This window comes from Calonectris borealis, unplaced genomic scaffold, assembly GCF_964195595.1.
Source record: "Calonectris borealis unplaced genomic scaffold, bCalBor7.hap1.2 HAP1_SCAFFOLD_74, whole genome shotgun sequence".
Classification (NCBI taxonomy): Eukaryota; Metazoa; Chordata; class Aves; order Procellariiformes; family Procellariidae; genus Calonectris; species Calonectris borealis.
The window spans coordinates 101,359-236,984 of NW_027441476.1; the positions used below are offsets into that span (position 1 = coordinate 101,359).

The 135,626-nt window shown below is 57.4% G+C and overlaps 8 protein-coding genes, 2 long non-coding RNA genes, 1 other non-coding gene and 1 pseudogene across 14 annotated transcripts; 3 read left to right on the plus strand and 9 right to left on the minus strand.

Annotated features, from left to right (window-relative positions):
• Window positions 1–3,899: 3,899 nt before the first annotated feature.
• Window positions 3,900–7,585, minus strand: LOC142076621 (olfactory receptor 14C36-like). Its single transcript, XM_075138905.1, has 2 exons — window positions 7,528–7,585; window positions 3,900–4,897 (listed from the first exon to the last, which is right to left on the minus strand). The coding sequence occupies exons 1-2, from the start codon at window positions 7,583–7,585 to the stop codon at window positions 3,900–3,902; spliced, it is 1,056 nt and encodes a 351-aa protein (XP_074995006.1).
• Window positions 7,586–9,396: 1,811 nt separating this feature from the next.
• Window positions 9,397–25,155, plus strand: LOC142076622 (olfactory receptor 14C36-like; annotated as a pseudogene).
• On the minus strand, window positions 9,576–9,649 carry TRNAN-GUU (transfer RNA asparagine (anticodon GUU)). The gene has a single exon. It is a non-coding gene; the product is annotated as a tRNA-Asn (tRNA).
• On the minus strand, window positions 24,690–37,377 carry LOC142076613 (guanylate-binding protein 1-like). Its single transcript, XM_075138900.1, has 10 exons — window positions 37,149–37,377; window positions 36,939–37,066; window positions 36,415–36,524; window positions 35,897–36,099; window positions 35,538–35,780; window positions 34,958–35,238; window positions 34,180–34,392; window positions 33,965–34,055; window positions 33,750–33,835; window positions 24,690–25,418 (listed from the first exon to the last, which is right to left on the minus strand). The coding sequence occupies exons 1-10, from the start codon at window positions 37,339–37,341 to the stop codon at window positions 25,371–25,373; spliced, it is 1,596 nt and encodes a 531-aa protein (XP_074995001.1). The 5' UTR covers window positions 37,342–37,377; the 3' UTR covers window positions 24,690–25,370.
• Window positions 25,533–28,122, minus strand: LOC142076628 (guanylate-binding protein 1-like). Its single transcript, XM_075138913.1, has 5 exons — window positions 27,999–28,122; window positions 26,548–26,759; window positions 26,338–26,465; window positions 25,750–25,903; window positions 25,533–25,573 (listed from the first exon to the last, which is right to left on the minus strand). The coding sequence occupies exons 2-5, from the start codon at window positions 26,738–26,740 to the stop codon at window positions 25,533–25,535; spliced, it is 516 nt and encodes a 171-aa protein (XP_074995014.1). The 5' UTR covers window positions 26,741–26,759; window positions 27,999–28,122.
• Window positions 37,378–44,123: 6,746 nt separating the features above from the next.
• LOC142076614 (guanylate-binding protein 1-like) lies at window positions 44,124–55,865 on the minus strand. The gene is made up of 9 exons (XM_075138901.1): window positions 55,735–55,865; window positions 47,517–47,728; window positions 47,307–47,434; window positions 46,783–46,892; window positions 46,266–46,468; window positions 45,907–46,149; window positions 45,327–45,607; window positions 44,548–44,760; window positions 44,124–44,423 (listed from the first exon to the last, which is right to left on the minus strand). The coding sequence occupies exons 2-9, from the start codon at window positions 47,707–47,709 to the stop codon at window positions 44,283–44,285; spliced, it is 1,512 nt and encodes a 503-aa protein (XP_074995002.1). The 5' UTR covers window positions 47,710–47,728; window positions 55,735–55,865; the 3' UTR covers window positions 44,124–44,282.
• A 5,054-nt stretch (window positions 55,866–60,919) lies between these two features.
• On the minus strand, window positions 60,920–66,511 carry LOC142076627 (guanylate-binding protein 1-like). Of its 3 annotated transcripts, none has more exons than XM_075138910.1 (10): window positions 66,398–66,511; window positions 64,947–65,158; window positions 64,737–64,864; window positions 64,213–64,322; window positions 63,696–63,898; window positions 63,337–63,579; window positions 62,757–63,037; window positions 61,978–62,190; window positions 61,763–61,853; window positions 60,920–61,633 (listed from the first exon to the last, which is right to left on the minus strand). In XM_075138910.1, the coding sequence occupies exons 2-10, from the start codon at window positions 65,137–65,139 to the stop codon at window positions 61,503–61,505; spliced, it is 1,593 nt and encodes a 530-aa protein (XP_074995011.1). In that variant the 5' UTR covers window positions 65,140–65,158; window positions 66,398–66,511; the 3' UTR covers window positions 60,920–61,502. The 3 variants fall into 3 exon arrangements, with proteins under 3 accessions (XP_074995011.1, XP_074995012.1, XP_074995013.1); XM_075138911.1 differs by lacking the exon at window positions 66,398–66,511 and adding an exon at window positions 66,269–66,345; XM_075138912.1 differs by having other exon boundaries at window positions 61,567–61,633; window positions 61,763–61,897.
• Window positions 66,512–70,523: 4,012 nt separating this feature from the next.
• On the minus strand, window positions 70,524–80,713 carry LOC142076616 (uncharacterized). 2 transcript variants are annotated; one of them, XR_012671221.1, is made up of 4 exons: window positions 80,650–80,713; window positions 80,362–80,520; window positions 79,981–80,225; window positions 70,524–70,570 (listed from the first exon to the last, which is right to left on the minus strand). It is a non-coding gene; the product is annotated as an uncharacterized LOC142076616 (long non-coding RNA). The 2 variants fall into 2 exon arrangements; XR_012671220.1 differs by having other exon boundaries at window positions 79,981–80,520.
• LOC142076615 (olfactory receptor 10H2-like) lies at window positions 71,753–74,141 on the minus strand. Its single transcript, XM_075138902.1, has 2 exons — window positions 72,363–74,141; window positions 71,753–72,216 (listed from the first exon to the last, which is right to left on the minus strand). The coding sequence occupies exon 1, from the start codon at window positions 74,042–74,044 to the stop codon at window positions 73,055–73,057; it is 990 nt and encodes a 329-aa protein (XP_074995003.1). The 5' UTR covers window positions 74,045–74,141; the 3' UTR covers window positions 71,753–72,216; window positions 72,363–73,054.
• Window positions 80,714–85,525: 4,812 nt separating the features above from the next.
• LOC142076623 (PDZ domain-containing protein GIPC1-like) lies at window positions 85,526–89,605 on the minus strand. Its single transcript, XM_075138906.1, has 4 exons — window positions 89,240–89,605; window positions 88,223–88,251; window positions 88,054–88,135; window positions 85,526–85,985 (listed from the first exon to the last, which is right to left on the minus strand). Exons 1-4 carry the CDS (start codon window positions 89,571–89,573, stop codon window positions 85,834–85,836), a joined length of 597 nt encoding a protein of 198 aa, XP_074995007.1. The 5' UTR covers window positions 89,574–89,605; the 3' UTR covers window positions 85,526–85,833.
• Window positions 89,606–93,438: 3,833 nt separating this feature from the next.
• On the plus strand, window positions 93,439–113,579 carry LOC142076624 (maestro heat-like repeat-containing protein family member 2B). The gene is made up of 29 exons (XM_075138908.1): window positions 93,439–93,565; window positions 94,087–94,226; window positions 95,547–95,669; window positions 96,228–96,393; window positions 96,784–96,882; window positions 97,565–97,716; window positions 98,030–98,173; window positions 98,745–98,837; window positions 99,341–99,410; window positions 99,522–99,635; window positions 100,115–100,164; window positions 104,203–104,226; window positions 104,568–104,687; window positions 105,723–105,830; window positions 106,026–106,185; window positions 106,573–106,613; window positions 106,911–107,052; window positions 107,776–107,828; window positions 108,267–108,374; window positions 108,628–108,747; window positions 108,943–109,065; window positions 109,896–110,057; window positions 110,268–110,390; window positions 110,720–110,787; window positions 111,152–111,287; window positions 111,391–111,486; window positions 112,285–112,402; window positions 113,346–113,455; window positions 113,544–113,579. The coding sequence occupies exons 1-29, from the start codon at window positions 93,439–93,441 to the stop codon at window positions 113,577–113,579; spliced, it is 3,126 nt and encodes a 1,041-aa protein (XP_074995009.1).
• A 3,732-nt stretch (window positions 113,580–117,311) lies between these two features.
• On the plus strand, window positions 117,312–118,065 carry LOC142076626 (uncharacterized). Its single transcript, XR_012671222.1, has 3 exons — window positions 117,312–117,366; window positions 117,569–117,680; window positions 117,826–118,065. It is a non-coding gene; the product is annotated as an uncharacterized LOC142076626 (long non-coding RNA).
• The last annotated feature ends 17,561 nt before the right edge of the window (window positions 118,066–135,626 follow it).

The window sequence follows — 135,626 nt, forward strand, 5'->3', positions numbered from 1 at the left end:
CTGATGGGAAGCAGTGAATAAATTCCTTATTTTGTTTTGCTTGTGTGCACAGCTTGGCCTCACGTAATAAACTGTCTTTATCTCAACCCATGAGTTTTCTCAGTTTTGCTCTTCTGATCCTCTCCACGATCCCTCTGGAAGAGAATGAGCCAGTGGCTGTATGGGTGCTTAGGTGCCTGCTGGGATCAACCCACCACACCTGTGTACAGTGTTGCAGTGCTGGAGTAAAAATTCTCCTTTTTGAGAGTATTTATCTTAACCCCTTACCCTCTGGTTTCCTCAAGACCCATCCCAAATATGTTATCCCAGGGTGAGGGTCTAAGTCATTGGTTGGTTTTAAGCTCCTGGACAGCTTCCCAACCCTATAGTGTAAAGGTACTGCACTGCTGGACTGGAGGAAGAATTTGCTCCCACGCACAGACATCCCTCAACAAATAACTCTTCGCTCATTTAATATTTGGTTGGCTGACTTCAAGAATAGGCACCGACACACCCTTAGTTGGACTCAAACAGCATTTTTTTCTGGGAAGCTGTCCTAAGGAACAGCGTCATCCCAATTTCATTCCGTGGTCCATAAACTCGGAGAGAAGCACTGCAATAGCAGTGGAAGGTTTGTGAGTGAGGGTGTGTCATGATTTAACGCTGGTAGGCAGCAAAGTTCTTGTTAGGGTTTGCTTGGGTAGTGGCAGCATGGGAAGTGCACAGGATGAAACACATCATGCAGCTTGAGCTAGAAAACGTGTTAAGAAGGAAAAGAATGTTACAAAACTCCGTAAGTGGGTGATTAAACAAGGGAAATGCCCTTGGAGGATTGACTGTTTTCAAGTAGCAAATTCCACCTCTGAAGCCTGTGAAACATACGTTAGTCATTTAAAAATGGAAAATTTAAAAGGCAGTAAAAAGGAAGCTTGTGCCATTTGAACCTCGATATGATTCACAGGATCTCCTGAGAGAAGCAGATGAGACCATAAAGAGCGTACAAAAGGACATCTGGAAAGCAGAGGAGGAGGAAATCACCAAATTAAAAGAACCACCTTAATCAGAAGAGAAGAAGATCTTAGGGCCCACAGACACAGTGTCTGGTTAAAAATTACATAGCTGGAGTTACAAGCTGGAAAAGTACAAGATTCAGAAACAGAAGTAAAGGTTTTAGGAAGTGTGTTAGACAAAGCTAGAACAGCACCTCAGTTTCCAGCAGAGCAACGTAAAATCACTAACATAAGACACGATCAATGCAATCCAATCACTGCAGCCTGGGAACTCAAGAGTAAGTCCTGGAGAAGGTCTGTAGGTTCTGCCGGGGACATCCAAGTTCCTGTGGGCTGGGACCACAGATCCTGCCACCCTTACCAGTGGATTCTTGGGGAAAGAGTTGAAATGGCCATTGGGAACCCCAGAAACTTCGCCCAATTATTAGTAGACCAATGAGCATTTATGAACTCTCTTGGCATATATGGCCAACTCAGGCTGAAAAATTCAAGAGCCAGTCACTTCAAGTGGCTGTGGTGGAGCTCGTCAGCTTGCCCCAGTTTGGGAAAACATCCCCTTCGAACGAGTGAAATGAAAGGGAGTAATGTGAAAGACCCATCAGGTCAATCCACCCATTAAGGGAAAGTAATATTTATTATGCCATAGATGCAAAAGGCAAAAAGCATTGGATTGTTCCTCAGAATACTTGCGGAGATCTAATCTGGTTTATCCATGAGCTAAGGCAAACACTCTGAGCACAGTGAAGGACACTGAGTGGTGGCCTGACATGATTGCTGGTGCCATCTTTCTTATGCCATGACAAACACAGATTACGCTGGAGTAAAAGCCCCAGTCCAGCACCAGCCTATTGAAGGCCCATGGACATGACTGCAGATTGACTTTGAAGAACCTCAGTGACAGTCTGAAATACCAAATCCATCTTGGTAAGAGAAAATCCTTTTAGTTAATTGGGAGAAGCCCTCCCTTGCAAAACCAACAGGGTGGCCACCAGTGCAAATCTGCTGTTTAACAGCATCTTTTCTTGGTGGGGTCAGATCCACACCATAGAATCTGATCTCAGCACCCATGGTGTTGCGTGATCACAACATAACATGTCCCACGCTGGCTCTGTCATCCCATGGGACAGGGGAGATGGAGATGCCAGTAAAAGGATGTGTTTGGTTGTTGAATGTGGGGTCCAATGTGGGGTGATGCAGGCGAAAGAGACCCACCTGGGTGCTGATTCTGGGGGCACCTCTGTTACCGCCACCTGACCAGCTGTGCCAGGCAGGAGGGCAGCAGTGCCCATGGCCACCCTGCTCAGGACTAACCCTGAGCTTGGTGAAAAATCTTTTCCTTATCTCCAGATTGAACACTGTTTCACCCAACACCCGTTACCTTTCATCCTCTCAACATGCACCATGGTGGAGAGCCTGGCTCTTTATTCTCCATAACCTCCTTGTAGGTAGTGGCAGCCTTCACCAGGCTGAACAAATCCAGCTCCTTCAGCCTCTGCTCAAAGGCAAAGTGCTCCAGCCCCTGACCATCTCGGGGGCCTTTTGCTAAAGCTCCTCCAGCTTGCCAATATTTTACTTGTATTGGGGGTCCCAAAACTGGATGCGGTATTCTGGCTAATCCCTCCCCTCGATCTCCTGACCATGCTCCTGGTCATACAACCCAGGACGCTGTTGACCTCCCTTGCTTCAGGGCATACGGCTGCCTCCTGTCCAGATCCCTGACCACCAAGACCTTCTCTCCAGGGCTGCTCCCCAGCCAGGAGGCTCACAGCCTGTGCCATGGCCAGGGTTAGTCCATTGCAGGGGCAGAAACTGGCATTGTCCTTGTGGGATTTCCTGCCAATACGTGCTCTCCTCCTCCTTGAACCCTTTCCCTAAGCACAGAGTCCTGGAGACCTTTTCAGTAAGGACTAAGGCAAAGGCAGCATTGAGTCCCTCAGCCCCATCTGTGTCTGCTGTTATTAAATCACCCTCCCCATGCAGCAGCAGCCCTGCATTTTCCTACTGGTTCTAATGACCAATAACTAAACCTCACCACGGTGAGCATGGAAATGGCCAATGAGAGAGGCTGGGGGGTGACAAGTGTCCTGGGCCACCTTCCTGGTCTGTCAATGCCACCGAGGGCACAGACCAGGCTCCTTTCTTCTGAACCTGCATGTCTTCAATTCCCTCCACGAGACCAGGCTCTGGCAGCACAAACCCACTGGGGTGTGCCCTCACCTTGCATGGTCATGAGCTCTACACCGATGGTTTTCTCTCCTGGGCACGTTCTAGCCAAGCCCAGCTGTGTCCAAGCTCTCCCACCTCCCCTGCCCTCTCTCCACCTCCCCTGCCCAGTCTCACCCGGCCCCACCGAGCTCACCGCAGGGTGCTGCAGACCTCTGGGCACTCACACCACAGCCCCAGCCCCGCTGAAGGGCACGGCAGCTGTTGGGGGTCAGCCCCAGAGATGGGGGACATCCATAGCGCAGGGAAACAGAGGTCAGTGGCACCCTGTGTCCTCTGCTCTCCTCGCCAGGGGATCCTAAGAGGGCTGCAGCCCCTCCGTACCATCCCCTCTCCCCAGGCCAGCACAACAGCCCTGGCTCCAGGGGTCCTCAGGCTGCTCCTGCTGCCCCAGGGATGGAGCAGCCTGCCCTGAGAGCTGGTGCAGCCAGAAAGAGGTTTTAGATTCCCATTCATTCTTGCTCCGCTGAGGATGGATCTCAGGCAAGGATGTTGCTCCAGGTTCATTTGTTTTGCTTAAATAGACAGACAGCTGGCCCCTCATTTGCACAAAGTCTCTGGGTCACACAAGACAGGTAGATACATCAGTAGGAGGGGATGAATAATGACGTTTCCTTGTAGACAACATCATCACAAGAGGAAGAAGTTAAAAAAACAAACAAAAAAAGGGAAGACAGGCTTGGCCTGTCACGACACACAGAGGAAGCCATTTGCAGAGGAAGGTAGGCAGTCTATGGATGCTGAAATAAATCCAGCCAGTTTCCTCAGGACAACCTTGAGCTCCTGGTTCCTCATGCTGTAGATGAGGGGGTTCACTGCTGGGGGCACCACCGAGTACAGAACTGCCACCACCAGGTCCAGAACTGGCGAGGAGATGGAGGGGGGCTTCAGGTAGGTGAACATGCCCGTGCTGATAAACAGTGAGACCACGGCCAGGTGAGGGAGGCACGTGGAGAAGGCTTTGTGCCGTCCCTGCTTGGAGGGGATCCTCAGCACGGCCCTGAAGATCTGCACGTAGGATAGAACAATGAAAACAAAACACCCGCAAAATACAAAAGCGCTAACCAAAAGAACCCCAACTTCCCTCAGGTAGGAGTGTGAGCAGGAGAGCTTGAGGATCTGGGGGATTTCACAGAAGAACTGGTTTATGGCATTGCCTTGGCAGAGGGGTAGTGAAAAGGTATTGGCAGTGTGCAGCATGGCGTAGAGGAAACCACTGCCCCAGGCCGCTGCTGCCATGTGGACACAAGCTCTGCTGCCCAGGAGGGTCCCGTAGTGCAGGGGTTTGCAGATGGCAACGTAGCGGTCATAGGCCATGATGGTGAGAAAATAAAATTCTGCTGACATCAAAAAGAGAAAGAAAAAAACCTGTGCAGCACATCCCGAGAAGGAGATGACCCTGCTGTCCCAGAGAGAACTGGCCATGGATTTGGGGACAGTGATGGAGATGGAGCCCAGGTCGAGGATGGAGAGGTTGAGGAGGAAGAAGTACATGGGGGTGTGCAGGCGGTGGCCGCAGGCTATGGCGGTGATGATGAGACCATTGCCCAGGAGGGCAGCCAGGTAGATGCCCAGGAAGAGCCAGAAGTACAAGAGCTGCCGCTCCCATGTATTTGCAAACTCCAGGAGGAGGAACTGGGTGATGGAGCTGCTGTTGGACTTTTGCTGCCTCAGGGCAAGGGGACCTGTCCAAGGAGGAAAAGGCAGTGACAAATAAGGGAAGATTCCTCTGAGCAAAATCAAAGCCATTTTTCATTTAACCCCCCAAATTGCCTCTCCCCTTTCAGAGACTTTTGAGCAGCTCCCTTGCACAAGCGCTGGGTTGTGGTGGCTGAGGATGCCACTGGGAAGACAGGACTCTGCAGTGGGCTCTGGAGGAGTTAGTTCTGCCCTACAGCAATAGGTAAATAAGAACAAGGAGTGACCTCTGGTTAAATCAACTCGTGATGGATATTCATCCATTCACTCTCCATTCACTTGACTGCAGAAGAGTGTTGGCTGTTTATTTTCTTCTAGTTGCCTGTTTCATTACTAGGAGCATTTATTGCATTTGTACTGCACTCCATGTGAAATCTTGAGGGTGCTGGGAGGCAAAGGGACTGTCCCTCAGTGCAGAGTGAGGACAGCCAGTCTGTCCATCAGTCCTGGTCTTGGACTCATTCCAGTTGCCCCCATGCCACTGCCCAGTTACTCCCCGCCTTCTCTGTTGGTCTCCCAGATATGACAAAGACCTTGATGGAGAGCTGTGCGCTTCCATTAGGATGTCCTAAAGGGAGAGTCAGCTTTTTCCCACCCCGTGCACTGCATTGCCCAGAGCTCACTGATTAGAAGGGTTCTTGGACATCTTCCTACCATGGAGACATCTGCATGGCAGGACCCATAGGGTGAGAGTCTGAGCTGCAGCTGAAACCCCCATCCCCAAAGAGCCTCAAAACCAGAACATGGGTTCTTGCAACTGGAGACACAAGGAGAAATTCCACAGTGCTTTTGCAAGGGTAGGCAAGGCCGGGAAGGGACATACTGGCAGCCAGGAGAGTCTGCTCTGCTGGAGGTTTGGCTGACGAGGAGCTGACTCATGATCTGAAAACCCTGACATGAAAAAGCTGTCGGGGGGGTGCTCCCATTGCCCTGCCAGACTATTCTGTCAGCACTCTCCTCCCATTCCCTGCCCATGTCTCAGCTGTCTGGAGCTGTCCCTGCCGGGATCTGCTTCCCTGTCTCCTCCCTGTCAGTGCTCCCAGACCCCGTCCCACCCGCTGTGTGCTCAGCTCTGCCCTGCAGACCCCTCCTGGCAGCCGGGCACGGCCCAGGGGCATCTCTGTGTGTGCAGGACCTGAGGAGCAGCTCAGACCAGTCCTAATGACAGTTGGGGGTCTCAGTGCCTCCTCTGGAACAGAGAAATAAATTCCCATCTCCCACTGCTCACCCAGACAACCAAGAGGAAAACCTCAAAGCACAGATACCTTCCCTTTCAGGTAACCCCCGCCTTGACCTTCCTCTTTAGAACTCCCTTCAGAAACGTCCTGGGGGTGATGTGGAGCTGTGAGCAGCCCTCACCCATACAGCACCCTCTCGACAGCAGAAGGACCCTGCCCTGCTGGGGGTTGCTCCTTCCACCCCCAGCTTCTCCCCACAGCGCTGTGGGGAGCTCCCCGGGCAGGCTGAGTGCTGACCCTGGCAGGTAGCAGAGTCCCTGCCCCAGCACACAGCCCCTGGGGTGCAGGGACCCTGCTCAGAAGGACAGCCCTGGGCACCCCTGGGTGCACACCCAGCTGCACATCCTTGCAACCCTCCCTGGAAGAAGGGGGTGGTCATGCCCTATCCCTCTGAGGGTGCAGCAGAGAAGCCCTGCTCTGGAGCACGTCCTTCTCTACACGGAAGAAACCCTGAGAGCCATCCTGCCAGATCCTATCTGCTCTGGGATGCGCCAGCGCTAGGAGATCCCTCCAGGATGCTCAGGTACATTGCCCTGCAGCCAGAGACTTACTGTGTCAAGGGCTGTGAAGATTTCTCCTCCACTGAGCTCTCAGCATCCTCCCACTCTTCGCTGCCTTTAACCTCTCTCTTGCTTCTCTCCTCTCCCCTCGCTGCCCGCAGGCAGTGCCCTCAGCCCTGCTGGGCTTCGCAGAGGAGCTGCTCCTGGGCAGAGCTGTCTCTGCAGCGCTGCCCGCTTGCCATGAGCTCCCTCCATCCCAGGAGCCCAGCCCAGCCCAGCAGCAGAGGACCAGCCCAAGGCAGCACTTGCTCTGCCCTCTCTGGGCTCCCTCAAGGTGTCCCTGGGGCTCCAGGGCTGACAGAGCCTGAAAGGCAGCAGGATCATCCCTGCGGAGTCTAATTTGGAGTCATCAAAAGCAATCACTAATGGTCCCGCTCTAAACAGTGGAGGGGGACTGATTCCTGCAGCAGAAATTGTCCTACCAGAGCGTGGTTGTCTGCGAGAGGTGTAAATGTTCCCCTCTGGACACCGCGGTTCCTGTCCCATAACAAAAAGCGCACAGACAGGGACAGGGAGGGGTTGGCTTCCCCTGTGCCGGGGGTTCAGCTGAGGCCGTGCAGGCATCTCATCCCCAGCTGGAAGAAGCAGGATTCAGCTCCCCCCATGCACCCCACACAGCCACAGGAGCTGGGATTCTTCTTGCTTCAGGACAGGGGTGCACAAAAGCGTTGCCTGCAGGTAAGTCCCTGCTCTGAGCCCCTGGTCTTTATTCTGTGGGCACTCAGTTGCTCACACACAGTTGCCCCCGACTGAAGGGCCGGGATGGTCCAAGACGTCTTCAAGTGTTTGCAAGCTCTGATGGAAAACCTCTGAGAATACCCGCATCCTTCCCAAGCATCCGCTGGGCTGGGAGGGAAAGAGGGATTTCCTTGGCCATCCTAAATGACACCAGACCTGTATGTTTAGGGCACCTGAGCGCACCTTGTCACATATATCTCTGGAGCAGGCAGAGCTCTTGAGCTGACCAGAGGAGTGCCCCAGAAGGAGACCCAGGTCTCTATCCATTGCATTTACTAGAGCACCAGTCACTGCAAAGCTATGTCCACATCCCTGCACTGAAGACATCTTATTTATTTCAGGGTTCTCATTTTAAAAAAAAGCCTCCAGTGCCATACCAGATGCCTGGAGTGCCTAATACAACTCCACTCAGCAGGCAAACACAGCAGAGGACCTCTAGGAAAGCCATGCCCTGTTGGAGCTGGTGTGGGGCAGACATCCCAGGGCCTCCCAAAGGGGTCTGGTGCCTGTATGCCGTCACCTCAACACCAACACCATGGCACAGATGCAAGGTCCATCCCTTGCTGGTGCTGTAGGACTGGGAGGTAGGTCGCACCAGAGTGCCCAGCCCTGTAATTGTGTTTTCCACCCTTGACTATTCTCCTCTCTCTGAACCTCTACTCACCTGCCTGATGGTATGGGGAGCATGGTATGCAAGCCCCACAGCCCTGCAGAGTTTCTGCAGTCACCAAATGTCTCCCTGGACAAGGTGTTGCTGCCCAGCCTTGTTTCTCTGGCCTTGGAGACCTCAGGGCAGTCTGTGAGCACCTCATTTCCTTGTTACGTTAACATCTGCCAAACACTCCAGTATGTGAAGCAGAGTGGGGTCCTGGGTCCCTGTTACCACGTTTGCCTGCAAGGAGCCTGTGCTCAGCCCCAGTGCCACGGCTGAGATGCTGCAGCCCAAACGTGCACAGGCAGGAGGAGGTGGAGAACAGACAGGAGGAGCTGGCGCCTCACAGCACTGTGATTTTTTGGATCAAATTAGATGTGGTGGGACAGCTTGCTCACCTGGGTGGAGGGATAGAGGCTCTGCAGAATAGAGTGGCAGGGAAGGTGAGGATGGGGGATGCCTCCAGTGTGAAGGGGCAGCTCAGATGTATGGAGCTCTTCCCGGATGATTAGCTTCTGTCGCTGGGGATTAGGGGAGCCAGTAAGGCTGACATCGTGTTGGCAGTTATGAGCCACTCAATGAGGGTGAGGAAGCAGGAAAAGCCTTCTGTCAGCAACCCAAGGAAGTCTGCAGGTCAATAAGCCAGTTCCTGTGGGGGACTGTAATTGCCCTGGCATTCACGGACCAGGCAAAACAAGGAGCAAACAGTCTGGAGGATCTTGGGACAACTTCTTGATACAGCTGCCCAGTGGGCCAACAAGGGCCCTGGATGCCCGCCTGGATCCAGTACTGGCAAAAAAGGAAGAGCTGGTCAGGAATGCGATAATCAGTGTCAGCCTTGGCTGTAGTGACCATGAAATTGTGGGGTCCCAGATGCCAGGGGGGTGAAGATGGCAAGTAGCAGAGCCTTGGGGCTCCAGCGGAGAAGACATTGAGTTACTCAGGAGAATGATACAGGTGGAGTCTCCCAGGCCTTTGTGCCTGAAGGCAGGACTCTGGAGGAGAACAACCAGCAGTGGATGGGGATCAAGTCAGGTGAAAGGCATAACATTAAAGAAATTAAGTTTATCACCATCAAGAAGAAGAAGAAATTATTTTAGAGCATGTTACTGTTACTGTTTTTAGTGAAAGTAGAAATAAGGCAAATTACATGGTGGGTTGACTCCCCCAGCTGGCAGCTAAGCCCCCACCCAGCTGCTCGCTCACTCCCCCCGAGCGGGATGGGGGGGAACATTGGAAGGGCAAAGTGAGAAAAACTCATGGGTCAAGACAAAGACAGTTTAGTAAGTGAAGCAAAACCACATGCGCAAGTAAAGCAGAATAAGGAATTCGTATCCGTTTGCTTTCCTTCCTCTGCCTTTGCTGAGGGGACTGAATAGCCTCCTCTTTTTATAACAGATAGAATGGTTTGGGTTGGAAGGGACCTTAAAGGTCATCTAGTTCCAACCCCCCCAACATGGGCAGGGAAAGGGGGACCCGTCCCTGGGTGGGCTCAAACCACCAACCTTTCGGTTAACAGCCGAACGCGCTAACCGATTGCGCCACAGAGACTCCCCAAGGTTGAGAAGGGGTCAGTTTATGCAGGATGTGGAAAGATGTGAAAGAGTAGTGAGAGTCAGTGCAGAGGAAAATCAATATTTCTTCTCCTGAACGTAGTATACGGGCTGGAAATGTCCGCGTTGGCATCATGGCATCATGACACCCACATTAACTGTGGTGATTTACATGTATGGGACTTTATTTATAAAGGACCCCATCCGTGGGTCAGTGACTTGAGACACCACAGCTGTGAGCTGTGACTGCCTTGGGCAGAACTTGTCCTCGCTCCCTGCTTGGTGATGGCACTAACGAGCTATCTGTCAGGCAAATGTGGGCACCAAGTGAGCTCCACCCACCCCAGCCTTGCACAAGGACCTGGATTCAAGGAGGACAGATGTGCCTGAGGGAGGCCTTCCCCTCACATAGAATTCTTTCCTAAATTGGCATTTTGGGATCCATGAATGCTGAATGGAGAGACATGGCCATTTCTGGAAGGGGGGATGGAAAGCCCTGCTGGGAAACCTGGCTGCTATCTGTGCAGGTCCAGGGAATCACCCTCCACATGTTGTTCAGGAAGCTGTCCCGAACCAGATACTAACCCTGAGAGTACGGGGTACTTTTCACCCAGGGACATAACCTTTCCTTTTTGCTCTTCCCAGGAAGTTCTCAGTCCAGAACATTGGCTTTCCTCATTGGTCTCCAATGGCACTTGATTTTTATTACTACTGGCATGACCCATCCATCTAGAAGTTGCATTTAGGCAGTCTTGCTCATCCTGTGGGAATCATCATGTAGACATCATAACAGCTTTTCACAGAATCACAGAGCTGGTGGCCCAGGAACATATCCAGAAGACTTTTAAATGTCTCCAAGGGTGAAGACTCCACAACCTCGCTGGGAAACCTGTGCTAGTGCTTGGACACTCTCACAGTTAAAAAAAAAGTGTTTCCTGATGTTCATAGGGACCCTCCTGTGTTTCAGCTTGTGCCCATTGCCTCTGGTCCTGTCAGTGGGCACCATGAAAAGAGCCTGGCTCCATCCTTTTTGAACCTTGCCTTCAGGTATTTATATACATTGATACGATGCCCCCTGAGCCTTCTCTTCCCCAGGCTGAACAGACCCAGCTCTCCGGGCTTCTTCTCATAGGAGAGGTGCTCCAGTCCCTTCATCATCTTCGTGTCCCTTTGTTGTGTCTCTCCAGTATGTCCATGTCTCTCTTGTACTGAGGAGCACAGAACTGGACCCAGTGCTCCAGCTGTGGCCTCACCAGTGCCAAGGAGAGGGGAAGGATCACCTCCCTCGAGCTGCTGGCAGTATTTGTCTAATACAGCCCAGGATAGCGTTCACCTTCTTTCCCACAAGGGCACATCGCTGGTTCATGTTCAACTTGGTGTCCACCAGGACACCCAGGGCCTTTTCTGCTAAGCTGCTTTCCAGCTGGGAGACCCCCAGCACATGGGGGTCCCCATGTGCATGGACCCCCAGTGCATGGGCTTGTTCCTCCCCAGGGGCAGGACTTTGCACTTCTCCTTGTTGAACTTCATGAGGTTCCTGTCAGCCCATTTCTCCAGCCTGTCGAGGTCCCTCTGGATGGCAACACACCCCTCTGGTGTATCAGCCACTCCTCCCAGTTTGGTGTCATCAGCAAACTGCTGAGGGTACACTCTGCTCCATCATCTGGATCATTCATGAAGATTTTGAGCAGGATTGGACCCAGTTATTGAGGGTACACTGCTAGTTAGCGGCTTCCAACGAGACTACAGGTCACTGATCACCACTCTTTGGGCCTAGATTTTCAGCCACTTTTGAATCCACCTCACTGTCTGCTCATCCAGTCCAGACTTCAACAGCTTGTCCATGAGGATCTTACGGCAGACAGTGTCAAAAGCATTGCAGAAATCAAGGCAGACAATAACCACTGCTCTCCTCTTGTCTACAAAGGCAATCATGTAATTGGAGAGGGTTATCAGGTCAATCAACAGTCCAGGTTGTAAAGGACCTTGAAATATTTTCTGGTCCAACCTTTCATGGGAAAGGGACCCTAGGTGAGATTAGCTAGCACCCTGTCCAACCACACCTTGAAAACCTCCAGTGATGGGAACTCGACCACGTCCTTGGGAGGTCGTTCCACTCAATGATAGTTCTCACTCTAAACTTATGTCGAGGTGAAACTTCTGCCGGTGTAACTTGTATCCATTGCCCCTTATCTTCTCCATGGGCTCCTTGTGAAGAGAGAGCCTCTGTCCTCTTTGTAGACACCCTTTAAGTACCTTTAAGTTGGCCAAAGGAATGCCCCACCAGTCTCCAAGAAGGTGCCCCCAGATGCTGTCCTGTCTCTAAGAACTACTCCATCACAGCTTTCAGCTACCTGCACATGTCTGGGACCACTTCTGGCACCTCAAATGTCACCAGGTGTTTCATCTGAACAGCTCACTCCTGGCCTCCATCTCCATTAATTAGCAGGGCAGAGGAGACAAGCAGCTCACCTGCAGGTGCCCATTTTGTGCACACCTGAACTGAGGCAAGAGGAATCCCACCTCCTGAGGGTTTGTGGCAGGCATGGGAGGGAGCTGAGTCCCCTTCTAGCCCCAGGACGGCAAACCCAGAGTGAGATGCCTCGATTGACTCAGCTGAATCACTTCCCTCAGTTTGGATAAATTATGTCCCTCCTTGTAACCTTCCTGGTTTCCTACCTAATCCTGGGAAAACAGAAGTTGATTCGCATGCCCAGCTCTGTCTCTGATAGGAGAAATCCGCTGCTGGATATGTGTCTCTCCCCGGCTGAGGGAGGGAACATCAGGGATTGCTTCAGGCTGTGCCCAGCAGGTTCCCTGGAGCCCCAAGGACACCTTAGAGGAGCCCCGAGGGGGCAGAGCAAGTGGTGCCTTGGGCTGGTCCTCTGCTGCGGAGCTGGGCTGGGCTCCTGGGATGGAGGGAGCTCATGGCAAGCGGGCAGCGCTGCAGAGACAGCTCTGCCCAGGAGCAGGGCTGAGGGCACTGCCTGCGGGCAGCGAGGGGAGACAGACGAAACAGAGAGAGGTTAAAGGCAATGAGGAGAGGGAGGGTGCTGAGAGCTCACTGGAGGAGAAATCTTCAAAGACCTCTACGTGGTAAGCCTGTGGGTGCAGAACAGTGAAGCTGCGGTTCCTGGAGGGATCTCCTAAAGCTGGCACATCCAGCAGCTTCTGGGATCACCAGGAGGACTTGCAGAGTTTCTCTAGTGCAGAGGCAGAGGACGGGCTCCCGAGCAGGGCTTCCCTGCCGCACCCTCGGAGGGACAGGGTGTCACAGCTCTCTTTTCCCAGGGCTGGCTGCAGGGGTGTGCAGCTAAGTATATACCCAGGGCTGTCCTTGCGAGCAGGGTCCCTACCCCCCAGGGGCTGTGTGCTGGGGCAGGGACTCTGCCGCCTGCCGGGGTCAGCACTCAGCCTGCCCGGGGAGCTCCCCACAGTGCGGTGATGAGAAGCTGGGGGTGGAAGGAGCGGCCTCCGGCAGGGCAGGGTCCTTCTGCTGTCGAGAGGATAATGCATGGGTGAGGGCTGCTCACAGCTCCACATCACCCCCAGGACATTTCCTGGGGGACTTTTCAAGAGGACGGTCAAAGGAGGGATTACCATAAAGGTAAAGGGTTTTGCAGGTCTGGGGTCTTTTTTAGTTTCCTACTGTTGGGGGGTGGGGGGAGAGGAAGAAATGGAAAAGGAGCTCTCGAGTTTGAACAAGTCACTGAGACTCCTGGACTGTAACTCTGAGGGATCAGTAGGTCTGCTAGGAGCCTCCTAAAGTGCCTTCAGCCACTCTGCCTATGGGCAGCACCAACATCACCTTCGCTGGACCCATCAGGGTTGTTCTGACCTGCCCCTTTCCACCTGTGGGCATGAACGTGTGCCCAGCCAGTGCCCTGCAAACAGGCAAGTTTCTGTAGAGCTAAGATGAGTGCACAGAGCCTGGGATGGGGGCTGTGAGCACTGGCAGGGAAAAGACATGGGACAGGGAAACACCTCCCCGGAGGAAAATCTCCAGGCAGCAGGTGTACGATAAGGGAATGAGAGGAAACTAAAACCAGAAATGTTGTGGGAGGGAGAATTCGGAAAACTCCGTATCATCCCCTCCAACGCAGACTCCTTCCTCTGAGCAAGCCCCCTTGCCTCCTCTCCCACCCAGGGCTCTGCCCTCCGGGCTGTGAGGTCCAAAGCACGAACCACCTCCTCTACAGCCAGAGCTCCAGCAGAGCCGTGGTGCAGCTCTCCAGCACCTTGCCCATTTCCCTCTGAAGTGCACAAAGGCTGAGAGCAGCTGCCCAGCTATCTTGATGTAAGAGGACATTGAGGGGCTGGAGCATGTCCAGAGAAGGGCTACGAAGCTGGTGAAGGGTCTGGAGAACAAGTCTTATGAGGAGCAGCTGAGGGAACTGGGACTGATTAGTGTGGGAAAGGAGGCTGAGGGGAGATCTTATTGCTCTCTACAACTACCTGAAAGGAGGTTGTAGTGAGGTGGGGGTTGGTCTCTTCTGCCAAGTAGTGATAGGACGAGAGGAAATGGCCTCAAGTTGCACCAAGGGAGGTTTAGATTGGACATTAGGAAAAATTTCTTTACTGAAAGAGTGGTCAGGCCTTGGAACAGGCTGCCCAGGGAAGTGGTGGAGTCACCATCCCTGGAAGTATTTAAAAGACGTGGAGATGAGGCGCTTAGGGACATGGTTTAGTGGGCATGGTGGTGTTGGGTTGACGGTTGGACACAATGATCTTAGAGGTCTTTTCCAGCCTTAATGATTCTATGATTCTATGTCATCCCTTAATGAGATACCATCATTAGGACACTTGTCTATCTCCTTGAGGTGTCCTTCCAAGCTGTGAGCTGCCCTCCAGGATGCAGATCTCCCCATAGCACCTTTGTGTTATCTGAAAGCCCCATGGAGAAGTGCAGAGATGCTATGACTGAAGAAATGCTGTTGGGTTGGTCAACATGGTCAACGGCGCAATGTCCAGATGGAGGTCGGTGATAAGTGGTGTCCCGCAGGGGTCCATACTGGGACCAGTACTGTTTAATATCTTCATCAATGACATAGACAGTGGGATCGAGTGCAGTCTCAGCAAGTTTGCAGATGACACCAAGCTGAGTGGTGCAGTTGACATGCTTGAGGGACGGGATGCCATCCAGAGGGACCTGGACAACCTCGAGAAGTGGGCCCGTGTGAATCTCATGAGGTTCAACAAGGCCAAGTGCAGGGTCCTGATCTGGGTCAGGGCAACCCCCGGTATCAATACAGGCTGGGGGATGAAGGAATTGAGAGCAGCCCCGCCGAGAAGGACTTGGGGGGACGAAAAGCTGGACATGGGCTGACAATGTGCGCTCGCAGCCCAGGCGGCCAACTGTATCCCGGGCTGCATCAAAAGCAGCGTGGCCAGCGGGTCGAGGGAGGTGATTCTGCCCCTCTACTCTGCTCTGGTGAGACCAAACCTGCAATACTGCATCCAGCTCTGGAGCCCTCAGCACAGGAAAGACATGGACCTGTTGGAGCGGGTCCAGAGGAGGCCACGGAAGTGTTCAGGGGGATGGAACACCTCTCCTATGAGGAAAGGCTGAGAGAGTTGGGGTTGTTCAGCCTGGAGAAGAGAAGGCTTCGGGGAGACCTTTCAGTACTTAAAGGGGGCTTATAAGAAAGATGGCGGCAAACTTTTTGGCAGGGCCTGTTGTGACAGGACAAGGGGGAATGGTTTTAAACTAAAAGAGGGGAGATTTAGGCTAGATATAAGGAAGAAATCTTTTACAATGAGGGTGGTGAAACACTGGCACAGGTTGCCCAGAGAGGTGGTAGATGCCCCATCCCTGGGAACATTCAAGGTCGGGTTGGACGGGGCTCTGAGCAACCTGATCGAGTTGAGGATGTCCCTGCCCACAGCAGGGAGGTTGGACTAGATGGCCTTTAAAGGACCCTTCCAACCCAAACTATTCTATGATTCTATGAAATGAGCCACGTGTATCCTTGGCTAGAAGTGGGGTGCTGAGACCTTGAGAAGAGGTGAGACGTTTAGTGGTCTGCAGTGAATCCCTCAGCTCTCAGCACGGTCTGGTGGCTTTTCAGAGAAGCATGAGAGTGTGATCTCCCCGCCATCTCAGGTCTGGCACCTGCCCCTACCATTCCCATAAGCCCACTGCTACAGAGCGGGGCTGACTCCTGGGCAGCCAGTCAGTAGAGGCTCTGCTCCTCATGGCACACTCAGCCGGCACCAACCAGAGCTCCAGCCATGGAACTGAAGGAAGGTCTCCTGGAAAAGGCAAAAGGATTGAGTGTAGCAGGAGGTGGATCCATGAGAAATTCCTTTGATTTTCTCCATAAATTCTCACTGTCTTTTTTCTCTTGAACAGGTCCCCTTGCCCAGAGGCAGCAAATATCCAACAGCAGCTCCATCACCCAGTTCCTCCTCCTGGCGTTCGCAGACACGCGGGAGCTGCAGCTCTTGCACTTCTGGCTCTTCCTGGGCATCTACCTGGCTGCCCTCCTGGGCAACGGCCTCATCATCACCGCCATAGCCTGCGGCCACTGCCTGCACACCCCCATGTACTTCTTCCTCCTCAACCTCTCCATCCTCGACCTGGGCTCCATCTCCACCACTGTCCCCAAATCCATGGCCAATTCCCTTTGGGACAGCAGGGCCATTTCCTATGCAGGATGTGTTGCCCAGGTCTTTTTCTTTCTCTTCTTGATTGGAGGGGAATATTTTCTTCTCACCATCATGGCCTATGACCGCTACGTTGCCATCTGCAACCCCCTGCACTACGGGACCCTCCTGGGCAGCAGAGCTTGTGTCCACATGGCAGCAGCGGCCTGGGGCAGTGGTTTCCTCTACGCCATGCTGCACACTGCCAATACCTTTTCACTACCCCTCTGCCAAGGCAATGCCATAAACCAGTTCTTCTGTGAAATCCCCCAGATCCTCAAGCTCTCCTGCTCACACTCCTACCTGAGGGAAGTTGGGGTTCTTTTGGTTAGCGCTTTTGTATTTTGCGGGTGTTTTGTTTTCATTGTTCTATCCTACGTGCAGATCTTCAGGGCCGTGCTGAGGATCCCCTCCAAGCAGGGACGGCACAAAGCCTTCTCCACGTGCCTCCCTCACCTGGCCGTGGTCTCACTGTTTATCAGCACGGGCATGTTCACCTACCTGAAGCCCCCCTCCATCTCCTCGCCAGTTCTGGACCTGGTGGTGGCAGTTCTGTACTCGGTGGTGCCCCCAGCAGTGAACCCCCTCATCTACAGCATGAGGAACCAGGAGCTCAAAGACACACTGAAGACCCTGATTCAATCACTTGTCTTTCAGCAACAATAAGCTGCCCGTGTCTCTTCACAAGGCTTTCCTGTTCATCTCAGGAACATCCTCTGCTTTTGGCATTTGGTTTGTGATAATCATGGTTGTCCAGGAATGTCTGCATCCACTCTGCTTCTCCAGAGGCATGAACCCAGTCTGTCTGACCCAGAGTCCTTTCTACATGTTTCTGGCATGTTGTTCCAGCTGGTCTCCTGTGTTGCATCTCTGTAATAAAAGGGGATTTTCTTAGTGCCAGTGTCTGGAGGTTGGACTCTTCTTCCAAAGCTGAAGTCAAGAACAGGCTGAAGAGGTTGCCCCTACAAGGCTGTGTTTCTGTTCTTGGGTTCTCCATGGGCTCAGGGGAGGAGGGAATGGGGCCATGTGTTGGGGAAGGAGGTCTGGGCTGAGCTTTCACATGTGGGTGACCACTGCGCCTGGAGATGTTGAATGATAGAAGGGATCTGCCTGGGACTGTCTGCCCGTGGCTTTCAGGCACCACAGCCTGGTCGCTCTGTGGATCAGCTCCACCAGCTCGGGGCTCTGCGGGGGGCACGGGGAGGGGGCAGGAGTGGCCGGCCAGACCAGCACAGACACATTCCCATGGGTATAGGTCCTCTGGGACAGGGATGTCCCTGGAGAAGAGCAGAGGAGAAGCTCTGTGCTTCTGGGGGGGAAATAAATGACCAAGAGAAACCTATTTCTGCATGCACCAACTCGGGGCAGGCTGATCTTTTGCTGGCAAGATGAGAAGAGCTGAGAAGTTCTGGGCCAGGCTGGAAAGTGCCTGGGAGAGGACAACACCAAAGTTAGCTGAGCTGTGTGACCATGCAGAGTGAGGACTCGCATCGGGGGGTTTGTGGTGTAGAGCCACGGCTTGTGGAAGGGCTTCGAGACATGCAGGCACAGGAGAGAGGAGGCCGGTCTGGAGCAATATTTGCAGCTCCGTTGCTTGGCCATCCAACGGAAAGGGTGGTGATGGGGCCACGAAGCAGTGTCCATAGGGTGGCAGCAAAGACAGGTACAAACAAGGAATTTATGTGCATTGCCTTGATTGTGTGGGTATGATTTTGGGAAAGGCAAAGCTCACCTGGGGTTGGTTGCAAGGAAAGTCAAGAGCAAAAAGAAGAGCTTTGATTGCCCATTACAGACCAAGGCTGAACAAGGAAAACGCAGGGCTGCTGCTGCATGGGGAGGGTGATTTAATAACAGCAGGCACAGATGGGGCTGAGGGACTCAATGCTGCCTTTGCCTTAGTCTTCACTGAAAAGATCTCCAGGACTCTCTGTGCTTAGGGAAAGGTCTCAAGGAGCAGGCGAGCATGTATTGGCAGGAACCTCATGAAATCCCACAAGGACAAATGCCAGTTTCTGCCCCTGCAATGGACTAACCCTGGCCATGGCACAGGCCGGGGGCTGCTGGGCTGGGAGCAAACCTGCAGAGAAGATCTTGGTGGTCAGCAATCTGGACAGGAGGCAGCCATGTGCCCTGAAGCAAGGGAGAACAACAACATCCTGGGCTGTATGACCCGGAGCATGGCCAGGGGATTGAGGGAAAGGATTAGCCAGAATACTGCATCCATATTTCAGATCCCCCATCCAGGAAAGATGTCAGCATGCTGGAGCGGGGTCAGCAAAGGGCCCCCAAGATGGTCAGGGGCTGGAGCACTTGGCCTGTGAGGAGAGGCCAAGTGGCCAAGAGGCCAAGAAGGGAAGGCTTAGGGGGACCTCATCAGGTTGTACAGTCTCTGGGAGGTTTTCAAACTACAACTGGTTCAAGCTCAAGCTGAAACACCTGGGTACTTTTAGTAATATGGCAATGTTTTTCCACCGTGCTATAATGGGAATTTCCAGGAAGTGCATTAATCATAGGAGAAGAAATATTGATCTCCCTCTGTACTTGCATTGCCACTGCTCTGTCTTTTACACTGTGTTTTTAATCTTCCTCACCTTTCAGTGTTCCCATCTCTCCTGATTAAATGACCATGTCTAAGGACATCTTTTCAGCAGACTATCTGGATATACTTCCTTCCCATGGCTCTCCAGATTTCCCCCTCCCCTTACTCTTTGATCATTCTGTCTGGTGGCTGCTTTGAGCTTCAGGGAGTTAGACACTTGCCGCATCTCTGAGAAGTCTAACTAACTCAAGTCAACTGCTTAATTATGTTTATATCTATCCTTTCCCAGCTCTCTGCCTAAAACGGTTCTTGTACAGGTATCCCTTGTGGAAGGTGGACCTCATTAGATGCAGCTTGGACTTGGCATACTGTTGAGGAGAGTGTTTTCAAGCTTATTAAATCGCATCACGTGTAACTGGTTTTTTTTGGCAGTGAGAAGAAGTCCTCCTGTGCGTGTGTGCAGCCGCTTCTCTGAGGAAAGCGGGTGGGAATTGGTGCCAAGGAGCTGTAACATCCAGCCTTCAGTGGAGAAGTCTGATGTGAGGACAAGTGATGCAAGGCCCAGGGGGCCGATCAGAGAAATGGTGGGGGTGGGGGGCGAGCAGCAAGGTTGTCCATAGAGTGCCCGGCCTCAAGGCACTGCTTTTCCTACCCGCCCATATCTGCTTAGGTCACCCTCTGGATCAATATCAATTGGAGAATGCTGCTATCACTTCTTCAGCAAACTGAAAAATAATTTTTAAAAAAGCCTTTAAAATGCAAACCTCCTTTTTTTATTAAGTACTCATTGAAATCTTCCTCTTTAACTATTGACCTGAAACCTCTCCAATTAGCTGTAGAAGTCCTGAAGACTTGAAGAAAATTGTGGGAAGAGACAACTCACATGAGGGATTTCTGCCTTGTAATGAGCCCCATGGTGTGTTTGGTGCCGAGTCCGTGGACTTGCAATGCTGAGAGGAGATTGCACAAACTGCTCAAGGAGTCAGAGTCAGAAGTAAACGCTGAAGTTTCGTGGAGTATTAATGGGCCCCACTGAGGGCCATTACCAACACAGCTCCGCAAGGACTCGTTAGAGCAGAAAACTGGAGGCAGTGATGAGAGGCAGGCAAAGGCAAAGTGCTGGTGGCTCTGATGCTGAGTAAAGTTTTGATGTGTTTTACGAAGCAGGAAGGACAAGCCCGGACCCCAGTGCCTGGGAAGGGAGCTCCTGTCCATCACGCGTGGCTCAAGGCTCTTCCTGGGGCAGTGGGATGTGGGGTGTGCGATGCTGAGTGAAGGACAACAGTATGACACCTCCCACCCCCCTCGGGGGATGCAAAGAGGAAATGAGGCCCCGGTGCCATGAGGACAATGTGGGTCCTCATAGACCTCGGTGGCAGAGACGACGGCCATAGACAAGGAGACAAAGGCCTCAGTTCTGTTGGCGCTTTTCAGCCTTGCCAGCACCCTTGGCCATCTCCACCATCAGCTGTCCTATGCTGTGCCACGACTGTGCCCGGTTCCCTGCACGCTGTAGGCATCTCACCCACTTCCTCGCCTTCTTCTCACCCTGGCATGTCCCTGCTGATGTCTCTCCGTCCTCTCTGGCTGTTCCTTGAAACCATGGGCTAATCCAGACTCCCTCTGAGTGTCCTGTTGCACCACAGCACTACCCTCAGAGTGGTACTTCTGTCTCCTCATGTCCAGTCTGTACCTCCCTATCTGCAGTTTGTGATGGTTTTCCTTTCTCGTGCTTTTTCCTACTGCCAAAAAATGTGCCATCGTTACTGAAACAACTTTCAAGCTGTCTCGAGCTCCTACTATACTTTCCTGAGCCTCCACTTCACCAGGCCAAAGCAGCCCACGTCTCTTAGCCTCTCCACACACAGCCCTTGACCCTGCCTTAGCTGACCTCTGGGTCCTTTCCAGCTCCTCCCCACTCCTCCAGAACAGGGAGCCCCACTTGAGGCCACACTATTGCAGATGTGGCCACACCAGCGCTGAATCAAGGTGGAGATTACTCCCCTTGCCTGGGTGGCCACGCTCCTCCCAGTGCAGCCCAATATGCACAGGACCATATTCGCGTTTAGCACTACTGGCTCCGATGGCATCCCTCGTAACGCTCAGACCCTTCTCCTCGAGCTTGCTCCTACCCAGTCAGGTCGGAGCCTGCCTTGATGAGGACATACTAGTTAAATGACATTGCAAGCCAAGATAGGTATTGCCATGGTGACCATCCCAGAAATACCAAATGAGGGTACAAAGCAGGCAAAACCAGGGCCGATGAGGAAAGGTTAAACAGGGGTGGGCTGTTTGTATGGGAGGGCATGAGGATGATCAAAGGGAAGAACCTGTGAGGCACAAAAGAGGGAAAAAGGAAATACAAGGTGAAGCCAAGGATAAGGTCATGGCTGTTTGCGGGTATCTGCCAAGCAGCCCTTCACCTGAGAAAGATGACTGGAGCGGGACACAAAGCTGCAGCTGATCTGACCATACTTAGGTCTGACTTATTTCCATGGTCATGGGGAACCTGAGTGCTCTCCCTACCATCATCAAGGGAATGGGCAGCATGGGCAACTAACAGGAGGAGCTGGAAGCTATTGTGCAGCAGGAAAACTATGATATAGTTGCCATCAGGGAAACATGGTGGGATGACTCGCACAACTGGAGTGCTGCAATGGATGGCTATAAACTCTTCAGAAGGGATAGGCAAGGAAGGAGAGGCGGTGTGGTAGCTCTGTATGTCAGGAGTGTTTTGATTGTCTAGAGCTTAATGATGGTGACGATAGGATTGAGTGTTTATGGGTAAGAATCAGGGGAAGGCCAACAAGGCAGATATATGGTGGGAGTCTGTTATAGACCACCCAACCAGGATGAAGAGGCAGACAAAATATTCTATAAGTAGCTGGGATAAGTCTCACAATCGCTAGCCCTTGTTCTTGGCGGGGACTTCAACTTACCAGATGTCTGCTGGAAATACAATACAGCGGAGAGGAAACAGTCTAGGAGGTTCCTGGAGTGTGTGGAAGAGAACTTCCTGACACCGCTGGTGAGGGAGCCGACTAGGGAAGGGGCCCCGCCGGACCTATTGTTTGCGAACAGAGAAGGACTCGTGGATGATGTGATGGTTGGAGGCTGTCTCGGGCACAGCGATCACAAAATGATAGGGTTTTCAATTCTTGGAGAAGTAAGGAGGGGGGTCAGCAGAACTGCCACCTTGGACTTCCAGAGGGCAGACTTTGGCCTCTTTAGGAGATTGGTTGACAGAGTCCCTTGGGAAGCAGTCCTGAAGGGCAAAGGAGTCCAGGAAGGCTGGGCATTCTTCAGGAAGGAAGTCTTAAAGGCGCAGGAGCGGGCTGTCCCCATGTGCCAAAAGACGAGCCAGCGGGGAAGACGACTGGCCTGGCTGAACAGAGAGCTTTGGCTGGAACTCAGGAAAAAAAGGAGAGCTTATGACCTTTAGAAGAAGGGGCAGGCAACTCAGAGATGTCATGAGGTTATGCAGGCAGAAAATTAGAAGGGCCAAAGCCCAACTAGAACTTGATCTGGCACTTAATCCGGGTACTGCTGTAAAGGACAATAAAAAATGTTTCTATAAATACATTAGCAACAAAAGGAGAGCTAAGGAGAATCTCCATCCTTTATTGGATGCAGGGGGAAACACAGTGACAACAGCTGAGTAAAAGGCTGAGGTACTCAATGCCTTCTTTGCCTCAGTCTTTAACAGTCAGACCAGTTGTTCTCTAGGTACCCAAGTCCCGGAGCTGGAAGACAGGGACGGGGAGCAGAATGAAGCCCCCATAATCCAAGGGGAAATGGTAGCGACCTACTACACCATTTAGACACACACAAGTCTATGGGGCAGGATGGGATCCATCCAAGGGTACTGAGGGAGCTGGCAGAAGTGCTCACCAAGCCACTTTTAATCCTTTATCAGCAGTCCTGGCTAACCGGGGAGGTGCCAGTTGACTGGAGGTTACCAAATGTGATGCCCATCTACAAGAAGGGCCGGAAGGAGGATCTGGGGAACTACAGGCCTCTCAGTCTGACCTCAGTGCCGGGGAAGGTTATGGAGCAGATCATCTTGAGTGCCATCATGCGGCACGTACAGGACAACCAGGTGATCAGGCCCAATCTGCATGGGTTTATGAAAGGCAGGTCTTGCTTGACTAACCAGATCTCCTTCTATGACAAGGTGACTTGCTTAGTGGATGAGGGAAAGGCTGTGGATGTGGTCTACCTGGACTTTAGCAAAGCCTTTGACACCGTTCATGTGGTGTATGGTTGCACGGACTCTCACATAAGCATGCGCAGAATCCTTTATTGTTACAATACAGGAGAATATATCCTTTACCATAATGGGGAGGTCCCGCTGTCTCCCCCAATCATCACCCAATTCTTACCCCTTATTAACTAAGAAAAACAGTCTCTCTTCCTTTTGGCAAGGATCCACACGACTGCTCTCAGATCCGCTTATTCTCACGGTTAACCAGTTACACAATTCTCTTGATGTTTTCAGTTTCGTTGCAGAGAAGACAACTAAGGCAGGTGTTCAGGTCTTATCTCAGGCCTATGTGCGCGTCTGCTAGTTCTCGGCGCACAGGCCAAAGTCCTGTCTTATCTTGGCCGAAACTCCCAAGTCCACAATTCTTCTCCACACGTTCAGTAGGCCGTGAGCCGTCCCTCACTACAAGACAGACATGGAGGTGCTGGAGCATGTCCAAAGAAGAGCAACAAAGCTGGTGAAGAGTTTAGAGCACAAGTCTCAGGCGGAACAGCTGAGGGAACTGGGGTTGTTTAGCCTGAAGAAAAGGAGGCTGAGGGGAGACCTCATCGCTCTCTACAACTACCTGAAAGGAGGTTGTAGCGAGGTGGGTGTTGGTCTCTTCCCAAGGAACCAGTGATAGGACGAGAGGAAATGGCTTCAAGCTGCGCCAGGGGAGGGTTAGATTGGATCTTAGGAAAAATTTCTTCACTGAAAGCCTTGGAACAGGCTGCCCAGGGAAGCGGTTGAGTCACCATCCCTAGAGGTGTTTAAAAGACGTGTAGATGAGGCGCTTAGGGACATGGTTTAGTGGTGGAGTTGGCAGTGCTAGGTTAACGGTTGGACTCAATGATTTTAAAGGTCTTTTCCAACCTAAACGATTCTTACGATTCTATGAAGAGCCCTGTAGCAGATGGAACACAGAATCCTTCAGGCTGGATCTCACCTCAGGAGGTCTCTAGCCCAATCTCCTGCTCACAGCAGGGTCAGCTATCAGGGCGCACCAGCTTGCATAGAACTTTATTAATTTGGGGCCTGAAAACCTCCAAAGATGGAGATGGTACCAGCTCTCTGGGAAGCCTTCTCCTTGCTCATTGGCTCTCATCCTCCCATCATGCACCACAGTGAAGAGCCTGACTCTTCTGGTTACCCTCTAGAAGGTGTGAGAAGGCTGTTCTTCGGTCTCCCCAAAGCCTTCTTTTCTTCTGACTGAACAAATCCAGCTCTTTCAGCCTCCCACAGTGAGAAAGTTGACCTTATAAATGCATGCCTGAGATGTTTAAGGCTCTTCCAATCCTGTTGGATTTTCTTGGATCTGCAAAGGACTTCAGGGATGTGAGAATATCATCACCCTCCTGCCATGGCTTTCTTGTCATCATGATGTCATGCACAGGTGTTGCAGGCTGTGAGGAGGGCCCAAGCTAAACAAGTAGCCATTCACAATTAAACTTTGAACTCAAAATATTTCAGGCCCTAGAGCCAACATCACACCACTAGGAGAGGCTGGTGATGGGGGTGCCATGCTTGGTGCTAACCCACATGCACAGGTGGAATTCATGGCTCCAAAAACCGCTGTGCCTCTCATCAGTGGTGACAGAAACACTGAATCATTCAGGTTGGAAGGGACCTTGGGAGGACCAACCTTCTTCTCACATCAGGATGAGCACTGAATTCCCACCAAGTTCCTCAGGGCTTTACCCAACAGTGTCCTGAAAACATTTTCTGGGGGCATCTGGAGGAATCCTCAAGAAAGCTGAAGGGGCCTTTTCCTGCCAGGTGAAGAGAGCCACAGGTTTCTGTAATTCCCAGTAAGCTGCTAGCAACCTCTAGCAGCTTCTAACAAACACTTTCTGCTGTCCTTGATCAAAAGATGCATTTTTGAGAGGCTGCAGAAACTTTTCCAGCCCTTGGACTGTTACTCCCTGCTGCTCTTCCATGTAGGCACCAACGACACAGCCAAACTTGGAACTACAGGCTGCTCAGCCTCATCTTGATCCATGGGAACATGATGGAGCAGCTAATCCTGGAAACCATTTCCAGGCACATGAACAACAAGAAAATCTTCAGGCCTAATTAGCATGGATTCACCAAGGGGAAGTCATGCTTGACTGACCTGATAACTTTCTCCAATTACATGATTGCCTTTGTAGACAAGAGGAGAGCAGTGGTTATTGTCTGCCTTGATTTCTGCAACGCTTTTGACACTGTCTGCCGTAAGATCCTCATGGACAAGCTGTTGAAGTCTGGGCTGGATGAGCAGACAGTGAGGTGGATTCAAAAGTGGCTGAAAGTCTAGGCCCAGAGAGCGGTGATCGGAACAACGGACAGATACACTGCGTCCTAGAAAGAGTGAAGAAAGGTGGAGAACATCACTGGTGGGATGCTCCATGTCCCATCCCCTTCCCCCAAGAAACCATTTCCCCCCAGCTGCCGTTTCTCCTCTTGACTCCTCTTCTACCGGTGGTCCTCAGGCTGCTGCTGTCCTGCAGGAGTTCCTCCAAAGCAGAGAAACCCTGGCCGAGTTCATCCGCCAGATAGACCTCTACCTGACAGAGCTGCAAAGTAACTTCTGGGCTGGAGAAATGCCACTGCCTGTAGAGGGCCAAGCTTGAGGGAGGGGGACAAGAGCACTCTTGGGGGCTTGTGCGCTCAGCTCCTGCCCTTGCAACACCTCTGTTTCTCTGTCGCCAGGTAAGCAAGAACAGTATGAGAGAGCTGAGCTGCTCCATGGCTTGCTGGTCAATGGTGCCTTTGCTGTTGTAGATCAGGGTGCTGGAGAGCAGGACGGATAGCACGAAGATCCATGTGTCGTTCTCGGTGTCGCCCTGCAACAACGACCCTTGGCGCTTATCAACATAAGCAAATGCTTATCAACAAGACTCTCTAAGCATGAGCAAAGCCCCAAATCCCCAGGCCCTGAATGCCCCCAACCCACGGGCCATGGCAAGATCAGGCTTTGGAGAGACCCGCCCCATGCCATCACCACGTCTTTCTGAAGCTGGGCTGATCCTCAGCTCCTAACTCTCAGGGTCCCACAGACCTCTACCAAAGTGCTCCCTCAGCTCCTCATTCCCGCTCTGCTGCTCTTTTCTAGAAAAGCGGAGGAATTTGGCAACTTGTCTACCCCGACCTCCTTCCCCATGGCCTCTTCCCACCATAGGCGGTGGGAACACCTGCACTCTGGTCACCATGGCTGGGCCCTCAAGAGCTTCCACAAAGTGCTGGGAACGCCCAAATGGAGCTTCTGCTTCCTCCACACCTTCTCCACGTCGCCCAGCCCTTCGGTGTCCAGCAGCACCAGGGTGCGTCCAGGCTGGCAGGGGTGAGGCACACACCACATCCAGATACCTTTGGTGTGGGGCTGCACGCTGGAGCCCAGGGAGAAACCTGTGGGGAGGACGCAAGGGCGGTAACTGCAGAGTGGGCAAACCCGGGTACCTTGGCCATGCAGGGCCGGGACCTCCCTCACCTTTCCTCTGGCCAGCCAGCCTGTTCATGAGGTAGGACTTGCCCGTGCGGTACGGCCCCGTGATGGCCACCACCACCACCGGCTGGGTGACCTCCGAGAGCACCTGCAGGGCCTCCTGCCGCACCACCAGCCCCTTCGTCCGCGTGTTCTCGATGAGGCAGACAGGCGCCGGCACGTGGATTTCGGACGCCATGGCTGGCAGCAAACGCAGCCTGCAAAGGAGACGGAGAGACGGGCTGGTTAGCAAGGTGGGGACACCCCCCAGTCCCAGCAGGGACAGTCGTTAGCATCCTGCTTCCTTTTTCCAAGCAAATCACGCTTTGCACCAAACTCCTTCCACCGCGCCTCCTCTTTTGGCCCCTCGCAAGCGCTGCTGTGAAGACAACGGTGACGCTCCCAAGAGGTGCACAGCCCCTTCCCCTTGGCCTTGCAACAGGAACAGCTCAGATTCTGAAAGCCCAGTGGGAAAGTGGGAGTCCTCTGCAGTGTGTCCTCAACACCCGCTGGAAGTTTGCTGGGGGTGAACCATGCAAGAACGGGTGTGGGACATGGCAACGGCCTCCAGCAGGGCTGCGGGGCAAGAGGAATGACCGGAGAGCCGCAGCAGCGCTAAGGAAAGAGAGGTTGGGGGGTGAAATCGAAGCTTCGGGAGCTTCTTATTCATTTCTTCATTAATTTCTTCTGCCCGACGCCATCAAACGCCCTCTCACCCCCCTGTGCCCCGCACAGGGACACGCTTGTGCTGCCCTCGCAAGGCTCCCCTCCCTCCTCGCCTCCTCCCGTGCGGTGGTGGGTGACCCCCTCCCCACACTCCAGTGCTCAGCGCCCGCCCCTCCTCGCCTTCTGCCCCGATGGGGAGACTGCCAGCGGCAGGGGGGCTCTCACCGAATCCGGACCCTTCCCCTGCACAGCCCCAGCCATCGCCCGGCCCCTGCCAGGGTCCGCTAAACCCCACGGACGTGGAGGCAGCACAACGGCTCCTGCCGTGCCCACACCCAGGAGCTGCCCCACTGCAACCTCCCAGACACCCGGGGACTTGCTCCGGCAGCGAGGAGCTCCGACGGCACTGCCCGCTTCTGGGCTTGGAACCCTCTGGCGGGACCTCACAAGCCCTGCCCGCTTCCAGGAACAGCGAGGGGTCGCCCCTGGGGACAGGAGGCTGCCCCTCGTGCCACGGCGCTGCCAGCGCCGTGGGCAGGAGAGGAATGGTGAGGCCATAGGGTGCAAGCTCAGGCGAGTCCTAACTTGCACGCAGAGCCTCGGGGGTGAAGGCAGGCTCCAGCCACCCATTCCCCTTGCTCCATCCCAGAGCCCCAGCAGACCTTTGGACCTCTTCCTCCTCCCACCTGGCGGGGTCCCTGTCACTGCCTGGGGTCAGGAGTCATTCCCAGCCCCAAAGCCCCGGGCTGCTCGCGTGGGGTGCGCAGGGGGGATTAGGGGAAGGGACTCACCGTCGTCTTCGTCACCCGCCCTGGGCTGCAACAGCTCTGCTGCAGCCGGGGTCCTGCCCTGCCGTTTATCCCGTGCCCTTGGCCGGCCCCTCTCCTCCTATTCCGGGAAACGAGGGTGTGTCAGAGAGCGAAAGTGAAAGTGGGGCTAGGAGGGAGCAGGAAACCCCATCGCTGGCCGGGGGTCTGGCCCTGGCCCGCAGCTGAGCACGGAGACTGGGGGCAGCTGACATAAGGACGGTTTAACCAGTGGAGGAACAAGAAGGGGCGGTGGGACACGGGGACCAGGCGCCCCGAGGAGCTGCGGGTGGCCCCTCGCTGGAAGCGCTTTGGGTCAGCTCGGAGGGTCTTTAGCAGCCTGGCCTGGTGCAGCACGTCCCTGCTCGCCACACGGGGGGTGGCCTCGATGATCTCTGAGGGTCCTGGCCGTTTGCCCACCCCCCGCCTGCTCGCTGCGGGGGGCAGAGGGGGAAAGAAGGCCCCGACCTTGTGCACGCACCGCTCAGCAGCAGCCAAAGCATTTGTGTGTTACCAACACCTTTCCAGCACCACGGGCTGGATGAAGACGGTTAACTCTGTCCCAGCCACGGGTGCTGTGCTGCGGTTCCCCCTTCCCTCTCGTATCCACCAGGTGGGTCCCTCACCTCCCCCCCCACCCCCCCAACATGACCCCACGTCGCCCTGCCCCCCTTGGAGCACCCACTCACGTGCTTCCTCTTCTCCTCCACCCACGGACACGTCCCCGACACCCCGGCAGCCCTGCCGGGGCCCCTGCTGCTCTCCCACACGTGCGTCCCCCCAAAATGCCCCTCGTGGACGTGCCACCACCCCCACGAGCCTCTCCCCTGAGGGCCTGCCAAGAATTGCCCTGCTCGCCCCGAAGCCCCGGTGCCCCAGCACGAACACCCCCTCCCCGAGACCCCTCCTGCGGACACGCGCCGTGGTCCCCTCGCACCCACGGCCCTCGTGCCGCCCCCTCCCGAGGACGCGCACCGCTGACACGCGGGCATGCTCCTCAGCCTCCCCCCACGCACGCCCAGCCCCCATCTCCCACGGGCACCGCGCTGCCCCAGCATCCCCCCACGGACGTGCCCTGCACCCCATTTCCCTCACGGAGCCCTACCCCATCCCTCTTCCCCTCTCAAAGGGGTGCCGCGGCCCCCTTGAAAAGACATCCCCTCCCCCATGGTGCGCCCACCCTCCCCTTGCAGAAACACCACGTCCCCCTTCCCCTCCCCTCCCCCTCCTCCGCAGGTCCCCGTGCCCCTTTCTCGCACCCAGGGGCAGGAACCACCCCCCGACGCACGGGCACCCCGTCCCCGTTTCCCCCCGCTCTCCCATCGAGGTGCCCGCTCCCCAGTGCCCCCACACAAGGGTGCCCTCCCGCGCCCAGACCCCAGCCCTCTGACCCACCCCACGGCTCCCCTGCGCCATCTCCAGGCTCGCTGCCAGCACCCAGCACCGACACGCTCATCCCACAGGCACCCCCGCGCCCGGGTCCCCTCGGGTGGCCCTGTCACCCCGGGTAGCCCAGCCCGCGCCCAAGGAGCCCTCCTGGCCGGCCGGTCCAGCTCGGCATTTGCTGGTCAGCGCACACCGGGATTGGGGTGGGCACGGACGTTTGCCCCCGCACGCCAGCACCGGGACGTGGGCTGTCACCCGTGGTCCCGCTCCAGACACGGGTGCTGAGCCCCTCGCTCGCACCAGTCCTTCCCAGCAGCTGGTTTTTGGGTCACGCACCATGCCCACCCCAACTGCTGGGGGCCGAGACCCCCACCTGCCCCGGTAGCTGCACTGAGAACCCCCCGCTCACGCCAGTGGGTGGTACTGGGACCCCACTTGCCCCAGTACCTGGCACTGGGACCCCACTCACCCCAGTAGCTGGCACTGGACCCCAATTTGCAACAGTAGCTGGTACCGGGATCTCCATTCACCCCAGTAGCGGGCACTGAGACTCCACTGGCTGCAGTAGCTGCTACTGGGATCCCCATTCGCTCCAGTAGCTGGTACTGGGATCCCCATTCGCTCCAGTAGCTGGCACTGGGACTCCACTGGCTCCAGTAGCTGTCACTGGGATCCCCGTTCACCCCAGTGGCTGGTACTGGGATCCCCATTAGCCCCAGTAGCTGGCACTGGGATCCCCATTAGCCCCAGTAGCTGGTACTGGGATCCCCATTTGCTCCACTAGCTGGCACTGGATCCCCATTCAGCCCAGTAGCTGGCACTGGGATTCGCATTAGCCCCAGTAGCTGGCACTGGGATCCCCATTTGCTCCACTAGCTGGCACTGGATCCCCATTCAGCCCAGTAGCTGGCACTGGGATTCGCATTAGCCCCAGTAGCTGGCACTGGGATCCCCATTAGCCCCAGTAGCTGGTACTGGGATTCGCATTAGCCCCAGTAGCTGGCACTGGGATCCCCATTCAACCCAGTAGCTGGCACTGGATCCCCATTCACCCCAGTGGCTGGTACTGGGATCCCCATTAGCCCCAGTAGCTGGCACTGGATCCCCATTCACCCCAGTGGCTGGTACTGGGATCCCCATTCACCCCAGTAGCTGGCACTGGATCCCCATTCACCCCAGTAGCTGGCACTGGGATCCCCATTAACTCCACTAGTTGGCACTGGATCCCCATTCACCCCAGTGGCTGGCACTGGGATCCCCATTTGCTCCAGTAGCTGGCACTGGGATCCCCATTCACCCCAGTAGCTGGCACTGGGAACCCCATTAGCCCCAATAGCTGGCACTGGGATCCCCGTTAGCTCCACTAGCTGGCACTGGGAACCCCATTCATCCCAGTAGCTGGCACTGGGATCCCCATTCACCCCAGTGGCTGGTACTGGGATCCCCATTCGCTCCAGTAGCTGGTACTGGGATCCCCATTAGCCCCAGTTGCTGGCACTGGGATCCCCATTAGCTCCACTAGCTGGCACTGGCATCCCCATTTGCTCCACTAGCTGGCACTAGATCCCCATTCACCCCAGTAGCTGGCACTGGGATCCCCATTAGCCCCAGTAGCTGGCACTGGAATCCCCATTAGCCCCTGTAGCTGGTACTGGCATCCCCATTTGCTCCACTAGCTGGCACTGGATCGCCATTCACCCCAGTAGCTGGCACTGGATCCCCATTCACCCCAGTAGCTGGCACTGGGATCCCCATTAGCCCCAGTAGCAGGCACCCTTTCCAGCAGTGTTCAGGATCTCCCTCCCGACTTACGACCCCACCAGTTGCAAAGTCCAAGTCGTGTTCCTCCCTTTCCTTCTCCCAACTCGTGCGAGGCCCTTAGCCGGGTCATTCAAAGAACAAACATCTCCGCGTGTCCCTACGCTGCTCGGTGCCTTCAGCAGCAAGGTCTCCCAGGCCTCTGTGATGTGTTGTGCTGCGTCTGGCAGGGACAGAGGTCATTTTCTCCAGAGAAGCTGCTACGGGGCGAGGGCTTGGATTTGTGCTGGAAACAGCGTTGGTCACACAGGGCTGTTTTCGTTCCTGCTGAGCAGGGCTTACAGACGGTCAAGACCTCTTCTGCTCCTCACCCCACCCCACCAGCGAGGAGGCTGGGGCTGCACAAGGAGCTGGGAGGGGACACGGCCGGGACAGCTGACCCCAGCTGACCAAGGGGACGTTCCAGACCATGAGACATCGTGCTCAGCATGTAAAGCTGGGGGAAGAAGGAGGAAAAGGGGACGTTCGGAGTGATGGGGGGCATATCGGTAGATCAGCTCACCTTATATTTGGGTGCCCTCTCATTTCAGAAGCAAAGCCTGAAGACAACTCAACTCACACCACGTACCAGGTCTCCACGGCTTGGAGGGAATGCCTGCGAGCCCCAGGGGCAAGCGTGCGAGGAGGAGAGCAGTGCCGATGCAGGTCAACAGTTGGCTGAGGAACTGGTGCTGGCAAGAGGGGTTTGGGCTCTACAACCACGGGACCCTGTATGCAGCTCAGGGTCTGCCTGGGAGAGACGGGATCCACCTCACCAGAGGGGCAAAGGAATCTTTGTCCGTAGGCTGGTTGACCTTGTAAGGGGGCTTTAAACTAAGGAGGAGAGGGAGAGAGCATCCAGCAGCCCAGTGAGGGAGCGACAGACAGGGTCGGTGAGCAAAGGGTCTGGGGTGATGTGACGGGAAGGGGTCACAAAGCCAACAAAACAGACCCTAAGCAGGTCACCTGCAGCACTTGTGTGTAAGCAAGGAAGCGCCAACAGGGCACCACGATGGGAAAACCCCCAAACCCTCTCCAGGCACTCAACAGGCTGGGGGGCCTCTCTGAAGTGTCTGCACATTAATGCCGGGGTATGGGGAATAAACAGGAGGAGTTAGAGGTCTGCGTGCAGTTGCAGGGCTACGGTCCTGTGGGGTCACGGAGACGTGGTGGGATGGCTCCCGAGGCTGGGGTCTTGCAGTGGAGGGACGCAGGCTCTCGCAGTGTGGGGGCTCGGGAGGGAAAAGAGCACCGGCACAGCAGCATGGGGAGGAAAGAGCCTGGGCTTTGTCCTCAGCAGGTTCCCCAGGCCCTCGCTGGGTGAGCAGGGGCTGTGCTCTGCAGACCCCCCTCTGGCACAAGCAGACCTCTCCCGCAGGGATGGAGTGCCCACACTGCAGGAAAGGCATTTCAGGGGCCAGTGCCACCGGGATGACGGCCTTGGACCAGCCCCTCTGTATGTAAAGAACTGAGAAACCTCTACACCTTCTCGTTACTGGAACGCTTAGTGTCCCTGCTTCTTCTCGTGGAGCAGCTGAGGATTGAGTTCCCTGTAGGGAGGAGGGAAACCCCTTTGTCCATGAGCGTGGTGGGTTGACCCCGGTGGGCAGCTGAGCCCCACACAGCTTGGGGAATGGGGGAGGGAACGGGAAGGGTGAAAATGAGACAACTGGTGGGTCGAGACCAAGAGAGTTTAATAGGTAAAACGAAAGCTGCGTGCGCAACCAAAGCGAAATAAGGAATTCATTCCCTACTGCCCATCGGCAGACAGATGCTCAGCCCCCTCCAGGAAAGCAGGGCTCCATCACACGTAACGGTGGCTTGGGAAGACAAACACCCTAACTCCAAACATCCCCCTGCCTCCTTCTATCCCCCAGTTTTTATTGCTTGAGCGCCGTGTCCTAGGGTCTGGGATATCGCTTTGGTCAGCGGGGGTCAGCTGTCCCGGCTGGGTCCCCTCCCAACTTCTTGCCCACCCCCCGCCCACTCGCTGGTGGATGAGAAACAGAAAAGGTCTTGATGCTGTGCAGGCGCTGTTCAGCCACAGCTCAAACAGGGGGGTGTCAGCAGCACTGGTTCGGTCACCAATCCAAAACTCAGAACCCCACCGCCTGCTAGGAAGAACATTGACCCTCTCCCAGGCAAAACCAGTACGATGGGACACACACCTCCCGTGAACCCCCTACAGCCACCTCCTCCTCCAGAGACGGGTCAGGAAGGGGCACGTGGGGATCTTTTGGTCTGAAGAAAGGAAAGAGGGAGCAGCACTGAGAGGGCGTGCGCGAGCAGAGAGCACAACAGCCCTGTGGGGAGAACTTCCTCACAGGTTCAAAGTGAGGAGAGCCTTGCTAAGGCCCAGGGTGGGAATAGCTACTCTGCAGAGGATGGCTAAGTGGAGGAGGGGGGAGTGAGCGAGCGGCTGCGTGGTGTTTAGTTGCTGGCTGGCGTTAAACCACGACAGGGGTTTAACGGAAATCTTCGTAGTAACAACTGTAGTAACAGTTGTAATAAAGGAAATCTTGGTAGTAACAATCGAGTAGCAAATGCGATTACCAAGTTAATCAGTATCGATGCTGCGGTCTCCATCATCCTCCGGGCCGCCCTCACCCGCTCAGCTCTCTTGTACTGGTCTTGCTTACCTGGCGACAGAGAAATAGAGGTCTTGCAAGGGCAGGAGCTGAGCGCACAAGCCCCCAAGAGTGCTCTTGTCCCCCTCCCTCAAGCTTGGCCCTCTACAGGCAGTGGCATTTCTCCAGCCCAGAAGTTACTTTGCAGCTCTGTCAGGTAGAGGTCTATCTGGCGGATGCTCTTGGCCAGGGTTTCTCTGCTTTGGAGGAACTCCTGCAGGACAGCAGCAGCCTGAGGACCACCGGTAGAAGAGGAGTCAAGAGGAGAAACGGCAGCTGGGGGGAAATGGTTTCTTGGGGGAAGGGGATGGGACATGGAGCCTCTCCCCTTGAAGGGGAGCTGCTCTTGGTCCTACCTTCACCCCCTTGCCAGGCAGTCCCCAGTATTTCTCCACCAGTGTCTGTTGGTCTCCTTGGAAGAGCTGGTAACCCCCTGGCACGCTGTAGACCCCATCAGCGATTCGTCTCTCCATGTCTTGGCAGAGGTCCCTGAGAGCAGCCTCGCACTTGTCATGGGACGCCTGCTCGTTGTCCCTGCAGAACTTCACCTTGAGTGCCTGTACCTGGCGCTGTCCGGAAAGATGCGGGGGGAAGGCATCAGCCCAGGCGGAGCTGCATCCACCGCTCTCATGCCAGGCACAAACCAAGCCAGGCCGACATGGAGGTTGGGTTCTCCGGTCTGTGGGGTAATCAGCCGGGAGGTGACCGATGGGGAGGGCGTTCTGTGCCCACGGACGTCTCTGGGCCAAGGGGCACGGGAGCAGAGAGCGTGAGAGGGCCCACGGGCTTCCCAAAACACAGGGGCAAGAACCACTCAGCAGGACAGGGGAAGCGTGGAAGGCTCCAGGCTTCCAGCCGGGGCAGAGACGCGTCTGGGCTGCAGCAGAGAGGGGGCAGGGCTGAGCTCCGTCCCCATTGCAGCACAGCTTCGGAACCGCGGCAGGTTCGGGGACAACTGCCAGTCTGCAGCGCGTGAGAGCAGGCGTGGGCACCGAGGCCCCTCTGGAGAGGGCTCGGCAGCGTCCTCTGGCAGGGGGCAGGGAGACCCCTGCCCCCCAGGACCGTGCTCTTTCCCCAAAGCTGAGGGGGTGGTGGTGTCCCTGGGGAACCCCAGCTGGGCTGGGGACCACCTACTTGGAGCTCTGCCCGGAAAGGGCGGATGCCATCTTCAAATGCCCGTGCCACGAACAGCTCCAGCGCCTCCTGCGCGCACTGGGCGTGCAGCCCCAGTAGCTCCTGAACGGTCTCCGTCGGCAGCTGCGCCCGCTGCTCCATCATATCCCGGTACAACGCCACAGCCGCTTTCACTGCCGCTGCGTTCTCAGCCTCTGCCGGGGCCAGCGCCGCACTCTGCAGACACGGCACTGCCCCGCTCCGGATGGCCTCCACGTAGGTCGCTGCCAGCTTCCCCAGCACTGCCAAGGAGGACCAGGCATGAGAGAGCTGCAGCCTGAGCCAAACGCAGGCTCCCCTTCGGCCCTGGGTCCTGCCGTATCCCTGCTGCCTCCCTGCCGGACTCTTCCGGAACTTCTTTTCCTGACTCTTTCCCACCCCGCCTGCAACGTGCGGGAGCCCCAAATCCAGAGGCAGGGACGGCAGCCGGCAGAAAAGCTCTCCCTTTCCCCACCTGCCCCTCCGGCTCTGCTCGTGGTCCTTCCCCAGGCACAGCCCCACCAGCTGCTGGCCACCCAGCCCTCTCGACAGCAGGACTCACGGCTCCCTGTTACGATGCGCCCGCCAGGGATGGCCTTGGCTGGAGACGTTTCCCAGACGTGGCTGCAGAGTTTCTCCACCTGCTGCTGGAACTCGGGGTTGATCCCATCGTCCGGAAGCTCCTCCAAGCGGACCAGGTCCCTCCTGCCGGCCGGCTGGTCAAAAACAAAGCACTTGCGAGCGGGAAAGAACCGGCGGATGCATTCCCGGAGCTCGTTGTAGCCTCGGGCCTCCGGGCTGCTGCCTGTGGGGAAGAGGAGACGGAGCAAGTCCACCGGGCTCGGGCTGTTGTTGAATTACACCGGAAGGCTGCTGTGTCTGGGGCTGAACGTCTCCGGCAGCACGGCACCGTTCCCTTACCGGCCTTTAACTCCAGGGCGTTCTCCAGGTATTCATCTTCAGTGATTTCCTTCCCATCCACCTCCAGCTGCAGTGTGAAATCCCGCACAGCCCAGACGAACGTCGGGAAGAAGCGGACAAGTTTTTCTGAATCCTCCAGTTCATCTTCGCTCTTCTCGGCTGCTGCGTTCAACCTGACGTGCTCAGTCAGCTTCATCACATAGCTAGGGAGCTGGCTAAGGAAAGAGGGACCTCAGCTCTGAACGCAGGGGCATCGCCATCCTGCAACCGCTCAGCACTTCATGGGGAAGAGAGGAGACCCTGCGGGGACAGGGAACAGCCTGGAACCACCAGAAGGAGGAGGGAGAAAAACCCTCAGCCCTGAGGTCCACGACGTGGCACTCCTCAGGACTCAGAGCACGTCACCGGGCACCACCAGAAGGTTCTGCAGCTGCTTGAGGAACTGGGATTTGTCAACCCCTAGCCCCCCACACAGGGAGAGGAGGCCATCCCTGGGGCCTCGGTCCCACCAAGGATACTGCAGCTGCTCCATGGCTTGCTGGTCAATGGTGCCTTTGCTGTTGTAGATCAGGGTGCTGGAGAGCAGGACGGATAGCACGAAGATCCATGTGTCGTTCTCGGTGTCGCCCTGCAACAACGACCCTTGGCGCTTATCAACAAGACTCCCTAAGCATGAGCAAAGCCCCAGATCCCCAGGCCCTGAATGCCCCCAACCCACGGGCCATGGCAAGATCAGGCTTTGGAGAGACCCGCCCCATGCCATCACCACGTCTTTCTGAAGCTGGGCTGATCCTCAGCTCCTAACTCTCAGGGTCCCACAGACCTCTACCAAAGTGCTCTCTCAGCTCCTCATTCCCGCTCTGCTGCTCTTTTCTAGAAAAGCGGAGGAATTTGGCAACTTGTCTACCCCGACCTCCTTCCCCATGGCCTCTTCCCACCATAGGCGGTGGGAACACCTGCACTCTGGTCACCATGGCTGGGCCCTCAAGAGCTTCCACAAAGTGCTGGGAACGCCCAAATGGAGCTTCTGCTTCCTCCACACCTTCTCCACGTCGCCCAGCCCTTCGGTGTCCAGCAGCACCAGGGTGCGTCCAGGCTGGCAGGGGTGAGGCACACACCACATCCAGATACCTTTGGTGTGGGGCTGCACGCTGGAGCCCAGGGAGAAACCTGTGGGGAGGACGCAAGGGCGGTAACTGCAGAGTGGGCAAACCCGGGTACCTTGGCCATGCAGGGCCGGGACCTCCCTCACCTTTCCTCTGGCCAGCCAGCCTGTTCATGAGGTAGGACTTGCCCGTGCGGTACGGCCCCGTGATGGCCACCACCACCACCGGCTGGGTGACCTCCGAGAGCACCTGCAGGGCCTCCTGCCGCACCACCAGCCCCTTCGTCCGCGTGTTCTCGATGAGGCAGACAGGCGCCGGCACGTGGATTTCGGACGCCATGGCTGGCAGCAAACGCAGCCTGCAAAGGAGACGGAGAGACGGGCTGGTTAGCAAGGTGGGGACACCCCCCAGTCCCAGCAGGGACAGTCGTTAGCATCCTGCTTCCTTTTTCCAAGCAAATCACGCTTTGCACCAAACTCCTTCCACCGCGCCTCCTCTTTTGGCCCCTCGCAAGCGCTGCTGTGAAGACAACGGTGACGCTCCCAAGAGGTGCACAGCCCCTTCCCCTTGGCCTTGCAACAGGAACAGCTCAGATTCTGAAAGCCCAGTGGGAAAGTGGGAGTCCTCTGCAGTGTGTCCTCAACACCCGCTGGAAGTTTGCTGGGGGTGAACCATGCAAGAACGGGTGTGGGACATGGCAACGGCCTCCGGCAGGGCTGCGGGGCAAGAGGAATGACCGGAGAGCCGCAGCAGCGCTAAGGAAAGAGAGGTTGGGGGGTGAAATCGAAGCTTCGGGAGCTTCTTATTAATTTCTTCATTAATTTCTTCTGCCCGACGCCATCAAACGCCCTCTCACCCCCCTGTGCCCCGCACAGGGACACGCTTGTGCTGCCCTCGCAAGGCTCCCCTCCCTCCTCGCCTCCTCCCGTGCGGTGGTGGGTGACCCCCTCCCCACACTCCAGTGCTCAGCGCCCGCCCCTCCTCGCCTTCTGCCCCGATGGGGAGACTGCCAGCGGCAGGGGGGCTCTCACCGAATCCGGACCCTTCCCCTGCACAGCCCCAGCCATCGCCCGGCCCCTGCCAGGGTCCGCTAAACCCCACGGACGTGGAGGCAGCACAACGGCTCCTGCCGTGCCCACACCCAGGAGCTGCCCCACTGCAACCTCCCAGACACCCGGGGACTTGCTCCGGCAGCGAGGAGCTCCGACGGCACTGCCCGCTTCTGGGCTTGGAACCCTCTGGCGGGACCTCACAAGCCCTGCCCGCTTCCAGGAACAGCGAGGGGTCGCCCCTGGGGACAGGAGGCTGCCCCTCGTGCCACGGCGCTGCCAGCGCCGTGGGCAGGAGAGGAATGGTGAGGCCATAGGGTGCAAGCTCAGGCGAGTCCTAACTTGCACGCAGAGCCTCGGGGGTGAAGGCAGGCTCCAGCCACCCATTCCCCTTGCTCCATCCCAGAGCCCCAGCAGACCTTTGGACCTCTTCCTCCTCCCACCTGGCGGGGTCCCTGTCGCTGCCTGGGGTCAGGAGTCATTCCCAGCCCCAAAGCCCCGGGCTGCTCGCGTGGGGTGCGCAGGGGGGATTAGGGGAAGGGACTCACCGTCGTCTTCGTCACCCGCCCTGGGCTGCAACAGCTCTGCTGCAGCCGGGGTCCTGCCCTGCCGTTTATCCTGTGCCCTTGGCCGGCCCCTCTCCTCCTATTCCGGGAAACGAGGGTGTGTCAGAGAGCGAAAGTGAAAGTGGGGCTAGGAGGGAGCAGGAAACCCCATCGCTGGCCGGGGGTCTGGCCCTGGCCCGCAGCTGAGCACGGAGACTGGGGGCAGCTGACATAAGGACGGTTTAACCAGTAGAGGAACAAGAAGGGGCGGTGGGACACGGGGACCAGGCGCCCCGAGGAGCTGCGGGTGGCCCCTCGCTGGAAGCGCTTTGGGTCAGCTCGGAGGGTCTTTAGCAGCCTGGCCTGGTGCAGCACGTCCCTGCTCGCCACACGGGGGGTGGCCTCGATGATCTCTGAGGGTCCTGGCCGTTTGCCCACCCCCCGCCTGCTCGCTGCGGGGGGCAGAGGGGGAAAGAAGGCCCCGACCTTGTGCACGCACCGCTCAGCAGCAGCCAAAGCATTTGTGTGTTACCAACACCTTTCCAGCACCACGGGCTGGATGAAGACGGTTAACTCTGTCCCAGCCACGGGTGCTGTGCTGCGGTTCCCCCTTCCCTCTCGTATCCACCAGGTGGGTCCCTCACCTCCCCCCCCACCCCCCCAACATGACCCCCACGTCGCCCTGCCCCCCTTGGAGCACCCACTCACGTGCTTCCTCTTCTCCTCCACCCACGGACACGTCCCCGACACCCCGGCAGCCCTGCCGGGGCCCCTGCTGCTCTCCCACATTTGTGTCCCCCCAAAATGCCCCTCGTGGACGTGCCACCACCCCCACGAGCCTCTCCCCTGAGGGCCTGCCAAGAATTGCCCTGCTCGCCCCGAAGCCCCGGTGCCCCAGCACGCACACCCCCTCCCCGAGACCCCTCCTGCGGACACGCGCCGTGGTCCCCTCGCACCCACGGCCCTCGTGCCGCCCCCTCCCGAGGACGCGCACCGCTGACACGCGGGCATGCTCCTCAGCCTCCCCCCACGCACGCCCAGCCCCCATCTCCCACGGGCACCGCGCTGCCCCAGCATCCCCCCACGGACGTGCCCTGCACCCCATTTCCCTCACGGAGCCCTACCCCATCCCTCTTCCCCTCTCAAAGGGGTGCCGCGGCCCCCTTGAAAAGACATCCCCTCCCCCATGGTGCGCCCACCCTCCCCTTGCAGAAACACCACGTCCCCCTTCCCCTCCCCTCCCCCTCCTCCGCAGGTCCCCGTGCCCCTTTCTCGCACCCAGGGGCAGGAACCACCCCCCGACGCACGGGCACCCCGTCCCCGTTTCCCCCCGCTCTCCCATCGAGGTGCCCGCTCCCCAGTGCCCCCACACAAGGGTGCCCTCCCGCGCCCAGACCCCAGCCCTCTGACCCACCCCACGGCTCCCCTGCGCCATCTCCAGGCTCGCTGCCAGCACCCAGCACCGACACGCTCATCCCACAGGCACCCCCGCGCCCGGGTCCCCTCGGGTGGCCCTGTCACCCCGGGTAGCCCAGCCCGCGCCCAAGGAGCCCTCCTGGCCGGCCGGTCCAGCTCGGCGTTTGCTGGTCAGCGCACACCGGGATTGGGGCGGGCACGGACGTTTGCTCCCGCGCGCCAGCACCGGGACGTGGGCTGGTGGTCCCGCTCCAGACACGGGCGCTGAGCCCCTCGCTCGCACCAGTCCCTCCCAGCAGCTGGTTTTTGGGTCACGCACCATGCCCACCCCAACTGCTGGGGGCCGAGACCCCCACCTGCCCCGGTAGCTGCACTGAGAACCCCCCGCTCACGCCAGTGGCTGGTACTGGGACCCCACTTGCCCCAGTAGCTGGCACTGGGTCCCCACTCACCCCAGTAGCTGGCACTGGACCCCAATTTGCAACAGTAGCTGGTACCGGGATCTCCATTCACCCCAGTAGCGGGCACTGAGACTCCACTGGCTGCAGTAGCTGCTACTGGGATCCCCATTCGCTCCAGTAGCTGGTACTGGGATCCCCATTCGCTCCAGTAGCTGGCACTGGGACTCCACTGGCTCCAGTAGCTGTCACTGGGATCCCCGTTCACCCCAGTGGCTGGTACTGGGATCCCCATTAGCCCCAATAGCTGGCACTGGGATCCCCATTAGCCCCAGTAGCTGGTACTGGGATCCCCATTTGCTCCACTAGCTGGCACTGGATCCCCATTCAGCCCAGTAGCTGGCACTGGGATTCGCATTAGCCCCAGTAGCTGGCACTGGGACTCCACTGGCTCCAGTAGCTGGTACTGGGATCCGCATTAGCCCCAGTAGCTGGTACTGGCATCCCCATTTACCCCAGTAGCTGGCACTGGATCCCCATTCACCCCAGTGGCTGGTACTGGGATCCCCATTAGCCCCAGTAGCTGGCACTGGATCCCCATTCACCCCAGTGGCTGGTACTGGGATCCCCATTAGCCCCAGTAGCTGGCACTGGGATCCCCATTCACCCCAGTAGCTGGCACTGGGACTCCACTGGCTCCAGTAGCTGGCACTGGGATCCCCATTCACCCCAGTAGCTGGCACTTGGATCCCCATTCACCCCAGTAGCTGGCACTGGGATCCCCATTAACTCCACTAGTTGGCACTGGATCCCCATTCACCCCAGTGGCTGGTACTGGGATCCCCATTCGCTCCAGTAGCTGGCACTGGGATCCCCATTAGCCCCAATAGCTGGCACTGGATCCCCATTAGCTCCACTAGCTGGCACTGGGATCCCCATTAGCCCCAGTAGCTGGTACTGGGGTCCCCATTAGCTCCACTAGCTGGCACTGGATCGCCATTCACCCCAGTAGCTGGCACTGGGATCCCCATTAGCCCCAGTAGCAGGCACCCTTTCCAGCAGTGTTCAGGATCTCCCTCCTGACTTACGACCCCACCAGTTGCAAAGTCCAAGCTGGTCTTCCTGCGAGTGGCACCTGTAATTGCTTGTCAGTTAACGAGGCCTGGGCGGGTTGTTTCGTGTCACTGCTTTTGTTCGTGTTCCTCCCTTTCCTTCTCCCAACTCGTGCGAGGCCCTTAGCCGGGTCATTCAAAGAACAAACATCTCCGCGTGTCCCTACGCTGCTCGGTGCCTTCAGCAGCAAGGTCTCCCAGGCCTCTGTGATGTGTTGTGCTGCGTCTGGCAGGGACAGAGGTCATTTTCTCCAGAGAAGCTGCTACGGGGCGAGGGCTTGGATTTGTGCTGGAAACAGCGTTGGTCACACAGGGCTGTTTTCGTTCCTGCTGAGCAGGGCTTACAGACGGTCAAGACCTCTTCTGCTCCTCACCCCACCCCACCAGCGAGGAGGCTGGGGCTGCACAAGGAGCTGGGAGGGGACACGGCCGGGACAGCTGACCCCAGCTGACCAAGGGGACGTTCCAGACCATGAGACATCGTGCTCAGCATGTAAAGCTGGGGGAAGAAGGAGGAAAAGGGGACGTTCGGAGTGATGGGGGGCATATCGGTAGATCAGCTCACCTTATATTTGGGTGCCCTCTCATTTCAGAAGCAAAGCCTGAAGACAACTCAACTCACACCACGTACCAGGTCTCCACGGCTTGGAGGGAACGCCTGCGAGCCCCAGGGGCAAGCGTGCGAGGAGGAGAGCAGTGCCGATGCAGGTCAACAGTTGGCTGAGGAACTGGTGCTGGCAAGAGGGGTTTGGGCTCTACAACCACGGGACCCTGTATGCAGCTCAGGGTCTGCCTGGGAGAGACGGGATCCACCTCACCAGAGGGGCAAAGGAATCTTTGTCCGTAGGCTGGTTGACCTTGTAAGGGGGCTTTAAACTAAGGAGGAGAGGGAGAGAGCATCCAGCAGCCCAGTGAGGGAGCGACAGACAGGGTCGGTGAGCAAAGGGTCTGGGGTGATGTGACGGGAAGGGGTCACAAAGCCAACAAAACAGACCCTAAGCAGGTCACCTGCAGCACTTGTGTGTAAGCAAGGAAGCGCCAACAGGGCACCACGATGGGAAAACCCCCAAACCCTCTCCAGGCACTCAACAGGCTGGGGGGCCTCTCTGAAATGTCTGCACATTAATGCCGGGGTATGGGGAATAAACAGGAGGAGTTAGAGGTCTGCGTGCAGTTGCAGGGCTACGGTCCTGTGGGGTCACGGAGACGTGGTGGGATGGCTCCCGAGGCTGGGGTCTTGCAGTGGAGGGACGCAGGCTCTCGCAGTGTGGGGGCTCGGGAGGGAAAAGAGCACCGGCACAGCAGCATGGGGAGGAAAGAGCCTGGGCTTTGTCCTCAGCAGGTTCCCCAGGCCCTCGCTGGGTGAGCAGGGGCTGTGCTCTGCAGACCCCCCTCTGGCACAAGCAGACCTCTCCCGCAGGGATGGAGTGCCCACACTGCAGGAAAGGCATTTCAGGGGCCAGTGCCACCGGGATGACGGCCTTGGACCAGCCCCTCTGTATGTAAAGAACTGAGAAACCTCTACACCTTCTCGTTACTGGAACGCTTAGTGTCCCTGCTTCTTCTCGTGGAGCAGCTGAGGATTGAGTTCCCTGTAGGGAGGAGGGAAACCCCTTTGTCCATGAGCGTGGTGGGTTGACCCCGGTGGGCAGCTGAGCCCCACACAGCTTGGGGAATGGGGGAGGGAACGGGAAGGGTGAAAATGAGACAACTGGTGGGTCGAGACCAAGAGAGTTTAATAGGTAAAACGAAAGCTGCGTGCGCAACCAAAGCGAAATAAGGAATTCATTCCCTACTGCCCATCGGCAGACAGATGCTCAGCCCCCTCCAGGAAAGCAGGGCTCCATCACACGTAACGGTGGCTTGGGAAGACAAACACCCTAACTCCAAACATCCCCCTGCCTCCTTCTATCCCCCAGTTTTTATTGCTTGAGCGCCGTGTCCTAGGGTCTGGGATATCGCTTTGGTCAGCGGGGGTCAGCTGTCCCGGCTGGGTCCCCTCCCAACTTCTTGCCCACCCCCCGCCCACTCGCTGGTGGATGAGAAACAGAAAAGGTCTTGATGCTGTGCAGGCGCTGTTCAGCCACAGCTCAAACAGGGGGGTGTCAGCAGCACTGGTTCGGTCACCAATCCAAAACTCAGAACCCCACCGCCTGCTAGGAAGAACATTGACCCTCTCCCAGGCAAAACCAGTACGATGGGACACACACCTCCCGTGAACCCCCTACAGCCACCTCCTCCTCCAGAGACGGGTCAGGAAGGGGCACGTGGGGATCTTTTGGTCTGAAGAAAGGAAAGAGGGAGCAGCACTGAGAGGGCGTGCGCGAGCAGAGAGCACAACAGCCCTGTGGGGAGAACTTCCTCACAGGTTCAAAGTGAGGAGAGCCTTGCTAAGGCCCAGGGTGGGAATAGCTACTCCGCAGAGGATGGCTAAGTGGAGGTGGGGGGAGTGAGCGAGCGGCTGCGTGGTGTTTAGTTGCTGGCTGGCGTTAAACCACGACAGGGGTTTAACGGAAATCTTCGTAGTAACAACTGTGGTAACAGTTGTAATAAAGGAAATCTTGGTAGTAACAATCGAGTAGCAAATGCGATTACCAAGTTAATCAGTATCGATGCTGCGGTCTCCATCATCCTCCGGGCCGCCCTCACCCGCTCAGCTCTCTTGTACTGGTCTTGCTTACCTGGCGACAGAGAAACAGAGGTGTTGCAAGGGCAGGAGCTGAGCGCACAAGCCCCCAAGAGTGCTCTTGTCCCCCTCCCTCAAGCTTGGCCCTCTACAGGCAGTGGCATTTCTCCAGCCCAGAAGTTACTTTGCAGCTCTGTCAGGTAGAGGTCTATCTGGCGGATGCTCTTGGCCAGGGTTTCTCTGCTTTGGAGGAACTCCTGCAGGACAGCAGCAGCCTGAGGACCACCGGTAGAAGAGGAGTCAAGAGGAGAAACGGCAGCTGGGGGGAAATGGTTTCTTGGGGGAAGGGGATGGGACATGGAGCCTCTCCCCTTGAAGGGGAGCTGCTCTTGGTCCTACCTTCACCCCCTTGCCAGGCAGTCCCCAGTATTTCTCCACCAGTGTCTGTTGGTCTCCTTGGAAGAGCTGGTAACCCCCTGGCACGCTGTAGACCCCATCAGCGATTCGTCTCTCCATGTCTTGGCAGAGGTCCCTGAGAGCAGCCTCGCACTTGTCATGGGACGCCTGCTCGTTGTCCCTGCAGAACTTCACCTTGAGTGCCTGTACCTGGCGCTGTCCGGAAAGATGCGGGGGGAAGGCATCAGCCCAGGCGGAGCTGCATCCACCGCTCTCATGCCAGGCACAAACCAAGCCAGGCCGACATGGAGGTTGGGTTCTCCGGTCTGTGGGGTAATCAGCCGGGAGGTGACCGATGGGGAGGGCGTTCTGTGCCCACGGACGTCTCTGGGCCAAGGGGCACGGGAGCAGAGAGCGTGAGAGGGCCCACGGGCTTCCCAAAACACAGGGGCAAGAACCACTCAGCAGGACAGGGGAAGCGTGGAAGGCTCCAGGCTTCCAGCCGGGGCAGAGACGCGTCTGGGCTGCAGCAGGAGAGGGGGCAGGGCTGAGCTCCGTCCCCATTGCAGCACAGCTTCGGAACCGCGGCAGGTTCGGGGACAACTGCCAGTCTGCAGCGCGTGAGAGCAGGCGTGGGCACCGAGGCCCCTCTGGAGAGGGCTCGGCAGCGTCCTCTGGCAGGGGGCAGGGAGACCCCTGCCCCCCAGGACCGTGCTCTTTCCCCAAAGCTGAGGGGGTGGTGGTGTCCCTGGGGAGCCCCGGCTGGGCTGGGGACCACCTACTTGGAGCTCTGCCCGGAAAGGGCGGATGCCATCTTCAAATGCCCGTGCCACGAACAGCTCCAGCGCCTCCTGCGCGCACTGGGCGTGCAGCCCCAGTAGCTCCTGAACGGTCTCCGTCGGCAGCTGCGCCCACTGCTCCATCATATCCCGGTACAACGCCACAGCCGCTTTCACTGCCGCTGCGTTCTCAGCCTCTGCCAGGGCCAGCGCCGCACTCTGCAGACACGGCACTGCCCCGCTCCGGATGGCCTCCACGTAGGTCGCTGCCAGCTTCCCCAGCACTGCCAAGGAGGACCAGGCATGAGAGAGCTGCAGCCTGAGCCAAACGCAGGCTCCCCTTCGGCCCTGGGTCCTGCCGTATCCCTGCTGCCTCCCTGCCGGACTCTTCCGGAACTTCTTTTCCTGACTCTTTCCCACCCCGCCTGCAACGTGCGGGAGCCCCAAATCCAGAGGCAGGGACGGCAGCCGGCAGAAAAGCTCTCCCTTTCCCCACCTGCCCCTCCGGCTCTGCACGTGGTCCTTCCCCAGGCACAGCCCCACCAGCTGCTGGCCACCCAGCCCTCTCGACAGCAGGACTCACGGCTCCCCGTTACGATGCGCCCGCCAGGGATGGCCTTGGCTGGAGACGTTTCCCAGACGTGGCTGCAGAGTTTCTCCACCTGCTGCTGGAACTCGGGGTTGATCCCATCGTCCGGAAGCTCCTCCAAGCGGACCAGGTCCCTCCTGCCGGCCGGCTGGTCAAAAACAAAGCACTTGCGAGCGGGAAAGAACCGGCGGATGCATTCCCGGAGCTCGTTGTAGCCTCGGGCCTCCGGGCTGCTGCCTGTGGGGAAGAGGAGACGGAGCAAGTCCACCGGGCTCGGGCTGTTGTTGAATTACACCGGAAGGCTGCTGTGTCTGGGGCTGAACGTCTCCGGCAGCACGGCACCGTTCCCTTACCGGCCTTTAACTCCAGGGCGTTCTCCAGGTATTCATCTTCAGTGATTTCCTTCCCATCCACCTCCAGCTGCAGTGTGAAATCCCGCACAGCCCAGACGAACGTCGGGAAGAAGCGGACAAGTTTTTCTGAATCCTCCAGTTCATCTTCGCTCTTCTCGGCTGTTGCGTTCAACCTGACGTGCTCAGTCAGCTTCATCACATAGCTAGGGAGCTGGCTAAGGAAAGAGGGACCTCAGCTCTGAACGCAGGGGCATCGCCATCCTGCAACCGCTCAGCACTTCATGGGGAAGAGAGGAGACCCTGCGGGGACAGGGAACAGCCTGGAACCACCAGAAGGAGGAGGGAGAAAAACCCTCAGCCCTGAGGTCCACGACGTGGCACTCCTCAGGACTCAGAGCACGTCACCGGGCACCACCAGAAGGTTCTGCAGCTGCTTGAGGAACTGGGATTTGTCAACCCCTAGCCCCCCACACAGGGAGAGGAGGCCATCCCTGGGGCCTCGGTCCACCAAGGATACTGCAGCTGCTCCATGGCTTGCTGGTCAATGGTGCCTTTGCTGTTGTAGATCAGGGTGCTGGAGAGCAGGACGGATAGCACGAAGATCCATGTGTCGTTCTCGGTGTCGCCCTGCAACAACGACCCTTGGCGCTGATCAACAAGACTCTCTAAGCATGAGCAAAGCCCCAGATCCCCAGGCCCTGAATGCCCCCAACCCACGGGCCATGGCAAGATCAGGCTTTGGAGAGACCCGCCCCATGCCATCACCACGTCTTTCTGAAGCTGGGCTGATCCTCAGCTCCTAACTCTCAGGGTCCCACAGACCTCTACCAAAGTGCTCTCTCAGCTCCTCATTCCCGCTCTGCTGCTCTTTTCTAGAAAAGCGGAGGAATTTGGCAACTTGTCTACCCCGACCTCCTTCCCCATGGCCTCTTCCCACCATAGGCGGTGGGAACACCTGCACTCTGGTCACCATGGCTGGGCCCTCAAGAGCTTCCACAAAGTGCTGGGAACGCCCAAATGGAGCTTCTGCTTCCTCCACACCTTCTCCACGTCGCCCAGCCCTTCGGTGTCCAGCAGCACCAGGGTGCGTCCAGGCTGGCAGGGGTGAGGCACACACCACATCCAGATACCTTTGGTGTGGGGCTGCACGCTGGAGCCCAGGGAGAAACCTGTGGGGAGGACGCAAGGGCGGTAACTGCAGAGTGGGCAAACCCGGGTACCTTGGCCATGCAGGGCCGGGACCTCCCTCACCTTTCCTCTGGCCAGCCAGCCTGTTCATGAGGTAGGACTTGCCCGTGCGGTACGGCCCCGTGATGGCCACCACCACCACCGGCTGGGTGACCTCCGAGAGCACCTGCAGGGCCTCCTGCCGCACCACCAGCCCCTTCGTCCGCGTGTTCTCGATGAGGCAGACAGGCGCCGGCACGTGGATTTCGGACGCCATGGCTGGCAGCAAACGCAGCCTGCAAAGGAGACGGAGAGACGGGCTGGTTAGCAAGGTGGGGACACCCCCCAGTCCCAGCAGGGACAGTCGTTAGCATCCTGCTTCCTTTTTCCAAGCAAATCACGCTTTGCACCTGTCCTGGTTTCGGCTGGGATAGGGTTAAATTTCTTCCTAGTGCTGTGTTTTGGATTTAGTATGAGGAGAATGTTGATAACACACTGATGTTTTCAGTTGTTGCTAAGTGCCCTCCTAGTCCAAGGACAGCTCCCGTGCCTACTGACTGAGCTAGGTACACAAGATGGGAGGGAACATAATCAGGACGGCCAGCCCAGCTGGCCAATGGAGTATTCCATACCATGTGACGTCATGCTCAGTATATGAATGGTAGGCGTGATCCAGGAAGTACCGATCGCTACTTGGTTATCGGTCAGCGCGGGTGGTGAGCAATTGCATTGTGCATCACTCATTTTGTATATTCTATCATTATTTATTATCATTATTCTCCCTTTTCTGTTCTATTAAACTGTCTTTATCTCAACCCATGAGTTTTTCTCACTCTTACCCTTCCGATTCTCTCCCCGTCCCATTGGGGGGCGGGGGGAGTGAGTGAGCGGCTGCGTGGTATTTGGCTGCCTGCCAGGTTAAACCACGACAGTCCTTTTTGGCGCCCAACGTGGGGCACGAAGGGTTGAGATAACGATAGATCTGACCAAAGTGTGTTAAGGCAAAATTGTTATAAGCATCCATTATATTGATTGGTCACAATGTTGATGTATTGGCTGTCAAAGTTGTGGGGCTGGCTCTCAATGTTGGGTCATGTAATACCTTGCTTGCAGTATATGTTCCCTTTTGTGCTGTTTATCATTATTCGGAACTGGGCCAAGATTATCATTTTGTTGCTGTTTTATGAGGTGATAAAATCATTGGTCGTAAGTCTAATCTGGTATCTGTACTCGGCACTGCCGTCATTTCTGTACCTCGGGAACCACCTCTTAGACATTATTGGTAATTGCACTTGTTTCTCCTCGGAGAATGAATTTAAGGGGGAGACGGGATGGGACACTCTCTCCCACTTGTTCATCTTCCCTTCCATATCGTCAGAAACTCCTTTTTCTTCTATCCTCTTCACAAAGATGTCCACAATATTCCCTGAGAATTTTGAATATCCTTGGGATGCTCAAACAAGCATGTTCATATTGCTATGTCTCCTGAATGTGGTTCAGGCCTTGTTTAGGGTTAAACAACTACTCAGGAATACTGTCCAGAGATCAACCCTCAGGAACAAGAAAAGAGGGAGGGCAAGCAGCGGTGCCTCATCGGGGCGGGCGGAGCGGCGAGTCTCGGGGGCGGCAACAGACACGGTGGCTACTCAAAACCCCACGACAGGCACTGCGGCTACTCCAACCCCCATGACAACCCCTGTGGCTACTCAAACCCCGGCAACAGTCACCGTAGCTTCTCCAACCCCTGCGACAGGCACTGCAGCCACTCAAGCTCCGGCAACAGGCACTACAATTACTCCAACCCCCATGACAAGCACTGCAGCTACCCAAACCCCAGCAACAGGCACTCCAGCTGAACCAGAGGACCAACCCTTGCTGGTATCCGTTGCCCCTGTACAGAAGAGGAAATCTTGGAAGCGGAGATCAGGTCGTTTAGAAAGAGATGATGAAAGAGCAGGGCCATCACAAGGAGGGGAGGAGGAAGAGGAAGAACTCATAAACGAGACGGAAACCACCCGATCCCTATCCCTGAGTGAGCTGCGAGATATGCGGAAAGATTTTAGCCGTCGTCCAGGCGAGCATATTGTTACCTGGCTGCTCCGATGCTGGGATAATGGGGCCAGTAGCCTGGAATTGGAGGGAAAGGAAGCCAAACAGCTGGGATCCCTTGCTAGGGAAGGAGGCATTGACAAAGCAATTGGAAAAGGGACACAGGTCCTCAGCCTCTGGAGGCGACTGCTGTCAGGCGTGAAGGAAAGGTATCCCTTCAAGGAAGATGTTATATATCGCCTAGGCAAATGGACCACTATGGAGAGAGGTATCCAGTACCTGAGAGAACTAGGCGTGCTGGAGGTGGTTTATAGTGACCTGGACGATGTCCGAACACCCAAAGATCCAGATGACGTCCAGTGCACGCGACCCATGTGGCGGAAGTTGGTACGGAGCGCACCAGCATCGTACGCCAGTTCGTTGGCAGTACTGTGCTGGAAAGAGGAAGAAGCACCAACGGTGGATGAGGTGGTTAGCAGACTTCGGGATTTTGAAGAAACTATCTCCTCCTCCCTTGTCTCGGCTGTAGAGAAACTGTCCCGAGAGGTCCAGCAACTCAAAGACAATAGGTCCTATTCTCCACCTGTACGGACCAGTATCTCAGCCATTAGGAGTCAGCGTTTTTCTCCTCAAGAGAGAGGATATCGAAAGTACACACCACGGGGCACCCTGTGGTTTTACCTGCGTGACCACGGAGAGGACATGAGGCAGTGGGATGGAAAACCTACCTTCATCCTAGAGGCACGTGTACGTGAGTTGCAAGGAAAAACAATCACACAAGGGGGTTCTCCCAGGAAAAATGCTGCTCCAGTTTTCAGGAAAACCCTGTCTCATGACGGTCCAGTTTCCAGTGAACAGTTCCCCAGACAGAGTAGAAGGGCTGATCTTACTTTGGACTGTAATGAAGGAATTCTTGACTCACGTTTGCAAGAAGTGAGAAGCGGATACTATGACCAGAACTAGAGGGGCCCTGCCTCCGGCCAGGTGGAGGAAAGGGACAACCGGGTTTACTGGACTGTGTGGATTCGATGGCCTGGCACATCAGAGCCACAGGAGTATAAGGCTCTCGTAGACACTGGTGCACAGTGCACCCTAATGCCATCAAGCTATAAAGGGGCAGAACCCATCTGTATTTCTGGAGTGACAGGGGGATCCCAAGAGTTAACTGTGTTGGAGGCTGAAGTGAGCCTAACCGGGAACGAGTGGCAGAAGCACCCCATTGTGACTGGCCCAGAGGCTCCGTGCATCCTTGGCATAGACTACCTCAGGAGAGGGTATTTTAAGGACCCAAAAGGGTATCGGTGGGCTTTTGGTATAGCTGCCCTGGAGACAGAGGAAATTAAACAGCTGTCCACCTTGCCAGGTCTCTCAGAGGACCCTTCTGTTGTGGGGTTGTTGAGGGTTGAAGAACAACAGGTACCAATCGCTACCACAACAGTGCACCGGCGGCAATACCGCACCAACCGAGACTCCCTGATCCCCATCCATGAGCTGATTCATCGACTGGAGAGCCAAGGAGTGATCAGCAAGACTCGCTCACCCTTCAACAGTCCCATATGGCCAGTGCGAAAGTCTAATGGAGAGTGGAGACTAACAGTAGACTACCGTGGCCTGAACGAAGTCACACCGCCACTGAGTGCTGCCGTGCCGGACATGCTAGAACTTCAATACGAACTGGAGTCGAAGGCAGCCAAGTGGTACGCCACAATTGACATTGCTAATGCCTTCTTCTCCATCCCTTTGGCGGCAGAGTGCAGGCCACAGTTTGCTTTCACTTGGAGGGGCGTCCAGTACACCTGGAACCGACTGCCCCAGGGGTGGAAACACAGCCCTACCATTTGCCATGGACTGATCCACACCGCACTGGAACAGGGTGAGGCTCCGGAACACCTGCAATACATTGATGACATCATCGTGTGGGGCAACACAGCAGAAGAAGTTTTTGAGAAAGGGGAGAGAATAATTCAAATCCTTCTGAAAGCCGGTTTTGCCATAAAACAAAGTAAGGTCAAGGGACCTGCACAGGAGATCCAGTTTTTAGGAATAAAATGGCAAGATGGACGTCGTCAGATCCCAATGGATGTGATCAACAAAATAACAGCCATGTCCCCACCAACTAGCAAAAGGGAAACACAAGCTTTCTTAGGCGTTGTGGGTTTTTGGAGAATGCATATTCCAAATTACAGTCAGATCGTAAGCCCCCTCTATCAAGTGACCAGGAAGAAGAACGACTTCAGATGGGGCCCTGAGCAACGACAAGCCTTTGAACAAATTAACCAGGAGATAGTTCATGCAGTAGCCCTTGGGCCAGTCCGGGCAGGACAAGATGTAAAGAATGTGCTCTACACCGCAGCCGGGGAGAATGGTCCTACCTGGAGCCTCTGGCAGAAAGCACCAGGGGAGACTCGAGGTCGACCCTTAGGGTTCTGGAGTCGGGGATACAGAGGATCCGAGGCCCGCTACACTCCAACTGAGAAGGAGATATTGGCAGCATATGAAGGGGTTCGAGCTGCTTCGGAAGTGGTTGGCACTGAAGCACAGCTCCTCCTGGCACCCCGACTGCCGGTGCTGGGCTGGATGTTCAAAGGGAGGGTCCCCTCCACACATCATGCAACCGATGCTACGTGGAGTAAGTGGGTCGCACTGATCACACAACGGGCCCGAATAGGAAACCCCAGTCGCCCAGGAATCTTGGAGGTGATCACGAACTGGCCAGAAGGCAAAGATATTGGCATATCCACAGAGGAGGAGGTGATACGTGCTGAAGAAGCCCCACTGTATAATAAACTACCAGAAAACGAGAAGCAATATGCCCTGTTCACGGATGGGTCCTGTCGCCTTGTGGGAAAACATCGGAGATGGAAAGCTGCTGTATGGAGTCCTATACGCCAAGTTGCAGAAACTGCTGAAGGAGAAGGTGAATCGAGCCAGTTTGCAGAGGTAAAAGCCATCCAGCTGGCCTTGGACATTGCTGAACGAGAAAAATGGCCAGTACTTTATCTCTATACTGACTCATGGATGGTGGCAAATGCCCTGTGGGGGTGGTTGCAGCAGTGGAAGCAGAACAACTGGCAGCGCAGAGGTAAACCCATCTGGGCTGCCGCATTGTGGCAAGATATTGCTGCCCGGGTAGAGAACCTGGTTGTAAAAGTACGTCACGTAGATGCTCACGTACCCAAGAGTCGAGCCACTGAAGAACATCAAAACAACCAGCAGGTGGACCAGGCTGCTAAGATTGAAGTGGCTCAGGTGGATCTGGACTGGCAACATAAGGGTGAATTATTTATAGCTCGGTGGGCCCATGACGCCTCAGGCCATCAAGGAAGAGATGCAACATATAGATGGGCTCGTGATCGAGGGGTGGACTTAACCATGGACGCTATTGCACAGGTTATCCATGAATGTGAAACGTGCGCTGCAATCAAACAAGCCAAGCGAGTAAAGCCTCTTTGGTATGGGGGACGATGGTTGAAATACAAATATGGGGAGGCCTGGCAGATTGATTATATCACACTCCCACAAACCCGGCATGGCAAACGCTATGTGCTCACCATGGTGGAAGCAACCACCGGCTGGCTAGAAACATACCCTGTGCCTCATGCCACTGCCCGGAACACCATCCTGGGCCTTGAAAAGCAAGTCCTATGGCAACATGGCACCCCAGAAAGAATTGAGTCAGACAACGGGACTCATTTCCGAAACACCCTCATAGACACCTGGGCCAAAGAGCACGGCATTGAGTGGGTCTATCACATCCCCTACCATGCACCAGCCTCCGGGAAAATCGAACGATACAACGGGCTGCTAAAGACAACACTGAGGGCAATGGGCGGTGGGACATTCAAGCATTGGGACACACATTTAGCAAAAGCCACCTGGTTAGTCAACACTAGGGGGTCTGTTAATCGAGCTGGCCCTGCCCAGTCAAGACTTTTACGTACTGTAGATGGAGATAAAGTCCCTGTCGTGCATATGAGAAATATCCTGGGGAAGACAGTCTGGGTTACTCCTGCCTCTGGCAAGGGAAAACCCATCCATGGGATTGCTTTTGCTCAAGGACCTGGGTGCACTTGGTGGGTGATGCGAAAGGATGGGCAAGTCCGGTGTGTACCTCAAGGGGATTTGATTTTGGGTGAAAATAGCCAATGAACTGAATTTTATGATGTCAATTGTTATATGATATTGTATATAATTATTTCTATGGTTGCTATCAATGGTGTAGCAGTGAAAGTCACCCAGATTAATGAAGAATGAACTAACTCCGATGAAACCGAGCAAAGTGCAACGATGATAGAACTGAACGAGTGCAGCAGTACCGAAACGAGAACTGGCTTCGGGATGCAACAGCCCAACACCACACACCATCCTTCTGGCCCTGAAAGACTGTTATGACAGATGGAGCTCAAAGTTGTGGACTAAAAGAACTCAATGGACATTTATATATATTTATGTGTATATATGTATGTATATGTATTATATGTATATATGTATGTATATGTATTATATATGTATATATATATAAAGATAGTGGTGATTAATTGAAAGGTATCGAAAAATGTGAGACCTAAGCATAACGTAAATGGTATGGAATAAGGGGTGGATACTGTCCTGGTTTCGGCTGGGATAGGGTTAAATTTCTTCCTAGTGCTGTGTTTTGGATTTAGTATGAGGAGAATGTTGATAACACACTGATGTTTTCAGTTGTTGCTAAGTGCCCTCCTAGTCCAAGGACAGCTCCCGTGCCTACTGACTGAGCTAGGTACACAAGATGGGAGGGAACATAATCAGGACGGCCAGCCCAGCTGGCCAATGGAGTATTCCATACCATGTGACGTCATGCTCAGTATATGAATGGTAGGCGTGATCCAGGAAGTACCGATCGCTACTTGGTTATCGGTCAGCGCGGGTGGTGAGCAATTGCATTGTGCATCACTCATTTTGTATATTCTATCATTATTTATTATCATTATTCTCCCTTTTCTGTTCTATTAAACTGTCTTTATCTCAACCCACGAGTTTTTCTCACTCTTACCCTTCCGATTCTCTCCCCGTCCCATTGGGGGGCGGGGGGAGTGAGTGAGCGGCTGCGTGGTATTTGGCTGCCTGCCAGGTTAAACCACGACAGCACCAAACTCCTTCCACCGCGCCTCCTCTTTTGGCCCCTCGCAAGCGCTGCTGTGAAGACAACGGTGACGCTCCCAAGAGGTGCACAGCCCCTTCCCCTTGGCCTTGCAACAGGAACAGCTCAGATTCTGACAGCCCAGTGGGAAAGTGGGAGTCCTCTGCAGTGTGTCCTCAACACCCGCTGGAAGTTTGCTGGGGGTGAACCATGCAAGAACGGGTGTGGGACATGGCAACGGCCTCCGGCAGGGCTGCGGGGCAAGAGGAATGACCGGAGAGCCGCAGCAGCGCTAAGGAAAGAGAGGTTGGGGGGTGAAATCGAAGCTTCGGGAGCTTCTTATTAATTTCTTCATTAATTTCTTCTGCCCGACGCCATCAAACGCCCTCTCACCCCCCTGTGCCCCGCACAGGGACACGCTTGTGCTGCCCTCGCAAGGCTCCCCTCCCTCCTCGCCTCCTCCCGTGCGGTGGTGGGTGACCCCCTCCCCACACTCCAGTGCTCAGCGCCCGCCCCTCCTCGCCTTCTGCCCCGATGGGGAGACTGCCAGCGGCAGGGGGGCTCTCACCGAATCCGGACCCTTCCCCTGCACAGCCCCAGCCATCGCCCGGCCCCTGCCAGGGTCCGCTAAACCCCACGGACGTGGAGGCAGCACAACGGCTCCTGCCGTGCCCACACCCAGGAGCTGCCCCACTGCAACCTCCCAGACACCCGGGGACTTGCTCCGGCAGCGAGGAGCTCTGACGGCACTGCCCGCTTCTGGGCTTGGAACCCTCTGGCGGGACCTCACAAGCCCTGCCCGCTTCCAGGAACAGCGAGGGGTCGCCCCTGGGGACAGGAGGCTGCCCCTCGTGCCACGGCGCTGCCAGCGCCGTGGGCAGGAGAGGAATGGTGAGGCCATAGGGTGCAAGCTCAGGCGAGTCCTAACTTGCACGCAGAGCCTCGGGGGTGAAGGCAGGCTCCAGCCACCCATTCCCCTTGCTCCATCCCAGAGCCCCAGCAGACCTTTGGACCTCTTCCTCCTCCCACCCGGCGGGGTCCCTGTCGCTGCCTGGGGTCAGGAGTCATTCCCAGCCCCAAAGCCCCGGGCTGCTCGCGTGGGGTGCGCAGGGGGGATTAGGGGAAGGGACTCACCGTCGTCTTCGTCACCCGCCCTGGGCTGCAACAGCTCTGCTGCAGCCGGGGTCCTGCCCTGCCGTTTATCCCGTGCCCTTGGCCGGCCCCTCTCCTCCTATTCCGGGAAACGAGGGTGTGTCAGAGAGCGAAAGTGAAAGTGGGGCTAGGAGGGAGCAGGAAACCCCATCGCTGGCCGGGGGTCTGGCCCTGGCCCGCAGCTGAGCACGGAGACTGGGGGCAGCTGACATAAGGACGGTTTAACCAGTGGAGGAACAAGAAGGGGCGGTGGGACACGGGGACCAGGCGCCCCGAGGAGCTGCGGGTGGCCCCTTGCTGGAAGCGCTTTGGGTCAGCTCGGAGGGTCTTTAGCAGCCTGGCCTGGTGCAGCACGTCCCTGCTCGCCACACGGGGGGTGGCCTCGATGATCTCTGAGGGTCCTGGCCGTTTGCCCACCCCCCGCCTGCTCGCTGCGGGGGGCAGAGGGGGAAAGAAGGCCCCGACCTTGTGCACGCACCGCTCAGCAGCAGCCAAAGCATTTGTGTGTTACCAACACCTTTCCAGCACCACGGGCTGGATGAAGACGGTTAACTCTGTCCCAGCCACGGGTGCTGTGCTGCGGTTCCCCCTTCCCTCTCGTATCCACCAGGTGGGTCCCTCACCTCCCCCCCCACCCCCCCAACATGACCCCCACGTCGCCCTGCCCCCCTTGGAGCACCCACTCACGTGCTTCCTCTTCTCCTCCACCCACGGACACGTCCCCGACACCCCGGCAGCCCTGCCGGGGCCCCTGCTGCTCTCCCACATGTGTGTCCCCCCAAAATGCCCCTCGTGGACGTGCCACCACCCCCACGAGCCTCTCCCCTGAGGGCCTGCCAAGAATTGCCCTGCTCGCCCCGAAGCCCCGGTGCCCCAGCACGCATACCCCCTCCCCGAGACCCCTCCTGCGGACACGCGCCGTGGTCCCCTCGCACCCACGGCCCTCGTGCCGCCCCCTCCCGAGGACGCGCACCACTGACACGCGGGCATGCTCCTCAGCCTCCCCCCACGCACGCCCAGCCCCCATCTCCCACGGGCACCGCGCTGCCCCAGCATCCCCCCACGGACGTGCCCTGCACCCCATTTCCCTCACGGAGCCCTACCCCATCCCTCTTCCCCTCTCAAAGGGGTGCCGCGGCCCCCTTGAAAAGACATCCCCTCCCCCATGGTGCGCCCACCCTCCCCTTGCAGAAACACCACGTCCCCCTTCCCCTCCCCTCCCCCTCCTCCGCAGGTCCCCGTGCCCCTTTCTCGCACCCAGGGGCAGGAACCACCCCCCGACGCACGGGCACCCCGTCCCCGTTTCCCCCCGCTCTCCCATCGAGGTGCCCGCTCCCCAGTGCCCCCACACAAGGGTGCCCTCCCGCGCCCAGACCCCAGCCCTCTGACCCACCCCACGGCTCCCCTGCGCCATCTCCAGGCTCGCTGCCAGCACCCAGCACCGACACGCTCATCCCACAGGCACCCCCGCGCCCGGGTCCCCTCGGGTGGCCCTGTCACCCCGGGTAGCCCAGCCCGCGCCCAAGGAGCCCTCCTGGCCGGCCGGTCCAGCTCGGCGTTTGCTGGTCAGCGCACACCGGGATTGGGGCGGGCACGGACGTTTGCCCCCGCACGCCAGCACCGGGACGTGGGCTGGTGGTCCCGCTCCAGACACGGGCGCTGAGCCCCTCGCTCGCACCAGTCCCTCCCAGCAGCTGGTTTTTGGGTCACGCACCATGCCCACCCCAACGGCTGGGGGCCGAGACCCCCACCTGCCCCGGTAGCTGCACTGAGAACCCCCCGCTCACGCCAGTGGCTGGTACTGGGACCCCACTTGCCCCAGTAGCTGGCACTGGGTCCCCACTCACCCCAGTAGCTGGCACTGGACCCCAATTTGCAACAGTAGCTGGTACCGGGATCTCCATTCACCCCAGTAGCGGGCACTGAGACTCCACTGGCTGCAGTAGCTGCTACTGGGATCCCCATTCGCTCCAGTAGCTGGTACTGGGATCCCCATTCGCTCCAGTAGCTGGCACTGGGACTCCACTGGCTCCAGTAGCTGTCACTGGGATCCCCGTTCACCCCAGTGGCTGGTACTGGGATCCCCATTAGCCCCAATAGCTGGCACTGGGATCCCCATTAGCCCCAGTAGCTGGTACTGGGATCCCCATTTGCTCCACTAGCTGGCACTGGATCCCCATTCAGCCCAGTAGCTGGCACTGGGATTCGCATTAGCCCCAGTAGCTGGCACTGGGACTCCACTGGCTCCAGTAGCTGGTACTGGGATCCGCATTAGCCCCAGTAGCTGGCACTGGGATCCCCATTTACCCCAGTAGCTGGCACTGGATCCCCATTCACCCCAGTGGCTGGTACTGGGATCCCCATTAGCCCCAGTAGCTGGCACTGGATCCCCATTCACCCCAGTGGCTGGTACTGGGATCCCCATTAGCCCCAGTAGCTGGCACTGGGATCCCCATTCACCCCAGTAGCTGGCACTGGGACTCCACTGGCTCCAGTAGCTGGCACTGGGATCCCCATTCACCCCAGTAGCTGGCACTTGGATCCCCATTCACCCCAGTAGCTGACACTGGGATCCCCATTAGCCCCAATAGCTGGCACTGGATCCCCATTCACCCCAGTGGCTGGTACTGGGATCCCCATTCGCTCCAGTAGCTGGCACTGGGATCCCCATTAGCCCCAATAGCTGGCACTGGGATCCCCATTAGCTCCACTAGCTGGCACTGGGAACCCCATTCATCCCAGTAGCTGGCACTGGGATCCCCATTCACCCCAGTGGCTGGTACTGGGATCCCCATTCGCTCCAGTAGCTGGTACTGGGATCCCCATTCGCTCCAGTAGCTGGCACTGGGATCCCCATTAGCCCCAGTAGCTGGTACTGGCATCCCCATTTGCTCCACTAGCTGGCACTAGATCCCCATTCACCCCAGTAGCTGGCACTGGGATCCCCATTAGCCCCAGTAGCTGGTACTGGGGTCCCCATTAGCTCTACTAGGTGGCACTAGATCCCCATTCACCCCAGTAGCTGGCACTGGATCCCCATTCACCCCAGTAGCTGGCACTGGGATCCCCATTAGCCCCAGTAGCTGGTACTGGGGTCCCCATTAGCTCCACTAGCTGGCACTGGATCGCCATTCACCCCAGTAGCTGGCACTGGGATCCCCATTAGCCCCAGTAGCAGGCACCCTTTCCAGCAGTGTTCAGGATCTCCCTCCTGACTTACGACCCCACCAGTTGCAAAGTCCAAGCTGGTCTTCCTGCGAGTGGCACCTGTAATTGCTTGTCAGTTAACGAGGCTGGGGCGGGTTGTTTCGTGTCACTGCTTTTGTTCGTGTTCCTCCCTTTCCTTCTCCCAACTCGTGCGAGGCCCTTAGCCGGGTCATTCAAAGAACAAACATCTCCGCGTGTCCCTACGCTGCTCGGTGCCTTCAGCAGCAAGGTCTCCCAGGCCTCTGTGATGTGTTGTGCTGCGTCTGGCAGGGACAGAGGTCATTTTCTCCAGAGAAGCTGCTACGGGGCGAGGGCTTGGATTTGTGCTGGAAACAGCGTTGGTCACACAGGGCTGTTTTCGTTCCTGCTGAGCAGGGCTTACAGACGGTCAAGACCTCTTCTGCTCCTCACCCCACCCCACCAGCGAGGAGGCTGGGGCTGCACAAGGAGCTGGGAGGGGACACGGCCGGGACAGCTGACCCCAGCTGACCAAGGGGACGTTCCAGACCATGAGACATCGTGCTCAGCATGTAAAGCTGGGGGAAGAAGGAGGAAAAGGGGACGTTCGGAGTGATGGGGGGCATATCGGTAGATCAGCTCACCTTATATTTGGGTGCCCTCTCATTTCAGAAGCAAAGCCTGAAGACAACTCAACTCACACCACGTACCAGGTCTCCACGGCTTGGAGGGAACGCCTGCGAGCCCCAGGGGCAAGCGTGCGAGGAGGAGAGCAGTGCCGATGCAGGTCAACAGTTGGCTGAGGAACTGGTGCTGGCAAGAGGGGTTTGGGCTCTACAACCACGGGACCCTGTATGCAGCTCAGGGTCTGCCTGGGAGAGACGGGATCCACCTCACCAGAGGGGCAAAGGAATCTTTGTCCGTAGGCTGGTTGACCTTGTAAGGGGGCTTTAAACTAAGGAGGAGAGGGAGAGAGCATCCAGCAGCCCAGTGAGGGAGCGACAGACAGGGTCGGTGAGCAAAGGGTCTGGGGTGATGTGACGGGAAGGGGTCACAAAGCCAACAAAACAGACCCTAAGCAGGTCACCTGCAGCACTTGTGTGTAAGCAAGGAAGCGCCAACAGGGCACCACGATGGGAAAACCCCCAAACCCTCTCCAGGCACTCAACAGGCTGGGGGGCCTCTCTGAAGTGTCTGCACATTAATGCCGGGGTATGGGGAATAAACAGGAGGAGTTAGAGGTCTGCGTGCAGTTGCAGGGCTACGGTCTTGTTGGGGTCACGGAGACGTGGTGGGATGGCTCCCGAGGCTGGGGTCTTGCAGTGGAGGGACGCAGGCTCTCGCAGTGTGGGGGCTCGGGAGGGAAAAGAGCACCGGCACAGCAGCATGGGGAGGAAAGAGCCTGGGCTTTGTCCTCAGCAGGTTCCCCAGGCCCTCGCTGGGTGAGCAGGGGCTGTGCTCTGCAGACCCCGCTCTGGCACAAGCAGACCTCTCCCGCAGGGATGGAGTGCCCACACTGCAGGAAAGGCGTTTCAGGGGCCAGTGCCACCGGGATGACGGCCTTGGACCGCCCCTCTGTATGTAAAGAACTGAGAAACCTCTACACCTTCTCGTTACTAGAACGCTTAGTGTCCCTGCTTCTTCTCGTGGAGCAGCTGAGGATTGAGCTCCCTGTAGGGAGGAGGGAAACCCCTTTGTCCATGAGCGTGGTGGGTTGACCCCGGTGGGCAGCTGAGCCCCACACAGCTTGGGGAATGGGGGAGGGAACGGGAAGGGTGAAAATGAGACAACTGGTGGGTCGAGACCAAGAGAGTTTAATAGGTAAAACGAAAGCTGCGTGCGCAACCAAAGCGAAATAAGGAATTCATTCCCTACTGCCCATCGGCAGACAGATGCTCAGCCCCCTCCAGGAAAGCAGGGCTCCATCACACGTAACGGTGGCTTGGGAAGACAAACACCCTAACTCCAAACATCCTCCTGCCTCCTTCTATCCCCCAGTTTTTATTGCTTGAGCTCAGTGTCCTAGGGTCTGGGATATCGCTTTGGTCAGCGGGGGTCAGCTGTCCCGGCTGGGTCCCCTCCCAACTTCTTGCCCACCCCCCGCCCACTCGCTGGTGGATGAGAAACAGAAAAGGTCTTGATGCTGTGCAGGCGCTGTTCAGCCACAGCTCAAACAGGGGGGTGTCAGCAGCACTGGTTCGGTCACCAATCCAAAACACAGAACCCCACCGGCTGCTAGGAAGAACATTGACCCTCTCCCAGCCAAAACCAGTACGATGGGACACACACCTCCCGTGAACCCCCTACAGCCACCTCCTCCTCCAGAGACGGGTCAGGAAGGGGCACTTGGGGATCTTTTGGTCTGAAGAAAGGAAAGAGGGAGCAGCACTGAGAGGGCGTGCGCGAGCAGAGAGCACAACAGCCCTGGGGGGAGAACTTCCTCACAGGTTCAAAGTGAGGAGAGCCTTGCTAAGGTCCAGGGTGGGAATAGCTACTCCGCAGAGGATGGCTAAGTGGAGGAGGGGGGAGTGAGCGAGCGGCTGTGTGGTGTTTAGTTGCTGGCTGGCGTTAAACCACGACAGGGGTTATAAAGGAAATCTTGGTAGTCTCCGAGTAGCAAATCTGATTACCAAGCCACCCAGTATCAATGCTGTGGTCTCCATCGTCCCCCGGGCTGCCCTCTCCTGCTCAGCTCTCTCGTACTGTTCTTGCTTACCTGGCGACAGAGAAACAGAGGTGTTGCAAGGGCAGGAGCTGAGCGCACAAGCCCCCAAGAGTGCTCTTGTCCCCCTCCCTCAAGCTTGGCCCTCTACAGGCAGTGGCATTTCTCCAGCCCAGAAGTTACTTTGCAGCTCTGTCAGGGAGAGGTCTATCTGGCGGATGAACTTGGCCAGGGTTTCTCTGCTTTGGAGGAACTCCTGCAGGACAGCAGCAGCCTGAGGACCACAGGTAGAAGAGGAGTCAAGAGGAGAAACGGCAGCTGGGGGGAAATGGTTTCTTGGGGGAAGGGGATGGGACATGGAGCCTCTCCCCTTGAAGGGGAGCTGCTCTTGGTCCTACCTTCACCCCCTTGCCAGGCAGTTCCCAGTATTTCTCCACCAGTGCCTGCTGGTCTCCTTGGAAGAGCTGGTAACTCCCTGACACGCTATAGACCCCATCAGCGATTCGTCTCTCCATGTCTTGGCAGAGGTCCCTGAGAGCAGCCTCGCACTTGTCACGGGACGCCTGCTCGTTGTCCCTGCAGAACTTCACCTTGAGTGCCTGTACCTGGCGCTGTCCGGAAAGATGCGGGGGGAAGGCATCAGCCCAGGCGGAGCTGCATCCACCGCTCTCATGCCGGGCACAAACCAAGCCAGGCCGACATGGAGGTTGGGTTCTCCGGTCTGTGGGGTAATCAGCCGGGAGGTGACCGATGGGGAGGGCGTTCTGTGCCCACGGACGTCTCTGGGCCAAGGGGCACGGGAGCAGAGAGCGTGAGAGGGCCCACGGGCTTCCCAAAACACAGGGGCAAGAACCACTCAGCAGGACAGGGGAAGCGTGGAAGGCTCCAGGCTTCCAGCCGGGGCAGAGACGCGTCTGGGCTGCAGCAGGAGAGGGGGCAGGGCTGAGCTCCGTCCCCATTGCAGCACAGCTTCGGAACCGCGGCAGGTTCGGGGACAACTGCCAGTCTGCAGCGCGTGAGAGCAGGCGTGGGCACCGAGGCCCCTCTGGAGAGGGCTCGGCAGCGTCCTCTGGCAGGGGGCAGGGAGACCCCTGCCCCCCAGGACCGTGCTCTTTCCCCAAAGCTGAGGGGGTGGTGGTGTCCCTGGGGAACCCCAGCTGGGCTGGGGACCACCTACTTGGAGCTCTGCCCGGAAAGAGCGGATGCCATCTTCAAATGCCCGTGCCACGAACAGCTCCAGCGCCTCCTGCGCGCACTGGGCGTGCAGCCCCAGTAGCTCCTGAAGGGTCTCCGTCGGCAGCTGCGCCCGCTGCTCCATCAGATCCCGGTACAACGCCACAGCCGCTTTCACTGCCGCTGCGTTCTCAGCCTCTGCCAGGGCCAGCGCCGCACTCTGCAGACACGGCACTGCCCCGCTCCGGATGGCCTCCACGTAGGTCGCTGCCAGCTTCCCCAGCACTGCCAAGGAGGACCAGGCATGAGAGAGCTGCAGCCTGAGCCAAACGCAGGCTCCCCTTCGGCCCTGGGTCCTGCCGTATCCCTGCTGCCTCCCTGCCGGACTCTTCCGGAACTTCTTTTCCTGACTCTTTCCCACCCCGCCTGCAACGTGCGGGAGCCCCAAATCCAGAGGCAGGGACGGCAGCCGGCAGAAAAGCTCTCCCTTTCCCCACCTGCCCCTCCGGCTCTGCACGTGGTCCTTCCCCAGGCACAGCCCCACCAGCTGCTGGCCACCCAGCCCTCTCGACAGCAGGACTCACGGCTCCCCGTTACGATGCGCCCGCCAGGGATGGCCTTGGCTGGAGACGTTTCCCAGACGTGGCTGCAGAGTTTCTCCACCTGCTGCTGGAACTCGGGGTTGATCCCATCGTCCGGAAGCTCCTCCAAGCGGACCAGGTCCCTCCTGCCGGCCGGCTGGTCAAAAACAAAGCACTTGCGAGCGGGAAAGAACCGGCGGATGCATTCCCGGAGCTCGTTGTAGCCTCGGGCCTCCGGGCTGCTGCCTGTGGGGAAGAGGAGACGGAGCAAGTCCACCGGGCTCGGGCTGTTGTTGAATTACACCGGAAGGCTGCTGTGTCTGGGGCTGAACGTCTCTGGCAGCACGGCACCGTTCCCTTACCGGCCTTTAACTCCAGGGCGTTCTCCAGGTATTCATCCTCAGTGATTTCCTTCCCATCCACCTCCAGCTGCAGTGTGAAATCCCGCACAGCCCAGACGAACGTCGGGAAGAAGCGGACAAGTTTTTCTGAATCCTCCAGTTCATCTTCGCTCTTCTCGACTGCTGCTTTCAACCTGACGTGCTCAGTCAGCTTCATCACATAGCTAGGGAGCTGGCTAAGGAAAGAGGGACCTCAGCTCTGAACGCAGGGGCATCGCCATCCTGCAACCGCTCAGCACTTCATGGGGAAGAGAGGAGACCCTGCGGGGACAGGGAACAGCCTGGAACCACCAGAAGGAGGAGGGAGAAAAACCCTCAGCCCTGAGGTCCACGACGTGGCACTCCTCAGGACTCAGAGCACGTCACCGGGCACCACCAGAAGGTTCTGCAGCTGCTTGAGGAACTGGGATTTGTCAACCCCTAGCCCCCCACACAGGGAGAGGAGGCCATCCCTGGGGCCTCGGTCCACCAAGGATACTGCAGCTGCTCCATGGCTTGCTGGTCAATGGTGCCTTTGCTGTTGTAGATCAGGGTGCTGGAGAGCAGGACGGATAGCACGAAGATCCATGTGTCGTTCTCGGTGTCGCCCTGCAACAACGACCCTTGGCGCTTATCAACAAGACTCCCTAAGCATGAGCAAAGCCCCAGATCCCCAGGCCCTGAATGCCCCCAACCCACGGGCCATGGCAAGATCAGGCTTTGGAGAGACCCACCCCATGCCATCACCACGTCTTTCTGAAGCTGGGCTGATCCTCAGCTCCTAACTCTCAGGGTCCCACAGACCTCTACCAAAGTGCTCCCTCAGCTCCTCATTCCCGCTCTGCTGCTCTTTTCTAGAAAAGCGGAGGAATTTGGCAACTTGTCTACCCCGACCTCCTTCCCCATGGCCTCTTCCCACCATAGGCGGTGGGAACACCTGCACTCTGGTCACCATGGCTGGGCCCTCAAGAGCTTCCACAAAGTGCTGGGAACGCCCAAATGGAGCTTCTGCTTCCTCCACACCTTCTCCACGTCGCCCAGCCCTTCGGTGTCCAGCAGCACCAGGGTGCGTCCAGGCTGGCAGGGGTGAGGCACACACCACATCCAGATACCTTTGGTGTGGGGCTGCACGCTGGAGCCCAGGGAGAAACCTGTGGGGAGGACGCAAGGGCGGTAACTGCAGAGTGGGCAAACCCGGGTACCTTGGCCATGCAGGGCCGGGACCTCCCTCACCTTTCCTCTGGCCAGCCAGCCTGTTCATGAGGTAGGACTTGCCCGTGCGGTACGGCCCCGTGATGGCCACCACCACCACCGGCTGGGTGACCTCCGAGAGCACCTGCAGGGCCTCCTGCCGCACCACCAGCCCCTTCGTCCGCGTGTTCTCGATGAGGCAGACAGGCGCCGGCACGTGGATTTCGGATGCCATGGCTGGCAGCAAACGCAGCCTGCAAAGGAGACGGAGAGACGGGCTGGTTAGCAAGGTGGGGACACCCCCCAGTCCCAGCAGGGACAGTCGTTAGCATCCTGCTTCCTTTTTCCAAGCAAATCGCGCTTTGCACCAAACTCCTTCCACCGCGCCTCCTCTTTTGGCCCCTCGCAAGCGCTGCTGTGAAGACAACGGTGACGCTCCCAAGAGGTGCACAGCCCCTTCCCCTTGGCCTTGCAACAGGAACAGCTCAGATTCTGACAGCCCAGTGGGAAAGTGGGAGTCCTCTGCAGTGTGTCCTCAACACCCGCTGGAAGTTTGCTGGGGGTGAACCATGCAAGAACGGGTGTGGGACATGGCAACGGCCTCCGGCAGGGCTGCGGGGCAAGAGGAATGACCGGAGAGCCGCAGCAGCGCTAAGGAAAGAGAGGTTGGGGGGTGAAATCGAAGCTTCGGGAGCTTCTTATTAATTTCTTCATTAATTTCTTCTGCCCGACGCCATCAAACGCCCTCTCACCCCCCTGTGCCCCGCACAGGGACACGCTTGTGCTGCCCTCGCAAGGCTCCCCTCCCTCCTCGCCTCCTCCCGTGCGGTGGTGGGTGACCCCCTCCCCACACTCCAGTGCTCAGCGCCCGCCCCTCCTCGCCTTCTGCCCCGATGGGGAGACTGCCAGCGGCAGGGGGGCTCTCACCGAATCCGGACCCTTCCCCTGCACAGCCCCAGCCATCGCCCGGCCCCTGCCAGGGTCCGCTAAACCCCACGGACGTGGAGGCAGCACAACGGCTCCTGCCGTGCCCACACCCAGGAGCTGCCCCACTGCAACCTCCCAGACACCCGGGGACTTGCTCCGGCAGCGAGGAGCTCTGACGGCACTGCCCGCTTCTGGGCTTGGAACCCTCTGGCGGGACCTCACAAGCCCTGCCCGCTTCCAGGAACAGCGAGGGGTCGCCCCTGGGGACAGGAGGCTGCCCCTCGTGCCACGGCGCTGCCAGCGCCGTGGGCAGGAGAGGAATGGTGAGGCCATAGGGTGCAAGCTCAGGCGAGTCCTAACTTGCACGCAGAGCCTCGGGGGTGAAGGCAGGCTCCAGCCACCCATTCCCCTTGCTCCATCCCAGAGCCCCAGCAGACCTTTGGACCTCTTCCTCCTCCCACCCGGCGGGGTCCCTGTCGCTGCCTGGGGTCAGGAGTCATTCCCAGCCCCAAAGCCCCGGGCTGCTCGCGTGGGGTGCGCAGGGGGGATTAGGGGAAGGGACTCACCGTCGTCTTCGTCACCCGCCCTGGGCTGCAACAGCTCTGCTGCAGCCGGGTTCCTGCCCTGCCGTTTATCCTGTGCCCTTGGCCGGCCCCTCTCCTCCTATTCCGGGAAACGAGGCTGTGTCAGAGAGCTCTCCTCCTATTCCGGGAAACGAGGGTGTGTCAGAGAGCTCTCCTCCTATTCCGGGAAACGAGGGTGTGTCAGTGAAAGTGGGGCTAGGAGGGAGCAGGAAACCCCATCGCTGGCCGGGCAGGAACCCCCCCAGGGGGCTGCAGTCTGGGGTAGGTCCCGGCTGGAGCAGGGCAAGGGGGGGAGTGCGTTGCAATGTTAAACCCGATGGTCTGGTCCAAAGGGACCAGGGGTGGAGATTGTAATGGAAATACCCTTAAGTTGTTGTAAGCCAGGGTTTGAGTTGCATGTTACGGGGATGGCTATAGCAGGAACCACCCGAACCACCGGAGGAGAAGCCTCACAAGAAGCAGTGCCAGCGCAGCAGTCACCCGACCTGAGCTGGCTTTTGTCCCGATCCAATATCGGGAGAGGTTTCCATGTGATCCCAAGAGCGAGATGAAGACACAAACGAGGTGGGACACATGTCATTCCTCCCTTCCACCAGATCCCCAAACACTTGACTTCACTCGAGGGTGTTTGTGTTTTCTCAGGCGGAATCTTCAGTCCCAAACTTTCCAGGTGGGAAATTATATTATCTTGGGTTGTCTGAACCCTTTCTACCTCATCCCCTCCCACAAGAATATCATCAATGGGTTGGTAAATACTGACCCCCTTCTCTACCTGAACTCTTCCCAGCTCCTGTGCCAGCGCATGGGGGGCTAACGTGGGGGAGTGCCTATATCCCTGCGGGAGTCGGGTGAAAGTAAATTGCTGCCCTTCCCAAGTAAAAGCAAAGTGATCTTGGTCCTCAGGTTGTGGGTGGACCATCAAAAACATGTCCTTAACGTCCACTGTCACCATGATCGGGTGGGCTCGTTCCTGGATTGTAGCTATAAGCTCAGCAATAGTCGGTACCGCGGCTGTCAACGGACCAGTGTTTGCATTAAGTCTGCGATAATCTACGGTCAGCCTCCACTTGCCATTGGGTTTTTGTACTGGCCACACCGGGGACTTAAAAGGGGAGTGGGCCGGAACCACAATGCCCCGTTCTTTTAAATCCTCTATCACAGGCGTTCTTCCCTCTCTGGCCCCCAAGGGTATGGGGTAAGGCTTAACATTCGTAAGCTTTGAAGGGGGAAGTGGCGGCGCGGCTTGTAGCAGCCGAATGTCTATTGTGGGAGAGCCAAACGACCACTGTCTGCCTTTATTATCAGTCCAGGTTCTCCCTATCAGAACATCCAGGAGGTTGAGTGGGAATTCTCCCACAACCATTTCCACCGTGGTGGCAATACCTTCTCCCAGCAGTCGTAGGTTGACTGTTGCTAACGCCTGTGGCTGAACATTGCCAAATGCGTCTGCTACAAACAGCCTCTGTTTAGAAAATTTAACCCCACAGTTAGGAGCATCCTTTGTTTTGATAGCTGAAATTTGAGCCCCAGTATCTACTAAAACTGTGACCGGGATTTGTTTTGGCCCCACAAAGCTTGTAATTAGTAAGTCACCCTGGCCATTTCCAGTGAGCCATCTGATATATAACCAACCTTCGCCCCCCGGCTCACCATTGGAGGGCGAAGGATCGAGTTTTCCGCCGAAAATGGGGGGACATTTGTTTCTGATAAGTCAATTAAAGAGGGTGCACTCGGGGTGGTATTTTTAGAGCCCGTGTCTTTATCTGCCGATTTATCGGGCCATTCAGACACCAGTTTTTCTAACTTGTCAGTCGGCAATCCATCCATTAAGTCACGCGGGATCCCCTTTTGCCACCCCTTTGCCCACAGACTGCTGCGCTTCTTTGGGATGTCCCTCCCTCCAGGTGGTTTAGCGAGGGGTGTTTTTCCATCGCCCTCAGGGCGTGGAACCATTTTCACTTCAGCTCGCCTCAGGCCTCTAGAGTCTGTTTCAATGGCCGGAAGGTTTACAGGGCCATACTTGCGCCCGTCATTGATCAATTCTTGGGCGACCTCCCCCCAAGTCCACATCTTCCTATCCGGGGACCGGCGGTGCCGATCGGGTGTCAGTCCTTCTAAAGCAGCCGCAACTCTTCCGCTCTGAGGCACTGCCTGTATTTCCCCTGTAACTGTATACCCATCGGCTTTAAGGAATCGGGGAGTCCCCTCGTAAGGGGAGTCATTCGCTCAGGATCTACAGGCATCAGCATCGGGGACTCCTGCCTAGGCTCCAACTTCCGATCATACATCATCTGCAAGCAAGCTGCCTTCTGCACACTTTCCACCAACTGATCAACCGTGATTGCGAGGGGGTCCCCCCTCTCCAAGGGGTTTACACCCCCGCCCAATAGGTGCCTGCTGGGTTAAAGACCAAGGGGCGCGGTAATTCCCGGGAGTTAAAAATACTCCCGGTCCCCAATACCCCTCTGCCTCCTTTCACTTAACAAAATCTGATCCCCCCAGATAACAATACTCTCCACACCCACTCCGTCTCCGACTCCCTAGGGGTTCGGCCAAAATCCTTTTTTAACTTTGCCAACTCGGGGGCAGTAGAGGGGACCTCCTTGGTTGTAACTTAGGGGAACTGATCCTGATCATCATCATAAATATACTCGGTCTTAACCAAGGGTCGCAGCGAGAGCGGTTCCAATTTCTCTACTTTTTCTCTCGCTGCCTGCAAGTCGTTAAAAGGATAACCAGTTTCCGATCTTGGGGGTATTTCCTCGTGGGCAGTGCCCGCAAGGAGTTGCTCCTTAAGAGCAATCTGCAGATATTTCACCTGGTCTCTCTCTCCTTCAAGCTGTTCCTTTAATTCCGCCACTTGCCCCTGAAGGGACCGAACGAGGTTTTGGAGGGATTCAACAATTAGGGATTCCTCAACGCGACAACGTTCCCTCGCCTCCACAGCAGCGGCTGAACTGGCACCAAGAACAGCACAAACAATCGCTTTTCCTCTTCCAGATCTCACTCTCGCATCCTTTTGCAAAGCACTCGTCCGATCAACCACACTCTGCAAATTATATCAATTTCCCTGAGCCCAGTCCATTCCGGGCACAGAGGGTCGTGCATTATGTCTCTCCAAAAACTCAAACAAAACTTCTCTCCCCGAAGGGACAGTTTTAGTATCACTCATCTCTATACCAAGCGGGGAAGCGGTCGTCTCAGGAAGGAAGTGCACAAGTTTCGAACACCAACCCGCCCCCCTTCACCCTCCCGAAAGGTTTCACGTATTTGCAGAACGAAGCGGGGAAGCGGTCGTCTCAGGAAGGCAGCTCCTAAGTTACAAACACAGCCCCGCACCCCTCCCTTTCCTGAGAGGTCTCACGTAAAACAGTGCGGCACTCTCGGCTCGAGGGATCCTGTCAATTTAAATTCCTGATCCAATATCGGGGGAGGTTTCGATGTGATCCCAAGAGCGAGATGAAGACACAAACCAGGTCAAATGCCATATGTCCTAAACAACTTTTATTATCAAAAGTAAAAGTTAGTAGTGATACTGTATGTCCTAAATAAATTCTATTATCAAAAGGAAAAGTTAGTAGCGATACTGTATGTCCTAAACAAATCCTATTATCAAAAGTAAGAATGAGTAGTGATAGGATAGATTAGAATAAAGACAGAAATCAAGCAAGCGTTCGGGGTAGAGTTGCAAGAATAGTCACCACCATGGATCCGCGCCGTCTCAGAGTCGCCACCTTCCCAGGCAACACGGAGCCTTGCTCGGAGCGCATCCCCTGCAAACCGCAGCCCTCGGTGGCCTCGCAGCTGCTCTTATCTCTGAGCAGATCTTTTGTAGTTCTTAGGTACGCAGACAAATGTTTTGTAGTTCAGTTTCTCCCACTTTGCAGCGGCTCTGCTTAGCCAAGCAATCCTTGAGACAAACGCCAGGACTCACTGACAAACGTTTCCGTTCCTTACAGCACCTGCACCTCATGTCTTCACTGAGGGCTCCTCCTGAGCTGCTCTTCCTCTGGTGGGTCACCACCTCCATTAATGGCCCTCACCAGCCTCGGCTGGAGACCCCCACCCATACCCCATGCCCATGGTCCCAGGAGCTCCTTTAAACTCAGGCCTGGGCCTTCGACATCCATCTGTGCTTTGGTGAAGGACTGCCAGCTGGAAAGCAATGAGGGTTGGTGAGAAACGAGGGTTGGTGAGAAACGAGGGTTGGTGAGAAACAAGGGTTGGTGAGAAGTGAGGGTTGGTGAGAAACAAGGGTTGGTGAGAAACGAGGGTTGGTGAGAAGTGAGGGTTGGTGAGAAACGAGGGTTGGTGAGAAACGAGGGTTGGTGAGAAAAGCTCGTTGAGCTCATTGGCGTCACCTGCCAAATCCCACTGGACAACTGCATTTAACGCTTCCTACCAGGAATATCAGTCACCTCCCCTTGTTCACGATGATGCAGATGATGTCAGGGTGAAAATGGGGCCAAGTGGGGATTTTACTGAAATCCTGCTTGGACTTGGCCATAAAATCGAGGGCTGCGAGGAGGTGACACCTCCAAGCGTTCCTGCAGTGCCCCCGCTTTGGTAAAGAGCACCATCTGGTTGCAGCATTGTTTTATGAGATTTACTCAACTTTTGCAGACTTCGGAGACCCTCTTGTGACTTGTGCCCCCCCATGACATCAGGAGAAAGGAGGTTCCTAACGATTTGTGGGTGCAATTTGAGGACAACGGGGGGGGAAAGTTCTGCAAAACATCTATCAGCAGAGAATATCTCTGATATTTAGAATATAAATATGAAGGATATTTCCCCTTTCTGCAATGCCTTTCTTGCTTCCACAGCAGCTCCTGGTGGACACAGAGTCTTTTATGGAGTCCTGCATGGGACAGAAGCCGGCCTTTGGATGAGATGTGCCTTCCACCCAAAAGGGTTTTCCTTGGTCACTCGGAATGAGGTTTAAATGTAGGACATAAAAGAAATCTAAATTATTTATCTGATGTTTGGCTCTGCCTTTTCACACCAGAGCACCTGTCAGTCCTCGCCCCGAATATTGGCAGTGAGATGTCCCAGCCCTTGCCTGGCTCAGCCCCTGCAACCTGATTTGGTCACCAGCTGCCCCACCAAGACCCTTGAAACTCCATCAGAATTTCTGCAGTATTTCTCTGCCCTTTTCCCTACCCAGAAAATTTAACCTTTTCTTTTGAATTCCTTAGTGTGGAGGAGAAGATCCACCTCCCAGCCCGAAGGGAAAGAGCCCCATGATTGCAAAGCCATGCAAATGTATGTAAATAACACAGGAGGTCTGCTGCCACGTCAGACCCTGGAAGTGTCGCAAGGAGGTGTCCACCTCCTCTGGTTTCCCTGGCAAGGAAACTCATTGTCTGAATTTCAGACTCAGTTACACACCTTGGGATCTGCTCATCACCACTGAAGGACCAGGGAGGTTTTCAGTCTGTCCATTGGGAGTTCCACAAAATGTAAACAAAATTTCAAAATTAGGACGAAATTCGCCTTGAGGGGGTGGGAAATTGGTCATTAAGGTGCATGTGAGCGTCGGCGTCTCAGGGAAAGGACATCTCCAGAGACAGGGCTGTATCTCGGTCCCTGCGCCAGTGCCTTCCCAAGGGCAGAGGGATGTGTGTCCACCCCCATCAGCAACGCCCACCGTTGCTCTCAGTCCCCCCCCTTGCGGCGATGCATGTGTTAGGAAGGGAGGAGGAGTGGTTTGTGGTCCTAAAATCCACTTAAAATGAAAAATACAGACAGTTGGTGCCTGTTCAGAGCTGGAGTGACCAGCCCGTGCCTTGCTGTGGATTGCTCTGCAGGCAGAAATGAACAGAAAGCTGTTAAAAAAAAAAACAAAAAAAAACAAAAAAAGAGCCCCCAAAATCCCCAAAACAACAAACCTGCGCTTATGCCACAGTTATCTGTACGGATGTAAGGGATAAATATTTCTGTCTGTCACCTTTCATCTGCTAGGAAGCCCAGAACAGCGCTGGGACGCTCACGACTGCCCCGTGAGAGGCCTCCAAGTCTCTGCTTCTCAAGGGCTTCTCCAGGTGCTTCATCACCCACACGTATATTTTGTCTAAACAGGACTGCAAATACGTGAAGTGTGAAATCAAACAAAATACTTTCATTGTAAACAACCTTTTTAAAGCCACCTTTAATTGCCTTGGACAAGCGGGACTCTGAAAACAGCAGAGCAGTAAGTTGTGTTTGTCCCCAAGTGGTTTTGAGGTTGCAATTTGTCAAAAGAGGAACAAATCGAAAGGGAATCGATCCAAGACCTTCTTGGACCAGCCCCAAAGTCATCAGTGGAAGAGGCAAAGTCACGATTAGAAGACCGGTTGATGTCCCTACGGTGGGGACAACAGTTTTCTGCACCAGGTCTCAGACCGATTCACCCGCTGCTTCTCGAGGAGTTGCCCGTGTCTCCACTTCGAGGGCACCGCAGCTGCCGTCACGCTTGTTTCTGCATGATATTGAGTTTGCAGCACTAAAAGTTAAACCGAAACACTCCAGCCAAGCAAGGCCTGCCATCCCCAGGGAGTGTAAAAGACGTGAGAGCCACGGGAATGACTCATTTTCCTGGAGGAAGTACGGCTATTTTTGGAAAGCAGTGAGGAATTGTCAAACGAAAACAAGAAAAAAACCCTACTGATAACCACTCCCATGGCTGAAAGGAAACCCTGGCCAGAAACTCGCATTCCTGACGATGAAGCTTTTCCGCAGGGATTTCCGAAAGGCATTTTTTAAGTCTTTGCTTCGCAGACTAAAAATGATGGGGCTGAGGAAGGGGGTGAAGACAGTGTAGGACACATCAATGAGAGCGTTCGCTCCCGCAGCGTGGGGCGATTTGCGTTGCAGGTAGATAACGGAGGCGCAGCCGTAATGCACCACCACTACGGTGATGTGGGAGGCGCAGGTGGAGAAGGTTTTGTGCCTCCCCTCCGCTGAAGGTATCTGCAGGATGCGGCCAAGGATGAAGGCGTAGGAGAGAAGGATGAGCAGCAAGCAACCCAACAAGGCAGTCAAGCAGAAGACATTGACCACGATGGCAGCCTTCTCGCCACCAGCACAAGCCAGCTGGAGCAGGGGGGGCACATGGCAGAAGAAATGGTCGATCTGGTGGGACTGGCAGAAGGGTAACTGGAAGACGGCGCAAGTCACCAGCAGCCCCAGGAGACACCCACCCAGCCAGGAGGCAACCACCAGCTGCGTACAGACACGGGAGGTCATGAGGGTGTTGTAACGCAAGGGGTGACAGATGGCCACGTACCGGTCGTACCCCATCACCGTCAGGAGGAAAGAGTGCATGAAGCCAAACGTGAAGGAGAAATTCATTTGTGCAGCACAGCCCAGGAAAGAAATGGCTCGAGTTCCCGGCACTAACCCCGACAGCATCTTTGGGATGATGGAGAAGGTGTAAAAGAGCTCTGAGAAGGACAGGGCACCTAGGAAGAGATACATGGGCGTGTGCAGCCCGCGGTCCACCCTGATAACAACCATGATCGCTATATTTCCAGCCACGGTCACCACGTGCATGAGGAGAAATAGCACAAACAACACAACCTGGAGCTCAGGTAATTGGGAAAACCCGGTCAAAATGAACCCTCTCGGGGTGGTTTGGTTGTCCCTTTGCATTTGTGCTTTGTCTGAGAAGAGCAGAACATTTTAACGGGCAGCTTGGCCTCCCATGGAGGAAACGGCACCTACATCAGACTTAAATTCTTGCTTTCTATCTCCCATGAGAAACAAGGTGGAAATCTGCGACGAGCGAGGGAAGGCAGGCAGTCGACTCAATGTGAGTGATAAGGCCAGCTTCAACTTTATTGTAAAACCCTACACATATTTATACACTAAGTTCTACCTTATGCATACTTGTCTCACAATCATTGGCTTAGCTCTAAAAATTACATTATCATATTCCTCCTACTTTCGGTTACTGTTATGTGGTCCGGGTTCCATCCTGTTTTTCTTATACTGTACTTTCTCAAAGTTGCTTATCTGCACAGAGCAAGGTCAGCATAACTTTCTTTTCTCCCTTGTCAGCATGACTCAGAATTTTCCCACCGCGGCCTAGTCTGGCTAACTTTCTCCAACATTTCCTCCTTTTTCTTTTTGGACCACCAATACATTGTGGTTCATTTTTACAACATTATCTAAAATACAGTGATATGCTATTTTTACTATAACTATAATTGTTAATAAAATACCAAGCCAGTGCTTGCGTAGTGCCTATGTTAGGCACTAGGGAAGCAAATACATTGGCTGTGGTTGACCATAATTCTATATTGTCGTTACAATCTGCCTGCAATTGATGTATAGACCTTTTGTGTCGATTTGTCGCTACTGTAGTTATATTAAGCCAACTTTGTCGGCTAACTGTGAGCAGAGTTAATTTACCTACATAACAAGGCCCTCCAAAGGCGTTCTTTGGAATGCCAGGCCATGCTCGATCCCCACAGATCAAAAAATATCCGGGGGGAAGAGCTTTGGCCATATCATTGTTCCACAAAGAGTTACTGGTTCCCTTCATACTCCGTCCATAGGCACTGAGTGTTTTGGAAGCGTTATAATTCCCACAATATTGGCCTATTTCGAATCCTTTCGTAAAAGGTGAAACAACAGTCCAACCGGTGGTATTAACAAAAGGGTTGTTATCATCAGTGCGGCTGCTTATGCCGATCAATGACTGAAAGGTCTGGGCCTGTGCGGCAAAGCGGCTAAAGCTGCCAAACACAAAACATGTCTGAGTAGTAACATTATCAGTTGCATTTCCAGTTTTTTCTGACCCCAAAAGGTCAATTTCTTGGGGGTCCCAAGGGAGAGTGTGATTCAGGGCTCTTATTAGTTGTACCGAGCAATTTGCTACAGTAACATTTATACAATTAACTGTTACAGACGTCCAATTATCAAAATCTCTGGCAATAATTTCAGGAAAGCCTATCAGACATGTTTTAAAGGGCTCAGTTGCCGTAGCTGAACTCAGGCAAAAATCTGTCATCCCAGTTTTATTCGCCCACGCCACCCATAAGTTCGCACGGCTGGGCAACGGCATCGCTGGGATCAGTACAGACAGAGCTGCATTGATCATCATCAGCAACAGCAGCTTTGGTCCAGTGGCTTGGAATCCACTTCGGCCCTGTGGGAGTAAGTACACACATATAACCTCTACCCATATACTTCACTTCTGCTGGACCTTTCCACAGTCCGGTTGCTGGATCTCTATACATAACGAAAACTGGCTTGTCATCCTTATTTTCTTTAGGATAACCATGCACCCATGCTGGTGGCTCTTTCTGATCTGCAAAAATACATAAATGATTTAGCACAAAAAGAGTCTTAACAAGTCTTTCTTGTACATCTGAGATTTCCCTAAATTTTTGCAAATATTGTTTCAGCGTTTGATGCGCCCTTTCAATGATAGCTTGTCCCGTGGGTGAGTGCGGAATACCAGCAGTATGTCGCACTCCCCATGTTTGGAAAAAACGTTTCACTTTGGCGCTTGTGTATGCAGGGCCATTGTCAGTTTTTATCGTTTGTGGCACTCCCATAACTGCAAAACAACTAGTCAAATGTCGCATTACGTGGAGTGCTCGTTCTCCTGTTTGTGCCGTGGCCCATATAAATTTGCTATAGGTGTCAATCGTAACATGTATATATCTCAGTCTGCCAAAGTCAGCAACGTGAGTCACATCCACTTGCCACAATTCTCTGGCCTCGAGTCCCCTGGGATTCACGCCGATTCCGAGACCAGGCCCATGGTGGCTACACGTAGGACAGGCCCGCACAATCCCCTGTAAAATGTCCATAAAATATCCATAAATGTACACAAAATGTCCACTGCATTCATTTAGTCCATGACTTTGGGCTCCATCTGTTATGGTGGTCACTCAGGTCAGCAGAGGTGGTGCGTTGCGTGGAGTTACTGGGCACCAAAGTTGGCTCAGGTCGGGTCACTGCTGCACTTGCGCTGCTCCTTGTAAAGTTTGTCCTCCGTTGGTTCAGGTGGTTCCTGCTGCTTGGGCATGGGCTTATCCACAGTCACAGACGCCTCGGGGTGTCCTGTCCCGCATGGACTCAGACACAGGTCACAGTCCCTTTGATTCGAGTTCACGCTGCAGTTCCAGCCTGTCCAGCACAGCAGCACAGAAGCAGCAGCGATGCCCTGGCCATCTGCCGGCCCAGGCGCATCCCTATTGCTGTTATCAGAACGTTCCCAGGCACAGCACAGTAAGACGATCAGCAGTGCAGCAGTACAGCAAGCAGCGAGAGCAAAAAAGCAGCCACTAACGAGCACAAGACTCTAATACACATTAAGGCAAGCAAGCCCCATGGCAAGCACAAGAGCCTGCGAATTAATAGCTAAACAGCAGTAACAGCTATAAATTCAATCTAGCACATTCCAATCAAACGTGTCGTTATCTTGAATTGTAGTCTTTGGTTGCATTCCGGTAAATATCCATTCTAATACTCTCACAGTCTCCCCCTTTTTCTTTTTGCACTGCGTGAGTGCACCAATAAAATGTGTGGGGCCGTGCAAAACGGTTAAGTCCACAGGTAAGTCAGGGTCAATACGATCCACTGCTCGGTCAACGATGTGGGTACTGAGTTTTTGAATCACAATCAATAAGTCCTCGTAATATAAAAAGTCCTTGGAGACCACTGGATGATCGCCCCAACAACAACGCTCCATGAGATTGTCCATTGATAACTATGGGCCCTTTAATTCCTGTAGCAATTTTTCGCGGCCGGTCGTCAATTAGCGTGACATCTACTGCTGTTGCCAGATCCAGTCCGAGGCTCCCCCTGGTTGCTGGTCGAAGTTGGGTTGCTGGTCGAAGCTGGGCAATGGCGTCTGGTATCTCTGCACTGTCGTTTGGTTGGGGGCTGCCGTTGGCCTGAAGGTGACCGGAGCCGCGATTGGTGTCGGCGCGCTGCGGCTCTTGGCGCTCGGTTTCCCGTTTCCCGAATGCCGGCAGACCGTAGTATTATGATTATTCATTTGACAGTTCTGGCAGCTCCCGACATTGTCGACGCAGATGTCCTGGGTAGCCACATCGGAAGCACTTATACTCTCGTCGGCCAGTCGTCTTACTTTGGTGGGCATCCGGAGGCTTCAGTGGGGCAAGAGCTGCAAACGCCTGTCCCTGCGCCTTGACTAATTTTTCCCCTAGTTCTCTGGTTGTTTCAACTAACATGGCTTGAGCTCCTACAGGAACTCTACTCATTCGCTCTAACATGACTTCTATGGTGGCGTCTAAGGGTAAGGTGACAAGGATGCCCTTCATATAAGTATTACAATTCTCTAATACACACTGTCTCAGCAAAGGTCCTTTCATAAAATCTGCCATATCTGCGTGGTCAATAGCGTCTGTGACTCTGTCTACAAAAGATGCAAAAGGCTCCTCTCTTCCTTGTTTAATTGACATATATGAGGGAGGAGCTGGTGTAGTTTTAACTTTCTGCAAGGCTTCTCGTGCTAATTTCATAGATTCTAACAACACGTCTGGGCCAGTTTGCATCTGCATTTCTACAGAGGCAAAAGGACCTATACCCATTAGTTGTTCTACAGTTACTCCAGCTAAACGATCATTTGGGGCTCGGGGCGAGTGCGCAGATATTTCACAGAGTCTTTGCCAGTGAGCTTGCCAAAGTAATTGTTGTGATTGCTTCAAAATAAGCCTCATTATGTTCTTAATATCTTCTGGACATAGCATTCCGCTACCCCAGATATAGTTTAGCATTTGCCTTGCAGGCTCACTATGCACTCCCGATTCATTAACCGTGTTTCGCAATTGATTTAATATTTTCCAATCTAGGGCCTGATGCACCCCAGTCATAGCCCCCACGTTATCTACCTGGTAGATTACCGGGAAGGCTTGAGGGCTAATTTGATCTAATAAATCAAAATCTTTTTGCTCAACAGCTTCTTGTGCTATTTTGTCCCAACCAACCCGCACTAAACGCGGCTGTTGATAAGCTTGGGACGGGGGGGGGGGGATGGGGGGGTGGGGGGGGTGGGGGGGATGGGGGTGGGGGGGTGGGGGGGGTGAGGGGTGGGGGGGTGGGGGGGGTGAGGCCTTTAGAAGACTTTCAGCTTGAGCAGTCTCCTGTCTGCTACCGTCTACCCTCTCATTTTCACTTGGACTGTCCCTCTCCCCCTCCCTTTCCCCCGGCGGTGCGGAGGGACAAGCCCTTTCTGTCGGTGGATCAGGAGGGGGACGAGAGGGTCGGCGAACAACGGGAACAGGAATTCCCGAAGGCGGAGGTGAAAAGTAGTCACCCCCTGCTGTGAGACATCCAGCGGCAGGATCGGACTGCTCAAGCCGATCGGAGGCGGCTGTAGCTATTCGCCTTTCAGTTTTATATCTTTTTATACAATTAATAACATCTCTCCAAGATTTCATTAATTTTCTTGCTGATTTATCATCATCAATTACTAGATCCCACAAACAATCTCCATAAGAACGCCACTCGTCTACTTCAAACATACTTTCAGGGTCTTTAAAAAACCCTTTCGCTTTCCCTAACGCAATTAACCCAGCCAGGTCTTTTAATTGGCTTACTCCCCGCTCTTCTAAAAAGCATTTTAAAATATCGAAGGCTACCTCTACTTCCATTGCGCGCTTCTCCTGACCCTCTTAATTATCCGGTCGTTTGCAGCCTTTTCCCACGGGTAGCCTTCTATCGGACGGCGAACCCCTTCTTAATTTTCCTGGGTTCAAGCACGGATCAGGCACGCCGCGACAGCGTCTACTGATCTTCTGCTCCCTGGTCGCTGCTACCAGTGCTTCTCCGATCTCGCTGTCCGGTGGAAAACAGGGATGGGGGGTCCCTGTTCGGGCGCCACTTGCGACGAGCGAGGGAAGGCAGGCAGTCGACTCAATGTGAGTGATAAGGCCAGCTTCAACTTTATTGTAAAACCCTACACATATTTATACACTAAGTTCTACCTTATGCATACTTGTCTCACAATCATTGGCTTAGCTCTAAAAATTACATTATCATATTCCTCCTACTTTCGGTTACTGCTACGTGGTCCGGGTTCCATCCTGTTTTTCTTATACTGTACTTTCTCAAAGTTGCTTATCTGCACAGAGCAAGGTCAGCATAACTTTCTTTTCTCCCTTGTCAGCATGACTCAGAATTTTCCCACCACGGCCTAGTCTGGCTAACTTTCTCCAACAGAAATCGATCTGCACGTCTGAGCTCTACCAAACCTCTTCTTTGCCCAGCAATATCTCACGTACCTTCAGAGTTTCTGTCCTGGCACAGCTGAGAAGACCTCGGTAACGTCACTGATTTACATTAAACTGAGTCCTGGCCCATGCTGACCCTCAATGGCCAAGCCAGGAACAGCAGACAATCATCGAATTGTTTAGGTGGGAAAAGACCCTTAAGATCACCGAGTCCAACCGTAAACCTAACACTGCCAAGTCCACCACTAAACCAGGTCCCTAAGCGCCACCTCTACAGGTCTTTTAAATACCTCCGTGGTCACCTTTAGCCCAACCCCCGGTGTCTCCGTGACGGTTGGCACCAGGACTTTGCAGCTAACAGAGATACTCCAATACCTCTGCGAGGACCAACCCTGAGAGCAGGGGGGGCTGCTTTACGTCGGCAGAAGAGGAGCCTGGCGAGCTGCAGCCTGGTGGGAGGACCGATGTGGGGATGTTCCCCTCTTAAGGCTGGATTTCCCTGGGGACACTCGATCCTGCGTCAAGCACGCAGCATCTTCTCCTTCTCCACTGCTTGAGGGGCTGTGCCCCGGTAGCTGGGGGGGTGCGCTGGGTCCCCCGTGCGCGGTCACCGACTGCAACTGGAAAGAAGAAGACAGAAGAGCAGGAAGGGCGTTAGGTCCTCGGCAGGGTCAGGGGACGCAGCGGCGAGAAGGTTGGGTTCATCGCTGCCGGCTGCAGACCCCATCAGCCTCTCCGCGCTCCCCCTGCTCTCACCTGGGATCTGCACCCACCGTAGCTGCTCCTGGGGCTTTCTGGAGGCGGGTAGACACCCTGCTGCTTCTGCACCGGGATGAACTTGGATCCTTCACCCCATCAGCAGATCTGGGCAAGGGGTGGGACAACGCCGGGGAAGAGCAGCACGGTCAGCAGTCCCTAGGAGAGTCAACAGAGCTACCTCTTAAGGGGATGTCTCACGTAACTCTGGATGCCCACCACTTCTCTCCTTCTAGAGGGGAATGGGCATTTCTCGCAGGAACTTGTCCAATCGCCTCAGTCACTCACCTTCAGAGGGGGCGGCTCACGCTGCTCCGGGGGTCCTCATGCTCCGGGAGGTCCAGCCTGAGGGTGTCTCTAGGCATGGGGGATGCTGGAAATTAGAGGAGGTGCAGTTTGATGGCCTTGGAACTGTAGGAATTCCTTAATACCTTTAAAACTGTTTTTTCCGGCTGCTGCTGTCAACCCCCAGGCTTCGGGGAGGAGAAGCTGTTCCCCAACCTTCAGCAGGACTCGGCCACCCAGCCCGATGGCAGGTGACGAGCACTCGCCCTGCCAGGAAGGACGGACACACCAGGCAACAGCCTGATCAGCCCCGCCGTGATCCCGACTGCCTTTTCCCTCGGTGTCCGGCCACCAACGTGGCTCGTACAGAGGGACTTAAATAGCGTGCGGGCATGGGGGCAGGCGTGGGCGCTGGGTTGAGTGCCGTCACCCAAGGTCAGATGACGCCGGGCTCTTCCAGAGGTCCCCGGTGGCAGCAGGGGCTGAAGATCTCGTGCTCCCTTGGCGCAGAAGCGTAGGGACCTGTAGGAGCTCAGCCTGGCACCGGAGCTCAGAGAACCAGCCTGGGGGGAGGCGGAGACACGGCTCCCTGCCAGAGGTGAAACGTCTCACGTGGGGTCAGGCCAACAGGGATCCCGGTGCTTCTCCAGGCTTGGCGACGTGCGGCTCCGTCTGCTCGCCGTGAAGAGGATTAAACATCTGCACGGGGTCTGGAGGTGACGCTGTCCCCCGAGGAGAAGCATTGCTGCAGCTCCTGCGGACAGGACTGCCTCGGTTTTCTGGAAGACCTCAAGGGTTGAGACCTTTTAGCTCGAAAAATCCATGGTTTTGTGCAAAGAGTGGAAGGGAGGGGGGTGCGCACGCAGCTCCTGGCACAACGTCACCTTCCACGCACGCCGGGGACAACCAGCTCTCCTCCAGGACCGCACTCGTATGGCCCAGGCGGGAGGTGCCACCTCCCAGCCCTTGCCATCGTCACACAGAGCACAGGGTCTCCTGGGGTGGCACCGGACCTCTCCGTGGGGCTGAGATGGTTTAATGTTGCGTTTTAAGGTTAATTCTGAAAAATGCAATGATGGACCCAAAACCACGAGGGGGTTGGCTGGGCTACCCAGGTCTCCAGTGGAAACCCATGGCCTCTTGTGTTTCCTTCTCAGGGTGTCAGGCCAGGACTCACCTCTAACTCCACAAGTCCTCTGTGGAGGTATCTCCACCTGAGCTGGTTCCTCAGATCTTCAGAGAGCTGGAGAAGAATCTGGGCCAAGGAGTCTGAGGCACAAAACATCTCCAAGATACAGGTGGCCACTTGGAGGGTCTCAGGCTCCAATCCGCCCCTCGGTGACCACCCAGAGAGCCCGGGTGACCAGCTCAAAAGCAGATGTTGTGCATGGAACAAGCCTCTAATCCCATGTCCTCCAGTGTCAGCCAGGGCTTCTGGTCAAGCTCTCTGGGACTGGATTTAGTTGTCCGGTGCTCTGCCAGGTGTAGGACACCCTCAGAGCTTCTCAAAGGTTGGCTTAGCAGGGTCCGTCTCCGTGGGACCTGCAAGATCACCTCCGTCCCAGCGAGCGGTTTTTGGAAGGTGCCTTCATCGCTGCAGCACCGGCTCCGGCAGAGATGTCGGGATTCCCCCGGGAGTCCCCCCCTTCCGCACAGACCTCCAGGATGGAGATGACCTCTGTGCTGAGGTGGAGGAGCTGGGCTGAGCCTCCAGCCACAGCCGCAGGGAGGTCTGGTTTAACCCCAGGGCTGCAGAGGAACCTGTGAGGAGAAACCCTTCCCCACGTCTCCATGACCACGCAGCTCCAGGTTTGCCTCCCCGTGTCTCCGGAGGGGTGGTGAGCACCCAACCCCTTCCCCCGCGCGGCTCCTTGACTTCGTGGACCTCCCTCCCGGCGGCCGGCCGGCCCTCGCACCCTCCCCACCCTGGCCGCCTCCGCCTGCCCCAAGCCAGGCTCGAAGGCGACTTTCGGGGAGGAACGTGGAGACGCGGCGAGGACGTGGGGGGCGGGGGGCAGCGGGGAGCTCCCGCGGGAGAAGGGGCGGCTGGGGGGACGGTGCGGGGGGGCGGCGCCGGGGGGCCTGTGGGAAGGCCCTTCCCTGCCGGAGGGATCACCTCCTGGGGCGCGGCCTAACCCTAAGCCTAACCCAAATTCCAATCCAAGCCCTAACCCAAACCCTAAACTGAGCCCTGACCCTGACCTGACCCGAATCCTAACTCTACCCCTGACCCTGACCCCGGCCTGAACCCTGACCCTAATCCTAATCCTAATCCTAACTCTAAACCTGACCCTGATCCCAGCCCTGACCCTGACCCTAATCCTAACCCTAACCCTGACCCTGACCCTGACCCTGACCCAAACCCTAATCCCAACACTAACCTAGCCCTGACCCTGACCCTGACCCTAATCCTAATCCCAATCCTAATCCTAACCCTGACCCTGACCCCAGCCCTGACCCTGACCCAAACCCTAATCCCAACACTAACCTAGCCCTGACCCTGACCCTGACCCTAATCCTAATCCTAATCCTAACCCTGACCCTGACCCTGACCCTGACCCTGACCCTAATCCTAATCCCAATCCTAATCCTAACCCTGACCCTGACCCCAGCCCTGACCCTGACCCGAACCCTAATCCCGACACTAACCTAGCCCTGACCCTAACCCTCCCCCCCGGGGTCACCCCGCGGTGACCCCTGACCCCCCTCCTGGGGTAGTGCCCCCCTCCCCCCTTGCCTTCCCCTCCCCCACCCCCCCCTCCCGCAGACCCCCGCAACCCGCGGAGCCGCAGCGCCACCGGCGGCCGCACGGGGGCGCTCTAGCACCGACGGGAGCACCGCGCCCCTCCCCCCCGCCGGGGACCCCCCGGGCTGCCGCCCCTCCCCCCTCCCGGGACCCAGGGCCCGGGCTGCCGCCCCTCCCCCCCACCCCGGGGACCCCCGGGCTGCCGCCCCTCCCCCCCACCCCGGGGACCCCCCGGGCTGCCGCCCCTCCCCCCCGCCGGGGACCCCGGGGCTGCCGCCCCTCCCCCCCCCCCGGGGACCCCCCGGGCTGCCGCCCCTCCCCCCCCAGGCTGCCCGCGCCCTGAGCCCCACACGAGCCCCGAGCCCCGGTGCAAACGCCGGGTGAGGGGGGGGGAGGGAGGGGGCACACGCGTGTGCAAATGCCCCTCCCCCCCGGTGCCGTGGGGCGCGGGTGAGGCGCAGTTCAGCGGTCCCCAAGCCGAGGCCACCCCCCCCCGTGCCCCCCCCCAGCAGCGACCAGTCGCAATTTCTCTCTCATAGAATCATAGAATCATACAGGTTGGAAAAGACCTCTAAGATCATCGTGTCCAACCGTCAACCCAACACACCATGCCCACTAAACCACGTCCCTAAGGGCCTCACCTACACGTCTTTTAAATACTTCCAGGGATGGTGACTCCACCACTTCCCTGGGCAGCCTGTTCCAAGGCGTGACCACTCTTTCAGTAAAGAAATTTCTCCTAATGTCCAATCTGAACCTCCCTTGGCGCAACTTGAGGCCATTTCCTCTCGTCCTATCGCTGGTTACTTGGCAGAAGAGACCAACACCCACCTCGCTACAACCTCCTTTCAGGCAGTTGTAGAGCGCGATGAGGTCTCCCCTCAGCCTCCTCTTCTCCAGGCTAAACAACCCCAGTTCCCTCAGCCGCTCCCCATCAGACTTGTGCTCCAGGCCCTTCACCAGCTTCATTGCCCTCCTCTGGACACGCTCCAGCACCTCCATGTCCTTCTTGTAGTGAGGGGCCCAACACTGAACACAGTATTCGAGGTGCGGCCTCACCAGTGCCCAGCACAGGGGCACGATCACCTCCCTGCTCCTGCTGGCCACACGACTTCTGATACAGGCCAGGATGCCGTTGGCCTCCTTGGCCACCTGGGCACACGGCCGGCTCATGTTCAGAGTTCGTTTATGTTAAAATCACTTTACACGTAAAATACAAAAATATGCCCCGGGCGGGGGGGGGGAGGGGAGCCCCCCTCCCCCGTGACCCCCCCCGGCTCCAGGGGACCCCCCAGGGGACACGGGACAGGGTGACGGGGGGGGGCTGTGCTGTGTGTCCCCCCCCACCCCCCCGAGGTAGTCAGTGCGATGGGGGGGGGGACAGCGTGTCACGGGGGGGGAGGGGAGCCCAGTGTGTTTTGGGGGGGTGACAGTGTGTGACAGGCTCAGATTGGCACCGGGGGGGGACAGCGGGGGGGGCTGGTCTGTCTCATATTTTGGGGGGACACAGGGCTGCTCCGGTCCCCCCCTCGCCCAAAAAAGCCCCCTGGGGGGGGTAAAGTGGGGGACCCTCATAGCTCACCCTGCGGGGGGGCATTAGTGTCATGGGGGGGGGCTGGGGCACCCCCTGGTAGTGGGGTACAGCCCTGGGTAAGGCAGGGGGGGATTGGGGGGTCTTCAGGGCCAGGGGAGCTTTAGAGGGGTCCCATGTTTGGGGGGGGGCACCCAAGCTATGTGGCGGGGTGCCCTGGTTGAGGAGGGGGTCGCAAAAAATGGGGAGGGCACCTAGGTCCATGGAGGGGCACCCCAGGAATGGGGGGGGGGCCTGGATGGGCGAGGACCCACATTTGGGGGGCAGGAAATGGTGGGGGGGCACCCACCTCTGTTTGGGGCGGTGGCACCCAGGTCCCTTGGGGGGGGTCCCAGGTTGTAGTGGTGGTCCCATGTTGGGGGGGGCCCTGGCTGACATGGGGGGGGGCAAGTAATGGGGGAGTCTAAAGGGGGGGGGCACCCAGGTCCCTTGGGGGGTTCCCAGGATGTAGTGGTGGTCCCAGGCTGGGGGGCTGTGGCTGAGAATGGGGGAGGCAGGTAATTTGGGGGGGAGGGGGGGTATCTGGAGTTGGAGCGGGGGCACCCAGGTCTATTAGGGGGTCCTAGTGAGGGGGGGGCTTCATGGGGCGCTCCCCAGCTGGGGTGAGGGCACCGTGTCCCTTGGGGGATGCCATGGGGGTCCCCCATCTCCAGCAGTTTTCGGGGGGGGGGGTCCAGCTTTTTGGGGGGGCCCCATTTGCAAGTATGGGGGGTCTCCAATCATGGGACAGAGCCGGGGGGGCCCAGTCCGTGGCGGTCGGTGGGTGGGGGGGATCCCCCAATCCCAGGGGCGTCCCAGGTCCAGAGGAGGGGTCACCGGTCCTGGGGGTCCCCCACAGCAGGGGGGGTCCCTAGCAGCGCCCCACCTTGGCGTCGCCGATGGCCCCCCAGACGTCGAAGACGAACTCGTCGGGGAAAGCGAAGTCCCCGAGCTGGGAGTCAAGGGCCTGGGCCAGCGCGTCGGGGTCCCGGGCGTCGCGGCCCAGCTCCACCATGGTGGCAGCTGTGGGGACACGGGGACACTCAGGGGACAATGGGGACATTCAGGGGGGGTCCCGGCCCAGCTCCACCATGGTGCCAGCTGTGGGGACATGGGGACACTCAGGGGACAATGGGGACACTCAGGGGGGGTCCCGGCCCAGCTCCACCATGGTGGCGGCTGTGGGGACATGGGGACACTCAGGGGACAATGGGGACACTCAGGGGGGGTCCCGGCCCAGCTCCACCATGGTGGCGGCTGTGGGGACACGGGGACACTCAGGGGACAATGGGGACACTCAGGGGGGGTCCCGGCCCAGCTCCACCATGGTGGCAGCTGTGGGGACAATGGGGACACTCAGGGGACAATGGGGACACTCAGGGGGGGTCCTGGCCCATCTCCACCATGGTGGCAGCTGTGGGGACACGGGGACACTCAGGGGACAATGGGGACACTCAGGGGACAGCCAGCATCTCGGGCGGGGGGTCCCAGGGGTCCCGGCTCAGCTCCACCATGGTGGCAGCTGTGGGGACACAGGGACACTCAGGGGACAATGGGGACACTCAGGGGACAGCCAGCACCTCGGGCGGGGGGTCCTGGGGGTCCCGGCCCAGCTCCACCATGGTGGCAGCTGTGGGGACATGGGGACACTCAGGGGACAATGGGGACACTCAGGGGGGGTCCCGGCCCAGCTCCACCATGGTGGCAGCTGTGGGGACATGGGGACACTGAGGGGACAACAGGGACACTCGGGGGGGTCCCGGCCCAGCTCCACCATGGTGCCAGCTGTGGGGACATGGGGACACTCAGGGGACATGGGGACACTCAGGGGACAGCCAGCACCACGGGGGGGGCGGTCCCAGGGGTCCTGGCCCAGCTCCACCATGGTGGCAGCTGTGGGGACAGAGGGACACTCAGGGGGGGTCCCGGCCCAGCTCCACCATGGTGGCAGCTGTGGGGACACGGGGACACTCAGGGGTCAATGGGGACACTCAGGGGGGGTCCTGGCCCAGCTCCACCATGGTGGCGGCTGTGGGGACATGGGGACACTCAGGGGATAATGGGGACACTTGGGGGACAGCCAGCACCTTAGGGGCGGTCCCAGCCCAGCGCCACCATGGTGGCGGCTGTGGGGACATGGGGACACTCAGGGGACAATGGGGACACTTGGGGGACAGCCAGCACCTCGGGGGGGGGGTCCTGGCGGTCCCAGCCCAGCTCCACCATGGTGGCGGCTGTGGGGACATGGGGACACTCAGGGGACAATGGGGACACTTGGGGGACAGCCAGCACCTCGGGGGGGGGGTCCTGGCGGTCCCAGCCCAGCTCCACCATGGTGGCGGCTGTGGGGACACGGGGACACTCAGGGGACAATGGGGACACTCGGGGGGGTCCCGGCCCAGCTCCACCATGGTGGCGGCTGTGGGGACATGGGGACACTCAGGGGACAATGGGGACACTTGGGGGACAGCCAGCACCTCGGGGGGGGGGTCCTGGCGGTCCCAGCCCAGCTCCACCATGGTGGTGGCTGTGGGGACACGGGGACACTCAGGGGACAGCCAGCACCACGGGGGGGGGTCACAGCCCAGGGGACCTGTATCATCCCTGGCGGGGGGGGTCTCTGCAGTGGCGGGGGGGACCCCAGCACCCTGAGAGGGTCCGGGAGGGTCCCCAGCTCCCCGGGGGGGGACGGGGCCTGGGCTGGGGCAGGGTGGGGGTCTCCAGCACCCTGGGGGGGGGCCTTGCAGTGGGGTGGGGGACCTCAGCTCCCTGGAGGGGCCCAGGGGGATCCCCAGCACCCTGGGAGGAGGGTGCCCTGCAGGGGGGTGGGTCGGGGGGTCCCCAGCACCCCCGCGGGGGGTCCTGCAGTGGGCCAGGGTGGGGGGGTTCCCCAACACCCCAGGGAGGGGCAGAGTTGGTCCCCAGCACCCCAAAAGGGGCAACCTGCAGCGGGACGGGGGTCCCCAGCACCCTGGTGGTGGGGGGAACCTGCAGGGGGGTGGGTGAGAAGGGTCCCCAACACCGCGGGGGGGGTCCCCTCAGGCCAGGGGGTCCTGGGGGGGTTCTGGGGGGGTCCCCAGCCCCTGCTCACCCAGCTTGCTGTCCCGGATGCCCATGTAGCTCTCCAGCAGATCGTCCACCTTGGCCACCGCCCGCTCCTCGAAGGCGGAGGGCTGGGGGGGGGACACAACAGGGGGGTCACGGGGATGTGGGGGGGTCCCCGCGTCCCCCCCCCGTCACTTCCCCGCGGGGTCCCCTACCTGCTCCTCGACGGTGGCGGGTCCCCGAGCTGGGTGCCCCCGCCGCGGCCCCCGCCCGCCCGCGGGCCGACCATGTCTGAAAGGTAACGGAGGGGGGGATTAGGGGGGGATGCGAATTACTGGGGGCCCCCCAGCATGGAGGGGGGGGCTCAAAACCACCCATAGGACCCAAGGGGTGGGAGTGGGAAGGTTTGGGGGGGGGCTCCGTAGTGCCCTCCATCAGTCTTGGGGGGCCCCCCAGTTCCTCCTTTGGGTATTGGGGTTCCTGGGGTTATGGGGGGACCCCTCAGCTCCCCCTTGGTTTGGGGGATCCCCTCTGCCACTCCCCGGGGATACAGCCCCCTCCTCTTGGGTTTTGGGGTTCCCCCCAGCACTACATATTCCCATCAGCCCCCCCCAGGTTTTGGGGTTCCCTCTTGCCCCCCCAGCACTATGGGTCCCCAACAGACCCCCCTTGGGTTTTGGGGCTCCCCCATGCCCCCCCAGCACTATGCGTCTCCATCAGCACCCTCTTAGATTTTGGGGTGTTGCCCCCAGCACCATGGGTCCCCATCAGCCCCTGCTGAGTTATGGGGTCTCCACCAGCCTCCCTTTGGCTTTTGGGGCTCCCCCCAGCACTGTGGGTCCCCACCAGTCCCCCCCCCAGGTTTTGGGGTGCCCCCCAGGCTGTTGGCTCTGCACCAGCCCCCCCCTTGGATCCCAGGGATCCCCTCAGGGCTATGGGGTCCCCCTCCATTCTGGGGGGACTCTAAGGTGCCCCCTCCACCTCCCCAGGTTTTGGGGGTCCCAGCAGTGGGGCTTTCCCCCCCACTGGGGGGGGAGCAGCATCATTGGATGCCTGGATCTCCCCCACCGCCCTTACTGGTGGGGCTCCCAGTGCTCCCAGTAATCCAGGGCACCGCCCTTCAGTCCAGGTGGGGGACAGCAAAGCCCCGGGTGCCCGGGTCCCCCCCACCCCATGGGGGGGGGCTGCCCTGGGGAGGGGGGGGAGGGCATGGGGACCCCCCTCAGTCTCTCAGTGGGCTCCCAGTGCTCCCAGTTGGGGCTCACCGAAGGCCTTGTGGGGCTCGGTGAGCTGGAGGGCGAAGGTGCGACCCCGGGGCAGCTCCTTCAGCATCTTGGCCACCTCATAGTGACGGGCGCCCACCAGGCTCTGCCCGTCGATGGCCTCGATCATGTCCCCGACGCTGATCACCGGGATCTGGTCGATGACGCTGCCCTCCCGGATCCGCTGTGGGGACCACCCGGGGGTCACCACGGCCCCCCCTGGGGAAGGGGCAGTCCCCAGGTCCCCTCCAGCCCCAGGGCAGCTCAGGGACCACCCATGTCCCTCTATGATAATCCAGGACATCCCTTGGTGTCCTCCTTCCCATCCCCATGTTGGCTTGGGAACCTTCTGAGATGTCCCCATGTCCCCCCCCCCAGCCCCACGGCAGCTCAGGGACCACCCAAAGGGTCCCCACACCCCCCCACAATAATCCAGGATGTCCCTTGGTGTCCTCCCTCCCCATCCCCGTGTTGACTTGGGAACCCTCTGAGATGTCCCTGTGTCAGCCCCAGAGCCCCACGGCAGCTCAGGGACCACCAAGGGGTCACCATGCCCCCCCCCCAGCGTGGTCAGGGATGTCCCCAGGTCCCCCCCAGCCCCACGGCAGCTCAGGGACCACCAAGGGGTCACCATGCCCCCCCCCCAGCATGGTCAGGGATGTCCCCAGGTCCCCCCCAGCCCCACGGCAGCTCAGGGACCACCAAGGGGTCCCTACATCCCCCCATGATAATCCAGGATGTCCCTTGGTGTCCTCCTTCTCCATCCCCACATCAACTTGGGAGCTCGCTGAGATGTTCCTGTGCCCCCCCAGCCCCAGGGCAACTCGGGGACCACCAGCGTCCCTGTGTGCCCCCACTATGGTCAGAGATGTCCTCTTCAACCCCAGGGCAGCTCAGGGACCACCCAGGGGTCCCGTGACACCCCACTACAGCCCATGACGTCCCTTGGTGTTCTCCTGCCCCATCCCCATGTTGACCTGGGAACCATCTGAGATGTCCCTGCGTCCCCCCCCAGCCCCACAGCAGCTGAGGGACCACCCTGGGGGTCCACATGATAATTCAGGATGACACTCGGGTGTTCTCCTTCCCCATCCCCACATTACATATACATATATGTTTGTATAATAATAAAATTTCTCTCCTCTCCATACAATATGGATATTCTTTTGAATGTTTAATATGTATTACTTTCATTTAAATATTTGTCCACCAGGACACCCAGGGCCTTTTCTGCTAAGCTGCTTTCCAGCTGGGAGACCCCCAGCACATGGGGGTCCCCATGTGCATGGACCCCCAGTGCATGGGCTTGTTCCTCCCCAGGGGCAGGACTTTGCACTTCTCCTTGTTGAACTTCATGAGGTTCCTGTCAGCCCATTTCTCCAGCCTGTCGAGGTCCCTCTGGATGGCAACACACCCCTCTGGTGTATCAGCCACTCCTCCCAGTTTGGTGTCATCAGCAAACTGCTGAGGGTACACTCTGCTCCATCATCTGGATCATTCATGAAGATTTTGAGCAGGATTGGACCCAGTTATTGAGGGTACACTGCTAGTTAGTGGCTTGTTCTTTCTAGTACTTCTGTTCTACCTCCTTCTCCTCTTCCTCTTTTTTCCTCCTCCTTCTCACCTCGTTCTTCCTGTTCCTTTTGTTTACCCGTCTCCTCCTCATCTTCCTCTTTACCCTTCTCCTCCTCCTCTTCTGCCTTCTTTTCCCGTTCCCCTGTTCCTTCTGTTCTTCTGCCTCCTTTTCCTTCTTCTGTGCTTTTCCACTGTTTTTCCACTGGTTCCTCAAGTTACTACTCCTTTTATTGCTCTTCTTCCACCTCTTGTCTCCTCCTTCTCCTCCGTGGTCCTTCGTTGGATTGTCTCCAGTACGTCCATGTCTCTCTTGTACTGGGGAGCCCAGAACTGGACACAGCGCGCCAGGTGTGGCCTCACCAGTGCTGAGGAGAGAGAGGGGAAGGATCACCTCCCTCCACCTGCTGGCAATACTTCACCTAATGCAGCCCATTCACCGGTTTTGCAGGAAGGACACATTGCTGGTGTCCCCCAGGTCCCTCAGGGCCTATTCTGTCGAGCTGCTTTCCAGCCAGGTGGCCCCCAGCATATATTGGTGCAGGGGGTTGTTCCTCCCCAGGTGCAGGACATATCACTTGAGCTTGAAGTGACGTTCAGACAGGTCTTCTCTAAACATATGGACCTCATTGGTGCCCCAACCGAGGTTGACTGAGTTGAAGAGCACCTAAGCTGCTCCTTATTTGTGCCGTTAGAGATTTCTAGAGATTTCTAAGGTGGGCAGTGGGGAGGATAGACTTTTTTTTGATGGTGTCTCATTGCTTATAGAAGCTCTCATTCACCAAGCCTGGCTCGAGGTTAAACTAACCATGTGACAAAGTGAGAAACTGTTGGAGATGGCAGACCATGAAAGGAGAAAACTGGTTGGCCTAGTTAAGTTAAACTAGTGAGACAATAAAGGGAAAAACTGCCAGACAAAAGACACGGAAGCAGAGCGTCAGGATAAAAGGGTGAAGGAGGGAATAGAAGGTGCAGCTGTTAATGAGCTGGGGATGCCCGGGGTGCCAGTCAGAAGCCCTGTACCTGCTCCGTGCAGCCTGCAGCAAGACAAGAAACCCCCTTGTGTAGTCTGAGAATCGCATGCCTTTTGGATCCGGTGCCAAGTTCACTGGTCACCCTCCTGATCAGGGTCAGTCTGTGCCCAAAGCCGCTAGCACCCGCAGCACGGTGTGGGTGTTGTGACGTATCGCATGCTGTGATCATGGGGTGGTGTTTCTCCATGTAGGGGGAAAGGTCTGTTACAGAGACTGCTGCTCTCCCCAGGTGCACACACCAAAACAGACTGATGAAAATACTCTAAACCAATAGTCCTGCAAAGAAGCAGTTGTTTCACGTGCCCTCGGGGGCCATCTCCAAAAAGCTGAATACGCTGCACAGAAATGTCACCTGGATCGTGCTGCCCAGAAGGCAAACCACAGCTTGCCTAAAAGGCCAGTCTAAACACAGAAAACACCGGGCAAGCTGTGGCCCACACGGTATCCAATGACGGGCCAGTTTCTCCTCCTGTTACTCACAAGCTCCAAAACTGTCATCTGCAGACCAACCTCTCTTGCAGGGTGCAGCACCTCCCTTATTCTTTAGGCAGTCAGACAAACCAGCATGGAAAACTACGACCAAATAACAAAGTTGTCTCAATTCACCTGCGTCCTGACTGAAGCGGTAACAGCCCCACACCCAAAAAACCAACAGATGAGCACATATCCAGCCTTTCATAAAGACCGGAGGACCGTATGGAAATTTCTTTCTGAACCCACATGCAATCCTATGCCTGCCTAGTAGCATGAAGGGCTTGGCTATGTGTGCATTTCCTACTGTGGTAGAGATGGCAGAGTAGGAACCAGAGTTCTGGTCATCCTTTCATCATCTGGATTTGAGCTGAGAAACCTTCTAGGAAGGTCAGCTTTCCCATGCTCATCCACAGTCCAGCAAACAGCAAAAGGGTCTTCCATTTGAATATGAGTCTCCTTTGTCTTTTCGTGACGCAGTTGGGTCTGAAGGGTTGGAGGTCTCCAGTTTCTGCCCAGCTCGGTCCTGGCTGGAGAATGGGAGCAAATGTTCTTGGAGGAGACATAGGGGTAGGCACACACAGACACAGGCAGGAGCCTCCTCTTTGGAGAAAACGAGGACAAGAAAACGCAGAGGGCAAAGGCCAGGTCAGTCCCCTCGAGACCACGTTGCCTCGCATCATAGAATCATAGAATCATAGAACCATAGAATAGTTTGGGTTGGAAGGGACCTTTAAAGGTCACCTAGTCCAGCCCCCTGCAATGAGCAGGGACATCTTCAACTAGATCAGGTTGCTCAGAGCCCCGTCACACCTGACCTTGGATGTTGCCAGGGATGGGTCCCTGGAGGGGGACGTGGATTGGGGACAGAGCTGGGAAGGGCTGTCTGGAGAAAGTCTTTGCTAAAACTGTTTGAGGACCACGAGCAAATTCAAGATGGAGAATGGGGAAATCCTGCATTTCTGGGCCTGTGGGGGTCCCCAGGGTGCTGCAATGTCCGGTCCCCGCCCCATGGTGTGTCCCCAGCATGTGTCCCCGTGTCCCCGTGTCACAGCAGCCCTGTGGGGTGCCACGCCCCACAGGGGTGTCACAATGGCCGGGCTCTATATCTTGCTCCTGGGGCTGGTGCTGCCCCAGTTTCTCGCGGTTTTTGCCCGGAGAGAGCAGTGCATCGATCCGGGAGATCCTGCGGCCATGAGGAGGATGAGAGCACTCAGAGGTGAGGGGCTGGCGGGAGGTTGGGGGCTGATGCCTGCTGGAGGCAGTGTCCACCCCAGCCGGGTGCTGGGGGCTGCGTCCCCATCACCTCTCATCCTGCTGCCAGGCACCTCTGAGAGGGCTCTGGCTCCATCCTCTCCCTGCCCTCCGCGGGGCAGCTGGGGACCGCTCAGACAACCTGGCCCGGCCGGCTCTTGTTGGGGCTGCCCAGCCGCAGCCCCCCTGGCCTCTCCTCGCGGAGCCCCATGTCCATCCCCTGCCCAGCTCAGGGCCCCCGCGCTGGACTCGCTGCAGCGCGTTGCTGCCCTTCTGTCACTGGGGAGCCCAGAATGGGCCCAGTCCCCCAAAGTGGTCTTCCCACTGCTGCAGTGAGGGGAAGACTCCCTCCCCTCATCCCACTGACTGCCCTCTTGCCAGTGCAGTCCAGCACAGGCTGTTAGTGCTGGGGGAGGCTGGGGAGATCCTCACCCCTCCCTGGTGCGAAGCCCTGCACCCAGTAAAACCCTATTTTTTTTCTTCCAGCTCTCTGCCCATGCCTGGGTTCCCAGTCCAGACCCGCGCGTTCTGAGGACAGAGGCGGGGCAACGGGGACTGTCCCTGCAGCCGTCACTACCTTTGCGGCTGTCGGGACTTCTCTGCTGAAGCGGCTGCAAGACAATGAGGTGAGGCGGGGGGGTGAGGGCTCCCCTCCATGCCGCTGGCTTCCCTGGGTGCTGCGGCAGAACGGCACCTCTGCCCTCCTGCAGGCGCTTTGTCCCCCAGCGCCGATCCTGCCGCTCAAGCTGGACTAATGCCACCGCTCCCCACTCCTTTCCCCAGGAGCTCGCAGCACTCTCCTGGGCAAGGCAAAGCCTCTGGCATAAATCCCAGCATCTCCCAGCGCCTTTGCCCAAGTGCCCGAGGCCCCTCCTTAGCTTTGGTTTGGGAACTGTCCCATCACCGGGGCTCCTGCCTGTGCCCCAAGGGGCAGGGTGCTGGTGGCTTCCCCTCCTCAGGGCCTGGTCTCGTTCCCACACCTTCCCCTTTGTCATGGTCCATTTGGATCTCTCAAATTTACAGGACAACGTTCTCTTTAAACTTTATTTCATGAGCTCATTAGGAAATACGATAATCAAACACGATAAACAGGGGTTCAATCACCTTTTGCCCAGACTAGTCTGTGACGTGAATTCACTTCTTTGCCAGTCAAGTCATAAGGTTTCATAACTTACAACCCGTAGCTCTTAATATCGTGCACCTATGAGCAAAAAAGAGAATTAGTTAGCTAGCCGACGGTGAGAGGGCTCATCCTTCCTCCTCCGTCACGGTGCGGGCGTCCCCTGTATCACACCGGGAAGCACGAAAGCCTCAGCAGTTCAGCTGCTGTTGGATCCGCTTCAAAAGTTTTCTGAGCAAGCTGATGTTTTAAACCCTCCAGCTTGGAGGTTTGGTCTATACCATTTCCATAAGTTAGTGGATTCTAAGGTTTCTGAGGAAACTGCCAGACAAAAGATAATGCTGCCGCAGACAGCAATCTGCAGTGATAATGGCTGCATCATGGCCCTGCAGCTCTTTCTGGCCACCTGCCCTGCCTACGTGGGGCTCTTGCTTTGACCTAATGGCACTGCTCCCAGCACACATCAGGCCTTCGCATGAGCTGGGTTAGCCAAAATCTAGGCAGGAGTTGAGTGAACAGTCACACCCTTCCTCGCCTGGCACTTTCCCTCTGACCTCCGCCGTCTCCCGTCCTCGGGAGTGACTTCCGAGGCTCCCGCACGGCCTTTTACCCTGGCGGAGTCGATCTCCCTGTCTGGCTCTCTGCTGATGTCAGAGGCGCCGCGGAAGATCTTGCTGTTCCCCGTGGCTGTCCTGACCGATGCCTGCAGCTCGTACCTCGTGTCCGTGTCACACAGATGATTTGGGGGGCAGCAGGTCTCTCTCGTGGCTCCCTGGGAATGAGGGCAGAGCAAGTCCCATCACTCCCCTTCGTGGTCTGTCCCCAGGGTGACCGAGTGGAGACATACCGGGAGCTGGAGAGCGTCTTGCAGGGAGACGACGGCTGCTTGACGAGCGGTGTCGTGAACCGCCTGATAGCGGAGGCGTCCAGGGACATGCGAGCAGCCCAGGTGAGCTTGTTCTCTTTCAGGGCCACCAAAGCAGCCTGCCTCCGGCCCTGGTTTTGGGGAAATAGAGAGTGGCGCAGAGATGTTCCTCGGTTATTCAGACCCAGCGGAGGTCCTAAGGGAGAGGCTCTGGGGACTCGTCATTACAGGGAATTTGGAGAGGGGACGCAGAGAGCTCTGCAGAGAAGCGGACTCGGGGCTGTTTCTAACTGAGCGAGAGCTGGGTTCAAGCTCAAGGTTATTTCTCCTGCCTTGAGGAGGAGCCATGGGAACCCACCAGCCCCACGGAGAGGTCCCAGGGGGGTGTCGAGCCTGCGACAGTTTGTTCCTGGCATCTCCATGGAGAGGGAGAGGGGCCAGCAGCACAGGGTTGTGCCGGGGAAAAGCCTCCCTCGTCTCGCCGGGGAGCTGCTCGCCTACCCCAGGGTACAAGAGGTGGCAGCTGCCTGGCCCCGAGCACAACTGCCCCGAGGGGTCTCGCAGAAGAGATGGGGTCATTCAGCCTGTCCGAGTGCCTCAGCCGTTTTTCTTGGGAGTGTTTAACCTGTGACGTTTTTGCAGGGTGTGACAGGTGATGTGAAGACGGCCGCTAGCGACGTCCTGGTGGCGCTGGCCCGCTCCCACTTCCACTTTGTCATGTCCGAGCTCCAGAGCCACCTGAAGGCCATGGGGAAGGTCCCTGATGAGATTGTGCTCCTCACCGTGGGCAAAATGGCCCGCAGCTACGGTACGGTACTGGTTTGGGTAGGGGTCTGTGCTAATGGGGAGAGGGGATGCTCCCCCTCCCTAAGTGCTCTGTGTTGAACGGGGGGGCTATGGAGTTGCCGTGCCTCCTTGCTCCGTGCCAGGGCCGGCTGGCAGCTCTGCCTTACCAGCCCGATCCCAGTTTCTGAAGGGTGGGAACCCGTTGGAGACAAAGCCGTGGGGTCTCTGCCCCCCACTGTCCTCCCCATTTCTCCAAAGGGCTTCCTGTGTCCCCCTTGGGGAAGGCAGCCCTCCCCACGCCCTCTGGCATGTCGTGCATGGCCCAGCAGCCCCAGCCCTGCCAGGGACGGACCCCAGTCTCCCACGTCTCTCACTGACCCTCTCGGTCCCTCTGTCCCTGCCTGCTCTGCAGCTCTGCGGTGCATCCCCTTTGTGGGAATGACGCTGCTCGCCCTGCGCGCCGTGCTGAGCCGGGTGGGGAGTGGCCGGATCCTGCGCGCCGTCTGCAGTGGTGAGTGTTGGCTCCTTGGCCGGGGTCCCAGGGACCGGGGCTGTGGGGGCCTTCGATGCCTCCATGTGATCTCAGAGGGAACGTGGTGGGTGTCAGCCCGCAGTGAGGTCAGGCCTCGATGATCCCAAACTGCTGTGAGTGCGTAGAAGAGAGGGGGAAGCCCAGGAGGTTTCCGCGGGCAGGACGCGGCAGTGCTGCAGGGAGGTACTCCCGGGTCCCTTCCAACGGCTTCTGTTCCCCTGCGTTCCTCTGGGCTTAAAATGCCTGCTCTGAAAGGGCGTGTATGTGGGAAGGGAAGGGAAGGGAAGGGAAGGGAAGGGAAGGGAAGGGAAGGGAAGGGAAGGGGAGGGAAGGGAAGGGAAGGGGAGGGGAGGGAAGAGAAGGGGAGGGAAGGGAAGGGAAGGGGAGGGGAGGGGAGGGGAGGGGAAGAGGCTGCAGTGAGAAATGCTGGAGGGGAATAGGCCATTGACGAGGAGAAGGTGTGATGGGGAGGAGGAGAGAAACAGCGAGGTGTTTGAATCCAGACACCTCAAGAGCACACATTGCCCTCAGATCCAGATCTGGTCCTGGGCTGAGCCCTGCCAAGCATGGGACTGTCCTCAAAGCAGGCTTGGGTGAGGGTGCAAGGTACCATCCCTGCTGCAGACTCTCACATGCTCCCTTTTCCTTTCTCCTGGTGCAGTTCTGGAGCAATGGTCCAAAGGAGTCAATACCTACTTTGGCAACCAGGAGCAATGCCCCTTCCCTCGCAAGGGGGTAGCACAGTCCTGTGAAGCCATTTACCCGGTCTTCCGCTATGCGATGGCAAATTGGCTGGACTGCAAGGAGGAAGAGGTGAGAAGTGCTGCTTTCCACACCTGGGGCTGCAGCAGAGATCTCCGTCTGTGCCCAGTGGGGTGCGAGCAGAAGGGGGAGGGGAGGGGTCTTCGTGATGGGAAACAGCTGAGTCCTGGGGCCTTTCTGCAGGGAGGGCTGGGGTACCAGCTTGGGGAAACGCTCGCTCTCCTCTGGAGTGAGCCCTTCTCCTGCAGGGCAGAAGGGAGAGGGAAACCCCTCCCAGCGGGAAGGGCAGACTGGTGTCCAGGGGGTGCTGAGCGCTAGGCAGACCTTCGGCCCTCCAAGCAGTGCCTCTCCCTTCCCTCTTCAGGACAAGCAGGCTGTCCTCGGGGCAGTGTCTGCCATGATGGAGGTCCTTCTGCATGAGGAGCAGCACCGAGAGCATGCCTGGGAGCAGGTCTTCTGGCTCCTGCACCAATATCAGGAGATCCGAGACACCTCCCGGGTCAGCAAGGTGAGGTGTTGCGCAGGGCCTGGCAATGGCTGCTGGGGTGGGTCTATGCGAGTGCCATATGGTCTATGCGAGGAGCTGGGGAGCTGTGGGGTGCCAGGAGGAGCTGGGAAGCCCTTAGAGAAGGAACAGGGAGAGCAGAGGAGGCCTGAAGCTTCCCGGGCTCTTTGGGCAAGAAAAAAGAAACGCGGGGCGGGGCAGGAGGGAGGCAAGAGTCCCTGGGGCTCATCTTCTCAGGAAGGAAGGCATTGCCACCTCCCTGGGGCTCTGTGTGCGGGAAGAGCTTTGCCCTAATGCCCAGGGCCGTGTCCGGCCCCGTCCATGAGGGGCGAGGTCTGATGAGTGGGAAGTGCCGGGAAACTGAGTTGTCAACCGCGGGCTCTGTTCAGAGGAAGGAGACCCTCCTGATGTTGCTCTGAGGGGAGGGCAATCAAGGAGTCCCATGCAGGAGGGTTTAGGGTTTTCCCTGGGAGCTGGTGTTAGGGACTCCCCTTATCCCAGATGTGCTGGATTTTCCTTTCCGAAGTGCCTTTAGGTGCCTTTAGCCTCTTCTTCCTCCCCCGTTCTCTTGTAGAGCCTAAGTTATGTCTTGGACGTGCTGGAGGGAGTTCAGACCCCAATCCCACAGGGCACGGCTCTTGCCATCAGCACCGCTGTGCATCGCCAGGTAAGGGGAGCCTGCGCCCTGCTGCCAGCCTGGGGCCCGCACACCTAATTGCCATGGAGGGGAAAGACCTGCCAGCTGGCAGGGCAGGGCAGGGCAGGGCAGGGCGTCCCTCCACCGGGACCTTCCTGCAGGCCAGGAGCACACCAGGATTTGTGATCCAGGTGCCACCTTAAGGCTGCAGGAAGCCTGATCCGGGCTGTTTGGAACGGGCCCAAGGGGCAGCCTGTTCCCACAGCAATTTCCCTCTCGGCCAAGTCGCAGGAGGACTCTGGCGTGCTGGCACCCTAAGGGCAGCCTTTTGACACTGCTCAGCCTCAGCTCCTGGGCAGCCTGGGCTGCTGCAAACCTCTGTGTGTGCCCAGGGCCATCGTTGGGTGGGCTGGGTTTTGGCTGTGAGTCCCGTGCCCAGAGAGCTCAGGGAGAGGGGAGCAGAGAGCACCGTTTCTTTTCAGTCCCTCTCAACACTGATGAGACTTTCTCTAAAACGCACCTTGTTCCCACAGCTCTCCGATGCGACCAAGGAGCCTGGCCCGGCCCATAGGGCAGTGCTGTCCCGCTGCATCGTGCTGCAGGGTAAGGAGAGGAGACTGGGCGATGCCCCGCCGTGCCGTGGCAGCTCTCTCCCTGTCCTTGGTGGTCAGGAGCAGCTGCCTGCTAATGCAGAATGCGATTTCTTCCCCACAGCACGAATGTGCCCCGCGGAGACGGTCGTGTTTCTGCGCTCCCAGCTGAGCAGTGGGAGCGAGGCCGGTCGCGTGGCAGCCCTGGGCCTGCTGGGAGCGCTGGCCCACTCTGACGGTCAGTGCCCGGACCAGGGACACGAGGCAGGGGTTGGGGCTGCTGGGCTGAGAGCAGGAACGGGCTGAAAGTGGTGCACCTGCACCCAAAAGGAGCTGCAAAGAGCAGGTCCCCCAGCTGAGCTGACACCCCACAACAGGGATTGAGCTCTCCCCCGGCAGTTAGAAATGGCGGCACCCCAGGCACAATGCTGCAAGCTCAGTAACACAGACAGGCTGGTGGGCGGGCGGGTGGGCTGGTTTGCACAGGAGCTGCTTGTACCCATGCTGTTTGTGTCATCCTCTGTGTTACCATATTGCCATGGCTTTCAATCCCTGTAAAATAGCTGTGCCTCTGTGGCTACGCCGCTGCCTCCTGTGAAGTCAGAGTCAGGCCCCACTTCTCTGTCCTGTTGGTGTGCAAAAAACTTGGAAGCTTCAAGGGATCCCTTCTGCCATCAGGGCTTTGCCTCAACGCACACCTCTCCGTATCTCTTCCAGCACCTGAGACGAGAGAGAAGCTGCCCCAGGTGGTGGAGGCCGTGCAGTCGGTGTGTGCCGCGATGGAGAGACGGAGACCCAGCCAGGTGGAAATCAGATCTCACTTTATTGCTCTACACGAACTTCTTATATACGGTTTCAGAACGACCATGTACAAAACTCATTGGCTACATCTTAATTACCTAATGCATATTGCAAAACCTGAGCTCTCTATTCGCTGCTCCTCCTCACGCTGTTCCCAAGGGTCGCAAGTTCTACTTTTGTATCTTTCTGCTGCACACCCCAGCCCCGCACCTGCTGACAGCGTCGGTCACAGCCGGGTCCACACCCTGCCATCGTGTAACCACAGATCCCAAGGTCGCAATGCCCTTGTGGCCTAAGCCTCCACTAATCGTATCATATTATGTTCTTTCTTCTGCGGCCCATTCTTCATGCGCTCCCACAGATCTCTTTCAATTATCTTATCTTCACTGGAGTTTCCCCCAGGATTGGACAAACTATTCCCCTCATCTCCCCCTTCTTGTTGCACCATAAGCACTCGCTTTACAGAGTTAGTTATCAGTCTTTGTAAACATTGCATAACACATGGCAAAAGCAAAATCAACAACAATACTACTATAATTATAACAACTATTTTTTCAAGGGCTACAGCTTTCTCCATGACCGCGTGATGTTGTGCAGCCACCAGGATATCATCCATGTAGTGGTACACTAAGACATTAGACATTGTAGTACGGACAGGACTAAGTACTTTGGCTACATACCATTGGCATATCGTCGGGCTATTTTTCATTCCTTGTGGCAGCACAACCCACTGATATCTTTGCAATGGAGCTTGCATATTGACGCTAGGAACTGAAAAGGCGAATTTAGGAGCATCATCCGGATGCAAGGGAATATTGAAAAAGCAATCTTTAAGATCAATAACAGTTAAATACCAATCTCGAGGAATCATCGTAGGGGATGGGAGCCCAGGTTGCAAGGCCCCCATAGTTTCCATGGCGTCATTAATTTTTCTGAGGTCATGGAGCAAGCGCCATTTGCCAGTTTGTTTTCTGATAACAAAAACAGGAGAATTCCATGGGCTAAGAGAAGGCACGATGTGTCCCTTTTGGAGTTGCTCTGTGATCAGTTCTTGAAGAGCGCGAAGCTTTTCTAAAGGTAGGGGCCATTGATCTACCCAAATAGGAACATCAGTTTTCCAGGTCAATTTTAGGGTGTCGCGCGTTTCAATGGCCCCACCTAAAAAGGAGTACGAATTGTCATTCCCCACTGTGACAGCACATCCCGCCCCCATAAAACCATAGGAATAGGCAATACAAAAGGTTTAACTGAGGCAATGTGCCCTTCGGGACCTTGAACTTGGATAAGTTCCAGGCTCTGGTGACTCTTACCAGTCCCGCCAATCCCAGCTAGCGCCTGGGAAACATTGGCTAGCGGCCACAGTGGCGGCCATTTAGCTTGAGATATTACTGTGACATCAGCTCCAGTATCAATAATCCCATTCAAGACCACTTTTTGTTCTCCACGAATTAGGGTACATTGGCACATAGGTCGTTTTTGAGAAAGAGATTGTACCCATAAGGTTTGTGGGCTCCTTGTTGAACCAAATCCACCCTGTCTTTGTTGGAGCTGATCCAAATTTGGACAATTTGTGCCTATGGGCATAAATATTAATTGCGCTATGCGGCTGCCTTCCGGCACCGTACAAGGAGGAAACGGAGTCCATGCCATGATCTTAATACTTTCGGTACTATCAGGGTCAATAACACCCGGTAATACAAAGAGTCCGGATAATGTCGTGGAGGACCTTCCTATTAGTAAGGCTTGTGTTTTAGAGGGTAAAGGTCCCGAGACATCTGTTAACAATAAGTGAACCGAGGAATCAAGCAACGTTACTGTGTGGGCGGTTGCCAGGTCCAGTCCGGCGCTGCCTGTTGTTGCTGGGCGAAGACTTGAGGCACTGCTGCCCCTCTCTGGGGATTTTTGAAAGGTGACGGCGTCATTTGTGTCCGCACGCGTCGCTGTCCCGCGCTCCGAGATCGGTTTCCCTGGATCGGTTGTCCCTGTAAATCATACTTGGATCGACATTGATTAGCGTAATGGCGACCCTTCTTACACCTAGGACAGATTCCCGGAGCTCGGGGTCCATTATTACTACTAGAAAGTAGACAATTCTTTTTCAAATGGCCAGGTTTACCACATCCATAGCAGACGCCTGGTGCTAAGGGACCGCGCATGGCTGCGAAAGCAGCAGCCATGACTTCATATTTATACTCTGTAGTACCGAATCTATTACATGCCTCAATCATTTCGACCAAAGTAGGGTTCTGATTCGGGAGAGATTTTAAAAGCTTCCTGCAATCTGCATTAGCGTTCTCTACAGCCAATTTCAACAGCAGGATCTCTCGCGCCTCCGCATTGTCTACTTGACGCTCCAGAGCTTGCTTTAATCTATCAATAAATTGCATATAAGGCTCTCGAGAGTCTTGTGTAATGGTGGTAAAAGCCTTTTGCGGTTTTTGAGAATCAGGAACCTTAAAGAAGGCCTTTTTTGCTTCTTCGCGGGTCGCCTCAAGGGCTTCTCGTGGAATTCGGGCTTGATCTACCGGGTTAGTATGGCGACCCGTGCCCGTAAGGTGTTCTATGGTCAATGCAGCAATTGCATTGTTATTATGACCTGCGTAAGTCGAGAGGAGCGCTTGAAGCCCCCCCTTCCAGTGGGATTCCCACAAAGTATACTGAGTCGGTGTCAGGAGTAATCGCGCTAAAGATTTCAAATCATGCGGAGTCATAACAAATGTATCGAGGACAGAGGATAACAGGCTCGCAAAATATGGTGAAGAAAGTCCATGTTCAGTAACAGTACGGCGCAGCTCCTTAACCACCGGAAAAGATAGAGCTTCCCACTGGGCTCCTCCGCTTCTCTGATAGACTACAGGAGCCACTATCATTCTAGCAATCTCTAGTTCCCCCTCCTTTAACGCTTGGCGCCTAATGTTGGCCCACACATCGTGTGGGTCGGGGGGGTAGAGATCTGGCTCCTTTTCAGGGTCCACGGGTCCCGGATCGAAGGGATCCTCCTCAGGGGGATACCCTGCGGTACATATCGTCAATGGAGCCGAGGGCCTCTTTACCTCCGATAACAATGCAGACACCGGGGGAGTGTCTTTCTTTTTATCTGGGTCATCTTTATGACTTTCCTCCTGGGCCTTTAAAACTTCAAAGATATTTCTCCACCACGGGAGCATACGCTGCGCTTCAACACTTCCCGTAGTCGCTGCATCCCATAACTTTACTCCCACATCGTCCCAAAGTTCCCGTGTGAAAATAGTGGATGCAGTTACAGCCGGTAATTTAACCTGCACCCATTTAAGAATTGTCTTAAGATCATGACCAGAGATATTCTTCCCATGTTTTTTAAGAAGAGCTTTCATAAGCTCATACACGTCTCTCTCAGGGGACGACGCTTGATTCCCCATGTTTCCCACAGCTCACCTCTCTAATCCGGAGGGATTGGTTGCCGGCCGGCTCCTGCTTCCTTTCAGCAGCTCATTCAATGTTCTGTGGGACTCGCAGCCTGCCACGCAGTTAGGTGGTTCACGACCCCAAATCACGTCGGGGTCACCAATTTGCCGCGATGGAGAGACGGAGACCCAGCCAGGTGGAAATCAGATCTCACTTTATTGCTCTACACGAACTTCTTATATACGGTTTCAGAACGACCATGTACAAAACTCATTGGCTACATCTTAATTACCTAATGCATATTGCAAAACCTGAGCTCTCTATTCGCTGCTCCTCCTCACGCTGTTCCCAAGGGTCGCAAGTTCTACTTTTGTATCTTTCTGCTGCACACCCCAGCCCCGCACCTGCTGACAGCGTCGGTCACAGCCGGGTCCACACCCTGCCATCGTGTAACCACAGATCCCAAGGTCGCAATGCCCTTGTGGCCTAAGCCTCCACTAATCGTATCATATTATGTTCTTTCTTCTGCGGCCCATTCTTCATGCGCTCCCACAGATCTCTTTCAATTATCTTATCTTCACTGGAGTTTCCCCCAGGATTGGACAAACTATTCCCCTCAGGTGTGCAACCACCCGAGTGCCCAGGTGAGCTGGTTTGGGAAGGGACAGTGCCGCCAGGGGAGGCAGAGAAACCCTTTCCCTTGGGGCAGAGCTGGGGTGCCCGGGGAAGCGTCGGCGCGTTGCCCAGGCAGTGGGTGATGGCTCCTCCCCGGGAAGAGCTGGCAGAGTGGAGCAGGGAGGTCGCTGTGCTCTGTGGGGCAAATGCCTGTCCAGCCTGGTGCTAAAGCCCAGCCCTGACGCCAGAAGCGAAAGCTTCTGCGGTGCCCTTGTCATCTCTCCACGAGCCACAAAGGCTGCCCCCAAGCAAAGGCAGCTTCCCTTTGGGTTTTGAACAGGAGGAACGTAACCGCACTCTCCCCTGGCAGGTGCGGAGGGCGGTTCTGGAGTTCATCAGAGAGCTGCTCAGCTCCGGCTCCCAGAGCTGCTGGGCATGGGATGTGGTGGGGCACATCTTCATCGAGTTCAGCCGGACCTCGGGCAGACTGGTAAGGGCAGAGCAGGACACCCAGGGCTTTGACCAGTGCCTGGACTGTGCTGAGAGCTCCTGCAGGTGTCCTTGGCCATGGAGAGCTCCACGCTGCAGGGCCATCAGCGCTGGCACTGCCATTGGAGCGGCCTCCAAATGGCTGTTCCTTGTGGGTGTGCGTGCTGATGTTGGTGGAAATGTCAGTGGATGATGTGGGTTTACACCCGGGCATGCTGCCCGGGACTGCGGGGCTGCCTGCGCACCCCACGGGCTGAGCTGTGCCCACAGGCGCCTCCAGCAAAGCTGCCTTGCAAAGGGAGGGGCTTGTAGGGACAGGACATCCTCCATCCTTAAATGCTGATGGACGATCAGCAAAACACAGCCAGTGCAGACAGGTGGGCCTGGCTGGAAGAGCCTTCTGTGGTGTTCTCGTGCTCTGGCCCTCCAAAGCACACCCTGCCCATCCAATAACAGTCTGGGGGCCCACATCCCTTCTGGCAAGGGGACAGGCCATTTGGCAGTCCCTTCACTGAGCATTTCCAGCTGGGCGCCCAAGAGATGAAAGCTGGGGATGGCCAAGCCTCCTGCTGACTTGCCGAGGATCTTCCCTCTGGCTGGAGCTTCCCTCCAGCTGAGAGATCCTTGTGTGTCGCTTTGCTCTGAGGCTCGGGGAGGCTCTGCTTTGGGAGCAGGGCGAAGGAAAGGGCTTCCGGCTGCACCTCCGCATCTGTCGGGCTGGGCGTGCTGCCGCCAGGGCTGGCACCGAGCACAGCCCTGCTGAAGGGCAAGTTCCTCACCTCTGCTTTGGTGTCATGACAGCAGCATTTGGGCCCTGGGGGACTGAGCAGACAAGCAGCGGCGCTCTCTGCTCCCAGGCTTCCCAGTCCTTCCCAGGGTCCGGAACCTGGTCCTCAAGCCGGGTCCGACTGTCCTTGTCCTCCTTCAGGAGGTCAGTGCTGCTGGGAGGCTGGCACAGGAGCACTGGTGAGTCGTGCCTGAGCCTCGTCGGTCAGGAGCTGAGAGTAACGGGGGTTTTGCCAACTCTGTCTTACAGGTGGCAGGAGGCCTTTTTGCCTGGGAAACGCAGGAGGATGGAGCTCTTCGAGCCCTGTGCATGGACATCCTGGGCTCGCTGGATGTCTCTCTGAGAGGGATGACCAAAGTGAGTTGCCCTCTGCCCTGCTACTGTGGCTACTTCTTGCCTTCAGGACATTTTTCCTCATGCTCCCCCGTGCCCTGAACCTCTCCCCTCACGTGTGCTGAAGCACCCAAGGCTCAGGGAAGCGCAGACCATCCTTTTTGTCTTTGAGCTGAGTGGAAATGCCAATGTGGCGAATTGCCCGGTTCTTCTCTGCAGCTCCTGTGGCCGAGGCTGCTGCAGTATGTGGTGCCAGCCCAGTACAGCGGCATGCTGATCCCGCTCTCCCGCTGCCTCCGAGCCCTAGTTGAGAGACGGGAGAGAGCAGGGTGCAAGGAAGAAGAGGAGGAGCCGGATGCCATGGACTCCCAGGAGCGAGGTAGGAGCCCCAGTGAGTGCTGCTGGGTTTGGCCAGTCCATGTCTCCCTGCGCCCCACCAGACCTGAGCAGGAGCCAAAAGGAAAACCAAAGGGCAGAGTCAGGCTCTGCTGCTGGATATGGGAGGCTCTGCCCTGCATTGCCCCTTGCCTGGTGCAGGGGCACAGCTCTCCTGCTTGCAGCACTCTCCTGGTGAGCCAGGGCTCATTCCTGGCCATGCTGGAGCTGCCTTCATCTCATGCTGGGCAGCCCTGGGGAGCCCCCCCGGGCCAGCGCTGTGGCAGCACAGCTGCCCTCAGCCCTCAGCCTTGTGCGGGGCATCGGAGGTGCAAAGGGCAGGGCATGGCGGGGGCTCGTTGGCTCACCCAGCCTTCCTTCCTCCCCGCAGCCCAGCTGCCGGCTCCCCAGGTCCTGTTTGTTCGACTGCTGGTGAGTAGTGGGGCCCTGGGGAAAGGGCTTTTCTGGCCAGGGGTGGTGGGAGAGCCCAGGGCAGAGATGCTGCTGAGGCCAGCGCCGGGAGCCCCTGAGGAGGAGGCGGCATGCCCGAGCCTGCCCGAGCCTATCGGGGATCCCACTCCTTTCTCGGGGCTGGCAGCACCCCGGGTGAAGCCATTGGCTGCCTGCTGCTGGCCGAGCGGCACCGAGCTCCCTCCCTCCCTCTGTCCCTCCCGGGAGAAGCTGTGGCTCTGGCAGCAGGAGCGACCCTTCTCTCCTGCCCTTGCCTAGGTGGTGGCGGCGGCTCCTAACGCGAGCAGCGAACGCGCAGTCGCTGCCTTGCAGCTGCTGCAGGCGCTCCACGGCAGGATCCACAGAGCCTTGGGGGCGGCGTGGGCGACCGAGATCCCGCTCGTGCTGCAGTACCTGGAAGGTAAAGAGCAAGTGGGGAGGGAGGGGCTGGAGGGGAGGGAGGGGGGGCAGGAAAATGCAGCTTCCCAGCGTGAGAGAGGAAGAATTGTCCCCAGTTGCCCAGCACTTGCTCTGCTGCCTTTCCCCTTCCAGGGGGCCAGCACTGAGGCTGGGGCAGCCGTCCCCTGGCATCAATTCGGCCCAGGGGATGGACGGGGCTGTTGATGTCCCCTTGGATGGCAGGCCTTGGTGGCACCCCCATGTCCTGCCCGGACGGTGTTTGGGGGAGGGACAGGACTGGTGCTCCTGGATCGGGTGCAGCCCCTGGCTTTGGAGGACCAAGTCCCCAGGCCAGGCCAGGTTTGCAGCAGCCGTCCTTGGCAATAGCCAGGGAGAAGGGCTGCAAACGGGCAGAATGCGGTGGGTCATTAAGGAGAAAATGTGTGTTGCTGGTGCGTGCTGTGACTCAGTGGTCGGAGTTGTGCTGGGAGCTGCAGTCAAGCGGTGGGGATCAGCTGCGGTCAGTGCGTCCTTCCCCAGCTTGAATCAGTGGCTCTGAGAAATGCCCCTGGGATCCCTCCCGTGTCTTTGGCCTCGCGAGGGCTTTGGCGTGGGTGCTTGTAGGCCTTTTCTAGACTGATGGCCTGGGACTTTTGGGAGGTCTGACTGCAGAGGAGACCACTGGGCTCTTCTTTGGTGTGAGGTTAAATAGCAGCGAGAGCTTTTGCTTCCTCTTGCTTTCTAGGAAGAACCGAGAGCTCCCTGGACTCTGCAGAGTGGGAGCACCGCGTGCTTAAGGTACAGCATCCTTGCGGGGGGGTTCACAAATAAAGGGGGAGAAGAGGGAGCAAAGTTGTGGGAGGAAGCTCGGGGCTGCCTGTGCAGGCACCAGGAGGTGGGGGCACCTCCTGAGCACCCCGCACCTCCCCCCGCAGTAGGTGCCTGCCCGCTCAGAGGAGCTGCTGTCTGCACATGTGCCACGGCTGATGGCTAATGCCCTCTAATGCTGTGGCACACGCCTTGGCGCTGCCGCCTCCTCTACGTCCGCCGTGCCGGGGGGTCTTGCCCGAGGTGTTAGGAGAAGAGGGGTGCTGGTGAAAAGAGGGTTGGGTGGGGTGGGGGAAGAGACTGCCGTTCCCAGCAGCTCTCCCCCAGCAGCATGCCGGGACATGGAAGTGTGGAAAGGGGCCTGGCCAAGGGCAGGGCAACACTCGCTTCCCCTCCTGTTCACCCCAGTTCCTGCGAGCGTCGCTGGAGCCCATTGAGGACAAGGCCTGGACCGTGGGCCTGAGCCGGGAGCTGAGCCAGCAGCTGGGCAGCTCTGCCCCCGGCTCCTGGGAGAAGGTGTGTCTCCTGCCCTGCGCTGGGGCTGGGACTGGCGCCGGTGCTCTGCCCACGCAGGCGGTTTTCATTGCTTCCCCTTCCCTCAGGCTCCCCCAAAAGGAGCTTCGCTTGGGGTTGCCCCAGCGACTGGCTACAGCCTGGCACCACGGCCGGCCTTGCCCGCTCCCAGGGGCAGTCGGGTCCGTCTGGGGCCAGCCCTCTCCTGACAGGTCGGGCTGTGACTGCATCTCGGGCTCGGCCTCTTCTCTTTCAGCTTTTCCTGTACAAGGCTCTTGGGACAGCGCTGGCAGCTTGTCGGGACCTCAGGCACGTCCAAGGGCAGGTGCTGAGGTTCCTCCAGGAGACCAACCCTGTGGAGCTGTCTGAGGCCCAGGTGAAGTGACGCTCACGTCCTGGGCATCCCCTGCTGTTCCTGGGGAGAGGGAGGGCTGCTGGCCCTGCTCCAGACTTCCTTGATTTCCCCCTTGCTGCCGTTTCCCCCTTGCTGCAACGTCCTGCCTGGCTGTTGTTGCTGGCCACGTCTGAGTGCCTGGGCTGGAGCTGACTCCCCGTTTCTCTGTGGTTGCAGGGGATGATTTCTGTTGTGTCCCACGCTGCCGAGAACCACTTCCACCTGGTCTTGGACACGGTGACTATGTTCTCTGCTGCTTTCACCAGAGCCTGGTTCTGTCAGACTTCCACGGGCTGGAAGGTAAAGGATCCAGGGTTTTGCTGTTTGGCTTTCCTTTTTTGGCCTTATTTCCACTGCTACACCTGCAGCAGCCAAACCGTGGCAGCCGTCTTTAGATTAACCCTCTTGTAAGAGTTACGTGAAGCCTGTGTTTCGGAGGGGACATCCTGGCACTGGGGCCCCTGAGGTGTCTTTGGAAAGGACAGGGTTTGACACCTTGTGGATGAGAGCCACCCAGCCGGGGCAGCTGCAGCGGTTGCTTGCTTGCAGCCACGTTGCTCCTGACTTAACTTCAGCAGGAGCTGGCGACAAGGTGGGGTGGGCACGGTGCAACACTCTGCCCCTTCCTGAAAGCTGGGGGCCGGGAGCAGGAGCCTGGTGAGGTCTCGCTGGCTCTGCTCCCCCCCGGGGGCTGTGGGGAAGCCTTTCTGGGCAGGGCCAGGCCCTGCAGAGAGAGCGGTGCAGCCTGGCCTGGGGAGGTGAGCAGGCTGGGCTCCTCTGCACCGCTGACCCGCGCAGGCTGCGCGACTTTGAGCAGCACCATGGCAGGCTATGTCAGATACCTTTCCACAGAAAGGTTCCAGACAGCTCCCCGACCTCTCAAATCAGTGGTAAAACCGCCAGCAGTGTGTGTGATGCTGGCTGCACCTCCTCCCCATCCCCACGCGAGAACCCAAGCTGCGGGATGGAAACAGCTCCCGTCCCCGGAGCTCGCAGCTCGAGGAGCGGCTTGGGGAGCTGCTGGAAGGTGCCCAGGGAAACAAGGAGCTGGTGAGGGTGGGGGCAGGGCCTGCCACAGGAGCCCGCAGGAGTCCTGGGGCTGACGTCTCGGGGCATCTCTGTCGACACAGGTACAGCGGCGGCAGAAGATGGAGAGAGCCCAGGCTGTTTGCGCTGCTCTCATGCGCACCTACAGTGGCATTGCGCTGCGTGCCCCCAAGGAGCAGCTGCTCACCCGCGTGGATAAAGAAATCATGGGCAACATCCTGCGGCTCTCCAGAGCCAAACAGAGGGTAGGAGCACGGGGCACACAGGGCAGGGATGCCTGGGTGCCCCAGCTCCAGCCTCTCAGGGCTGGGGTGTCCCGAGATGGACGGTCTCTTTCTAAAGATCCCCAAGGAGGGGTTGTCCTCAATGTCCAGACCCAACCACCCATGGGTTCCCCCTGCCCATGCTCCTCCCTCCAAAGAGTTCACGGGGTGTTTTGCTCTCTCTGGCCCCAGGACTTGCAGCTCAAGCTCGCCCTGGTGCAGAGCATCACCGAGGTCAGCTGTGCCATCCAGGCTGTGGGCGACTGCGGCAGCTTTGAGCTGTCGTTAAAGCAGGAGGCGACGCGGATCCTGCTGGTGAGTGCCCGTAGCCGGGGCAGTCGCACAGGGGAGTTTTGGGCTGCGCCATCAGACGGGTTTCCCCAGAGGCACGACGGTCTCGCAGCTTCATGCGAGCTCCTGGAGCTGTCCCCCGAGTGGATGGGGCCCATGGGTGCTGGTGCTGGGTGGCTGTGGCTGGGGAGCAGGGTGAGGAACCCTGCGGTGCCTTTGGGGGGGATCCATGGGAGTGACAGGGCAGTGTCTGCCCAGGGCTAGCAGCAGAGCCTGTCCCCGGGGGAGGTGGGAGGCCTGTCCCGTGTCCCTGCCCTCTGCCAACTCTGCGCTTGTCTCTCTGGGACTTGCAGGACTGGATAAAGGGGGAGCCCTGGGACTCCGTGGTGTACGGAGTGTTTCAGGTCCTGGAGGAGTTGAGGTGAGGTCTGTTCCCCGGGCGCTGGGGACTCCCGGTGTGCCCCATCCCAGCTGGTTGGGGCAGCCCCAGTGGCCTTGAGCACGGGGCCGGGAGCTGCTGGGGCTGTGGAGTGGGAGGGTGTTCCCCATTTCGGGTGTCTCCCAAAGGAAGGGAGCCCCAGGGGTTCCTTAACCTGGGGGTGGGGGGTTGCCTGCTGCCTGGGAGGAGGCAGGAATTGCTGGAGCTGAAGGCAGTGCTCGCTGGCATGGGCTGGGGGTGTTGCATTTGGGGCCCTCGATTAGGAGGAACCCAGCTGTGGTTTGAGCCACTCTGGAGAGGGCTAGTAAATGCCCTTTCTGTTTTCTCTTCTTTGTCCTCTGGCCAGCAAGCTGAGGCCACCTCTGAGCAGGGAGGAACATCGCAACCTGCTGGCGGTGTGCTGCCAGAGTGTCTTGTCCTATCCGTCCAAGGAGCGGATGGACAAGGGAAGGAAGACAGTGAGGGCAACTGTGAACATGCAGGTACCCACCGGCAGTGCCTGCCCGCCTCTGGGTCAGGATCCACCTCGGTGCACCCTGGCAGCCCCCATGATGCAGAACCTCATCTCTCCTTTCCTGCTTTCAGCTTCTGCATAGGAGAGGCATGGAAGACCTGGGCCATCTGATAGCAACGCTTCTGGAGGCAGAGGAGACCTCTGCCTGCTTTGACGACATGGTCCATGTGAGTAGGCATGGGGCAACAGGGAAAGTGTGGCGGGGGCAGAGAATCGAGGCCTTAGCGGGTGAATAGCAGGTGGATACCTTTCCTGTGGGAAAGTGGGGCTTTGGCTGCTCGCTCCGAGTCTGTGCGTCTGGCTGGGGCCAGGGGCTGAGCTGGGGAACAGGAGCACCCAGCCACTGCAGCCTCAGGACAGGCAGAGAAGTGGGCCCTGCCGGAGGGAAAGCCAGGAGCCAGCCCCGAGCTGGGCGAGAGCAGCCTGGGGGAAGGCTGGAGTGGGGAGACGCCGGCAGGGAAGCAACACCTGGCTCAGGGCAGAGGCGGTTGGAGAGAGTGAGGCGGCGGAGGCAGCAGGGCCAGTGCTCGGTAGGGCCAGGGGCCATGCAGGAAGGGGCCAGAGAAGGAGGGAGAGGGAGAGGGATCTCGGGGAGAGAAAGATACCTGTTGCGAGAGAGATGCACCCTGCCTCAGGTCCTGAAGGGCTGGCTCACCTCAGCCGAAGAATGGAAGCAGGAGAGAGCCCTGCGGGTTTGCGCCCATGTGCTGGGAGCTTGCCAAGAGCGATCTGAGCTCATGGTGAGTAGGGACCCGCCGCATGCCCTGGTGCCCCCTTCCCACCATTCATGGCCCCGGAAGGGAGCCCTGCCCAACTGGGTGCTGGGTTTCGGGGCTCCTGGGATTATGGGGCAGCCCTTCTGCCTGCCCCTCTGCCTGGTCGCTGCTCAGGGAGCAGGATGGGCAGTAGAGGCGAGCGGGTGCTGTGGCTGCCTGCGACCCTTTTCCTGCTGCTCTCCCCTGCAGAGAGGACGTCCTTGCAAGCAGTTTGGCTTTCTGATGGGACTGCTGGTGTTTCAGACCAGCCTGGCCACGTCCTGCGAGAGGGCATGGGTCTGCCTTGACTACCTTCTCCAAATGCAAGGTGAGGAGAGCAGGCGCTTGGCAGCCTTGCTCAGCCTGATCCTCCTTCCCTTCCTGGCCTGGTGCCAGCGGGGTCCCTCGGGGCCAGGCCCCATCCCCGGGAGGGAGGGGGGAGGCAACGTGCTCGGCTGGTTTTGTGCTCCCACCCTGTTAACCCTCTGCCTCCCTGGCCATCTCAGGAAGGATCCCTGGGAGAGGGTCGCTGAGTCCCACCTCCCTGGGGCATGTGTGAGGCTGAGTGGTCAGGGCCATCCCCCACTGCTGTCTGAGAGCAGCGCGTTGTCACCAATGCTGGGGGCTGTTCCACTCCACGTCTGTCCCCCTCCACGTTAGAGAGATAGAGGGTGGTCAGACAACTCGCTTGGATGAGGTCCCTGACATTTCGGAGGGTGCCTTCCCCTCGCTCCCTGCCTTGAGCCTGGAGAGAGGGGCAGCTACCCAGGCAGTCTCCAAACTCATCCCTGCCAGGGAAGACATCTCCTGCCGAGCACAAGAGAGGAAACCAATCCGCTGCCCAGAGCAAACTGGGCAGGGAGGAGAGATCTGAGGTGCAGGCCCGGAGCGTGCTGCAAAGGGTTGTGTTCAAACCCTCTCCTCTTCAGGCAGCAGGGTCTGCCTGTGCTGAGGAAGTCACGGGGAGGCTTCCTGCCTCCCAGAGATGAGGGTGGCCTGTGCGGGAATAGCGGACGCAGCTGCTGGGAGCAGAGGCTGCTGAAACCCTGAAGCCCCAGCAAACGGTTCAGGAAGGAAGAGGGCTCTTTCCAGCCCGTCATTTGTCAGCCATTTATCGGGCTCGGGAAGTCCTGCTGCACCGAGCTCCGGAGGGCCCTGGGTTTCCCTGTGGCCTTCACTGCCACCACTTGGGTTCTCCTTTACTGGTATCTGGGGCCAGAGGTTGGCTTTCTGTAGATGTGACTCCTCTTTTCTCCTGGTGTTTGTTCCAGACAAGACCATGAAGGTGGTGCCCCAGGCAGATGAGAGCAGGTGCCTTTGTGAGGAGCTGGTCAACCCAGACAGCAAGGCTCCGGTGGAGACCTGTTCCAAAATAGCAAAGGTAACTGGCCCCAAAACAGCAGGGTGGGGCCCAGCTCCTGGGCTCCTGCACGCCTCCCTGCTCCCCTCCAGTCTCTCGCTGTCTCCAGAGCAAGCTGTCCAGGACGGCTGTTGTTAGCAAGTAGCAGGAGGCTTTGAGACAAGGCTGTCGTTTAGGCACGCTGGAGCAGATACCATGGTGTGTGCGTTTGTGCGCGCGTGTGTGTGTGTGAGTGCTCTTGTCAGAATACAGATTTGGTAGGTGAGCAAACGGCATGGGGGGAGGCACTTCCAAATCGCTTAGCTGCATCAGATGTAAACACCACTGCATGCACAGCAGGAGGGACAAGTGATTGCCCCCTCCCTGACTGCCAAACTAACAGTCCCGTCAAGTTTCCTTTCCTTTCTGAATTGCTGGAGCAGAGCTGTGACGCGGTCTCTCCTGTTCCTGACTTCTCTCCAGGCTGTTTGCAAATGCATCCCTCCAGCACAGGCTACGGACTTTCTGACTGCCGTCCTGGACAGCTTGCTGCGTGTCACACCCAGACGTGCAAGAGCAGTGTGGAAGTGGGTGTTCGTCTTCCTGGTGGAATGCAGAAAGGAAATACTCCAGGAGGTAAAGGAGACCTTTTTTTCCATTTGACTTTGTCTTTTCTCCTGTTGGCTGTTGCACTACACCCTGTGCCGTTGACATGGGCTCAAGAAATGCTCAGCCTGTGTGCCGAGCCGACGGGCTACTGATGGTCTGAGTCATGCATTAGTACCTGCTGCCGGCTCCTGCTCCAGCTGGTGACAAGGATATGGGCACTTCTTGTCCAAAGTCTCACATTGGTCCAGGTCCTTCCCATGAATGAGGTGCCAACCTTGCCGTTCCTCCCCTTCCTCCGTGGGTCACTGTCAGTCCTCCCTGCCCTGGGACCCACTTCGCCCTGCTCTTTCTTCACTGGTCCCCAATTCCCTCTACTCTGAGATTTGCTGGGCACGCGAGGTTTTCCACAGGTTGGATACTTGTTCATTGTTCTCCTTGCCTTTCCCCGACTGCGGTGTTACCCAGCCTGCGAGGTGCCCTTCCTTCAGCCACCAGTTGCTGCCCGTTTGTAGCCTGGGAGCCTCTGGCCTCATGCTCTGCCTGCCCTTTCAAGGCTCCTGTTCTCCTCCGCTCGCGCTCTGCTGCGCTCCACTTGGGCTCTAGGGCCACCAGCAGCTCGCTCGGCCCAGACCAACCCCGTGGCTGTCCGCCGCTGGCAGAGGTCGGTCACAGTGATGGCAACCACGGGTGGCAGCCCACAGGATCGCACCCGGCTGAGCTAAAGCTCACCCAGCTGTTAGGCTGCTGCTGTTAGGGCCAGGGCAGGGCGTCCCTGTGCCGTCCCTGCAGAGCCCACGGCCGCTCCGGGCCGCGGGAGCGCCGCATCCGTGGGCCGCGGGGTCACCCCTTGCTGCTTCCCCAGGCGCAGAGCAGGTTGTGGCTGCACCAGGGGCCAGAGGTAGGCAGCCGTGGGAGAAGCTGGGGTCTCCCACGGGCCGAGGGACCTGGCTGCTTCTTTGTCCTTATCGTGGCCACGGCTTGTAGCTGTGAAAGGCTCAAACAAATTATGCTTCCTTCGAGGGAAGGTCCTGTGTGTGGGGAAGGGGTTGGCACTTTGGGAAGGGAGGGTGGAGGCAAGGAAGAGTGTCCCCGGAGAAGTGGGTTCCTCTGGAAGGAATCACGTGCCCTTGCACAGGCCCTGCAAGGCATCTTCAGGGTCTCGAAGAGCGTGTTTGGTCTTGCTCCTGCATCGCTACAGACACGTGGGGAGAGCTGGGTGTGAAAGTGCTGGGTGTGAAAGGTGTCCGTGTTTTCTGTGTGCACACAGGGCACGCAGCTGCTCATGCGGCTGGGCCAGGCACATGCAGGGACTGAGGCTCCGCGTGTGAGTGCGTGCGTGCGTGTGCGTGCGTGCGTTCGTGCACACAATTGCCAAGAGCACACCCAGCTCCAGCCGTGAGCCAGGGTCAGGCAGGGTGGAAGGGGTGAGGTTTCGAGCTAGATCTGGACTCTGTGTCAAGGGAGCAGGCGTTGCTCATGTGCTGAATGACTGTGTCTGGGCCCCGCAGGAGGGGTAAAGGATGCACCGAGCCCTTCTTTCTCCTCTTCTTCCATTCAGGTGCCAAAAATCCTGAACACCCTTTGCACCTACATGCAGCAGAGCACCCACAGGCCCTTCCTGCTCCGTGCGGTGTTTCTCCTTGCCCACTTTCACCGGGAGCCCGTGATCAGCAGTCTCCTCCAGAAAGGCCTGCCCATGGACAGGTACGTGCACTGCCCACGCCCCCACCATAGTCGAACAGAGACCCCACAGCTTGCTCGTACTGGGGGGTCCAGTTGAGAAGCAGGTCTTTTTTTTCTGCCTGAACAGTCTTGAGCGTTGCAAGACTGCGTGCTCGTGTCTCTGCTGTGAGTGGGGCGTTGTAAGCCCCGTTGCAGATGAGGAGGTTTGAGGGCAGTGCAGGGCTGCGGGGATACGGGCTCAGGGGTGAACGTCTGTTCCCTTGCAGTGACACGGTGGAGCTGTGGAGGAGCCTGGGGAGAAGCATCCTTGGGATTCAGGTCCTGAGGTGCTTAGTGGAGAAACTAAACAGAGCAGGAAACAACCACCTGGGAACTGACTCCTCCGCTTGTGAGCAGCACAACCGTCAGACTGCTCTGGAGACTCTGACGGTACGTGGAACAGCAGACACGTTTCTGCAGCTTTCATCTGCTTTCTAACCCATGCTTTGTCGCGAGGGAATCGGGTGCCCTTTGCGGATGCCCGTGGAGACTCCCAGGGCACTGTGCTGGGCCGGCCTCAAGGAGTGTGGGGAGCCAGGACGGTTTTGTGCTCCTGAGCCACAAGGCTGTCGCAGAAGTGACAACTGCAGACAGTAACCCCCCGGCCCAGGCAGGTGGGGGAACCAGGCGGTGGGAAGAGGCCTTGCCTGAACAGGTGGTTCTTGGTCGTGTTTCTCTGCAGATCACCCGTGCCATCTCGGAGGTGGTGCTTTCCCTGAGGAGCACGGAGGAGCTCAGGCAACTGCTTCCCCACCTCCTTCCCAGCCTCCTGAGGTGGGCCAGTGAAATGCTGGGCGAGGAGAGGCTGCTGTCCCCCATGAGCAGCTGGAGACAACTGTTCCTCGAGGGCCGGGTGCTTGAGGAGAAGCCGTGCAGGTAAGGAGCCGAAGGGCCGGATGGAGAGGCTGGCTTCATTTCCCCTCGCCAAGGCACGTGGCTTTGTGGGGCTGAGGGAGTGCTTCACCTGCCCTGCTTCCTAGATGTGGAAACCGGTCATCATGGTTGGTTTTACTTCTGTTCGTTCCTGGAGAAACTCCAGGTCCCGGGCGGGAAGGTCTTACGCAGCTCGTACTGCGGGCGGCTGTCATCTTGCCTCCTGCATACCCTTGCATGCACAATAGCATTGCACTCCCGCAGTGGACCCCCGCTGGGAGCAGTGGCTCTCGTGGGCACTGGTGTCGTTCTTTGCAAAATGCTGGTGGGAAGAGGTATTAGGTGTTGCCTTGGTAAGTATCTAGCATGGAGTCAGTCTAGGGGCGTGGGTTTTCTTCTGCTTCAGCGGGTTTAGGGCATGACGAAAACGCCAGTGTTGCTATCTGCAGCCTTGAAGGCTGTGAAGCATCATTTCAGGGTTATTTAGCTCTGCTAAAGATAAGTCTTCCCTAAGGTGCTGCGATTTGAGATTTCTTTGGGTTTGTGGTGGTGTTATTTGGATGTTTGTTTTGTTTGTGTTTGTTTATGTTGTGTTCTGTTTCTTCTGCCAGGATTTTCCTTTCAGCTATAGAGTTGGTGCTAGGGAAATGCGTGGCGCAGAAATGGATGCAGCTGCTCATGAATCGGGCGGTGTGGGCTCACCTGGAAAACCCCCTGGCTCACCCTGAGGGGGTGTGTCTGCTGAGCGGGTAAGAGCCGCAGGGATGCATCTGGCTGCCTCCTGTGGAGCTGTGCCCAGGGAAAAGGCTGCTGGGACCCTTCCGGCGTGCCTGGGAAGCCGTCCTGAGCTAAAGAATAGTGTCTGCATCGGAGCAAGGGCATTTTGGAGACCTGGCCTGTGGCCTTCCTGGGTAACTAACTGTGTGTCCCTCACTTGTGTCCCCTGCGCAGCGTCCTGCTCCATGCTGGGCTCGTCTCCCCCTGCCTGGTGAAGAACCTCTTGCCGTGGCTGGATTCCTGCTCGGTTAAGCTGCGGGTGACGGCTGCAGCTTTCTTTGCTGAGGTAAGGTGGGGGTGGGGAAGGAAGGGTTCAGAGGGGTTTTACTGAGATGCTGCCGCTTGGGATGTCTAGCTCACTAGACTCACTAGCACGAGTGGCAGAGGAGTGAGATTCTGCCATCCAAACGAACGTCTGTCTTCAAACCCAGCTGGAAGGGGCGGAGTGCGAACTGAAAGCCGTGAAAGAAATGGCAGCAGAAGTCAACAGCTGGAGAAGGAACATGAGGAGACGAAGTTAATGCTCCAGAGGAAAGAAGTTGAAGAAGTTTCAGATGACGGACGACCTGATGACACCAGAGTCTCTCCAGAGACAAGTGATTGGTAGCAGGACACGGATGATGTCCATCCTGTCTTCTTATATCTTCTTACTAAATCTTTTCTTAACGGTCTCTCTGCGTAGTCTCACTCTCTCTCCTGTGTGTATGTGAACTGGAAGGACTATGTGGCAGCTACTGGGGGGCTGGTGTGGGTGGACTGGGTGCCAGCTACTGGAGCCAGCCAGGGGGTGTAGGCACCACGCACCCCTGATTTGTGGTGCCAGCTACTGGTGTGGGTCTCAGTGCAGCTAGTGGAGTGAGTGGGGGGTCCCAGTGCAGCTAGTGGAGTGAGTGGGGGGTCCCAGTGCAGCTAGTGGAGTGAGTGGGGAGTCTCAGTGCAGCTAGTGGAGTGAGTGGGGGGGTCTCAGTGCAGCTAGTGGAGTGAGTGGGGGGGTCTCAGTGCAGCTAGTGGAGTGAGTGGGGGGTCTCAGTGCAGCTAGCGGAACGAGTGGGGGTCTCGGCCACCAGGCACTGGGGCGGGAACGGTGTGTGTCCTGAAAACCACCTATTGGGGGGACCAACATGTGTGAGGCGAGTGAGAGGCTCTGTGAGTGTCTGTATCTTCCCCAAACCTGGTGTGCATGGGGTGTGCGTGTGCCTTCACCAGCAAACTTCAGGCTGGACCGGCTGGTGACTACGGGGGCCTCGGGTCCGGGCTGGGGTATCAGGCGGGCAGAGGGTCCATGCTGGCACTGGGGAGATGGGCGAGTGTGGGGTGCCTGCGGGACAAACGTGTGAGTGCTCCCTGTTTGCTCCCTGGGAGCACCAAGATGGACCAGTCGGCGAGTAGGGGACCCGTGGGGGGGGTCAGAGGGCGGGATCCAGACAGGGGTAGCGGGGGGACAGAGGGGCTGTGCGAGTACTCAGGGGATCCATGAACGTGCGTGTGCTTGTGAACGTAGAGAGTGCCGTGTGTGTGCCCGCACCAGTGACCTCCTGTCTCTGCCAGCCCAAGAGGAGGAGGGCACGTGGCTGTCTCTGTGTTTTATGCCAGTCCTGCACGTGGGTGCTGTGGACGGCAGCGCCTCATGTGTGGCAGTCTGTGTGACTGGCCGTGTCAGCGTCCTCTGCGTCTGTGTGTCTGTGTGTGCATCTCTGGGATGCATGCTCAGCTTTGCCACAAGTCACACCTGCAAGTGGAGAAGTGGCAGCTGCATCCCTCAGCCTGGGCAAAGACGCCAGATTCCCAGGTACCTGGGCTCCAGCAGCCAGCCAGGACTGTACTGGGTGATACTGGTCTGTACTGGGCTCCAGCAGCACGGCAGGAGGGGTCCTTGGCTGGAGTGGCTGGAAGTGGTGGCCAGCTTTGACATCCCTTAATGCTGAATCCTGCTCCATCCCGAGGGCTTCCAGCTGGGGAGGAGTTGCCTGCATTGCTTCAGCCGAACCCCTGCCTGGCTCAGGGTCCAACCAACGCCTCGCTGTCACTGCCTGTGCGTCTTTTTGTTGTGGGTCAAGAATATCAGTGTCCAGAGGGGAACATTTATGCCTCTCATAGACTTCCATGCCCTGGTAGGACAAACCACGCTTTTGGAACTGGTCTCTCTCCACTCTTGAGAGAGGGACAGTTGGTGATCCCTTCAGTCAGCTATAAAGTCCATTCCCCAAGGGTGACTCTGCTGCCTGTCAGGAGCTGTCAGCCCTGGAGCCCCTGGGACATCTCCAGGAGCCCAGAAGGGGCAGAGAAAGTGACCCCTTGGGCTGGTCCTCTGCTGCTGGGCTGGGCTGGGCCCCTGGGACGGAGGGAGCTCGTGGCAAGCGGGCAGCGCTCGCGAGAGACAGCTCTGCCCAGGAGCAGCTCCCGGGCAAAGCCCAGCAGGGCTGAGGGCACTGCCTGCGGGCAGCGAGGGGAGAGGAGTGAGGCAGAGAGAGGTGAGTGGGAGGACAGCTGAGCTCTCCGTGTGGGAGAAATCTTCACAGGTCTTTACATGGTAAGACTCTGGCTGCAGGGCAGTGCACAGGAGTGACCTGGAGGGCCTCCAAACTCTGGTACATCCAAAGCATCTGTCAGAACAACCCTCACAGTTTATCCAGTTTGTAGGATGACGGCTGCCTTCTCCCGGGTACGGCTGCAGGGGCGTGAAGCTGGGCGTGCACCCAGGGGTGCCCAGGACTGTCCTTCAGAGCAGGGTCCCTGCACCCCAGGGGCTGTGTGCTGGGGCAGGGACTCTGCCGCCTGCCAGGGTCAGCACTCAGCCTGCCCGGGGAGCTCCCCACAGTGCGGTGATGAGAAGCTGGGGGTGGAAGGAGCGGCCCTCGGCAGGGCAGGGTCCTTCTGCTGTTGAGAGGGTGCTGCGTGGGCCAGGGCTGCTCACAGCTCCACATCACCCTCAGGACATTTCTGAGGGCAGTTTTGAAGAGGAATGTCAAGGTGAGGGTTAAATGAAAGGGAAGGAGTCTGTGCTTTGTGTTTTCTCCTCTTGGTTTGCTGGGTTGGCAGTGACTGCATTTTGGAGAAGGCACTGAGACCCCAACTCTCATTAGGACTTGTCTGAGCTGCTCCTCAGGTCCTGCACACGCAGAGATGCCCCTGGGCAGTGCCCGGCTGCCAGGAGGGCTCTGCAGGGCAGAGCTGAGCACACAGCGGGTGGGACGGGCTCTGTGAGCGCTGACAGGGAGGAGTCGTGAGGACAGAGAAACAGCTCCTGGCAGAGCCATCTCCAGGCAGCAGAGACACGGGCAGGGAGGGAGAGGGAAGTGCCACCAGAAACGCCTTGAGAGAGGTGATTTGGGCACCTCCCTGCCAGTCCCTGCAGTGCAGATGCCTTAGCTGGAGCAAGCCCCTGGTCTCCTCTCCCACCCACCAAAGCCTCTGCCGTTAAGGCCATGGGGTACCAGGCTGAGTTACCTCCTCAGCAGCCCAACCTCTGATGAGGAGAAACTCTCTTGTGCCCATCTGTCTTCTCTGTCCTGCCTCCATTGGCAGGAGCTCTGAGGCATTTCTCCATGATTCCCCTCTTATCCCGGCTGCCTTTGCCACCACCTTACCTGGGGTCTCTGGGCACCGCAGAGTGTGAGGCTGGAATGAGGTGCCCCCCCCCCCTTCAGGACACCTCATCTTTCAACTAATTCACTGGGGGTTGTTTCTGGGCTGTGGGCTGCTCTCCAGAAGGGCACGGCTCTCCCATAGCATCTCTGTGTTATCTAGGAGGCCCACAGGGAAGACACCTCAGCGCTGCCATGGAAGTGCTGCTGGACGGCTGTAGGTGGGCAGCTGCAATGAGCCCTCTGTGTCCCTGGCTGGGAGGGGAGAGCTGAGATTGTCCTCAGGTATGATGAGATGGGATGGGGAGCTGGAGATCTGCACTTTGAAACTGGGTTCCTCTGCTCTCAGCTGTTACCCGGTTCTTTTCAGGAGAACATCTGAGTGGGGTCATCCTCCAGCTCAAAGAGGTGCCAGCACAGAGCAGCTGAGAACAGGACTGATAGACAGACTGGCTCTCCTTACTCTGTGCTGAGATACTCCCTTTGCCTCTCAGGACGCACAAAGTTTCACTAGGTCCTGCACTTCCTCATGCTGTCATCTTATGAGAGGCACCACAAGTCAAGTGAGCCATCTGTATGCACACATTAACAGCTGGCACAACAGAGCTTCACTCCAGGGGGACTTTGAGAAACTCTGGGATTCAGCCTGTAGAAGTGTCCCACAGTTTCTCTAGGAGAATTGGTCAGTCCTTCTTTGAGGGGAAGAAGAACCCCAGATATTAGGGCAGGCTGGGACCTGATCAGCTGAGTTACCCTGAGGAGCAGGCGTTTAGAAGATGAGCAAGTGGTGCCCACTCACTGCATCAAGTCCAGCTGCATATGAGGCTGCATTGGGAGGAGTGTGGTAACCCAGACAAGGGGAGTTTTCATCTCCCTTCACCTGACACTGGTGTGGCCACATCTGGACTAGTATGTCCTGTGATTACAGGTAGGCAAAGGCACTCTGCAGGTGGCTCTGATGCTAGGATTGAGAAAACCCTTGGTTTGTTTTACGAAGCAGAAAGGCCAAGCCCTGACCCCAGCCCCTGGGAATGGAGATCTCGTCCCTCACATGTGGCTCAGGGCACTTCTTGGGCCAGTGGGGGTGTGCAATGCTGAATGAAGGTCAATGGTACGACACCTCCCAACCTCCCCGGGGGACTTGCAAAGAGGCAGCAAGGCCCCGGTGCTGGAAGGACGATGTGTCTCCTCATAGGCCTTGGTGGCAGAGACAACTGCCATGGCCAATGGGACAAAGACCTTGGTTCTGCCATGGTCTTCCAGCCTTGCTACTGCCCGTGGTCATGTCCATCACAGGCTGCCCTATGCTGTCCCGTGCCCGCACCAGTTTCCCTGCAGGCTCTAGAAAACAAACCTATTATTTCCCCACCTTGCTCTCAGCCAGGCATCTCCCTGCTTTTAATGATGTGTCTCCATCCTTGCTGTCTCTTCCTGGAAACACAAAGCCATGAACTGATCACAGACTACCTCCAGGTGTCCTTTTGCACCACAGCACTACCCTTCAAGTGACATCTCTTTCTCCTCTCCTCCTCTTTCTGGATTTTGGTCAGAAGGGACCGCTGGAGGTCTCCAGTACCATGATTTGCTCTGAGCAGAACTTTACAGTTAGGTCAGGTTGGTCAGTGCTTTCACCAGCTGAGTTTTGAAAATCATGGGGCTCCTGACCAGTGCTGATCCAATATCACTGTGTCTGTGTGTATGTATATATGTGTATATATTTCTTTCCTTAACCTCATTTGAAATTTCCCTTACTGCTTCTTGGTTTTGTGGTCTCTTGTTCTTTTCTTCTCAACATGATCCTCAGCCAGATCATCACACCTACTCAGACCAAGGACAATCGCAACCTGTTCTCCAAGCATAGCCTTGCTGGGATCCTCTGGGACCATGCAGGCAGGCCATGGTGGCCAGCTCCAAGCAGAGACACACACGGCAGAAGGACTGTGGTAGTGGTCATGAGCTGACACTGAGGCAGAACTGCGGGCCATTGGGATCAGCAGAGAAGACTCCAGCAGCTCCCCTTCACAGCCACTGGTGCTCCTGAGAGAGGATGGTGACATAGGAGGGGAAGCACCATGAGCTGCGGTACAGGGAACCGATGCTCAGCCCTGTGTGTGTGGCGGTGCCAGTGGTTGCAGACCCCAAGAGACCACTGACTCTGTGAGCAGCAGCGAGTCCTGTCCTGACTGCAGGGAGCGGCTCTGGCTGCAGAAGGGCTGATGGCAGAGCTGGGCCGGGCGCGGAGCAGTGCACACCCTGCACCTCCCACTCCTGGTATGTCTTGGGTTCCCAGAGTTGTTTGAGTGACCGGGGTGGCATCCCTGGCTGGCTGGGGGTTGAGGGTCATTTTGAGGTCCCGGCAGTGCAGGAGCCTCCTGAAGTAGTGTGGCTCCTGTTTGCCTTCCTGTCCCTGCACCAGTCCAGCCCAACTGCCCCATATACAGCCCCGCAGCCCAACTGTGCAGGCACCACACGGTGCAGGGTGCATTCAGGGGAGGGGAAACATCCCTTGGTATGGTCTGCACAACAGAAGAAATGAAGAAATAAGCAGGGTTCCTAAGCTTTCTTTCATGGTTCTTGCCAGTTTGTCTCTTTTTTTTCCTTTTTTAGGGCAAACTGATAAAAGAAATAGTCTGTAGAAACACAATGTTTTTAAGAGAAGTATACGGTGGGAGTTAAAACTGAAATCTCGACTAAACTATCCAGATATGTATTAAAGGAAGAGGTCCTCTTTCTCCAAGTTCTGTAACTAGGTATAAAAGGAAACATTTGGTCTTTGTAGGTTTCTTTCCAAAGAAAGAAACTTCTGTGCTAACAAGGTAGCTCACTTTACTTCTGTGCTAACAAGGTAGCTCTGGACCAGGCAATAATTTCCTTCTGCTGTGACAGCCTCTGGGTGCTGGATGGAAACTCAAGACTGGCTCTGGAGACAAAGCTGCCGGGCTAAAGATGCTGCTGTCCTTCAAAATGACCTCTCTGTGTAGGTGACGGGAGGGACCGGACTCCAGCACAGACAAGGTTTGTCGGTGCTGCTGCTGCTGAAAGGAGCAGGGTGCAAGGGCATCCCTGCCACCCTGGGACTCCCGTCCCGTTGCCTCCCTCTCTCCCTGCCGAAGCAGTGGCCGCTGCATGCTGGCAGAGCAGAGGTTCCCCGGGGACGCCAAGGGGACAGCCTGGGCTTGGTCCCAGAGCTGGGGGGAGCTGCTGGCCAGGGGTGGCGAGGAGCTCTCTGCTGCTGGGGATTTGATGCCCTCCCTCCTCCCAGCTCTTGGGAAGGTGGCCGTGGGGAGCCTGACTGCACTGCCTGGCTGATGGCACCGGGCACGGCCAGAGCAGCCCAGCTGCCGAAAGGGCTGGGAGCCCATCCCCAGCAGCCCAGAGGAGGTGCGGCAGGGCACACGGGCACAGCTCTTCCTTCTCCACAGGGAAACGTCTCCCCTGGCTCGTGGGCAAGGATGTGCAAGCCAGGAGCATGCCCGAGGTGGCCACTTTGGAACACCAGGACGAATGACGACTCAGCAGCTTGGCCGAGCGTAGGTGCCTTTTCATGCCCTGGCACGTCTCAGGAGGGGAAGGTAACTTCCCACCTCCTCCCCTTGGGGCTTTGTGGTCCAGCAGCGCTGCTGGGGCTTTGGTGCAAGAACACCCTGGGTCAGTCTGTGCTGTGCTGCCATGGGCTACTGGAAAGTGGGGGTGCCAGGCAGCTCTCCAGGCAATCCCGATTTCTCCAGGGTCTGCCATTTCCCCTTTGCCCCCTGCCTTCCTAAAGAAAAGACTTGCACAGGGGATGAACAAACATGGCTTCTTTTGGGGGAAAGCCCAAAGAAGGGGTAAACTTGTAAAACAAGACTGGGGCCAGGGTGTGCTGAGGGATGAGCTGTCCTGCAGGCAGCAGGAGAGGCCAGGAATGATGCTGTCTGCTCAGCCCGCTCAGGGTACTCCTTGTGTGAAGGGCACCATGGGACTGGGCTGGTTGTTCCAGCTTTATTCACGTGCAGCCATTTTCCCCAGGAGACCTTCACTATTCTCTGTCTCTGCAGAGCCCGCAGCACAGTGTTCGTAGGGACCATCCTGATGTTGGCTGCTTCCTTGAAGTTCGCAGGATCAGCAAGGTCTGATCTGCCAGGGAACGGACTGAGGGTTCAGCATCATTCACTGAGTGCCAGAGGGCTGCAACAGAAAGAAACAGAGCAGTGGTGAAACCCTGCTGTCTGCAGAGACCCTCCCATGACAGCCCCATCCGTCTCTTTCCCTGGCCAGGAGAAGCAGGTGGGACCAATGGATCAGCTGGAAGCTACTGCTCAGGAATGCCCCTGACACATTCCTCTGCCCTGAAGCATTTCCCTGGAGCAGGACAAGGCATGGCAGCACCCTGCCCAGGCTCTGTCCCCTGCCCCACCAACCCCAGCCAGCACGGCACTGCCCCTACTCACCGTTGCGCACACCCTGCAGCTGGTCCTCATTCTGGTCCCTCAGGTGTCGCGCACCAAGCCCTAGGCACAGAGCTCCCGTCAGACCTCCTGCTCCCCAGCATGCTCCTGGCAGCGCAGCCCCTGGCCCTGCCAGCTCGGCTGCACGCCCTCCTCCCCCTCAGCAGGACTGACCCCAGGGAAGAACAGTGCCCGAGGGCGGGGGGACTGAGCAAGGCTGCCACCAAGCCCACCTGCGTGGGCAGGGGTGGGAGAGGGAGGCACACAGCACCTGGCTGCCCAGGCCCTGCACGGGGCAGCCGGGGCTCTGGCAGCCACAGGGCTGCTCCTTGCTGCCAGTGCAGCGGCAGCGGCTGGGGCCAGGCTGCCAGAAGAGGGACCCCGGGGGCTGTGGCTCACCAATGAACCTGATGGCCTCCTCTCTCAAGGTGGCCTGAGCATCCTTCAGGTATGGCAGGCTCTGATGCAGGTATTCTTCCATCCTCCTCCTGTCCTGCAGCAGCTGGAGAGAACACAAGGTCACAGGGCTAGCACAGACCGTTCCCAGCTGGCCAGACCAGTCCCTCCTCCCATCACCCCGCTTCCTCCCCAGGCCAGTCCTTTCTTCCAGCCAGGTGCCCTGTGGGGCTGAGGTTCAGAGAAAGCCATAGGCAGAGGGGGCCCGGAGGTACTGAGACCCCTGCGTCCTGCTGCCAGGGCCCAGGTGGGCCAGGGTCTCCTTCAGCACCCAGGGCGGGAGGGGAGAGGGGCCTGGAGGAGAACCCTTGGGGGCTCCGTGCTTGAGGAAGGGAAGGAGGATGCAGCTCCAGGCTGTGGGTTCTGGTCTGGAGCAGGGCCGGCGAGGAACAGTTGCACAGTTCACACCCCAGGCACATGGGGCATCCCTTGTCCAGCCTGGGCCCTGGGGCTTTGGGGTTGTCCTCACCAAGGTCTCTCCAATCCTCCATGTCTGCTTTGTCTGGGCCAATTGCTTGAGCTTTTTCCACTTCAGGAGGTCTGCACAGGTGAGGAGGGCTTCGCAAGAGGCCTGCAAAGCAGCAGAAGCTGGGAGATGGCTTCACAGCTCGGAGAAGGAGACCTGTCATCCCCCTCCTCTTGGCAAGGCTGCAAGCTGTTCCCAGCTTGTTATGGGAAGAGTCAGCTAGGGACAGAGTCTGAACTGGATTTAATGCCCAAGGCACGGACATGGAGCAGCTACCACCTCAGGTATCGCACTCTGTCAGCCAGCAAAACAGAGCTCCGCAAGAGCTGCTGAGCTGCTGCTAGGGCTGGGGGCAGAGTGAAGGGTAAAGGAGGTGTGGGCCCATGGCTGTAGGCGGTGGGAGTAGTAGTCCCAAAGACACCAGGGCAGGACGGAGCCAGCAGCACCTCCCATGGGCATCCCCCAGCAGGACGCTTGGCTCCCCAGCCAGGGATGCCCCAGCTCCTTTACGCTGAGGCTCCGGGTGGACAGAGCTTTGATCCTGGGATGCATGACCAGTCCTCCTCTGACTGCATCTCCCTTCCCACCTCTCTCTCCACCCCAGGCTGGGGAACAAGATGGCTCCCCACCCCTTGCACCCCTCCGCACAGACCAAGTTCACTGACGCAGGGTGATCTCTGTGAGCAGGGCCTCGATCCTGCTCTTAGGGAGCTGCCCAAAACATCTGGGGGTCTCTTGGGCACAGCTCTTGGGGGACAGGGACTGGGGCTCAAAGCCCTGCTCTCTGACACCTGCAGGGACAGCTGGGAAGCCTGTAGGGACTTGCATGTTCGGTAGCCACAGGCTGCTGCCCAGCCCTGCTGAACCAAGTAGCCTGTGCCAGCTTCTCTACCCCTGCTCGCGCTGGGTCTGCAGGGACCCTTCCTCGGGGCTGTGCTGGAGGAGGGCTGAATGGGGGAAGCACCACCCTGTCGACCTCCGCAGCAGCAGGCTCAGGAGGAGGAGGAAGGCAGTGGTGGGACCGGTGCAGGGAAGGAGGGGAGCTCTTCCCTGTCCTCAGCGACTTGGGCAGTGGGACCCCGAGGTTACACACATTCCCAGAGTCCAACTGCCAGCAGCCCTCACCCCTGATGCCCAGGCCACCGCCATGGCATCAGCACACCCTTCTGCACATCACTGTTCAGCTTCGAAATCTGTACCTTGGCCACACTCTCAGTCTGGTCATTCATATGGAAGAAGAGCGGGACTAGGCCCCTCTGGATATTCTTCTTCATCTCTCTCTTGTCTTTCCACACCACAGTCTCCATCATGTCTCTGAAGAGGGAGATGGAGAGCGCTCGCAGCTGGCTGGACTCCTGGTAGGAAAGAAGACAGAGGGACTTCAGCAACAGCCTCTCCCTGCCCATGGTGATCAAGGGCGTTGGCGTGGTCGGTGAGGGGAGGTGCTCCAGGGTTGGATTCTGCACAGAGGAGGAGCTGTGGGCCAGATCTGCAGCTGCGGCTGAATGGCCCCAGGCAGTGGCCCTGGGCAACGGCCCCCATCAAAGGCCACACAAGAGGTTTCCATCAGATGCTGTTGTGCCTCCCAGTGCTCTCCCAGCCCTCCAGCATTCACCACCAGCTATGTTAGTGCAGCGCTCCCTGGGGATGGGCTGAGGAGGAGACCAGGCTGGCCCTCGGCAATGCCTCCGGGGCACACACTGCCCGCTCAGCCTCAGCCCCCCTGCCAGGGTGCCTGGGGAGAACGTCTGCTCCTGCCTGACGGCGCAGCTGGGGGAGCCCTCGGGGCTCTGAGAGCAGCTCTTGGGCTGCTGGTGCTTTGCACAGGGGCTGGGCCCCAGCACAGGGGGCTCAGGTCACTCAGAGGCATCAACCTGCCAAGGAGAAGCTGTGCTGGGCTGCGGAGCCCAGAAGCCATCCCACGAGCACCCCGGGGTGTGAGGAGGGGAGCAGCCCTGCCCGAGTGCTGTCTGCAGGGCTGGGCTGAAGGGCAGCTGTCCTTGCTGAGTGCCCATCTGCAGGGCTCAGGCTCCCACAGCAGCCTTACGCCATCAATGAGTGGCAGGAGCTTCTCCGCCAGCTGCAGAGTGATGTGGCTGGCCTCCTTCCCCTTCACATGACTTATCAGGTTTCTGAAGACAAGCAGGGCCTTCATCTTCATGTCTGTGTCAGGATTGTTCAGGGTCCTCAGGATGTCTTTCAGCAGGATATGCATGTTTGCTGCCTGTATGAAGCACAGGATTTCTTTTATGGTGAAGCAGTGGAAGACCACCCTGGCAAAAATGCTGTGGTCAGGGAGCACCAGCCTCCTCTCTGGCTTCCTGGCAGGTGGCGCAAGAATCGCTGCAGCAGCCTCCTGTCTGGCTGTGGCCACAGGCGCGCTGATGGGGATGAGGGAGAGCAGGGGTAGGGAAGGGAGGGCAGGATGGCAAAGGCTCTGTGTCCCCTGCTCAGCCACCCCCTTTTGCGACAGCCACCTCCTTACTCTCAGCCAGTGTTACCCACTGCCCCAGCCCCGGGCTGCCAACATGGCTTCACTTGACTACGCCTTGCTCACCATCTCAGGTTTTTCTGACAGTGTGACGATGCCTCTGAAGGCCAGCGCTCGCGTTATGTGGCACGAACACTTCATAAACGATTGGAGGAGAAGCAGGTCGCTCGAACCCTTTTTAAGGTCATCGCAGGCCAGCAGCTGAAACAAAGACGCAGTGAGAGACTGGCAGAGCCCGCAGGACTCGCCGCTCTGTGAGGCTGCTGATTCCCACTGCCAGCTCAGGGCATGGGGGCCCGACACAGCCCGTCCTGGGGGCAGCCCTGCCTGGGGACATGCCGGTGGTTATGAGTGCTACCCCAGCAGAAATGTGTCAGGGCCAGAGGTACTGACAATGGACCCCCTCTGTCCCAGCTCCAGTGACTGTCATCCCACCCTGAGCCATGTGTGCAAAAGGGCAGGGTTCAGAAGCATCTCAGAGAGGCTCTGCTTGCCACCAGGCCTACCTCAACGTAGAAAGTCATGGCAAAAGTTATCTGGAATTTCTCCCTGTAGTGAAGAATCCTTTGCAGGTGCTGGAAGATCCCAGATCGGTGATCAGCTGAGCTCTTCCTCATCTCTCTGACAGGGAAAAGAAAAGCACCACTGGGACTGAGCAGGCTAGGCAAAGCGTTTCTGGGATTGCACTACCCACACTAGTCATGGGATCCCCCAGGCCAGGAAAGGTGTTGGCAGCTTCTACGCAACAAGCTCAGCGTGCTGGTCTTTCCCCAGGCAAGGAGCGCCCCTTTCCCCTCTGATTGCTCCATCACGAGCACTGCAGCTGCAGCCTGGTGCCTTGGTGGACTGGGGACCCTCTCTCAGCCACGAGATATGGGGTTGCGGAGGCACTGCTGGCTGAAAGGGGCTCTCACCTGGCCAGCAAACTGACTCCTCTGTGGTGGGTTTCAGTTCTGAGAAGCATGCCCCAGCCGCCCTCCTCCTGGATGTTGAGGACATGTTCTTCATAGCCAGCAGCACAGAGCAGAGCTTTAATGGCCTCCACTGTACACCTGCATGCAGAGCAAAGTCCAGTCACACACAGAGCACGCGCCCTGGCCGAGGGCCCAGGGAATGGCAGGGGAAGGGGGATGGAGTACCTGAAAGGGCTGGGTTGATTGGCCTGATGCTGTCCGCAGTATTTCCGGAAGGTCTCCATGTTGTGTGGTAGGAACTCTGCAACGTATGCAATCTGGAAGACCAGGCCCATGAGGAGCTTGGGGAAGAACGCTTCTAGTTTCTCCTGGCAGATGGGCTGCTGGGTGAGCTTGCACAGGACCTTGGTTGCCTGAGGAACACACACAGCGACAGCTCTCACTGCAAAGACGCTGCTGTTGCATGGCCAAAGCCCTTGGGTTGCGCGTGGGGTGCCCTCAGGCACTGGCCCGGGCCACAGAGACACTGATGGAGACTGCAACCCGGCTGCCAGGCCAAGGCCCAGGCCCAGCAGCCCTGGGGGCTCAGCTTCTGCTGCTGACATGGGCATCACAAGTCTCCCTGGGCCAGCATGGCATGCCTTTCGCACCCTGCAGACCCTCCTGGGTTTCCAGTCTCAGGCCTCGCAGCCCGCGCAGACTCTGCCGTAGGCAAGCCCCTGCCCCAGCCCCAACCTTGCCTGGACTCTGGCTTCTGCCCCAGCCCTGTCCCCAGCACCTCTCTGCCCTGCCCCAGCCTGCGCCCCTGCCCGTGTCTGGGAGCAGCCCCTGACCTAACTCTTGCCCCCGCCCCAGGTTTCCAGTCTGCAGAGCAGGGCAGGGGGATGCAGGCAGCGGGGAAGCCGAGGGCTGCCTGGGCAGGGGCAGACCTCGTGTTTATGCAGTGGGGCCCCAGCAGCATGGGGCAGCCCTGCGTGGCTGGCACTGGGGGCCTGGTGCTGGGCAGGTCCCTGCTGGCCCTGAGCGGCTGTGTCCCTAAGTCCTGGAGGAGATGGCTCTTTGGGGGCAGACAGGAGGGACTGTGTCTGTTTTCCTGAGGAGGCACGAACAGCCCTGAAGGGGAGCAAGTCCTGGTGTGGTCACTCACAGCTAAGGGAAGGCTGTGCAGGTCATCTGTGAAGAAGTTGAACAGCCCGTGTAGCGGCCGGTCCTGGATCACACTGAGCAGCTCCTTGAAGATCGTTTCCAAAGTGCTGGGCAGGGAGACCATCACCTCCCACATAGCCAGGGCAGTGCTGCAAGCCAGAGCGCTCTGTTAGCAGGGCTGCCTCAGCCACCGCACCATGCCCGGGCTACGGAACAAGCCCCCAGGGCTGTCGGGGCTGGTACCTGTCACATGAGGGACTGATCTTCAAGAGGCTCGTGACCATATTATTGGGGCACTTCTTGGTCAGCAGGAAAAGCAGTGATTCCAGGCAGTGCCAGGCTGTCACCACGCGGATGGACTCCATGTTTTTGTGGATGCACACCAAGATCTTTTGTGCCTAGAAGGGACACAGGTCAGGATGGTGCTGCCACTGGAATGCAACCATCTCCTCAGCTGCCACTGAAACTGCTGCCCTTCCCATCCCTCTCTGCTGGCTTGAAATGGCTTCAGGTGCCCAAGACTCCAGGACTGGGAGGGAGGGAGGGAGGAAGGGAGGGAGGAAAAACACCTGAAAGGTCTCATGGGCAGGGCAATCCAGCTACAGGCTGCTTACATCCATCAGCCAGAAGGCAGGGTCTCTCATGGCCATGTAGAGCATGCTGCAGGCCACCTGCTTGTCATAGATGCTGGAGTCTCTCACGGCGTCAATGGCTGTGAGGACCATGTCTGTCCTCTCGGAAGGCTGGAAGTATTTTCCAAACACCTACGGGAAGAAGGAAGGGAGGGAAGTCATGGCACACCGAGTGCCCTGGTTGTGCTGCTTAGCTGAGCCGTGAGAGCAGCTCTGGCGAGAGATGCCCGGCAGTGCTGGCAGCATTGCCCGCAGGAAAGCTGGAAACAGGGGCTGCAGTCACTGCAGGGTGAGGGGTGAGGACAGAGGGCCCTCAGGGTGAGGGAGGAGGGTTGGGGTCACGGGCTTAGCGTGCTGGCCCTACAGAGAACCAGGGCTCGCTGGTGGCCAGGAGGGCTGGAGCTGCTGCTGGGACACTGCAGTGCAGCCCTTGCATCGTTCCTGCTCAGGGACAGCAGGAATCCTCTCTCACCAGGGAGAGTGAGGCCATGCCAGTCCCACTGATTCTGGATCCCTTTGCTCACTCAAGTCTCCTGCTGATGCCATGGACAAGAGTCCCAGCAAGGGAGGAGCTCATTACCATAGCAATGTCACTGGTGTCACAGTGCAATGAAAGCCAGGAGGCGCTCTCAGTTTCCCATTCTCTTTGGAGCTGTGGATGCTCTGGATTATCTTTTGATAGCGTCCTGCCTAAACAGTGGGGAAGGAAACACAGAAGAGTTGGTAGGACAGAGGATCTTTGCCAACAAGCTTACCAAATGATGAAAAGGAATGGCTGAGGAGGGAGGTTATGACCTACAGTCAAGGGAAGGAAGTGGCGGACAGGGGTGTAAAGCAAAGGGTGACGGGTGACGGAACAAGAGGGACCTCAGGAATGATGGAGAAGGATTAGAGGCACCTGTCTCAAGTGTATGTATACAAATGCTCACAGCCTGGGAAACTCTGAGGAACTAGAGTTCTGCATGCAGTCACACAACTAAAACACGTTGCATTAACTGAGACATGGGAGATGGCTCTCATCGCTGGAGTGCTGCATTGGATGGATACAAGCTCTTCTGGAGAGAGGAGGAAGATGAGGAGGGGGGATTGCCTCCTATGTGAGGGAGCAGCTCAGATATATGGGACAATCAACAGTCTGGGAGAGAGCGTGTGGGCAGAAGCAGAGGATTTGCTTGCAATATGGCAGGACACAAGCAGTTAAGGAGATTTCTGGAAGGCATCAGGGCGACCTCCTTTCTACAGGCAGTGGAGGGACCAACCACCGTGTTGCACAGCTGAATCTGTTGTTCACTAATAAAGAAAACTTGTTTTGGAACATGGTAATCAATGGTAGCTGTGGCTGTAGGGACCATGAAATAGTGGGGTTCTGATCCCGAGAGGAGTGAGGAACGAGAGCAGCGGAGAACAGATCCTAGGCTTCAGGTGAGCATTCAGCTTCTTCAGCTGGGCTCCTGTGGGAAGCAACTGTGAAGGGCAAAGGAGGTCAGGGAAGCTGATAGACTATCAGAGGACAGCGACCTCCAAGCACAAGATGGTCCACCCCAACACTTGGGCAAACGAGCAGACATGTCAGGAGACCGGCCTGGCTAAGCTGGCAACTCCTGGCAGAGCTCCAACACAAAAAGGCAGTATGTGGGAAGTGGAAAGGTTCAGAGAAGAGAAGACAACTGCCAGCGGCAGGTAACAACTGTGATATTACTGAAAGAACCCAGCCCACGTACAAACTCATTGTAGATGAGTGCCCGAGACTAGTCAGTTTGCACCCAAGGGTGCTGAGTGAACTGACTGATGCCCTTGCAAGGCTGCTCGCTTTCATCCTAAAAGGTCATGGAGATGAAGTCCCAACAGCCAGGGAAAGGCAACTGTTGCACCCATCTTCAAAAACGTCTGAAGGACAACCCAGAAACTACAGGTCAGTCAACCTCACTTTGGTCCGTCTTCAGGAAAGACAAATACTATGGGGAGCTGCAGGCTGGTCAGCCTCACTTCAGTCCCTGGGAAATCATGGGGTGAGTCCTCTTGAAACGCATTTCTGGATACATGAAGGAAAAGGTGACGAGGAACAGTCACCATGGCTTTACCAACAGTAAATCATTCCTGGCCAACCTGGTTGCCTTCTGTGATAAAATGACCTTTTATCTTTTGAGGAGGGGAAATTGCTTCTAAGGCTGCGGAGAAGTGGAGGAGCTCAATGGGACTTTCTAGTCTGAAGCAGGACAGAAACTCTAGGATGGACAACCATTGCAGCAGGAAGTTTTTCAGTCCCCTGGTAACCAGGGCAGCTATGGAACCACTGCTTCAAGGGAGGTAACAGTCCTGGATGAGGTCTGTGAGGTACCCACATTTTTAAAGTGGCACATATGTCTACAGCATGAGCATTGGCTATTTCTCACATGGCAAGAGCTAAGGGACCCCAGAGAGGTGCGTGGCTATCACCTTATCCATGTCCTCGTTTCTGCACACACTGCACTGATGCTGGGTTGTGTGGGCCCTGCAGTTGATGCAGCAGAGCTGCTCCCTACTTTGGCATTGAAAGGGTTTCTTGTTCCTTCCTCTAGCTGAGGAGAATGGATGAGGTGGCATGGTGCTTTGCTTGGCCTTGCTTTGGCCTCTCTGCCTGGAAGGACCCAACTTGTAATCGTTTCTCTTACTTTTTCGCTGCAGGGTGAACTTGTAGAGGTATCGAAGAGCATCCACAGCCCCAAAAAAGATCATCTGGTTGTTGGGAGCGCAGCACAGGATGAGACATCCCACCAGCTTGCCCAGGTCCTGGAAATGCTCCTCTTCATCAAAGTTGGGGTTATCAGAGACGCAGACCTGAGGGAGGGAGGAAGCACCGGTAGCAAGGCTACAGCGTGGCAGCTGCGGCCAAACCTCTTAGCCCAAGAGCTGGTGCAGGGCTGGGTGCTGCCGCAGGCAGAGCTCTTGCAGGATCTGCCACCCCTGCACCCAGCAGGGGTCAGAGGGCTGTGGAGGCGTCTGCCCCAGCCCCTGCACGTTGCCAGCTCTTCTGCCCACCCCTCAGCAGCCCCTGACCTGGTGCAGCAGCCGTGGCAAGGTGAGAGCAGAACCTGAAGGGAACGCAACGCAGCAGCAGCAGGATGGGTAAGTAACAGCTGTCCCAAGCCGGAACAGCCTCCCCTGCAGCCCCATTGTCTCTGCTGCCTTTCCCCGCTCGCCAGCCCAGGCTCCCTTGCCAGCTCCTGTTGCTTCGGCCCAGCAGACGCAGCCTACAGCTCTGGCTGGCTGCCTCCCCTCACTGCTTTCTCACTCCGTCCCAGGCTGCAGCTGAAGGATTTTGACCACTGTCCCTTTCAGCCCACGGGACGCAGGTGCTGACGTGAGGACTGCGACCTGGCATCTCCCCCATCCTGCCCTCCCACCACCACCACTGCTCCTCCCTCCCACAGCCTGTGGAGCACCCCTGCCTCCTCGAGCTCCACTCCCCATCTTGGCCACATCAAGCCGCCTGTTTGCTACTCCTGCCCAGCCCTTCTGCTCCCCGAGGCACGGGCAGGCAGTGCCTGCAGGGCAGCAGCACGTGCCCTGGGGCTGACACCTGGGCGTGTGGCAGAGAGTGGGGAGGCGGCCGCAGGGAAGGGGACGTGCCGGGGAGCCCTGCGGGCCCTGAACCCCAGTGCTGCTGGGCAGCAGCCCAGGGCTGCCAGCCAGGGCTCACATCATGCTCCAGGACAGCTCTGCCTTGGGCAGGCTGGGCAGCAGAGCTGGCTCCTGCCCTACAGAAGAGGGGCCAGAGAGAAGCCTATAGAGACAGGGGAAAAGATGTCCTACTCAAGACGACGCCTTGCCGAGTCCCCTAACCTGTGTCCAGGCTTCCCTCCAGGGGAGCCCTGAACCACAGAGTATCCTGGGACACTGGGAAGGGGTGATGGGATGACGGGAGGTTGTCTGGACCAAAGGCTCCTTACCCCCGCAAAGGAAGAGCTGACAAATGAGGCAATCAGCCAGGCGATGATGTTCACAGCCTTCTCACGTTCGTCTGGCCTCTGAGACTCCGTGAAGGGCAGCAGGACCTGTGAGAAGAAAAGCTGATGCTCTGCCCTGGGCTCTGGCGGCTGTTCCAGGAGTGGCAGCTCTGCTGAGTGCCTGGCAGGG

Bases quoted from the DNA above. Each gene is read 5' to 3' on its own strand.
- LOC142076621 (XM_075138905.1), bottom strand. From the start codon at position 7,585: ATGGCCAAGGAAATCCCTCTTTCCCTCCCAGCCCAGCGGATGCTTGGG. The intron at 4,898-7,527 runs GTATTCTCAGAG...CTCCTTGGACAG, and splicing joins GATGCTTGGGAAGGATGCGG to GTCCCCTTGCCCTGAGGCAG.
- LOC142076615 (XM_075138902.1), bottom strand. From the start codon at position 74,044: ATGCAAAGGGACAACCAAACCACCCCGAGAGGGTTCATTTTGACCGGG.
- LOC142076628 (XM_075138913.1), bottom strand. From the start codon at position 26,740: ATGGCGTCCGAAATCCACGTGCCGGCGCCTGTCTGCCTCATCGAGAAC. The intron at 26,466-26,547 runs GTGAGGGAGGTC...TCCTCCCCACAG, and splicing joins GCTGGCTGGCCAGAGGAAAG to GTTTCTCCCTGGGCTCCAGC. The intron at 25,904-26,337 runs GTGTGGAGGAAG...TCGTTGTTGCAG, and splicing joins GGCTGGGCGACGTGGAGAAG to GGCGACACCGAGAACGACAC.
- LOC142076624 (XM_075138908.1), top strand. From the start codon at position 93,439: ATGGCCGGGCTCTATATCTTGCTCCTGGGGCTGGTGCTGCCCCAGTTT. The intron at 93,566-94,086 runs GTGAGGGGCTGG...TTTTTCTTCCAG, and splicing joins GAGGATGAGAGCACTCAGAG to CTCTCTGCCCATGCCTGGGT. The intron at 97,717-98,029 runs GTGAGAAGTGCT...TTCCCTCTTCAG, and splicing joins TGGACTGCAAGGAGGAAGAG to GACAAGCAGGCTGTCCTCGG.
- LOC142076623 (XM_075138906.1), bottom strand. From the start codon at position 89,573: ATGTCCTGGATTATCATAGAGGGACATGGGTGGTCCCTGAGCTGCCCT. The intron at 88,252-89,239 runs GAGAGACTGAGG...GGGGGCACCCAG, and splicing joins GGGAGCACTGGGAGCCCACT to CTCGGGGACCCGCCACCGTC. The intron at 88,136-88,222 runs GTAGGGGACCCC...TCCCCCCCCCAG, and splicing joins CCGCCACCGTCGAGGAGCAG to CCCTCCGCCTTCGAGGAGCG.
- LOC142076627 (XM_075138910.1), bottom strand. From the start codon at position 65,139: ATGGCATCCGAAATCCACGTGCCGGCGCCTGTCTGCCTCATCGAGAAC. The intron at 61,854-61,977 runs GTAGGACCAAGA...TGTGGTCCTCAG, and splicing joins TGCCTGGCAAGGGGGTGAAG to GCTGCTGCTGTCCTGCAGGA. The intron at 61,634-61,762 runs GTAACTTCTGGG...CTCTGTCGCCAG, and splicing joins CTCCCTGACAGAGCTGCAAA to GTAAGCAAGAACAGTACGAG.
- LOC142076614 (XM_075138901.1), bottom strand. From the start codon at position 47,709: ATGGCGTCCGAAATCCACGTGCCGGCGCCTGTCTGCCTCATCGAGAAC. The intron at 46,469-46,782 runs GTATCCTTGGTG...CCAGCTCCCTAG, and splicing joins CAAGCCATGGAGCAGCTGCA to CTATGTGATGAAGCTGACTG. The intron at 44,761-45,326 runs GTAGGTGGTCCC...CTTTCCGGACAG, and splicing joins CTTTCCGGGCAGAGCTCCAA to CGCCAGGTACAGGCACTCAA.
- LOC142076613 (XM_075138900.1), bottom strand. From the start codon at position 37,341: ATGGCGTCCGAAATCCACGTGCCGGCGCCTGTCTGCCTCATCGAGAAC. The intron at 37,067-37,148 runs GTGAGGGAGGTC...TCCTCCCCACAG, and splicing joins GCTGGCTGGCCAGAGGAAAG to GTTTCTCCCTGGGCTCCAGC. The intron at 35,239-35,537 runs GTGAGTCCTGCT...CCTCCTTGGCAG, and splicing joins GCGCATCGTAACAGGGAGCC to TGCTGGGGAAGCTGGCAGCG.